The sequence below is a fragment of the Aotus nancymaae genome, unplaced genomic scaffold (assembly GCF_030222135.1).
Source record: "Aotus nancymaae isolate 86718 unplaced genomic scaffold, 86718_ANA_hifiasm-v0.15.2.pri h1tg000036l, whole genome shotgun sequence".
Classification (NCBI taxonomy): domain Eukaryota; kingdom Metazoa; phylum Chordata; class Mammalia; order Primates; family Aotidae; genus Aotus; species Aotus nancymaae.
Window position 1 is genome coordinate 43,344,164 of NW_026988450.1, and position 105,559 is coordinate 43,449,722.

The following is a 105,559-nucleotide window of genomic DNA, read 5'->3' on the forward strand; positions in this document are numbered from 1 at the left end:
ATTACAGGTGCCCACCACCACACCTGGTTAATTTTTTAAATTCTTAGTAGAGATGGGGTTTCACTACGTTGGCCAGCCTGGTGATGAACTGACTTCAGGTGATCCACAACGCATCGGCCTCCCAAAGTGCTGGTATTACAGCCATAAGCCACCATGCCCTGCCAATAGTATGTTTCTTTAGCACCATTTTGTCAATTTTTACAATGCTAGTGTTAATCTAATTATTAATGATATGCCTTTTACATGGGAATATAAATTCAAAGAGTCACTTTTTCACTGAAGTACATAAAGAAGACAGTTTGGTATGAAACATACCTTTATGTTTTTGGCTGCATCTGCCATCATGCTGCTGGCTTTTCAGGTTTTTATTCTCAGCCAAGGTGCTCATCCGGGATTCTAACAGGATTTAAAATCTGTTCTGTTTTTAAATCATATTATAAATGATGGGAAATTAATGAGTTTTTTTAAGCTATTTATTTTAGACTTATCAAGTGAAGCAGTGGGAATGGAGAAGAAACAAATCTGTAATGTGATCAATTAGTTGTGAACACCACTGCACTTGGGCCAGCCTTTACTGTATTTCAGAAAAGAAAAAGAAATGTCTTTGTGAGGCCAAGGCGGGTGGATCACAAGGTCAGGTGCTCGAGACCTGTCTGACCAACATGGTGAAACCTTGTCTCTAAAAGTTAAAAAAAAAAAAAAAAAGAAATGTAGCAGTTTCCGTGTTACACATACTTTTTTCTTAACTTTTTTTTTTTTTTGAGACAGAGTTTTGCCCTTGTTGCCCAAGCTGGAGTGCAGTGGCACAATCTCAGCTCACTGCAACTTCTGCCTCCCAGGTTCAAGCAATTCTCCTGCCTCTGCCTCCCAAGTAGCTGGGATTACAGGCACGCACCACCACACCTGGCTAATTTTTTGTATTTTTAGTAGAAACAGGGTTTCACCATGTTAACCAGACTGGTCTCAAACTCCTGACCTCAGGTGATCCACCAGCCTCTGCCTCCTAAAGTGCTGGGATTACAGGGATGAGTCACCATGGCAAGACTTTTTTAACTTTTAAGTTCAAGGGTACAAGTGCAGGTTTATAACATAGGTAAACTTATGTCATGGGGATCTGTTGTACAGAGTATTTCATCACCCAGGTATTTATCCTAGTACCCATTAGCTATTTTTCCTGATCCTCTCCCTTCTCCCACCCTCCACCCTCTAAAAGGCCCCAGTGTGTGTTGTTACCCTCTATACACATACATTTTTATAGTGATGTCACACATTTGGTAGAAAACATTTTTTTCCAAAAATCCTTGTAGGCCTTTGCTTTTAGGATACCTACAATTTGGAATGTGATGTGTCCTCAATGCATTAGTATGAATCTGCCTAGTAAATGATCTGCAGTGGCTGGCTGATGAAAGAGTATTTCAGGGACAGCTCCAGGACTGCACTAGATCTGGCCTGTTCATCTGTCAGGGCTTTAGGAATAGAAGATTTTTTTCTGAATTAACTGGATTGAAAAATAAAAAATAAAAAAATAAAAGAATTGATTGAGGTACTCAGAGTCCACACGCTATCCAACTGCATCCCTTTGATCAAAATAAGAAAGAATTTAATCTGTCATTTACATGTACCAAGAAGGCCTAAGTGCAATTAATAGCAGATGTCTTCTAATGTGGCAGTCTCAATCCCTATAAATAGGGTTGTTTGAGTTAGCAAAAAACAAATTATCAAACCAAAACAAAACCCAGGATATTCAATTACATGGAAATTTCAGATAAATAACAAATAATTTTTAGTATAAGCATGTCACAAATATTGCATGGGACATGCTTATACTAAAGTGTCCTGAATTTTATCTGGAAACCCTAAAATAATTCAAAAATATTTAAAGGTTTACTATCTGAAAAAAGAGTGGCAAGAGTCTTGGTACAAAGTCAGCAACCTGTGTTTTGTTAGCGTAGAAGTTTTGCCTGGAACAATCTTGATAATAGGCCACTTAGTCCCAATAATGCTTTGCTTTATTTATGAATATTGCTTCATATGACCAAGTTGATCAAAAATCTCTACCTAGAGTAGTTTTAACTCTAAGAAAATTTGTTTTCTAGGAAAACGTCCTGGCCAGGTGCAATGGCTCACTAGAGCCACTGGTGCTGGCATTACAGGCGTGAGCCACCGTGCCTGGCTATATGTGTATTATATATATATACACACACACAGAATATATATATTCATGAAAAAATATATATATATACACACACACACAGAGAGAGAAAAATTAGCTAGGTGTGGTGGCGTGTGTCTGTAGTCCCAGCTACTTGGGAGGCTAAGGTGGGAGGATCACCTGAGCCTGGGAAGTTGAGACTACAGTGAGCCATGATTGCACCTCTGCACTCCAGCCTTGGCAACAAAGTGAGACCCTGTCTCAAAAAAGAAAAAAGAAGAGAGATGAGGAGGGGAGGGGAGGGGAGGGGAGGGGAGGGGAGGAGAGAAGATGTCCTAAGATGTCTAATATATCCAATTCAAGAATATTTAAATAAAGTACTTTTTTCCAGAGTGAGATGGAGTCTCACTCTGTTGCCTAGGTTGGAGTGCAGTGGGGTGATCTGGGCTCACTGCAACCTCCACCTCCTGGGTTCAAGCAATTCTCCTGCCGCAGCCTCCTGAGCAGCTGGGACTGCAGGTGCACGCACCATGCCCAGCTAATTCTTGTGTTTTTTGTAGAGACGGGGTTTCGTCAAGTTGCCCAGGCTGGTCTTGAGCTCCTGGGCTCAAGTGATCTGCCAACCTTGGCCTCCCAAAGAGCTGGGATTACAGGCATGAGCCACCTCAGCCAGCCTCAGAAGAGTGTTTCTAAAATAGACTGCATGTATTTTTTGTTTGCTTGTTTCAAGTAGAGAAGTTTTAAGGCCTTTTGTTTTATATTTTTCTCATATCTTGGCAGCACATTGTCCTGGGCACATAGAAAGCACATGATTAATTTCAAGATAAAACCATCAGAAATCGTCTTCAACTCATCATTTATCACATCCAATTTGTCATCAGGCCCTGTAGATTTTATTTCCAGCATCTTTTGAAATTCATTCTCTGAACATTTTTATTTTCATTACCTCATACCAGGCCTTTATTTTCTTACTCAGTTTACCATAAAAACCTCCTAAACTACATTTGCTAAAGACTTAACTTTTTATTTATTTAATTTTTTAATTTTTATTTTTTTTTGAGACGGAGTTTCGCTCTTGTTACCCAGGCTGGAGTGCAATGGCACGATCTCGGCTCACCGCAACCTCCGCCTCCTGGGTTCAGGCAATTCTCCTGCCTCAGCCTCCTGAGTAGCTGGGATTACAGGCACGTGCCACCATGCCCAGCTATTTTTTTGTATTTTCAGTAGAGACGGGGTTTCACCATGTTGACCAAGATGGTCTCGATCTCTTGACCTCGTGATCCACCCGCCTCGGCCTCCCAAAGTGCTGGGATTACAGGCTTGAGCCACCGCGCCCGGCCAAGACTTAACTTTTTAAAACAAAGAATATTTTACATTATGTCCTTAAAATATCCATTGCATAGAGAAGAGGTCCTCAAACATCTAGAGATGGCAGAAAATCATATTGTTCTTTGAATAGCTCATAAATAAAAGACAATTTGGGAAAATGTGGATTGTTTAGGATTGGTCAGGGTGAGGCAAAGGTAATGAAATGCTCCTTCACATCTTGGATAGGAAACTAGCAGCCCACGGTTTTGTAGTGGTAAAACAATCAGAATATCGTCTGAAGTCATTTTATGACCCTGTGTCCACTAGCCATCTGGAAGCAGCTGGCCTTAGGAATTACAAAATTACCTACTGAAAACTCAGCTGTAATGCCTGCTGCAAGGCAATGTCTTGAGCAGTTCAGCTTCTATTCTTTTTGAATAAAGTATACATTTTGACTAACAACAACCTATTTTTCTCACAGTAAGATTACACTGGTTTGAAAATAACATACTCCACTCTCATTATTCTTATGTGGGTTTTTAGGGTTCAAGAGAAGAATGCTTCTACTAGGGAATAATTATCACTATCTTATTTTGTGTTTCCATTATTTTAAGTAGCTATTTTTGTTGTTGTTGTTGTTTTTTTTTTGAGACGGAGTTTCGCTCTTGCTGCCCCGGCTGGAGTGCAATTGCGCGATCTCAGCTCACCGCAACCTCCACCTCCTGGGTTCAGGCAATTCTCCTGCCTCAGCCTCCTGAGTAGCTGGGATTACAGGCACGCACCACCATGCCCAGCTAATTTTTGTATTTTTAGTAGAGACAGGGTTTCACCATGTTGACCAGGATGGTCTCGATCTCTTGACCTCCTGATCCACCCGCCTCGGCCTCCCAAAGTGCTGGGATTACAGGCTTGAGCCACTGCGCCCGGCAAGTAGCTATTTTTATGTATTTATTTATTTTTGAGACAGAGTCTCACTCTGTTTTCCAGGCTGGAATGCACTGGCATGATCTCGGCTCACTGCAACCTCCGCTTCCCATGTTCAAGCAATTCTCCTGCCCCAGTCTCTCGATTAGCTGGGATTACAGGTGTGTACCACCATGCCTAGCTAATTTTTGTATTGTTAGTAGAGAAAGGGTTTCACCACGTTGGCCAGGCTGGTCTCAAACTCCTGACCTCACATGATCCACCCCCTTCGGCCACCCAAAGTGTTGGGATTACAGGCATGAGCCACCATGCCCTGCCTAAGAAGCTATTTTTTTCTATCATTTTTCTTTACTCCGTTATTAGTATAGGCCAGGCAAACTTAACGTTTAGTCCATTAGTCATCTAATCAGTCATGTAAACAGAAAACAGCTGACCTCAATAGCCACTGTATGTTTTCCAAGAGGTGCAGCTCTTTCAGCCAGCTGATCTGATAAGTAGGATACTCAGGTATCTGTTGCCCATGTCCAGGGGCCCTGCCATATTCTGTGGCTTTCAGGGTCCTTATATTATGTTCTATCTCGGCTCTGGCTCCAGGCCTTTTCTGGTCCACTGTTTATAATTCCTGGTGAAGTGTTGTTTTAAGGCAAAAGACATCTTTACGGGAACCCAAACATAAAAAGAGTTCCTGGAGGCCCAGCGCAGTGGCTCACACCTGTAACCTCAGCATTTTGGAAGGCTGAGGCAGGCAGATCACTTGAGATCAGGAGTTCAAGAACAGCCTGGGCAACATGGTGGAGTTCAAGAACAGCCTGGGCCCCACGTCTCTACTAATAATGCAAAAAATTAGCCTGGCCTGTGTAAACCCAGCACTTTGGGAGGCCAAGGCGGGCGGATCACTTGAGGCCAGGAGTTGGAGACTAGCCTGGCCAACATGGTGAAATCCAGTCTCTACCAAAACTGCAAAAATTAGGTGGTATCGTGCACCTGTAATCCCAGATACTGGGGAGGCCGAGGCATGAGAATCGCTTGAACCTGGGAGATGGAGGTTGGAGTGAACCTAGATCTTGTCTTTGGCCTGGGTGACAGAGCAAGATTCCATCTCAAAAAAAAAAAAAAAAAAAAAATTCCTGGAACTGTTTCTGCACATCACTGAAAACTGATAGCTTTTCCCCAAATATCCTTACTTAAAGGTGCTATTAGGAGAACTGCCTCCTAATAATGGGATGTCCATAATTACCCCATGACTTCAGTGAATTCTCGTGCTTCCATCTCCTGATTTAAAATGGGTATTTTGTCATTTCCTAAATTTACTTCTGAGTACTGTTGGGGAAAAGATCCCGGTGTTTGTCGAAGAATGCTAGATATAATGAAAGTTAAAACACAAATAGTTTAACACGTTAAAAATTATTTCCGGCCGGGCACGGTGGCTCAAGCCTGTAATCCCAGCACTTTGGGAGGCCGAGGCAGGTGGATCACGAGGTCAAGAGATCGAGACCATCCTGGTCAACATGGTGAAACCCCGTCTCTACTAATACAAAAAATTAGCTGGGCATGGTGGTGCGTGCCTGTAATCCCAGCTACTCAGGAGGCTGAGGCAGGAGAATTGCCTGAACCCAGGAGGCGGAGGTTGCGGTGAGCCGAGATCGTGCCATTGCACTCCAGCCTGGGTAACAAGAGCGAAACTCCGTCTCAAAAAAAAAAAAAAAAAAAAAAAAAAATTTCCTATTGCTGTGGAATATCTATATCTAACTGCACACTGCTCTCCCCTAGACCGTAGTATTACTGTTCCCCGCCCCCCGAATATCATGAAATGCAACGTATTTGTTTAACCAATTTGGGTGATTTAAAACAGTAAAGTTCAAGCACAAACTGCTTTCTTGTAATGGTCAAGTGGCCTACTAAACTAAAGCGCCAACCGAGAACGTTTTGCTGCTGTACTCTGAAATCCTAGCGAGAACATAGGCAGGGATGGCAGTTACGGAGGACTGAGTTCCAGTTCTGCCTCTGACCTGCTTTGTGACTTCCACCAAGCTAGACCTCCGTTTCCTCCGTGCAAAATGGGCGGGAACGGAGGCTGGACCTGGGAGGTGTCACTGATGATAGTCTGACTCGCTAAGTCGCAGTCACAAAACTGGCAGAAAGCACGCCCCACTTTTTGGGAAGAGTAGGACGAAGGGCTGGGCTGCAGCGACACCCACCAATCTCGCTTCCCAGGGGAGCCGGCGGCCGGGAGCTTCTGCTGTGGGCGGCGCCCTCGGCGTCGAGTCTCCTTCCTGCCCGCGCGGGCCCCGGAGCCCCAGCGAAATGCTCCGGCCGCCCCCCGCTCCCGGCACTCTAGTTCCCTGGCAGCCTGCAGGGACGCTGTTGGCTGCGACACCGGAGGGGGGCGGGTCAGGAAGTGGGGGCGCGGTGGCTGGGAGCGGGCTGCGGGTGGCCAAGGGGTTCGGCGACGCGGAGGGAGGGAGACTCCGGGCCGCGCGGGAGCCGGAGGGCGCCCCGGCCTCCGCAGAGACGATGGCGGAGGAAGAAGGTGATGGCTCCGGGATCCAGCGCGCCAGCGGCCGCCCGTGGTCTCGGGAAGGAGGGGCGGGGGCGCTGGAGGTCTGGGCTGGAGCTGCTGGTAGCCTCCGCCGCGCGGAGAGGGCGGGAAGGAGCGCGGCGCCCGGGAGAGGGCTGCGGAGAAATTCAGGAGAGCTGAGTTAATGGCCCGAAGTTTTGTCGGCTTAATTGGGAAGCAGAGGTGGAGCTGAAAGTTGGGAATCCGTAGCCAGAGAGAAAGCTGTGTGGGGAGTGGTTGGGAGGGAGGGTTCTGAGCAGATTCTCTGTGAAGTCGGAGGCGCAGTTTGGTTTCCAAGATGCAGGTTTAGGTACTGAGGGCCCCTCAGCGCTTTTTAAAGGGCTGAGAAATTGACAAACCCAGAGTCACAGGGGGCGAGGGGACATTCACCACGAGGATAAAAAGGCAGGGATTTGGGATAAACATGGCAAAATGAATTGGGAAAGAGTGAACACTCAGAAACTGAAGAAAGCCAAGTTCACTTAACGGTTTAGAGGGGAATGGCAAAGAGCAAAGGCATCTAAGTATTATAGTTTTGGGAGATGTTGAGGCCAGGAGGCCTTTGAGTGTGAAAGTGGGTGAGCTGAAGAAAGGTTTCCATGCCGCCTTCAGGGTCAATGCTAAGATAGTTAATTCATTCAGCAGTATTTTATTTATAGAAAATGACAGGTATGAGACAAAAATGGGAAGTTAGATGAAACTTATTGGATCGTGATAATACAAGAATATTCATGGCATAGTAACTTCATGATAACCTCTACTAGTTTCAGGAACTATACATAGTGAGAAGCAATTAGATTTTTGCATTCTGGTGGAAAACACAACTTTTTATCTTATGAGTGGACCTGTAGATCTGATAGTAAATATATCTAATTTAGACTCAGGCCTTTTTGAACCAAGAGTATGAGGAAGGAGTTTAAAGAATTCACAGAAAGCAGTTTTTGAAAATGAAGCATAAGAAGTGTTTACTGCCCTGTGACTTGCTGACCTGTCCTTATGCAGGTTTGATTCATATTTGCCTCCTCTTGAGTTTTCAGAGTGTTAAAGCTGGTCAGAATTTAAGACATTCTAACTAAAAACAGCTTCAAAACCAAAGCTGTTTGTAGTTAGTGAGACAGAATGTAGTTCCATTTGTTTCTTTGGTTCTGTCTGTGTTTACAGTATATTATCATTCGAAACATTTCTTGATATGTTTTTCTTTTCTGACATTGCAAATTTATGGGGATAGATTGATACTCTAGCTTGTATGTTCCTATGAGCACATTCATGCTTAAGTTAAAGCATTAAAAAGTTAACACTGTATAAAAAAATCAATGCTGCAATACTGAAAGTCTTTAATACATCAAGCAAAATGAAAAATTATTTTAGACTATGGTTATACTTAAGCAGATATGATGTGGAGCCAATTTTAAAGGATTGTACCGTTTTGTAAGTTTTACTTATGTGATACAAAATGATAAATGGGCCGGGCACGGTGGCTCATGTCTGTAATTCCAGCACTTTGGGAGGCCAAGGTGAGTGGATCACTTGAGGTCAGGAGCTCGAGACCAGTCTGGCTAACACAGTGTAACTCTGTCTCTCTTAAAAATACAAAAATTGGCCAGGCGTGGTGACTCATGCCGGTATCCCAGCACTTTGGGTGGCTGAGGTGGGAGGATCACGAGATCAAGGGATCGAGACCATCCTGAGCAACATGGTGAAACCCCATCTCTACTAAAAAAAAAAAATAGAAAAATTAGCTAGGCGTGGCGGCGCACTCCTGTAGTCCCAGCTACTCGGAAGGCGGAGACAGGAGAATCGCTTAAACCCAGGAGGTGGAGGTTGCATTGAGCCGAGATCACATTCCAACCTAGCGACAGTGCGAGACTCCGACTTAAAAAAAAAAAATCAAAAATTAGCCGGGTGTAGTGGCGAGCGTCAGTACTCCCAGCTACTTAGGAGGCTGAGGTGGAAGAATCACTTGAATCCAGGAGGCGGAGGTTGCAGTGAGCCGAGATCACATCATTGCACTCTAGCCTGGGCGACAAAGCGAGACTCCATCTCAAAAAATAAATAAATAAATACAATGATAAATAATTTTTGGTTGTAGAATTACATATAATTCAAAAGCAGTTAAATACATCTTATATGGGACAATTAAAGGGTTGCACATTATTAAAATATTGCTTTAGTCAATACATTAATTCCCTAAATATTTGTGTTCATACTCTATTAGGTGCAAGGATATAATAGCAGATGAGTAATTAAATTTTATTTATTATAATGCTAGTAATAATAATACATATAGCAAACCTGTCTTTGTGCCAGGCATTCAGAGTGTTTTATTTTATTTGCCACTCTATGCTTCCCCCACAAAATTCCTATTACCTTGTATTCGCTGTGTTAAAATTAGACTAAACAGTCTGTATATTTTACTTGTATCCAGGTGTTTCCCATGACCCATCTTGCTTACCATTCACATTTGCTTGGATTCTCTTCATTGTCCAAGTAAATAGTCTGGGCATCTGGTCTTTTAAAAAATGTCTTCCTTAATGCAATGGAGGGTCAGGGTGTTTATATTTATGCTTTCTGAAAGCAGTGTTAGAGCAAAGAAAGAAGTGACAACCTTGAGTAGAGCAGTATTAACATTTCACTTGGAAACTGGTATGTATAGCCTGGAAGGATATTTGAAAACCTGTTTGTAGCCCTACTATTTCACATGAAGATCACTGGACTGAGGTCTGAAATAGCAGGTTACTTTTGTGGATGTGTAATCACCTTCATTTAGTTTGACTTTTTCTTTACGATGCTAAAAATATAGTGAAAAGGAGCAGCCGAATGAGGTGGCTTATGCCTTTAATCCCAGGACTTTGGGAGGCTAAGGCGGGAGAATCACAAGGTCAGGAATTCGAAACCAGCCTGGCTAACGTGGTAAAACCCCGTCTCTACTAAAAATACAAAAAATTAGCTGGACGTTGTGGCAGGCACCTGTAATCCCAGCTAATTGGAAGGCTGAGGCAAGAAAATTGCTTGAACCAGGGAGGCAGCAGTTGGCAGTGAGCCACGCCACTGCACTCCAGCCTGGGCAACAAGAGTGAAATTCTGTCTCAAAAACAAAAACAAAAAAGATAGTGAAAAGGAAACTTGAATGACATTGCAGAGCTTTCCTGTCAGAACTAATAATCTCATTAGTCCAGTTCTTTGACCTTTGTCATTTTTCCACCTAGAGATGTTGGCTTTGTTTTTCCATTATGAAATTATATGAAAAGTTATCTTTAGGGATAAGGTTGAAGAGATGAGCTAAAATGAATACTGAATTTATCAAGTTGTACTTTTCGGTCATACAATTCAATACCACTAAAATTGATATGTTTTAAAATCAGTGCATGCATTCAATATGACAGTTTTTTTTTTTTTTTTTTAACCCCTTGAATAACCTATTTATTTATTTATTTATTTTGAGACGGAGTTTCGCTCTTGTTACCCAGGCTGGAGTGCAATGGCATGATCTCGGCTCACCACAACCTCCGCCTCCTGGGTTCAAGCAATTCTCCTGCCTCAGCCTCCCGAGTAGCTGGGACTATAGGCATGCGCCACCATGCCCAGCTAATTTTTTAATAATTTTAGTGGAGACAGGGTTTCACCTTGTTGACCAGGGTGGTCTCGATCTCTTGACCTCGTGATCCACCTGCCTTGGCCTCCCAAAGTGCTGGGATTATAGGCGTGAGCCACTGCGCCCAGCCCTTGAATAACCTATTAAGTAATATCTTCAAATGTATGACATCTTAGAATCGGGACAGTATAATATTGTAGGTCTTTTATAGATTACCTATTTGTATGGTCCTTGATCGTTGCTAATATAAATTCTTGAGAGATGATTGTTGAGATTTGTATACTTCATGAATTACTTGAAAATCTATGCAAAATTTTTGTGTAAGTTGTACTTTTATAAATAAAATTTATTCATAGGCACAAAGATAACAGGTTTAATTAAAGTCCTACAAAGCGATTTTTTTTTTTTTTTTTTTTGAGACGGAGTTTCACTCTTGTTACCCAGGCTGGAGTGGTGCAATGGCTCGATCTCGGCTCACCACAACCTCCACCTCCTGGGTTCAAGCAATTCTCCTGCCTCAGCCTCCCGAGTAGCTGGAACTACAGGCATGCACCACCATGCCCAGCTAATTTTTGTATTTTTCGTAGAGACAGGGTTTTACCATGTCGACCAGGATGGTCTCAATCTCTTGACCTCATGATCCACCCACCTCGGCCTCCCAGAGTGCTGGGATTATATAGGTGTGAGCCGCTGTGCCCGGCTGATTTTTTTATAAGAACATTCTTAAAAAAGAAAATGATCGTTTTTTGTAAGAACACGTTTTATGTGACTATTCCTCTCCCAATTTATCTTTAAGTGTATATTTTTAGACTCTAATGGAAAAGACCCATTACCTAGCCCATTGGTCACATACAGTATATTTGTTTACTATCTCAATAGATTTGTTAGTTTAATTTCTGAAATTACCCAATTAAATGTTTTAAAGTCCAATGCTATTATGTGATTAATCATGCAAGTGTACCTACTAAGTAAACTTCTTGTGGTTTTATTTTCCCCTTGTATTCTTTTAAAATAAAATTAAAAATAATAATTTACTTTTGAAGACTTTATTTGATTTTGCATAAATATTCTTGTTCATTGCTTCTAACTTTTACTTTAACCCCGAGCAGGGGAAATTTAAAGAGGCATAATGAGGAAAACATATAGTAATATTTACTAATTGACCTAGATTTATATGCAGAAATAAAGTCTGGAGTATGTTTTTCTAATAATGTCATTTTTTGTTTTTTTGTTTTGTTTTGTTATGAGACGAAGTCTCCCTGTGTCACCCAGGCTGGAGTGCAGTGGCTTGATCTTGACTCACTGCAACCTCTGCCTACTGGGTTCACATGATTCTCCTGCTTTAGTCTCCTGAGTAGCTGGGATTACAGGAGCGCACCACCATGCCTGGCTAACTTTTGTATTTTTAGTAGAGACAGGGTTTCACCATGTTGGCCAGGCTGGTCTCGAACTCCTGACCTCAGGTAATCCACCCACCTTGGCCTCCCAAAGTGCTGGGATTACAGGTGTGAGCCACCATGCCCAGCCTAATAATGTCATTTCAAAATATATTCATTGATTTCACTACTTAACGTGACTACAGAATTAATGGTAGTATAGAAATGGGCAAACATTGGACTTATCTGTCTGAATCCACTAAATGTACAACTTTTTTTTCTCACTATGCCAGTGTTTAAAGATATTTTAGTGAACATGCAAGTTTGCTATGAAGCTATTTTAAAATACGTTTATTTTATTCATTTTCCAGTAAAGCTGGAGAACATCCATCTGATCAGCAGCAGCTGATTCATTTTACCTTCTTTGACTTCTTTTTTGGGTTTTTGTTTTTTGTTTTTTTTGAGATGAGTCTTGCTCTGTCGCCCAGTCAGGAGTGCAGTGTGATCCCAGTTTACTGCAACCTCCACCTCCTGGGTTCAAGTGATTCTTCTGCCTCAGCCTCCCGAGTAGCTGGGACTACAGGCGCGTGCCACCATGCCTGGCTAATTTTTTGTAATTTTAATAGAGACAGGGTTTCACCATGTTAGCCAAGGTGGTTTCCATCTCCTGACCTCGTGATCCGCCTGCCTTGGCCTCCCAAAGTGGTGGGATTACAGGCGTGAGCCACCACACCCGGCTCCTTCTTTGACCTTTATATTTATTTTCACATTTCATAGCCTGAAGTTATTACTAAGAGAAAAGAGAAAACTGTCTTCCATGTCCATGAGAAAGATAAATTATTGTACCACTTTATAACTTGGCAGGAACACTCTGTACTTACAGTAATCTATCCCACAAGATGATTAATTCTAGGAAGGAAAAGTATAAATTGTACATAGTACATTCCTGTTTAACTTGGAGTGTAGTTTACTAGTTTGGAGATAACTTCTGCATCACATTTTCTAAAATTGGAGCTAGAAGAGAAAGATAGTCTAATCCTAGGAAATTATTCTGAGAGCTTCTTATATATAGGTATCTTTGTAGGCTCAGCCTTTTTTCTAGTACTTAAATCTATAAGATTATACAATGCTGATGATACCACAGCACTGAAATTTGCAGAACTTTCAGGATTATTTAACAAAAGAAGTATAGTTGTTGATGAATGTATTTTGTTTTGATTTTTAAAAAATAGTTAAACCATCAATTATGCATTTGATACTTTCAGGTAACTAGAATTATGAGCTAAATAACACCTTGACCCCCAAATTGGAAAAGAACTTACTTATTTTGGGTTGTTTTGAAAATAGCGTCATCTCGGGAGAAGAGCTCATTGGTTTACCAATAGGATTGTCAAAACACAGATGGTGGGGGGTGGAACCTAAATTGTCTTTTTTTAGACAAAAGAAAATTTTGCAGGGGTTCCAAAATAATTATGTTATAACAAGGTTATCTTTGGTACTAATAGGTCTCAGTGGTACTTTTGCTTTAGAATAATAAAGGTTAATCGACTCAGGATACAAATTAGAACAATTTTATACACACATTGCAATAATGTCTTAAATATTTTAAGGACCACCTGTAGAGCTGCGCCAAAGAAAAAAGCCAAAGTCATCAGAAAAGGAATCTGCCAAAGAAGAGAAAATCAATGACATTCCAATTCCTGAAAGAGCTCCAAAACGTAAGTTAGATAGACTTGGAGTTTTTGTGCTACTACAAAGATAGTTATGATAGAAAGTATATTTTATATTAATATTTTAAATATACATATTTTGAGATTAAGTATATGGTCAGCTTTCACTAGGTTTTGCTGGAGAACAACCCCCAAATCTCACTGGCTTACGGCAAACATTTATTTCTTTTAAAAATTTTTTTTTTTTTTTTTTTTTTTTTTTTTTTGAGACGGAGTTTCACTCTCGTTACCCAGGCTGGAGTGCAATGGCACGATCTTGGCTCACCGCAACCTCCGCCTCCTGGGTTCAGGCGATTCTCCTACCTCAGCTTCCTGAGTAGCTGGGATTACAGGCACGCGCCACCATGCCCAGCTAATTTTTTTTTGTATTAGTAGAGACGGGGTTTCACAATGTTGACCAGGATGGTCTCGATCTCTTGAGCTCGTGATCCACCCGCCTCGGCCTCCCAAAGTGCTGGGATTACAGGCTTGAGCCACCGCGCCCGGCCCCAAATTTTTTAAATTTTTTTATTTTTTATTTTAATTAATTAATTATTATTATTTTTTTTTGAGACGGAGTTTCGCTCTTGTTACCCAGGCTGGAGTGCAATGGCGCGATCTCGGCTCACCACAACCTCCGCCTCCTGGGTTCAGGCAATTCTCTTGCCTCAGCCTCCTGAGTAGCTGGGATTACAGGCACGCGCCACCATGCCCAGCTAATCTTTTGTATTTTTAATAGAGACGGGGTTTCACCATGTTGACCAGGATGATCTCGATCTCTTGACCTTGTGATCCACCCACTTCGGCTTCCCAAAGTGCTGGGATTACAAGCATGAGCCACCGCGCCTGGCCCTATTTATTTTTTTTAAGACAGGGTTTTACCATGTTGGTCAGGCTGGTCTTGAACTCCCGACCTCAAGTAATCTGCCTGCCTTGGCCTCCAAAGTGCTTGGATTATAGGCGTGAGCCACCACGCCTGGCCTGACAAACATTTATTTCTAATATTACATGTTGTGGCTGCAGTTTGGCTGTCTTAGTTTTATGTGTTGTGAAGGAACAGCCCCTATTTGGGAAACATTTTTCTTGTGACACAGGAAAAGAACAGGCAGAATCATGCAATACCTCTTAACGTTTCTGCTGACCTGGCACACTGTCTGTCACTTGTACGCACCTTCTATTGGCCCAAGCAAGTTATATAATCAATCCAGATGATGGGGTGAGAAGTATACTTTGACTATAGGGAAGTGTTTCAGGTCACATGGTAGTGGGCAGAGACGTATAACCTTTTTACAGGGAAGGAGAAAATAGTTGTGAATAATAATATAGTTTACCATACCCTGTCCTTGTGATCATAAATATTTACCTCTCTCAGACAAAATACATTTACTTCTGCCCACACCCTAAGTAAGACTCTGTCTTATGTAGTCACAGCCTTAATCTTGAACCCAAGGGCTTATCTACATCAGGGCCAGCTATGACTCATGCTAATCCAGAGATCTATGAACTAAAAAGACAAGTTATCTGTTTTGTGTCAGGGGTTCCCAAGACCACCCCCTTGTTTGGTTATTAGCTAGAAGGACTCACAAATTTCAGAATGTAGTTGTATTTACAGCCATGATTTATTTTTGTTTGTATGTATGTATGTATGTATGTATTTTTTTATACAGAGTCTTGCTCTGTCACCCAGGCTGGAGTGCAGTGGCACGACCTCAGCTCCCTGCAACCTCTGCCTTTGGGATGTCGAGGGGGACGGATCACCTGAGGTCATCTTGGCCAGGCCCATCTCTACTAAAAATACAAAATTAGCCAGGTGTGGTGGTGCATGCCTGTAATCCCAGCTACTTGGGAGGCTGAGGAAGGAGAATCGCTTGAACCTGGGAGGCAGAGATTGCCGTGAGCCAAGATTACACGATTGTGCTCCAGCCTGGGCAACAAGAGCAAAGCTCCATCTCAAAAAAAAAAACAAAAAACCCACATTTGTATCATATTGATGCTAATATTGGATTTATTGCATATAGTTTTTCAAACATTTATAATTCTTATTTATTGATATTTAATTAGTTACTCCATTTAATACTAGTTTGCATAACAACACAATTGCAACATGCTATACAAACTATCATGTATTATAAAATGTTGTGAAAATAACCAAAATTTCAGTTTAGCTAAAAAAAAAAAAAAAGTTGATTTTTATTGTCAGTCATTCAGTAACAGAACACTGGGTTTTAGGCCTTTAGTCCCTTATTTTATTTATTATGCTTATTATACTCAATGTCTGTAGCAGGACTGAATCACCTTGTGTATATAAAATCCGAATGTGTCTTATGTTATTTCATTAAGAAGTAGTTACAGTCTGGATGCAGTGGCTCATGCCTGTAATCTCAGCAATTTAGGAGGCTAAAGTGGAAAGACCGCTTGAGACCAGGTGTTCAAGACCAGCCTGGGCAACATAGCAAGAAGCCTGTCTCTACAAAAATAAAATAAAATTTAAAAAAGAAGTAGTTTGTTTCCATATATAACAGTTGTATGTGATCTTTTAAAACATAATAATCAAAATTTATTGAGTTGTACATTTTATTTATTTATTTATTTTTTGAGACGTCGTTTCGTTCTTGTTACCCAGGCTGGAGTGCAATGGCGCGATCTCAGCTCACTGCAACCTCCGCATCCTGGGTTCAAGCAATTCTCCTGCCTCAGCCTCCCGCGTAGCTGGGACTACAGGCATGCGCCACCATGCCAAGCTAATTTTTGTATTTTTTAGTAGAGACAGGGTTTCAACTTGTTGACCAGGATGGTCTTGATCTCTTGACCTCGTGATCCACTCGCCTCAGCCTCTCAAAGTGCTGGGATTATAGGCGTGAGCCACCGCGCCCGGCGAGTTATTACATTTTAAATGGCTTTAGGTTTATAGTAAGTTAGTCTTCAATAAAGAAAAAAATCATGAAAGAAAACTGAATGAACCTGTACTTTTTTTAGATACTGAGATACACATTCGTTTTGATTATGTTTTAATATTAATAGACTAATTTTTACACCATCTTAGCATATTTATTTATTTTTATTTTTATTTCTTTGCAGCACTCCCTCCCTAACATTTTTTTTTTTTTTTTAAGACAAGGTCTGACTGTGTTGCCCAGGCTGGAGTGCAGTGGTGCGATCTTGGCTCACTGCAACCTCTGCCTCCTGAGCTAAAGCAATTCTCCTCCTTCAGCCTCTCAAGTAGCTGGGATTACAGGCACCTACCACCACACTGGCTAATTTTTTGTATTTTTTGATGAGACGTGATTTTACCATGTTACCCAGTCTAGTTTCGAACTCATGAGCTCAAGCAATCTGCCCGCCTCCGCAAGTGCTGGGGTTATAGGCGAGAGCCACCACACTTAGCCCCATCCTAACCATTTTTAAGTGTACTGTGTTAAGTATATTTATGTTGTGACACAGATCTTAGAACTTTTTCCTCCTGCAGAATATAGACTTTAATTTTTAAAATAATTTTAGATTTGCAGAAGAATTGAGCAGATTGAGTTCCTATATTACACTCTCCCACACATGGTGTTTCCCTTATTATTAACATTTTACATTAGTGTGGTACATTTGTTAAATAATTAATGAAGCAATATTGATATATTATTAATTTAAGATCATATGTTATTCAGATTTCCTTAGTTTTCACCTAATGTCCTTTTTTTTTTTTTTTTTTTTTGAAATGGAATCTTATTCTGTCCCCAGGCTGGAGTGCAGTAGCATGATCTCGGCTTACTGCAACCTCTACCTCCCAGGTTCAAGTGATTCTTGTGCCTCAGCCTCCCTAGTAGCTGGGATTACAGGTGTGTGCCACCACACCCAGCTCATTTTTGTATTTTAGTTTGACCGTGTTGGCCAGGCTGGTCTCGAGCTCCTTACCTCAAGTGATCCGCCTGCCTTGGCCTCCCAAAGCATCATTGTGCCTGGCCCCTAATGTCTTTTTTCTGTCCTAGGATCCCATCCAAGACACCACATGACACTTAGTTGTTATCTCTGTTAATCTCCTCTTGGCTTTGATACTTTCTCAAGCTCTTGTTTTTGATGACCTTCACAGTTTGAAAGATATTTGTAGGATGCCCCTCTACTGGAATTTATCTGATACTTTTCTCACAATTAGACTCGAGTTGTGGGTTTTGGGGACAAAGACCATAGAGGTAGAATGCCATTTTGAATCACATCATATCAAGGGTACATACTACCTTTTGATTACTTTTAATATGTTTTTTCAGATGTATTATTTCAACGGTTTGCAAAGATTTTCATTGGCTGTCTTGCAGCAGTTACTAGTGGTATGATGTATGCTCTCTACTTATCAGCATACCATGAACGGAAATTCTGGTTTTCCAACAGGCAGGTAAGAAGAATGAATTTTGAGCATCTGAAAGTTATTTTCCCAGGAAACCAGAATATATGTATCATAAGTATGACAAGTGCTGTCTTATTTATGGCTATTAGAAACAAAATGCTCCAGAAGCTCTTTTGAGATTATAGTTACAGTATCAACCTTAAAATACTTAATAGTATATTTCATAGACTAAAACTATGAGGATGCTCCCCTTTGTGCAATTAGTTTATCAGGGACTTTTGATGACAGTGAAATTTTATAGAATTTAGTCAGCCTTTTCATAGTTTTGGTAGGTAGTTCACATTTCAGAAACAATCTGTGGAAGTCTCAGTATTAAAATCTTTTAATTTTTAGGTCACATGATTCAAATGTTTTTGAGGGGGTGGAAAGTGATTAACAGGCATCATGTAGTATTAATTAAAATGTTGCCTCATATTACTGTGTTTAGTGTTTGGTTTTAAATCATTTATATTTCCACATTCTTCAGTCACTATAGTTGTATTCATAATTTCATAATTTGACTTTTAAATAAGTTTGTTTGCAAAGTCCTCTTGGCTTTGTAGGGTTTTTAAATTTTTGAACCCACACTGATTTTTTTGTTTTTCTTATTTTTTAGTAAAGCTGACTGTTTTAAACTCATTGGTTTAATTAACACCATCAAGACATTTAACTGAGTAATTACTATGTCTGTCTTGATTTAGCTATTACTGTAGCATATATTATTTCCCTGAAAATGTTATGCAGATTGACTAACTGCAGGTCTCAACAATGGATGTATGATAGAATCATCTAAGGAGCTTTCAAAGGTAAGCTCCCTCTTAGATTCTTAGGTAGGGGCAGAGGGACAGGCTATGATCAGTATGTGGATACATACTTTCAGGTGATTATGTTGTAGGCAGAACTGAGAATAATCAAAGCTTTGAAAATGAGAAGGCCTTCATCAAGAACTTTGTTTTACAAAGCTTTGTATATGGACCAGGAGCATTGGCAGAACCTGGGAGCCTTTCAGAATTATAGACTCTCAGACCCCACTTTAAAATCAGAATCTACATTTTAATAAGGTCTCCAGATGTTTCATATACCTGGTAGATTTGAGAAGCGCTGATTGAGAGTTTACATCTTTGAAATGTTAAAAACAAATGTTTGCATTCACAAAAAAAAAATTTTAAGTAATTTATTTAGGTCAGTAAGCTCTTAGTTCGTTCAGACTGCTATAACAAAGTACCATAAGCTGAGTGGCTTATAAACAACAGAAATTTATTTCTCACAGTTCTGGAGGGTGAGAAGTCCAAGATCAAAGCATGGACAGATCTGGTGTCTGGTGAGGGATCACTTCCTGGTGATCTTATGGCAGAGCTCATCTTGCTGCATCCTCACATGGTGGAAGGAGCAAGTGATCTCTGTGGGGCCTCTTTTATAAGGACATTAATCCCATTCACAAGGGAACTGCCCTCATGACCTTAATCACCTTCCAGATATCCCACTTTCAAATATCTTCTTAGGGGACACATATATTCAGACCATAGCAAGCTCAAGGTGGGGAAAAATAGATCTGGAAAGACTTCCTTTTGGAGAGTCACAATATATAAGATATACTGAAACTCTGAAAAGTCTTATAATTTAACTTTGCTTCATCCAGTCTTTCTCAAAACTTATTTAACTGAAGAATTCTTTTTTGGTAACATCCATTAACATTTTAGGAAGTTCTGTTGATCAAACTTTGTGAAAATTGCTCTAACTGATAATATATTTTGTTTTTCTATTACTTGATACATATTATGCAAAACTTTGTGGAAAGTGCTCTAATAATATATTTTGTTTTTGTGTTACTTGATACATATTATGCATAAAAATAATTCATTTGATTTTAAAAGATTATAGATTCATAAAATTTTGATTCAGTCTAAAAAGCACAAGGCCTCCTAATGTTATTTTTACTATTATATTCTTAGTTCTAATTAGCCTGATTATAGGAATTTTAAGATTTGCTGTACCTCTGGAAGTTCATTTGAAGAGCACTGATTAAGTATCTGCCACTCTTGCAATGTACTAAAGACTTGCTGTTCTGGATACATAGAGATGTGGAACAGTAATAGAAAATATGACTTTCTCCTTAAACTTGTCTTTTTATGGATTTCTAACACTTAAGCTGTCATTTGTTATTGCCCGTTTCACTATTCTTGCTATTCTTAGGGCATGTCTTCAGGTTTTCCTTCTTGATTTTCTTTATATTTGATGGCTTGTGATTTACAATTCATTTTAAGCCTCAAGTGTTTCATTAAAATTATTGCCAGATTACTAAAAAAGATTAAGTTCCTCATTAATGGGGCCACTAGTAATTAAGGAAAATTCAAACATGTCTTTGAATAAAAGGATAAATATTATTAACATGTTAATGTGGAAGGTGAGGAGGGAAACAGAAGATTGAGGCTGAAATTTATTTTATTATTATTTTTTGAGACAGAGTCTCACTCTGTGGCCCAGGCTAGAGTGCAGTGATGCAATCTGGGCTCACTGTAACCTCTGGCTCCCAGGTTCAAGCGATTGTCCAGCCTCCCGAGTAGCTAGGATTATAGGCGTGCACCATGATGCCTGACTAATTTTGATATTTTTAGTAGAGACAGGGTTTCACCATGTTGGCCAGGCTGGTCTTGAACTCCTGACCTCAAGTGTTTTGCCCGCCTTGGCCTCCCAAAGTGCTGAAATTACAGGTGTGAGCCACCACACTGGGCCAGAGGCCGAAATTTAAAACTTCAAATAATCCAGCCTGGGCAATGTTGAGACTCCCTTCATTAAAACAAAAACAAAAATATGCCCGTTATGTGCCTATGGTCCTAGCTATTGGGTAGGCTGAGGTGGGAGGATCATTTGAGGTTCCAGTGAGTCATGATTGTGCCTCTGCACTCCAGCCTAGGTAACAGAGAGCGACTCCATCTCTTAAAAAACAAAGAAATTAAATTTTAAATAATCATTTCATTTTATTTTAGGAGCTTGAACGGGAAATCACGTTTCAGGGTGACAGTGCCATTTATTACTCCTATTATAAAGATATGTTAAAGGCACCTTCATTTGAAAGAGGTATGATAATCACAGTTATATTTTTAATAACAATATTTTTCTTTTTTTTGTTTTTTTTCCGAGATAGAGTCCTGCTCTGTTGCCCAGGCTGGAGTGCAGTGGCGTGATCTCGGCTCACTGCAACCTCCACCTCCTGGATTCAAGCAATTCTCCTGCCTCAGCCTCCCGAGAAGCTGGGATTACAGGCACATACTACCATGCCCAGCTCATTTTTGTATTCTTAGTAGAGACGGGGTTTCACCATGTTGGCCAGGCTGGTCTCAGACTCTTGACCTCATGATCCACCTGCCTTGGCCTCCCAAAGTGCTAGGATTATAGGCGCGAGCCACAGTGCCCAGCCCTAATAACAATATTTTTCTTAAATAAAACATTGTTCTTCTCTATTAGAATCTTTCTTCCTCTTTTCATTTTTACTTGACATGTAATAATTGTACATATTTATGGGAAGTGATGTTTTGATATTGTACACAATGTGTAATGATCAAATCGTGGTAGTTAGCATATCCATCACATTGGACATGTATCACTTCTTTGTGTTATGAGCATCCAAAATCAACTCTCAGCTTTTTGAAAAGATACACTAAATTGTTGTTAACCATATTCATTCTATAGTACTACAGAACACTAGAAGTTATTCTTTCTTATCCAGCTGTAATTTTGTATCCATTAACCAAATTCTCCCTATCCTCCCCTCCCCTCTACTCTTCCCAGCCTCTAGTAACCTCTGTTTTACTGTACTGGGACATTTCAATGTGGGGATTTGTCTCAGAATATAGATATTTCTCTTTATTGTGCTAAATTTTTAAAAATTGGAAAAATGCAGCATGGAGTATTCTATTTGGAATCTTTCTTGATAGCAATATTAAATATTTTATGAGTAATGAATGATATGTTTGTTTAATTACTGTAAAGCAGAGTAAATAATCTGGAGAAAAATCTTTCTGTCTTTAGGTGTTTATGAACTGACACACAATAACAAAACTGTATCTCTGAAGACAATAAATGCAGTGCAGCAAATGTCTCTATATCCGGAACTTATTGCTAGCGTTTTATATCAAGCCACTGGTAGCAATGTATGTATTTTTCTTTTGACCCTAATATTTATTTTCTCATGTATTCATGAATCCTCAGATGATTTAATGCCATATTACTATCTTGTTCTTTTTCTGTTTTTTTTCACATAGGAGATTATTGAGCCAGTGTATTTCTATATTGGCATTGTTTTTGGATTGCAAGGAATATATGTTACTGCTTTATTTGTTACAAGTTGGCTTATGAGTGGAACATGGCTAGCAGGAATGCTTACTGTTGCATGGTTCATTATTAACAGGTAAGAAAGCTGTTTTAATTGATTTTTAAAAACTTTTTGTGGCTGTATTCTGAAAATGCCTCCCCTCCCCAAGATTCCCCACTCTAATCCCCAGAACCTATGAATATGATGAGATGTCATTCCCATGATTATGATATGTTACCTAGCACATTTGACAGATTGGAAAGATTACCCTGTGGGCCTAGTCTAATGACATGAGCCCTTAAAAGCAAAATGCATTCTCCAGCTTGTGTAGAAGGAGAGGTCAGAGAGATATGAAGTATGAGAAGGATTTTCTGCACCATTGCAGACATGAAGCAAGGAGGAAATGAATTCTGCTAATAGTCAATGAGATTGTAAGAGGACTACAAGCCCCTGATGGAAACTAGACCTGGCTGATGCCTTGATTTTAGCTTAAGGATACTGAGCAGAGCATCCAGCCATAATCTGTTGGCCTTTGTCAGATAATAAATTTGTGTTGTTTTATGCCACTACATGCAAAAATTGAGACATAATATACGAGCATTTTTTTTTGGATCTTTTTCTTTATTCATCTTAATCCTTAGAATCTGAATTTTGGGTCTTCTTCTAGGTGAATGTGTGTGTGTTTGCATCTATGTGTTTGTATATGTATTACCAAAATCAGATATATTTACAATACTGTTTTTTTATGCTGCTTTCTGTATTCATCACTGCCTTTCCATTTCAGTAACTTTTTTTCTTATCTAATACCCAGACCTTATTACAGTTTTTGGTTTTCCTGGTTGACCCCAAAATATTTTTTTTTTTTTTTTGAGAAGGAATCTTGCTCTGTCGCCCAGGCTGGAGTACAGTGGTGCAATCTCAGCTCGCTGCGACCTCTGCCTCCCAGATTCAAACAATTCTACTGTCTTAGCCTCCCGAGTAGCTGGGACTACAGGCATGTGCCACCAGGCCTGGCTAATTTTTTGTATTTTTAGTAAAGATGGGGTTTCACCATGTTAGCCAGGATGGTCTTGATTTCCTGACCTCATCATCCGACTGCCTCGGCCTCCCAAAGTGTTGGGATTACAGGCATGAGCCACTACGCTTGGCCCAAAATACTCTATATAGCGGATTTATCCAAACCAGGATTTAATCCAGGACTACATAGTGCATCTGGTTGTTAGGTTCCTTAATACTCTGTAAATCTAACATAGTCCCCATTTCTGTGGTAATGGCTTATTGGAGAGACTAAGTCTTGTTGCATCCTGTAGTGTCATTTAGCGTTTACCTTTATTGTGTTTCTGTAATCTGGAATTTATATGTAAAGGCTTGATGGGTTCAAGATAAACAATTCTGGTTGAAATATATGGTAGATTATATATTTTTCATGTTCCGTGACCGTAGAAGTTATATTTAATTGCTTAGCCCCTAGCGAAGCTGAGATTGACTACTGGTTTGGGAGAATGGCAGTCTGATCTCTCCATTGAAGAGTTATGTTTTTCTCTAATAACTGGAGAATAATCTTTGTGGTGTTTTTTAGCACCAAATAAATGTCTTTTTTACCATTAAGCATTTTCCTAACAGTTGTAACACCAGTTTATAACCTTTACCTTAAAGTAGTAATTTTATTAGGGTTTATAAAATTAAATTTTTCTATTTTCATTAGCTACATTCTTCATTCTTGGAAAGCAGAATTTTTCCTCATTAACCAGGGCTTTTTGGTTACTTTCAAATTTAGTCACTATTAGAAAGTGAGGACAAATGCTTAATTTCAGTTTACCTATTTGTAAATAAGAGTTTAATTTAATAGCTTTCTCAGATAGTGACAAAAACCTTTTTTTTCTTGTGTTCTCTTTTTTAGTATCTTTCTGTACTTACGGATTTTTATTGATTCAGTGATTCATTTTAATTGATTTCATTGATTCAGTCCATTATGATCAATGTTCTTTTGTTGCTCAAATTGTCACAACTTTGGTTAATAGATGTGCCTTTCATGCTGGCTCCTGAGTTCTTTTGACACAGCTTTGTTAATTTTTGAAAACTTTCTTGTTTTCTGGGTCAACAAGGTGAGTAGGTTTGCACAATCGCTGCAGAAGATTTGTAAATAGCCATTTCTCATTGGAGCTTTGGTTCCTTTTGGTCTAGAATGGAATTAGAAAATCCAATCTGGCAACTATGAGGACAAGATGATTTTTTGTTACGTCAGAAAGTGCCTGTTAGAGAATATTTTGAATTGCTGTGTACTTTTCTAGAATTCTATTAGGATTTATTTTTAGAAAGACAAAGTTATAATAGTACTCATAGACTAGGTTTAGAAAGTCTTATATTTTATTTATTTATATTTTTACTTTTATTATTGAGGGAGGGTCTTACTCTGTTCAGGCTGGAATACAGTGGTGTGATCTTGGCTCACTGCAACCTGTGCCTCATGGGTTCAATCAATTCTCCTGCCTCAGCCTCCCCAGTAGCTGGAACTACAGGCACATGCCACCATGCCTGGCTAACTTTTATATTTTTTGGTAGACTCAGGGTTTCACTGTGTTGGCCAGGCTAGTCTCAAACTCCTGATCTCAGGTGATCTGCCCGCCTTGGCCTCCCAAAGTGCTGAGATTACAGGCATAAGCCACCATGCCCCACCAAAAGTCTGATATTTTACAGTGAAATGGCGCCAGGTGCAGTGGTTCACACCTATAATTCTCACACTTTGGGAGGCCCAGGTGGGAAGATCACATGAGGCCTGGAGTTTGAGACCAGTCTGGGCATCATAGTGAGACCTCATCATCTCTACTAAAAAAAAAAAAAATATCCAGACTTGGTGGTATGTGCCTGCAATCCCAGCTACTGGGGAAGTTGAGCAGGAGGATCAGTTAAGCCTGAGACTTCAGTGAGCTGTTGACTGTACCACTACACTCCAGCCTGGGTGACACAAAGAGACCCTGTCTCAAAAATAAATGAATGAATGAAATGATATTTAATGCAAATGATTATTGTATTGTATAAAATATAGACTTTCTAAAAGGATTGCTTTCTTGGCTGGGTGTGGTGGCTCATGCCTGTAATCCGAGCACGTTGGGAGGTTGAGGTGGGTGGATCACTTGAGGTCAGGAGTTCAAGACCAGCCTGGCCAACATGGTGAAACCCAGTCTCCACTAAAAATACAAAAATTAGCCAGATGTGGTGGTGGGCGCTTGTAGTCCCAGCTACTCGGGAGGCTGAGGCAGGAGAATTGCTTGAACTTGAGAGGCGGAGGCTGCAGTGAGCTGAGATCATGCCACTGCACTCCAGCCGGGGTGACAGAGTGAGAGTCTGTCTCAAAATAAATAAATAAAAATAAAAAGATTGCTTTCTTGATTGTGTGATGTATTAGTTATTGCTGCATAACAAATCACCTGAAATATAGCAGCTTAAAACAACAAACATCAGCCAGGTGAGGTGGTGACTCACGCCTGTAACCCAGCACTTTGGGAGGCTCAGGTGGGTGGATCACAAGGTCAGGAGTTCAAGGCTAGTCTGCCAACATGGTGAAACCCTGTCTCTACTAAAAATACAAAAATTAGCCTGGCGTGGTGGCAGGCACCTGTAGTTCCAGCCATTCGGGAGGCTGAGGCAGGAGAATCACTTGAACCTGGGAGGCAGAGGTTGCAGTGAGCTGAGATCGTGCCACTGCACTCCAGCCTGGGTGAGAGTGAGACTCCATTTCAAGCAACAACAACAATAACAACAATAGCAATGATAAACATTTCACATATTTCTGAGGGTCCCAAATCCCAAGAGGTTTAGATCAGTGGTTCTAGCCCAGGGTCTTTCATAAAGTTTCAGTTATGATGTTGTCTTGTACTGTGTCATCTGAAGGCCTTGCTGAACTGAAGCATCTCCTTCCAAGCTCACTCATGTGGCTGTTTACCAGAGGCCTCTGTACCTTACTGTCTTTTGGCCAGGGAGGCCTTAATTTCTTACATATGGGCCTCTCCATAGCGCAGTGTACAACTTGGCAGCCGGTCTCCCTTACAGTTAATGATCCAAGAGAGTGTGAGAGAGTGTGCCACAATGGAAGCCAGATATCTGCTATAACCCAATGTTAGAAATGATAATACATCACTCTTCCCTATCTTGTCAGTCACACAGACCCCTGGTACAGTGTGGGAGGTGAAAACACAGGGTACTAATACCAGGAGGCAGGGACTGTCTTGGAGGCTGGCTACCACATTCAGTGAACTTTGCTATTAATTTCATTTAATCCCTCTATCTGTCTTCATATTCAAAGAGGAAAAGATACTTTCTCATGTAAACATAATAGTCTTAAAGAATAAGATTCTCTTATACCACTTAAACTAGATGAGTGAAAAAAAAACAGAAGAATAAGACTCTCTTTAGAGATCTTAGTGAGAATTGTAAGAAATGAAATAAACAGAAGTCTGACTGCCTTATTTAGTGTCACTGATGTATGCTGTATTGCTGGAGTAGAAGTTAAATAGAAAAATTGACCTGGTATATTCAGCTCAAATGTGTTTTTTGGCAATTGAAATGTTCTTAATAGCTAAGTTTTTAAAAATATGGTTTTTTGCTTTTTGTTTATATTTTATTGGTATGTATCTTATACTGCAAAATACATTTTAATGCCATGAAAGAATATGCTGTCTCTTTGTTCATCAGCTTTATAGCTTATATTTACATCTGACTTCTTAGAAAAGTATGAAAAGGTATTAAAGTCTTTCTGTTATATTATGATTATTAGTGTTCTTAATGATATTTTGTGTTCCTTAACACTGGAAGGGGAAAGCAGGATTATAAAATAGTTCCCGTTTGCTCATACTAAAAGATGTAGGTATACTAGAAAATTCAAAGACATTTCAGGAAACAGCATTGTACAGATAGTAGTAGGGGGGGAATCAGAGGTGAATGACTCCCTTTGAAGACTTGCCACCAAAATGGACTAATGGAGTCCAGGCTCCACATACAAATAATGTGGAAATTGTTTGTTCCCCGCTGATCTTCTCATCTACAAATACGTACCTGGGTTTCACTTTCTTTCTTTTATTCTTTTTCTTTTTTTTCTTTTTTTTTTTTTTTTGAGATGGAGTCTTGCTCTGTCACCCAGGCTGGAGTGCAGTAGCACAATCTCGGCTCACTGCAACCTCTGCCTCCTGGATTCAAGTGATTTTCCTGCCTCAGCCTCCTGAGTAGCTGGTACTACAGGTGCATGCCACCATGCCCAATTAATTTTTTGTATTTTTAGTAGAGACAGGGTTTCACTGTGTTAGCCAGGATGGTCTTGATCTCCTGACCTCATGATCCACCTGTCTTGGCCTCCCAAAGTGCTGGGATTACAGTCGTGAGCCACCGCGCCTGTCCCTGGGTTTCACTTTCGGGAGAAACATCATATTTGAGGAGCACTGAAAATATATTTGATTAAAAGTCTGTATAAAATTTAATCTTGGGCCGAGCGCGGTGGCTCACGCCTGTAATCCCAGCACTTTGGGAGGCCGAGGCGGGTGGATCACGAGGTCAAGAGATCGAGACCATCCCAGTCAACATGGTGAAACCTCGTCTCTACTAAAAATACAAAAAATTAGCTGGGCATGGTGGCGCGTGCCTGTAATCCCAGCTACTCAGGAGGCTGAGGCAGGAGAATTGCCTGAACCCAGGAGGCGGAGGTTGTGGTGAGCCAAGATCGCGCCATTGCACTCCAGCCTGGGTAACAAGAGTGAAATTCCGTCTCAAAAAAAAAAAAAAAAAAAAATTAATCTTTGGCAGAAAAGCAACTGTATATTGTAAGATTGTACAGTTGTACAATGGTAACAATAAAGGAATAAGATGCAAGGAAATGTACATGTGCCAGAGATATAATTAGCAGAAAATAATGGAACACATGATACTGATTCTGTTGTGATGATATTGGTATACTCAGGCTGCTGATGAAGGTATAAGTTTTTCAATTTTAGGGAGCAGTTCTTCTCAGGAATTTCATTTTATTCCAAGGAAGTAATTCAAAAAGAAAGAGTTTGTTACTTGGGTTTATGTATTGTAGTACTGTTTGTAATAATTTATTATTTTTTTTTAATATGGAGTGGCTTTATCACCCAGGCTAGAGTACAGGGGTGTGATCTCGGCTCACTGCAACCTCCGCCTCCTGAGTTCAAATGATTCTCCTGCCTCAGCCTCCTGAGTAGCTGGGATTACAGATGCCCACCACCACCCTCAGCTAATTTTTATATTTTAGTAGAGACAGGGTTTCACCATGTTGGCCAGACCGGTCTCAAACTCCTGATCTCAGGTGATCCGCCTGCCTCAGCCTCCTAAAGTGCTGAGATTACAGGGGTGAATCACCGCGCCCAGCCTGTTTGTAACAACTTTAAAAACTATATAGTAATAATTTGTAATACTAATATAGTTATTTATAATAATATTAAAAAAATGAGAGGAGAATGATCAGGTTACTTGTAATACATCAGTACAAGGGAATGTGCAGCCATTACATTGGCATTGTATAGGTGGTTTTCCGCTTTCACATATCACATACTGACATGCCGAACTATTTGACATATGTCATCTAGCTCCATGTTTCTCAAACTTCAGTTATGTGTATTTAAAACTTAAGTCATTCTCATGGATTCATGTGTTGACTTAAATAATTTGAATTATAAGGCTACTTAAATATAAAACATAAATCTAGGTAAAGCTCCTTATACTTAAATATGCTGTAAAATTGAAACTAATTTACCAGTAAAATATTACTTGAAAATACTAATTTATGTGAGAGTAATATTTTACTGAAACCAAATTGCTAACCCTCAGTGTAAATGTGATACCAGTGCAGCCACAGGTTATTCTTTCTTTCTTTTTTAGAGACAAAGTCAGCAGGTTCTTGCAACTGTGACACACTTGTACAACTGGGTGCTGTGAATGACTCAGTTCTCATCATTTTGGCTCTGTTTAGTCTACTACAAACAATATTTTTTTTTTACGATATTTATCAGAAAACTGGTTTCTTTTGTTGTTGTTGTTTTGGTTTTTTTGACAGGGTCTTACTCCATCACTCAGGCTGAAGTGCAGTGGTGTGATCATAGCTCACTGCAGCCTCAACCTCCATAGGCTCAGGTGATCCTCCTACCTCAGCATCCCTAGTAGCTGGGACCACAGGTGTACATCACCACATCCTGCTAATTTTTGTTTTGTTTTTTAGTAAAGGTGGGGTCTTGCCATGTTGCTCAGGCTGGTCTTGAACTCCTGGGCTCAAGCCGTCTGCCTGCCTTAGCCTCCCAAAGTGTTGGGATTACAGGCATGAGCCACTGTGCCTGGGTAATTGTTTTGTTTTTATTTGGCAATATATCATTTATTATTAAGACTTTGTAGCCAGATGTGGTGGCTGGCGCCTGTAATCCCAGCTACTTGGGAGGCTGAGGCAGGAGAATTGCTTGCACCCGGGAGAAGGAGGTTGCAGTAAACCAAGATCACACCACTGCACTCCAGCCTGGGCGACAAAGCAAGACTGTCTCAAAAAAAAAAAAAAAGAAAGAAAGAAAGAAAAAGGCTATGTTTCTTTTTTCTGATTATCCCAAACCAATTAAAGTGATACCACATTGCCAGCTAGATGTTAACACCACACAAAATTGAGCACTGAAGTCCTTTGACAGTAGTGAGTTCCATGGGGGTCATCCATGTGATGCATAATGTTTATACTATGATGTTTCTAAACATCATCAAAATGAAAACATGAAATTAAAAGAAAAATTGCAGATCTCTGTGAATGTATCAGCAGGTCTGTTGACTCCAAAATTGATCTAATTACTTTTTGGAACTCTTTGTGCTACAGTCTGCTAGACTCAGCCACTGCAGGAAAAAAGTGGGTCTCATTTGATTTTGTCACCTCCCACTGTTAGCCTTCTGGTTCTCACTCCAACCAAGCATAGTGAGGGGAAGAGAGTGAGCAGCAAAGGTGTTGAGGGAGGTGGTAAAGGAGAGGCTTGTCCAGGATGTCACTTGTGGTTGTAGGGAATGGCTGGCAGAGCTCCTACTCAGTTTGTGCAACAGACACTGGAGGATTCTTCCATCTGTATTCTAGACACCTACCTTGTATTTCTGGTGCAGAATTTAAAAAATTTGACTGCACTAATGTATGGGTTGGATAGGGGTGGTAGGTAAACCTTTGGGAAGGAACTACCGAGTTCAGCTTCCTGGTCCTGGGCTAATGGAGTAGTTATTGGGGTCCTTCTGTCCCACCTCCTACCATATGATATGTGAATTTCTTGTTGGTCTTTTAGAAAGTTAACTTTCAAAAAAAATTTAGGGATAATATTACATGAAAATAGGTGATCTTTAGAACAGGGATTCCCAACTCCCAGGCCACAGACCAGTACCTATCAGTAGCCTGTTAGAAGCTGGCCTCACAGCAGGAGGTGAGTGGTGGCAGCAGTGGTGATGATGGTGATGACTGAAGCTTTATCTGTATTTCCTGCCACTCCCCATTGCTTGCATTACTGCCTGAGCTCTGCCTTTTGTCAGATCAGTGGAGTCTTAGATTCTCATAGGAGCACAAACCCTATTGTGAACTGCGCATGTGAGGGATCTAGGTTGTGTTCTCCTTATGAGAATCTAACGCCTGATGACCTGAGGTAGAACAGTTTCATCCCCAAACCATCTCCCCCAACCCTTCTGTATTAGTATTAGTCTGTTTTCACACTGCTGGTGAAGAAATGCCCAAGACTGGGAAATTTACAAAAGAAAGAGGTTTAATGGACTTAGTTCCATGTGGCTGGGAGGCCTTACAATCTTGGCAGAAGGTGAAAGGCAGGTCTCACATGGTGGCAGACAAAAGAAGAGAGCTTGTGCAGAGAAACTCCTCTTTATAAAACCATCAGATCTTGTAAGACTTATTCACTATCACGAGAATAGCACAGGAAAGACCTGCTCCCATGATGCAATTATCTCCTACCGGCTCCCTCCCACAACACTTGGGAATTGTGGGAGCTACATTCAAGATGAGATTTGGGTGGGAACACAGCCAAAGCGTATCACCCCTTATCCATGGATTGCTTTCCACAAAAACAGTCCCTGGTGCCAAAGGGTTGGGGGCTGCTGCTTTAGAAGGCATGTTCATTAAATGGTATTGGGACAACCAAATCTGGAAAATAAATCCTCATTGCACACATATTAAGATAAATTTCAGATGAATTAATGAGCTTAAACAATGAAATCAATAATTACTATATAAAAATATTGTTCCATGTTTGTTTGTTTGTTTTTGACAGAGTCTTGCTCTCACCCAGGCTGTAATTCAGTGGTGCAGTCTCAGCTCACTGCAACCTCCACCTCCTGGGTTCAAGTGATTCTCGTGCCTGCAGGCATGCACCACCACAGCCAGCTAATTTTTGTATTTTTAGCTGAGATGAGGTTTCATCATGTTGGCCAGATTGTCTTGAACTCCTGGCCTCAAGTGATCCACGTGCCTTGGCCTCCCAAAGTGCTGGGATTACAGGCATGTGCCACTGTGCCTGGCCTGATTCATATTTTAAAAATTATTTGTAATAGACAAAGTTGGCAACAACGTAAGTGTATAACAATAGGAAATTAGATTATAATTTACATGATGGTGTGTCATTATCATTAAATGTTCTTGAAGTATGTTTATTGACATGTATATCTTGGATAGATGTTCATAATATATTGGTAAGTAAAAAACAGTTTGTTAGAGAATTAGAAAAGAGCTAAGATTTATTATAATACTGAATGTTTACTAGGTTCTAGGCACTGCTAACTTCCTTGCAGCTTTTGTGTCATTTGATTCTCACATGTGATCCTGTTTTTGCATGTGTGTGCGTGTGTGTGTGTGCACGTATGCAAATCTATCTTCTTCGAATGTATACATGAATAAGTATACTGCCAAACTGTTTTCTAAAGTGGTTATACCATTTCACTTTTCTATCAGAATTGTGTGAGAGTTCCATGTGGTCTATATTATTGTATTTTGATTACTGATACTGAGTACCTTTTCATGTGTTTATTGGTCATTCATGTATATTGTGAAATGTCTAAGTATTTTGCCCTAAAGCTTAGATTTACCTTTTATTTGTCAGAGTTCTTTATTATTCTAGATAATAGTCTTTTGTCTGATATGTGTACTGTGAATATTTTTTCGTAGGCTATGGCTTGCTGTTTCTTTTAAGGTTAGTACTTCTAGTATCCTGTCCAAGAAATCTTCTTTTTTCCTTTCCTGGGTTTTTTGTTTTGTTTTGTTTTTTTGTTTTTGAGAAAGGCTATAGAGTGCAGTAGTGTGGTCATGGCTCACTGTAGTCGTTACATCCCATTCTCAAGGGATCCTGTCACCCAGCCCTCCAAGTAGCTGGGACTACAGGCATGTGCCACCATGCCTGGCTAATTTTTCTATTTTTTGTGGAGGTATGTTCTCGCTATGTTACCTAGGCTGGTCACAAACTCTTGGGCTCAAGCAATCCTTCCACCTCAGCCTCCCAAAATGCTAGAATTACAGGCATGAGTGAGCCACCATGCCCAGCCTCAAGAAGACTTTCTTTACTGGAAAGATATTGTAATGTTTTCCTATGTTTTCATCAATAAACGTTATGGTTTTGGCTTTTAGATTTAGGTATATGATCTATTTTAATTTTTATGTATGATGTGAGATAATGGTTGAGATTCTTTTCTTTTTCATGTACATGTCCAGTTGTTACAGCATTATTTTTAAAAAGACTTTTCTTTTTTTTTTTTTTTGAGACAGAGTTTAGCTCTTGTTGCCCAGGCTGGAGTGCAGTGGCACGATCTCAGCTCACTGCAACTTCCACACCCTGGGTTCAATTGATTCTCCTGCCTCAGCCTCCCATGTAGCTGGGACTACAGGTGCGCACCACCATGCCCAGCCAATTTTTCTATTTTTTTTAGTAGAGACAGGGTTTCACCATGTTGGCCAGGATGGTCTCAATCTCTTGACCTCATAATCAGCCCTCCTCAGCCTCCCAAAGTGCTGGGATTACAGTTGTAAGCCACTGTGCCTGGCAAGACTTTCTTTTTACTAGTGTTTTGACTTAGCACTTTGAGTAAAAATAAGCTAACTATATATATGTGTGGGTTTATTTCTAGACTAGTCTTTTTGTCCTATTGATTTGTATATTCTAACTCCAATACCATACTTTATTGATAACTGTTGCTTTTTTGTAAGTCAAAATTAGATTATTTAAGCCTCTAAATGTGTTATTCTTTGTCCACATTATTTTGGCTATCGTAGATCCTTTGTTCTTCCATGTAAATTTTAGAATCATAGAAATTTCATCTTTTTGATGTTGTTATAAATGGCAATTTTAATATTCATTGATAGTTTATGGAAAAACAATTGATTGGTGTATATTAACCCTGTATCCCACAGTTGGCCGGGTGCAGTGGCTCATGCTAGTAATCCCAGCACTTTGGGATTGGGTGGTGCATGCCTGTAATCTCAGCTACTCAGGAGGCCAAGGCAAGAGAACCACTTGAACCAGGAGGCAGAGGTTGCAGTGAGCCAAGATTGTGCAGTTGCACTCCAGCCTGGGCAATAAGAGTGAAACTCTGTCTCAGAACAACAAAAACAGGCCAGGCGTGGTAGCTCATGCCTCTAATCCCAGCACTTTGGGAGGCTAAGGCAGGCGGATCATGAGATCAGGAAATCGAGACCATCCTGGCTAACATGGTGAAACCTCATCTCTACTAAAAATACAAAAAATTAGATGGGCATGGTTGCACACGCCTATGGTCCCAGCTACTCCAGAGGCTGAGGCAGGAGAATCATTTGAACCAGGGTGTTGGAAATTGCAATGAGCCGAGATCACGCCACTGCACTCCAGCCTGGGCAACAGAGCAAGACTCTGTCTTAAAAGAAACCTTGTAGCCCACAGCCTCACTAAATTCATTTATTAGTTTTTGTATTTTTTAAAGATTCTTTTGGGTTTTCTATGTACACGCATCTTCTGCAAAAAAACAAGTTTTACTTTCCTTTTCAATTTGATTCCTTGTGTTTCTTTTCCTCATCATACTGTACTGGCTAAGCTATGGCAGAAGATTTATCAATGTTGGCCTCTGAATGGGTGAGATTATAGGTGTTGTAAGTTTTTCTTCTTTTTGTTTATATACATTTTCTAATATTTCTTTAACAAATACTGCTTTTGTAATAAAATATTTTGCAAAAAACTATAAGTATGAAGAAAGGAGAACATGCAAAATACATTTAAGTTTAAAAAGCAGAATATAAATTCATTGAAGAGTTTTGATTCTGTAAAATATTTACATAAGGACAAATACTTGAATGAATTGTAGGGCAATGGAGATCCTCAGTTTTCTTAGTGATTTGTATTTTTAGTGATTAGTATTGTTATACATATCAACAGGAACAAAAATGTTAAAGTATAATTATTTTTTACCCTATTTTTATCGCTTTCTTCCTAGGAAATTCTTTTGTCTTGTTTTGCTTAGCTACTGAACTGCTGTGCTAAACAGAAAATAGGTCAAAATATAATTTTGAAGAATCACAGAGAGGGCTGTAGATGACTTGGCATTAGAAAGTACATTGTGCTACTAGGCACAGTAGCTCACACCTCTAACCCCAGCACTTTGGGAAGCCAAGGCAGGCAAATTGTTTGAACCCAGGAGTCTGAGACCAGCCTGGGAAACGTGGTGAAACACTGGCTCTACTAAATACAAAAAATTAGCTGTGTGTGGTGGCACGTGCCTGTAATCCCAGTTACTGGGAGGATACTGAGGTGGGAGGATCATCTGAGCCTGGGAGGTCAAGACTACAGTGAGCCGTGATCATGGCACTGTACTCCAGCAATTGGGGAGGGAATAGAAAAAAGTTATTAGTATTTAGAGGTCTGAGACTAGGAAAAGAGATGAGTAAAAGTGATTTTTAGGATTTATTATGTATGCTCCTATTACGTAAGGAAAAATGTAATTTCTCCTTAGTTGTTTTCTCAAAAATGTTTCGTTCCTTTGTTTTCATGGCATTTTGAAGTATGCGTTTGTTTCTTTTGGCTGTGATAACATGCCAAGCCTGGTTGGATTTATTGCTGTTGAAACTTTATCTCTTGGTCTGTGAGGATGTAGCATTTGTAATTTTGATTATTTGCAAGCAATTCAGTGGTTCATGATTGGTGTAATTGGGAATATAATTACTAACTCTGATACCAGCATGCAGGAATGTGTTACTTGGCCATTGAGGGAAATAAGTTAACATGCAAGCATGTCCATCATTATTACTTAGGAAAGTTAAGCAGCAGTTTTCATAAATTTTCAAAAAAAAATAGCACCTTTATTTTTGTGTGGAAAATAGCTATTGAGTGTAAGAGAGCCAAATTCAGTCATTGCTGGAGAGGTAGTCCCCTTGTGGCGTGAGGATGTGCACAGGACACAATAGGCTCTCAATGAATATTGACTGAGGAGAAATTTAGGAGGAACCTACAAAGACATTCCTATATTTCTGGGTCTTTTTTTTTTTTTTTTGAGATGGAGTCTTGCTGTGTCATCCAGGCTGGAGTGCAGTAGTGCAATCCTCTGCTCACTGCAACCTCTGCCTCCCAGGTTCAAGCGATTCTCCTGCCTCAGCCTCCCAAGTAGCTGGTACTACAAGTGTGCGCCACCACACTTGGGTAATTTTTGTGTTGTTAGTAGAGATGGGGTTTCACCATGTTTTGGCCAGGCTGGTCTTGAACTCCTGAGCTTAGGTGATACACTTGCCTTGGCCTCCCAAAGTGCTGAGGTTACAAGCGTGAGCCACCGTGCTCGGCCTGACATTACTATATTTCTGATTCTGGGAATTTTCAAAAGTCTCTAAATATATCACATAAAAGACTGTGATATTAATTCTGGGGAACTTGCTGACTGAAAAGATTACTGAATTAGATATCTGAAGATAAGTATTTTAATCCCAGTTATGCCACCTACTAGCTAGATAGCCTTGATTAAGTTACATTACATTTCTGAACATCATATTCCTTTTGTAAAGGGGGATAAGAACTTGGAATCTGCCAGGCTGCTAGTTATGTGGTGCAGATCGTGCTCTAGTGAAGGGTAGCCATCTGGTTAAGGGAAGGGAGAGTGGGGCTGACACTTGGGGTACTAAGCTGTGTACCTTAGCATGGGGTCTGCCCAGTGAAGGCATGCCTTTTTCAAACTCTCACAGAGGCCCATCTGTTCACCAAGTAGTGCACAGTAGCTCTGCAGCTTCTTGGTGAGGGTGGAGGCGTGCGGTGAGACACTATTAATTTGCTCAAAGATGCTGTATAGACAATGCTGGACCTAGGCTGGGCGCGGTGGCTTATGCCTATAATCCCAGCACTTTGGGAGGTTGAAGCAGGTGAATCACCTGAGGTCAGGAGTTTGAGACCAGCCTGGCCAACATGGTGAAACCCCGTCTCTACTAAAAATACAAAAATTAGCCAGACATGGTGGCATGCACCTGTAGTCCCAGCTACTCCTGAGACTAAGCAGGAGAATGAGGAGAATTGTTTGAACCTGGGAGGCAGAGATTGCAGTGAGCAGAGGATCACATCATTGCACTCCAGCCTGGGGACGGTGCAAGAGTCTGTCTCAAAAAAAGAAAGGTAATGGTGGATCTGGCTATGCCTACCTCATAGGATTGTTATGGAGAACAATGAGATTTGTGTTAAAGTACTTTGAAAAGTATAGTATAACACAAATGTGATGTCTTATTTTTACTGTTCATCTGTGGTTTATTTTAGGGTAGATACAACAAGAATTGAATACTCCATTCCTTTAAGAGAAAACTGGGCACTACCATATTTTGCATGCCAAGTTGCTGCACTCACAGGCTATTTAAAAAGCAACTTAAATACTTACGGAGAGGTAAGATACAAATCTGTTTTATCCATTGCAGCTAATTCTGTTGTATTGCAAATGTGGTACATAATAGCAAATAAGTTTTAGTCATAGTAAGAATTGAATTATATTCAGTGAAGCCTGGTTACTACATAATAAAAAGTATAGTTAGGTAGTTTTCTTTTTTCTTTTTTCTCCCCTGAGACAGAGTCTTGCTCTGTCACCAGGCTGGAGTGCAGTGACGTGATCTCAGCTCACTGCAACATCTGCCTCCTGGGTTCAAGTGATTATCCTGCCTCAGCCTCCCAAGTAGGTGGGATTACAGGTGCCCCTCGCCACACCTGGCTAATTTTTGTATTTTTAGTAGAGATGGAGTTTCACCAAGTTGGCTAGGCTGGTCTCGAACTCCTGACCTCGAGATCCGCCCACCTCGGCATCCCTAAGCACTGGTTTTACAGACGTGAGCCACCACGCCCAGCCAGTAGTTTTCTTACAAAACTGTTACTCTGTAATCTGATTAATAGTAAATTAGGAGGAAAGAGATGTTTTATTATTTTAATGCAGTTACTTGACAACTATATGAAGAATATCTTATTTTTAAGATCTGTCCCACTGTTATTTTATCACTTCTTGGACTTCTGGAACATTGCTGGCCTTCAGTTGCCGTAATTTAAAGATATAATAAGGAAGATGTAAAGAGTGACCACAAATGACAGCAGTGTTAACTTGGATGGCAGCACTGCATATTCTGTTTCTTCTCGTGTTTTCTGTGATGAGGTATAGGTAGGTTGGTAAAAAATTCAGGAGACTTCCCCAGTAGTTTAGATTATTACATTGTTATTATTATTGTTATTACCACAACCCTTTTGGCAGTTGGAAGAAGCTTGAGGAGTCTGGCTCAGAATAATGATTTTAGGCCAGGCCCAGTGGCTCATGCCTGTTATCCCAGCACTGTGGGAAGCTGAGGTGAGCAGGTCACTTGGGGTCAGGAGTTTGATACCAGCCTGGCCAACATGGTGACACCTCGCCTCTAATAAAACTTCAAAAATTAGCTAGGTGTGGTGGCACATGCCTGTAATCTCAGCTACTCTGGAGGCTGAGGCAGGAGGATTATTTGAACCTGAGAGGCAGAGGTTGCAGTGAGCTGAGATCGTGCCACTGCCTTCTATCCTGGGTGACAGAGTGAGACCCTGTCTCCAAAAAGAAAAACAATAATGATTTAAAATGCATAAAATGACTATAGAGGCAACCAGTTATATTGAAATTGACTAAATTGTAACAGTCCTTTGATAGTCTTCTTATCTTGGGTTAAGAATTCCTGGCTTGGCTGGGCATGGTGGCTCATGCCTATAATCCAAGCACTTTGGAGGCCAAGGTGGGCGGATCACCTGAGGTCAGGAGTTCAAGACCAGCCTGACCGACATGGTGAAACCCCGTCTTTAAAAAAAAAAAAAAAGAATTTCTGGCTAGAGGCCGGGCGCAGTGGCTCATGCCTGTAATCCCAGCACTTTGGGAGGCTGAGGCGGGTAGATCACAACGTCAAGAGATCAAGACCAATCCTGGCCAACATGTTGAAACCCCATCTCTACTCAAAAAAAAAAAACAAAAAAAAAATTAGCTGGATGTGGTGGCTCACGCCTGTAGTCCCAGCTACTCAGGAGGCTGAAGCAGGAGAATTGCTTGACCCAGGAGGCGGAGATTTCAGTGAGCCGAGATTGCGCCACTGCACTCCAGCCTGGCGCCTGGCGACAAATCAAGACTCTATCTCAAAAAAAAAAAAAAAAAAAAAAAAAAGAATTCCTGGCTAGAAAAAGTGAACACAGCTTATTAAACCTGATTGTCCAGGCAACAGGATGTCCTTATGGATCCTTTATGAAAAATCTCTGAAAAAATATACTATTCTTTTTTCCTTTCAGTGGTGACAAATGTCATGAGCATACCAAACTTTATTATTTCATTTTTATAACTAGCATTTCCTTTTTTTGCATAAAATAACATGAACACATTTCAGCTTTGTGATTTTCCTTTATGTTGTATTTGTATAGAGATCTTTCTAAATAAGAGTATATTTTCTTTTTCTTTGTTGTTGTTTTAGACAAATTCTCACTCTGTCATCCAGGCTGGAGTGTAACGGCACAATCTCTGCTCACTGCAACCTCCACCTCCCGGGCTCAAGCAATTCTCCTGCCTCAACCTCCCGAGCAGCTGGGATTACAGGGGCCCAGCACTATGCCAGGCTAATTTTTGTATTTTTATTTTATTTTATTTTATTTTATTTTTTTGAGACGGAGTTTCGCTCTTGTTACCCAGGCTGGAGTGCAATGGCGCAATCTCGGCTCACCGCAACCTCCGCCTCTGGGTTCAGGCAATTCTCCTGCCTCAGCCTCCTGAGTAGCTGGGATTACAGGCACGCGCCACCATGCCCAGCTAATTTTTCTGTATTTTTAGTAGAGGCGGGGTTTCACCATGTTGACCAGGATGGTCTCGATCTCTTGACCTCGTGATCCAGCCGCCTCGGCCTCCCGAAGTGCTGGGATTACAGGCGTGAGCCACCGCGCCCGGCCAATTTTTGTATTTTTAGTACAGATGGAGTTTCACCATGTTGACCAGGCTGGTCTCCAACTCCTGACCTCAAATGATCTGCCCACCTTGGCTTCCCAAAGTGCTGGAATTCCACCGTGCTTGGCCAAGAGTGTATTTTCTATAATAGTCAGGGAGTCTATGATTGAATATTTCCCTGTTTGATTGTACAGCTGTCTCTTAGGGAAGAATAGTTCTTCAATTGCTAAGTAAAAGAGTGTGGTATAGGCTGGGCACGGTGGCTCACACCTGTAATATTACCCAATACTTTGGGAAGCTGAGGCAGGCGGATCACCTGAGGTCAAGAGTTTGAGACCAGCCTGGCCAACATGGCGAAACCTGTCTCTACTAAAAATACAAAAATTAGCAGGTGTGGTGTCCACATCTGTACTCCCAGATACTTGGGAGGCTGAGGTGGGAGGATCGCTTAAACCCAGAGGTGGAGATTGCAGTAAGCCAAGATCATGCCACTACACTCCAGCCTGGGTAACAGAGTAAGATTCCATCTCAAAAAAAAAAAAGTTTGGTAAGTTTGGTATAGCAAAGTGAGCTGCCTAAGCTTCTTTATATTTACCTTTTTGCTTATTTCTTTGAGACATGGACTTACTCTGTCACCCAGGCTGGAGTACAGTGGCATGATGTAGGCTTACTACATTGTTGACCTCCCAGGGTCAAGTGATCCTCCCACTTCAGCCTCCTGAGTAGCTGGGACTATAGTCATGTGCCACCATGCCCAGCTAATTTTTATATTTTTTGTAGAGACAGGATTTTTGTCATTTTGCCCAGGCTGGTCTGGAACTCCTGGCCTCAAGCAGTCTACTCTCCTCAACTTCCCAATGTTCTGGGATTACAGGCTATATTTACCTTTATTTTAAACTAAAGTAAACTTTATGTTACCTAAAAAAAAGTTTAAGTATCTTTTAATAAAGTCATTGTTCTTATTTATTTTAAAAGAAAATCTTTGTAAACAGTGCTTTTATACCATTTTATTACTTTTCTCAATATTTTTATTGCCATGTTATGTTATGCATTTGTTCTTTCTAATTTTTTTATTCTAACTTTTTTAAATTAAAAAAGTAATACATATATATTATATACATGGTTAAAAAAACTCTGTTCATGCAAATGAACATACAGTGAAAAGTATATTTCCCTCCTGTTCACTATTACTGTCAGGGACCCAGAACTTTTGAAAGGATCCAAGAATAGCTTATTATTTTATATTAGGTTACGCTTTGTTTCTCTTTTTAAATTTATCCATGATTTTTTTTTTCTACTTTGAAAATACTCCACAGTATCCCTCCCCACCCCCACCCCCTTTTTCTCTCTTAATATTAAGATAAAGTGGGAAAATTGTATTTATCAATTATATGTTTATAACTAGTCACTCATCAATAGAGTCAAGAGTACACAACAAGAACAAAATACCTATTTGAAAATATTAAAGAGTAAGAAGAGGCCAGGTACAGTGGCTCACACCTATAATTCCAGCACTTTGAGAGGCCGAGGTAGGTGGATCTCGAAGTTTAGAGATGGAGACCATCCTGGCCAACATGGTGAAACGCCATCTCTACTAAAAATACAAAAATTAGCTGGGCATGATGGCACATGCCTATAGTCCCAGCTACTTGGAAGGCTGAGGCAAGAGAATCACTGAAACCCGGGAGGCAGAGGTTGCAATAAGCCGAGATCATGTCACTGCTCTCCAGCCTGGTGACAGAGTGAGACTCTGTCTCAAAAAAAAAAAAAGTAATAATATTAATGATTCTATAAATATATACAGCAGGAAAAGAAAAAAAAGTTAGCTAGGGTGTGTTCTTAACTCTTTAGCTAATAACTTTTTAAGAAGCAGAATTGCCTAATCTTTCAGTTATGTTTACTTCCCTTCCTTCTCTCCCCTCTAAGTCTATTCTTTTAGATTGAATTAGTTTAAGAGTCACAATAAGTTGTAAAAATAGTATAGAGAATTCCCACGTACCCCTCACTCAGTTTTCCCCAATAATGTCTCGCATAGTCAAGATACCTTGTCAACAACTAACAAGGAACGTAAAGGACCTCTTCAAGGAGAGCTATAAACCACTGCTCAACGAAATAAGAGAGGACACAAACAGATGGAGAAACATTCCATGTTCATGGTTAGGAAGAATCAATATCGTGAAAGTGGCCATACTCCCCAAAGTAACTTACAGATATAACACTATTCCCATCAAGCTACCAATGACCTTCTTCACAGAACTGGAAAAAACCACCTTAAACTTCATATGGAACCAAAAGAGAGCCCGCATAGCCAAGTCAATTCTAAGCAAAAAGAACAAAGCAGGAGGCATCACACTACTGGACTTCAAACTATAGTACAAGGCTACAGTAATCAAAACAGCATGGTACTGGTATCAAAACAGAGATATAGACCAATGGAACAGAACAGAGGCCTCGGAGGCAACACAACATATCTACAACAATCCGATCTTTGACAAACCTGACAAAAACAAGCAATGGGGAAAGGATTCCCTGTTTAATAAATGGTGCTGGGAAAACTGGCTAGCCATGTGCAGAAAGCAGAAACTGGACCCCTTCCTTACACCTTACACTAAAATTAACTCCAGATGGATTAAAGACTTAAACATAAGACCTAACACCATAAAAACCCTAGAAGAAAATCTAGGCAAAACCATTCAGGACATAGGCGTAGGCAAGGACTTCATGACAAAACACCAAAAGCATTGACAACAAAAGCCAAAATAGACAAATGGGACCTGATCGAACTCCACAGCTTCTGCACGGCAAAAGAAACAGTCTTTAGAGTGAATCGGCAACCAACAGAATGGGAAAAAATTTTTGTAGTCTACCCATCTGACAAAGGGCTGATATCTAGAATTTACCACGAACTAAAGCAGATTTACAAGAAAAAAACAAGCCCATTCAAATGTGGGCGAAGGATATGAACAGACACTTTACAAAAGAAGACATACATGAGGCCAACAAACATATGAAACAATGCTCATCATCACTGGTCGTTAGAGAAATGCAAATCAAAACTACATTGAGATACCATCTCACGCCAGTTAGAATGGCGATGATTAAAAAATCTGGAGACAACAGATGCTGGAGAGGATGTGGAAAAATAAGAACACTTTTACACTGTTGGTGGGAGTGTAAATTAGTTCAACCATTGTGGAAGACAATGTGGCGATTCCTCAAGGACCTAGAAATAGAAATTCCATTTGACCCAGCAATCCCATTACTGGGTATATATCCAAAGGATTATAAATCGTTCTACTATAAAGACACATGCACACGAATGTTCATAGCAGCACAGTTTACAATAGCAAAGACCTGGAACCAACCTAAATGCCCATCGATGATAGACTGGACAGGGAAAATGTGGCACGTATACACCATGGAATATTATGCAGCCATCAAAAAGGATGAGTTTGTGTCCTTTGTAGGGACACGGATGAACCTGGAAACCATCATTCTCAGCAAACTGACAAAGAACAGAAAATCAAACACCGCATGTTCTCACTCATAGGTGGGTGTTGAACAATGAGAACACATGGACACAGGGAGGGGAGCACTACACACTGGGGTCTGTTGGGGGGAAATAGGGGAGGGGACAGCGGTGGGTGGGGAGTCGGGGAGAGATATCATGGGGAGAAATGCCAGATATAGGTGAAGGGGAGGAAGGCAGCAAATCACACTGCCACGTATGCACCTATGCAACAATCTTGCATGTTCTTCACATGAACCCGGGAGGTGGAGGTTGCAGTGAGCCGAAATCACACCCCTGCACTCCAGCCTGGACCACAGAGGGAGACTCCATCTTAAAAAAAGAAAAAGAAGAAAGAAAGGTTATATAAACAGAATCAAATCATGTAGTATGTAACCTTTTAAGATTAGCTTTTTTCACTTAGCCTAATAATGCCCTTGACATCCCTGTGAGTTATTGACATGTGTCAATACTTTGCTTCTTGTCATCACTCAGTAGTATTTTAGCAACATGTATTTTTTTTTCCTTTTTCTTTGAGAGGGAGTCTCTTGCTTTGTCGCCCGGGCTGGAGTGCAGTGGCACGATCTCGGCTGACTGCAACCTCTGCCTCCCAGATTCAAGCAATTCTGCCTCAGCCTCCCTAATAGCTGGGACTACAGGCACACGTCACCATGCCAGGCTAATTTTTGTACTTTTAGTAGAGATGGAGTTTTACCATGTTGGCCAGGCTGGTCTTGAACTCCTGGCCTCAAGTGATCCGCCTGCCTTGGCCTCCCAGAGTGCTGAGATCATAGGCGTGAGCCACCGTGCCTGACTGGCATGTACTTTTTTTAAATCACATATTTTGTATTTTGCTTCCCATTCTTGAGGCTAGATCTCGTGGTCCCTGTTGCATCAGGATATCCAAGTTCAGATCAATCTTGTGTGCAGTTATCTGGAGTCATCCAGAGACATCTGTGGTTGATTACTGAAACCTATTTGATGTATCACTTAAATCCTATGTGTAAAAAAGTTCACACTACAGGCACAGTGAAAATGAAGCCCTGTGAGGCACTGTGAGCAAGGTAAGGGGCAGATAAGACTGCAGAGAACTTTGAAAATGTTCAGGGAAAAGAATAACTTCGCCAATTGTCCAGGTTGTGATTGACACACAGTTCTATCTTTAAGACATTTTTACTGTGTGTTCTTAGAGTAGTTTGAGAGTAAACCCTTGCAATTAACAATTTGTTTCATTTAGTATATTGTAGCTTTCCCCCAGAATCTCAGAAATAGTCTCCAAATGCCCAGTACATTAATTAGGGTGGGTCTAGATTTGAACTTTTATTGCTTTCTGGAACTGGTTTCTCTGGAGATGATGGTGTTCAGCCTGGTTATTAGTTCTGGTTGTTCCACATTAGAGGGTTTCCAGAGTCCTTGCCCTGCGCATAGCTATGGTGACAGGAAGAGCAGAAGCTTATGTGTTCTATCAGAGCCCTTCTTAGCTTTGCGGTGGGTGTTATTTGACCAACAGGTGGAAGTTTGCCATCTCTTACATTTGGTTCTCTGGTCTTAATCTTATTCAGGATGCTGAAAAATTCTTTTATCTGCTGATGACTGAGGTATTTCTGACTCTGGAATTTATCCTTGAGTATAGTTAGCTGGGTATGAAAGACTTAAAGAGTACAGTTCTTATCTTAGGTTTCTTGACTAACCTTTATTGTCCTTCTCCTTCACTGTTCTTATCTTTTTTTTTTTTTTTTATTGCATTTTAGGTTTTGGGGTACATGTGAAAAACATGCAAGGTTGTTGCATAGGTGCATACGTGGCAGTATGATTTGCTGCCTCCCTCCCCTTCACCTATATCTGGCATTTCTCCCCGTGCTATCCCTCCCCAGCTCCCCACCCCCCAGCTATCCCCCCTCCCCCCCAACAGACCCCCGTGTATAGTGCTCCCCTCCCTGTGTCCATGTGTTCTCCTTGTTCAACACCCGCCTATGAGTGAGAACATGTGGTGTTTGATTTTGTGTTCTTGTGTCAGTTTGCTGAGAATGATGTTTTCCAGGTTCATCCATGTCCCTACGAAGGATGTGAACTCCTCGTTTTTAATGGCTGCATAATATTCCATGGTGTATATGTGCCACATTTTTCCTGTCCAGTCTATCATCGATGGGCATTTGGGCTGGTTCACTGTTCTTATCTTAACAAGGTCATTTGACACTACAGACAGTGGAGGGATCCAGAATTTAAAAGTAGGTCTATGGCAGAAGGAGAGGCTGTTGTTGAATATGTTATGAGATTTGTCACAGACTTGGTAACTGGCTAAGGGATCACATGGGAGATGACATCTGGAAGGATAGAATTGACTTAGCCAGGCAGATATTCGGCAAGGTCATGGACATCCCTTGTGTTTAGTATTTAGCAGAGGAAAACAGCTGAAAGTTTAATATGGTTGACAGTATAAGCACTGGGGAAAGATAACACTTCTGTGTACAGGAAATGAAAAAAGCAAAGACATGGGCTGTGGAATAGGCTTAGATGTAAACAGACTATTTAAGTGAAGTTCTTAGGAAAATAAATTCTGAACCCTGATGAGTATCAACATTTAAGTTATTTGTACAGAGAGAAGTTAACATCAATTGTTAACCAAGTATAAAGTCATTAACTTGCTAAATGAAAGGTTAATAAGAGCCTAAAAGTGTCATAGAGATCACAACTACAGAAAGCAACGACTACCACTAGGACTGAGGGAACAAAGGGAAAAATATGAAATTATTAAAACTTGAAGCACCATGGAAGTGAAATGTTATTTTCACAGCAAAAGGAATTGCCCTACGATAACAAAAGCTCACCAGCCAAGTCTAGTAAATGCCACCACTTTCTTATAGTTGTTGCTTTACTTCTTTTGGGATAAAAATTATATTGAATTTTCTTTTTCTTCCCCTTTGTTTTCCTGAAATTCTCAATATGATGTTGAGTATTGAAGGACAAGTGCTTGATTTCTCTCTGGTGCCTTATATGAAATCTTGTCGTTTTTGTAAGGATTTAATAATAATTATGAGATTTAAAAACAAAGTTTCAAGAGTTATATAACTTAACGTTGAACCAGGAACAGAGCTGCAACTTTGAGGCAATAGTTTCATAGACTTCTATAGTAATAAAGCTATTGATATTTAGTTTCTTTCATTTGTTTTCCCTAGAGGTTTTGCTACTTGTTGATGAGTGCTTCAACGTACACATTTATGATGATGTGGGAGTATAGCCACTATCTCCTGTTTCTTCAAGCAATATCTCTATTCCTGCTAGATATCTTTTCCCTGGAGCAAAGTGACAAGGTATTATGGCATTTTGAAATGATGATTTTAAATTCACAGTTAAATGTATTTATAGCATTGTATCTTAAAACCTCTCTTTTCTTCATCCATACACTCATATGGTTCAGAACCCTGATGCGTTCCAACATTTAAGCTATTTGGACAAAGAGAAGTTAACATAAATTGTTAACCAAGTATAAAGTCATTAACTTGCTAAATGAAAGGATAATAAGAATCTGAAAGTTTCATGGAGATCACAACTACAGAAAGCAGTTACCATTGCTAGGGTAAAATAAGAAACGATTAGAACTTAGGGACCTCACGGAGCTGATACTCAAACTTTTGAACTCAGAAATACCAGCTTTGCTCAAAAGTTAAGCCCTTCAGAATTGGGACCCAGGCCTCTGAGGATGTGGCTGTGGCTAGCTGGTCTTGGGTTTCTTGGGCTAGAAGATGTAATGAAGCTGGTTCTTCAAGTGTTGGAAAAACTGCAGCTGCATTCAGTGCTTCCATAGGAAATAATTGCTATGTTGGGGTGAAGAAGCATCCCCAAGGTAAAATCACAGGAACCTCAAACCATCAGGAAGCAAGAGGAGGGAGCAGGCTCCTTCCTACTCCGGACTTGCACATTCCCTCTAGCATTTTCTATTGGCAGCGCTTCATAGGAAACCAACAGAAAAAGCAGAAATACAGATTGCAGAGTCCCAGGCCCAGCATTGCCAGGCAGGGGATAGAAAGGGGAGTTTAGAGTTGAGAGAGTTATTTAGTAACTGGCACGCATCTGTAGAATCAGAGCCCAAATCAAGAATAGAACATAAGCCAGGTGTAGTGCCACACACCTGTAGTCCCAGCTACTCAGGAGGCCAAAGCAGGAGGCTTGCTTGAGCCCAGAAATTCAAGTCCAGCCTGGGCAACATAGTGAGACCCTATCTCTACAAAAAATTTAAAAAATTAGCCAGGTGAGGTGGGGGCTGAAGTGGAAGGATCACTTGGCCAGTGTGAGCACACTCCACCTCTAACAAAAGAAAAAAGAGAATAGATCAGTACCAACTCCCAGAAGACTCCATCATACTGTCTCTCCCAGTCATTGCTTCAACCCCCAAGGGTAGCTTATAAGAGTGAGGTAGACTTGTAAGAGTGAGGTATCTTTTTTTCTTCTTTTTATCTTTTTCATATAAATATATTTATATATATTTTTTTTTAGTACTTTTTTTTTTTCCTTTGGTATCTTTTTTTCAAGTGGCTCTGGCTATTGTTGACTTTATTTTTCCTTTTTATTTGTTTTTTTTTTAAATTTCATTTTATTTTTATGTATCTTTACTTTTTTGGAGACAGGGTCCCACTCTGTCACCCAGGCTGGAGTGCAGTGGCTCAATCATGGCTCACTGCAACTTCCACCTCCCAGGCTTAAGTGATCCTCCCACCTCAGCCTCCTAGTACCTGGGACTACAAGTGCATGCCACCACGCCCATCTGATTTTTCTTTCTTTCTTTCTTTCTTTCTTTTTTTTTTTTTTGAGACACAGTCTTGCTGTCACCCAGCCTGAGTGTAGTGGTGCAATTTTCTTGCCTCAACCTCCTGAGTAGCTGGGATTACAGGCATGTACCACCATGTAATTTTTTTTGGGATTTTTAGTAGAGACGAAGTTTCACCACGTTGACCAGGCTGGTCTTGACCTCCTGGCCTCAAGTGATCCACCTTCCTTGGCCTCCCACGGTGCTGGGATTATAGGCATGAGCCACCTCACCCAGCCCTGGCTGATTTTTCTATTTTTCATAGAGATGGGGTTTTGCCATGTTGCCCAAGCTGGTCTAAAACTCCTGGGCTCAGGCCATCCTCCTGCCTCTGCTTCCCAGTGTGCTGGGATTATAGATGTGAGCCACTGAGCCTGGCCTGTTTTTTAGCATTTAACTACTTCCTGGGAGATATTCGATTAAAACATTGCATTTAGCTGTGTTATGCTCAGTAGTTAGACCAAAAACAATACTTTTCTCCAATGGTACATTTCATGGCAGTATATTTTCACTGGGTAGGTTTTGGGAGCTGCTGCTAAAAATTATGATTTTTGATTTATGTAATTTGAGTTTGCATAGATGAATTTTAATAATAGGGCAAACTAAGGGAAATTAAGAAGGTTCTTCAAGTCTGATTTAGACACTGATGCTTTTAAAGCTCTTTATTTTGTTTCCAGAAAGTTTTAAGAAAAGTGATAAATTCATTATACACTATAACATTAAAATATATGCATATTTATATCTGTGTGTATATGTATACATATGTGTGTGTATGTATATATGTATGTATGTATAAATAAATATATATATATATATATATATATATTTTTTTTTTTTTTTTTTTTCCTGAGACTGAGTCTTGCTCTGTCACCCAGGCTGGAGTGCAGTGGTGCAATCCTATCTCACTGCAACTTCCACCTACCAAATGAGTTCAAGTGATTCTCATGCCTCAGCCTCCTGAATAGCTGGGATTACAGGCACCCACCACAATGCCCGGCTAATTTTTTTTTTTTTTTTTAGTGGAGACATGGTTTCACCATGTTGGCCAGGCTGGTCGAGAACTCCTGACTTCAAGTGATCCACCCACCTTGGCCTCCCAAAGTGCTGGGATTACAGACATGAGTCATCATGCCCAGCCAACATTAAAAATATCAATTGAACATTTGCACAATACTTTCCTAAATTATAGTAGAGCATTTACTGTATAATTATAGTTAAAGCTAAATGAAAACATGTATGATAAAATATAACTTATTTATTTTTATCACAACAGGTTTATGAAGTTTATAAAATCTACATATTTTCTCTCTTTCTGGGATATTTACTGCAGTTTGAAAATCCGGCGTTGTTGGTATCTCCTTTATTAAGTTTAGTAGCAGCCTTAATGCTTGCTAAGTGCCTTCAGGTAATTAGAATTGTCTTTTTATTGTTCTTATTTTGATTTTTTTTTTTTTTTTTTTGAGATGAGTCTCGCTCTGTTGCCCAGGCTGGAGTGCAGTGGCAAGATCTCAGCTCACTGCAACCTTTGCCTCCTGGGTTCAAGTGATTCTCCTGCCTCAGCCTCCCAAGTAGCTGGGATTACAAGCATGTGTCACCACGCCTAGCTAGTTTTTGTATTTAGTGGAGATGGGGTTTCACCATGTTGGCCAGGCTAGTCTCGAACTCCTGACCTCAGGTGATCCGCCCGTCTCAGCCTCCTAAAGTGCTAGGATTACAGGCTTGAGCCACCGTGCTCAGCCATTCTTATGATTACTTTTTAAATTGTTAATTTTTTAACACCTCACTTTTTTGTTCATATGATTTTTTCTCCACAGCTGAATGTGAAGAAAGGAAGTTTTGTAGCTAAAATAATAAAAGTGATTAATTTTTACTTGGTGTGTACTCTGACAATAACATTGAATATTATAATGAAGGTAAGTAACTCTCTGAGATTCCTGTAGTAAAACAAAATGAATAATGAAATATATTGGATTAACTTTTAATGAGAATAATGAGATAGCACAGTAATAGAGTTTGAACCGTATAATTTTGAGTTAACAATTGTAACTAGCATATTGGGTGAGAAAGTAGGATTCTGATTCTTTTCTGTATATAGTCAAAGAGAAAAAGGGAATGCATATTTTTCATTAAGTTAAAAATTTCATCATTACCTGGTTAACCTTAAGCAATATATGGAATAAAGTGAGACAAATGAAAAATGTTTAGAAGAGTGGGTGAGTTACTTGAGCCTAGTGGGATAAGGTTGAAACGTTCTTGATCACCTGAGGTCAGGCGTTCAAGACCAGCCTGACCAACATGGTGAAACCCATCTCTACTAAAAATACAAAAAAATTAGCTGGGCATAGTGGTGCATGCCTGTAATCTCAGCTACTTGGGAGGCTGAGGCAGGAGAATCGCTTGAACCTGGGAGGTGGAGGTTGCAGTGAGCGGATATCTTGCCATTGCACTCCACCCTGGGCAACAAGAGTGAAACTCCATCTCAAAAAAAAAAGAAAAGAAAAAACAGGAAAAGAAATGTTTTTACTACCCCTTTATAGTTGTAGTCTATGCTTCAGTATAAGGTCATGTGATTTATTTATGTCAGTAAATCTCCTTGCTTCATAGTCATACCATATATTATTTATTCATATTTTTGTTTTGTAGTCTTGCTATGTTTTCTGTCTCTAGTTTTGGGAGAAGCATGTGCAGTAAGCATAGCTAATATTTCTTTGTTAACTGGTGTTTTTCTCTTCTAGATGTTTGTCCCACACAAAGAAAATGGGCACATGCTGAAATTCCTTGAAGTAAAATTTGGACTAAATATGACTAAGTAAGTTTTGGATTAAGTAAGTTTACCTAAATCTATACCACTTAGACAATAAAGATAAAAAATACTCAATGGCCAGGCATGGTGACTCACATCTATAATCCCAGAACTTTGGGAGGCTGAGGTGGGTGGATCATGACCATTTGAGTCCAGGAGTTTGAAGCCAGCCTGGGTTGTGGCAAAACCCCATCTCTACAAAAACAAACAAACAAAAAAATTTAGCTGGGTGTGGTGATCCACACCTGTGGTCCCAGCCATTCAAGTGCTGAGGTGGAAGGACCACCTGAGCCTGGGAGTGGGAGGTGGAGGCTGTAGTTAGCCAAGATTGTGCCACTGTACCCAAGCCTGGGCGACAGCGAGACCCTGTCTTTAAAAAAAAAAAAAAAAACACTTAGAATGTGTTTGCCACATTGTTAAACTTTAACATTTTGTTGTAAACGCAGTGATTTGAAGTAGACATTCTCAGTCCATCAGTGAGCATTTCTGAACATCACTCCATGTCTAACATCCTTCCCCACTGCTAGGGATTCAGGATTGGAGCTTGGAGATGGATGAGAAATGAGGATGTAGATAAACATATATACAACCAGGAGTCTTGTTGATCATACTTAGGGTGGGAAAAATATTTATCCTGATTCATTACTGCTCAAAAGGTTTACATTTCAAATTTTATGATTTATCTTAATAAGTAGATATCTCTTTTTTAAATGGATCCTAGGTGAGTTACATTTGCCAATACAGAGTAGGTCTATCTAATAATAATATAATGTGAACCACTTAGGTAATTGTAATTTTCTAGTAGCCATATTTTAAAAAATAGAAAGAAACTAGTGAAATTAATTTTAATATATTTTCTCTAATATATAAAAATATTTTAACTTGTAAGCAGTGTAAAAATTATTAAGGAGATATTTTGTTTTTCAAATTCTTATCTTGCTTTTTCTTTGAAATCCGGAGTAGATTGTAAAGTATGTCTCAATTTGAATTGGCCGCATTTTAACTGTTTAATAACTGCATGTCTCTAATAGTTACCATATTTGACAATGCATTTGTAGAGGTTAGCCGGCTGAATTGTTTGTTGTCTTCTAGATAAAGATAGAAATGAAAATTCCCTAAAAACTATATTGGGCTTTAGAGATGGTTACATTACTTGGTAATAAAAAGCAGCAGTTTTATTAGAGCAGTTTTGGTGAGAGCACATGCTTCATTTACTAATACAATACTATTATCTTTTCTTTTTTTTTGAGACAGAGTCTTGCTCTGTCACTAGGCTGGAGTACAGCGGTGCAGTCTTGGCTTACTGCAACATCTGCCTCCTGGGTTCAAGCAATTCTCCTGCCTCAGCCTCTCGAGTAGCTGGGACTACAGGCATGTGCCACCATGTCCAGCTAATTTTTATATTTTTAGTGGAGACAGGGTTTCACCATGTTGGCCAGGATGGTCTTGATCTCTTGACCTCGTGATCTGATCCCCTCGGCCTCCCAAAGTGCTGCGATTACAGGCATGAGCCACCTCGCCCAGCTATTAGCTTCTTTTATAAAGGATAGTACCTTGCTGTTATAAGTAAATGAGTGTAGGAAATGTGTTTTTTCTTAGTTTTTACTGATATTAAAAAAATACTTCTGTGTTCAGTACTTTAAAACGTCTGTGAGTTTAATATTGTGCTTTTTGTCTTCTATAGGAATTTTACAATGAATTGGCTCCTCTGTCAAGAATTCCTGCAGGCACCATCTCAAGATTTTTTTCTGCGATTGACACAGTCTTCTTTATTACCTTTCTATATTCTAGTGTTGATTATTTGTTTACTTTCTATGTTGCAAGTTATTTTTAGGAGAATTAAGTAAGTAACTATGAGAATCATATTCCTAACATACATTATGGAAACGTATAAAATACTTATTTTTAATATTTTTCCAATTTTTTATATTTGTTTTAGAGCTTCTAATTCCATTCTTTTTTTTTGACATGGAAAGTATCATTATAAGATGTGTTGACCAGGTGCAGTGGCTCATGCCTGTAATCCCAGCACTTTGGGAGGCCAAGGTGGGCAGATCACAAGTCAGGAGTTCGAGACCAGCCTGGCCAACATGGCAAAACCCTGTCTCTACTAAAAATAAAAAAATTAACTGGGCGTGGTGGCACGCGCCTATAATCCCAGCTACTCAGGAGACTGAGGCAGAATTGCTTGAACCCGGGATGCAGAAGTTGCAGTGGGCTGTGATCGTGGCACCACTGCACTCCAGCCTGGGCGACAGAGCAAGACTCCATCTCAAAAAAAAAAGATATGTTAACCAGAAAAATTTAAACTTAGTTTTTATACATCTAAATAGGTAATGTCCAGATTTAATATAGTTAGAGACTTAATATATAACTGATATTTAAATAGTCAGTTAAACTTTTACAGACTGATTCACTAATTTATACAGATTTTTACTTAATATAAGAATAATTTCTTCTATTTAACTTAAATGAAGTTAGCAGTATAAGTAATTTCAAATAATAAAGTTTGAGGCCAGGTGCAGTGGCTCATGCCTATAATTCCAAAAATTTGAGAGGCTGACGCAGGAGGATTGCTTGAGGCCAGGAGTTCAAGACCAGCCTGGGCAACATAGTGAGACCCCCATCTCTTAAAAAAAAAAAAAGAAAGAAAAATCTACAAAGTTTGACTAGCCTTTGATGTTTTTATCATGTTTGAAAAGAGGTTGTGTATAATTTTTTCATTTTGAGAATTTAGTTACTCAAATTATGATTTAACTATATTAGCAATTGCTAGTTGAGTCATAATTGATCTTGGAAGAAGAAACTACAAATCTTTTTTTTTTTTTTTTGAGTTAGAGTCTTACTCTGTTGCTAGGCTACAGTGCAGTGGCACGATTTCAGCTCGCTGCAATCTCTGCTTCCCTGGTTCAAGCGATTCTCCTGCCTCAGCCTCCTGAGTAGCTGGGACTATAGGCATGCACCACCACACCCAGCTAATTTTCGTATTTTTAGTACAGATGGGGTTTCATCATGTTGGCCAGGCTGGTCTTTAACTCCTGACCTCAAGTGATACACCCACCTTGTCCTCCCAAAGTGCTGGGATTACAGGCATGAGTCACTGCGCCTAGCCCTTTTTTATTATTCTGAAAATTCATGTTTAGTCTTTATAGAGTTTGTTGTCTTCAGGTTCTAGAAGCCATTTGCAACAACTTAAGAGATATATGATAGGTATTTAACTACCAGAACATACTTTCAAATTTTAAGGATCACCTATATTTTTTGTTATGATGAAATATAAAATTTTAGGTATGTCCTTCAAAGATGATAAACAATGTATCTTTGTTTTTTCAAAATATATTTTCAAAGTATTAAAAAATAGATTTTCTTTTTGTAGTGGTAAGTCCCTGAAGGAAACTGTTACTCTTGAAGATGGACGAATTGGAGAAAGACCAGAAATAATTTATCATGTAATTCACACTATTTTATTGGGTTCTCTTGCAATGGTTATAGAAGGGTAAGTGTACTTTATTTGATCCCTTTGTTTTTACAAAGATTGTCGGCCAAGCGAGGTAGCTTACGCCTGTAATCCCAGCACTTTGAGAGGCTAAGACAGGCGGATCGCCTGAGGTCAGGAGTTTGAGACCAGCGTGACCAACATGGTGAGATTTCATCTCTTCTAAAAATACAAAAATTAGCTGGGTGTGGTGGCATGCGCCTGTGGTCCCAGCTACTGGGGAGGCTGAGGTGGCAGCATCTCTTGAACCTGGGAGGTCAGGGTTGCAATGAGCTGAAATTGTGCCTCTGTACTCTAGCCTGAGCAACAGAGCAAGACCCTGTCTCAAAAAAAAAAAAAAAAAAAAGCCAAAAGAAAACAATGATTGTCCTTTTTAATGGTAATAAGTAGATAAATCCAAGAATATATTTATAAAACTTTATAAAAACTCAAAACCTATATACTTATAAACTTTCTTAATTTATCTGGAGTTTAGAAGGTGTTTATAGTACAATGAACTGGTATTTACTTCTTCATTCATTTGTTAAAAAAGCTATTAGCTGGGCGAGGTGGCTTACGCCTGTAATCTAAGCAATTTGGAGGCCAAGGCAGGCAGATCACCTGAGGTCGGGAGTTCAGGACCAGCCTGACCAACATGGTGAAACCCTGTCTTAAAAAAAAAAAACTATTGAATTTATCCCAAGTTCTAGGTATTATGCTAGGTGCTGAAGGTACCTTGGTAAGCAATAGTAGAACACACAGTCTCTAACCTTATTTAACTTATGGCCTAATGGAGGTGACAGATGTTAATCATACAAAATTAAAATTACAACTTTGGTAAGTGAAGGAGAGGTACATGGTTCTGTGAGAACATAGAAAACAGAATTTGACTTAAAGAGGTCAGAAAGGTTTTCTAAGGAAAAAGTACCTGAGACCTGAAGGGTAAGTAGGAGTGGACGAGGTGATAAAAGAGGCAAGAGGATTGCAGGTAGAGGGAATAGCTTATGCCCAGGCCAGGGCAGGAAGGATCATGGCACATTGTTGGTGGGAGGAAGAGGAGCTCAGTATGGCTGAAGCACAGTGAGCACGCGGTAGGCTTTGTTGAGGACGTTGGAGTTTTCCCTTTTATCCTTTACTTACCTCATTTCTTTTATTGTCTTTCAATGGCAAATGATAAGTTGTGTAATAATTGTTTAGGAAGTTTTAATCCTTGAAACATTATCTTGCACTATTTATTTTTAAGTCTTTAGTTTTTAAACTTCCTTTGTTCCTCCTTCTATAGAAAATCATGCCCTCTTGTTAATAAACTTTATTAAAATGCATCCGCTCAGCAGAAGGTTTTAGTTTTTTCATACAATTTTTTGGTTTTTTTCTTTTTGAGATGCAGGCTCACTCTGTCACCAGGCTGGAGTACATTAGTGTGATCTTGTGTCACTGCAACCTCTGCCTCCCACATTCCAACGATTCTCCTGCCTCAACCTCTCAAGTAGCTGGGACTACAGGCACATGCTACCACGCCCGGCTAATTTTTGTATTTTTTAATAGAGATGGGGTTTTACCATATTGGCCAGGCTGGTCTCAAACTCCTGACGGTGATCCACCTGCCTCAGCCTCCCAAAGTGCTGGGATTACAGGCATGAGCCACCACACCCAGCCTAGTTTTTTCATACTCTTTTAGTAATAGTGGGAGATATAAAAATATATATGATAGGATCCCCCTTCCTAGAAGCACACAGTCTAGGTGGGTAAATGCAGTTTTCAGAAATTCCTGAGACCATCCTTACTTCTGTCACCAACTGCAAATTTAGGAGTCCCCCAAACCACCTTCAGTCTCAATAACTAACAAGGACTCACAGAACTTAGAAAAGTTATTATAGTCTCCTTTTGGTTCTCTGAGCAGCACCATGGCAGTTGGCAAGAACAAGTCCCTTACAAAAGCCGGCAAAAAGGGAGCAAAGAAGAAAGTGGTTGATCCATTTTCTAAGAAAGATTGGTATGATATGAAAGCACTCGCTATGTTCAATATAAGAAATATTGGAAAGACGCTAGTCACCAGGACCCAAGGAACCAAAATTGCATCTGATGACCTCAAGGGTTGAGTGTTTGAAGTTAGTCTTTCTGATTTGCAGAATGATGAAGTTGCATTTAGGAAATTCAAGCTGATTATGCAAGATGTTCAGGGCAAAAACTGCCTGACTAACTTCCATGGCATGGATCTTACCCGTGACAAACTGTGTTCCATGGTCAAAAAATGGCAGACAATGATTGAAGCTCATATTGATGTCAAAACAACCAGTGGTTACTTACTTCATCTGTTCTGTGTTGGTGTTACTAAAAAACGCAACAATCAGATAGGGAAGACCTCTTATGCTCAGCACCAACAGCTCCGCCAAATCTGGAAGAAGATGGTGGAAATCATGACCTGAGAGGTGCAGACAATGACTTGAAAGAAGTGGTCAATAAATTGATTCCAGACAGCATTGGAAAAGACATAGAAAAGTTTGCCAATCTATTTATCCTCTCCATGATGTCTTCGTTAGAAAAGTAAAAATGCTGAAGAAGCCCAAGTTTGAATTGGGAAAACTCATGGAACTTCATGGTGAAGGCAGTAGTTCTGGAGAAGCCACTGGGGACGAGACAGGTGCTAAAGCTGAATGAGCTGATGGATATGAACCACCAGTCCAAGAATCTGTTTAAAGTTCAGACTTAGAATAGTGGCAAATAAAAAGTCTTATTTGTGGGGAAAAAAAAAAAAAGAAAAGTTATTATAGTCAAGTTACAGTTTGTTACAGTGAAAGGATACATATTAAAATTAGCAGAGGAAAGAGACCCATAGGACAAGGTCCAGGAGATACCAAAGCGCAGAACTACCATTTGCTCTCTCCCAGTGGAATCGTGCAGATTTCTGATTTTCTCTCAGGAACGATGTGTGACAGTACACATGGAGTACTGTCAATCAGGGAAGCTCACCCATGCTTTGTGTTTAGGGTTTGTATTGGGGCTCAGTCATATATACATGATTGACCACCTGTGTGGCCGACCTTAGTCTTCAGCCCTTCAGAGGTTGAACTGATACCACATGGCCCAAGGCTCCCACCCAGGCAAACTTGGGTCCTTTGCTGTTTTTTTGTTTTTTGTTTTTTGTTTTGAGACAGAGTTTCGCTCTTGTTACCCAGGCTGGAGTGCAATGGCACGATCTCGGCTCACCTCAACCTCCGCTTCCTGGGTTCAGGCAATTCTCCTGCCTCAGCCTCCTGAGTAGCTGGGATTATAGGCACGCGCCACCATGCCCAGCTAATTTTTTGTATTTTTAGTAGAGACGAGGTTTCACCATGTTGATCAGGATGGTCTTGATCTCTTGACCTCATGATCCACCCGCCTCGGCCTCCCAAAGTGCTAGGATTACAGGCGTGAGCCACTGCGCCCGGCCCCGTTTGCTGTTTTGTAAAACCACAGTGGTTTACATTTATACTCTGGCCCCAGATTCTTTCAGTCTCTTCTAAGTTTGACACCAGGGAATATATCATGAAAGAGTCTGGTTGTTCTCCTTAGTATTCATTACAAAAGTTGTCCCTTGAAATGTTATTTTTACTTGATAATCTGTACTAAGCACTGATATCTATTAATTTTTCTAAACTCTTCCTTTTCCATTTTTAGCAGTTAGCATCTCCTACAGAGATGGGCTCCTTTTGTTTTCTTTATAACCTACAACATAAAGTAATATATTTTCTTCTAATACAAGTTAATTTTTTCTGTACACCTGGATTTCTAATCTTTTTAATTTAAAAGCTCAATTTTTAAATTTTTATTTTTAAAAAATCTTAAAAGTACTATATGCAGAGTATAACAATCCCTAATAATAGAAAAACAGAAGTAAAAAATAAAAATTGCTCCATTCTACCTTTCTACTCCTCAGAGATCACTACTGTTAGCAGTATCTTTCCATATTTTGTTTTTTGTTTTATTGTTTGTTTGCGATGGAGTCTCACTCTGTTGCCCAGGCTGAAGTGCAGTGTCATGTTCTCAGCTCACTGCAACCTCTACCTCCTGGGTTCAAGCGATTTCCCTGCCTCAGCCTCTCCCGAGTGACTGGGATTACTGGCATGCACCACCACAACTGGCTAATTTTTTTGTATTTTTAGTAGAGATGGGGTTTTGCCATGTTGGCCAGTCTGGTCTCAAACTCCTGACCTCAGGTGATCCGCCCACCTCGGCCTCCCAAAGTGCTGGGTTTACAGGCGAGAGCCACCACACCAGCCAAATTTTTGTATTTTTAGTGGAGACAAGGTTTCACCTTATTGGCCAGGCTAGTCTTAAACTCCTGACCTCAAGTGATCTGCCCGTCTTAGCCTCCCAAAGTGCTGAGATTACAGGCGTGAGCCACTGCACCCAGCCTCAGGTGTTATTTTTCCTCGTGCCATATATCTACATTTAAAAAAATAAAAAGCAAAAATTAGGATAACACTGCAGATGAAGTTTTGCATTTTGCTTTTTTGTTTTTCAATAATTGTGTAATCAATACCTATTGAAGAACACAATTTTTTTTTTTTTTTAATTTTCTTGCTATTAAAACAAAATGCTGTAGTTAAAACCCTTGTGTGTGGCCAGGCATAGTGGCCCATACCTGTAATCCCAGCACTTCGGGAGGCTGCAGTGGGTGGATCACTTAATGTCAGGAGTTTGCGACCAGCCTGGCCAACGTGGTGAAACCCCATCTCTACTAAAAATACAGATATTAGCTGGTATGATGGCACATGCCTGTAATCCTAGCTATTTGGGAGGCTGAGGCAGGAGAATCGCTTGAACCTGGGAGTTGAGGTTACAGTGAGCCAAGATTACGCTGCTGTATTCTAGCCTGGGCGACAGCAAGACTCTGCTTCAAGAAAAAAAAAGCTTGTATATATACCTTTATACTCTTATGCTAATATATTTGTAGGCTACATTACTAGAAATGGCATTGCCTATCTTAGAGTTTTTTGGGTTTTTTTTTAAGAGAGAGTCTTGCTCTGTCGCCCAGGCCCTGGAGTACAGTGGTGCGATCTCGGCTCACTGCAACTTCTGCCTCCCAGGCTTAGGTGATCCTCCTGCCTCAGCCTCCCAAGTAGCTGGGACCACAGACATGTGTCACTATGCCTGGCTAATTTTTGTAGTTTTGGTTTCACTGTATTGCCCAGCTGGTCTCAAACGCCTGGCTTCAAGTGATCTACCTGCCTCAGCCTCCCAAAGTGTTAGGATTACAGGCACTCCCAGTCCACCAAATTGCCTTCTGAAATGCTCTAACAGCTTATACTCTCTCCAAGAATACAATTTTGCTGCATCCTCATCAGTATTAATGCTTTTATTTTATCCTCATTTGTTCCCAAGTCTCCTTGATTTTTAAAAAACTGGATAACAATCTGTTACTGAAAATCAGAGGCTAAGCTTTTTTACTGTTCCTTAACATTTTGGTATTTTTGTGGGTGGTAGGAAACAGCTCAGAGAAGAAAAATTAGATAATAATGATATTCACAGGATGTCTCATATATATCTCCTTTTGTGTTTTCTAGCTTGAAGTACGTCTGGATTCCTTATGTGTGCATGTTAGCAGCATTTGGTGTATGTTCTCCTGAACTTTGGATGACACTTTTCAAGTGGCTTCGATTAAGAACTGTACACCCAATATTGTTGGTGAGTTATTATTTTGTGTTAAGTATTTGTTTCTCTTCTAATTATATAAAATCAAATGCTAATAAATGAAAACTATTAAAATAACATGAATAAATTACATTATGACTTACAGGAGGAAAAACTGATCCCGTGCAAAACATTTTTAAAAGTAATTTCTGGGCGGGGCACAGTGGCTCATGCCTGTAATCCCAGCACTTTGGGAGGCAGAAGTGGGTGGATCACTGGAGGCCAGGAGTTTGAGACCAGCCTGGCCAACATGATAAAACCCTGTCTCTACTTAAAATATATAAAAAAAAAAATAGCTGGGTGTAGTGGTGCATGCCTGTAGTCCCAGCTACGCAAGAGGCTGAGAATCAAGAATCACTTGAATCAAGCCTGTAATCCCAGCACTTTGGGAGGCCGAGGCGGGTGGATCACGAGGTCAAGAGATCGAGACCATCCTGGTCAACATGGTGAAACCCCGTCTCTACTAATACAAAAAATTAGCTGGGCATGGTGGCACGTGCCTGTAATCCCAGCTACTCAGGAGGCTGAGGCAGGAGAATTGCCTGAACCCAGGAGGCGGAGATTGCGGTGAGCTGAGATCGCGCCATTGCACTCCAGCCTGGGTAACGAGCGAAACTCCGTCTCAAAAAAAAAAAAAGAATCACTTGAACCCAAGAGTCGGAGGTTGCAGTGAGCTGAAATCATACCACTACAATCCAGCCTGGGCAACAGAGCAAGACTCTGTCTCAAAAAAAATAAAAAATTATGATTATCAAAGTAATGCATTTCAATGCATACAACTTAACAAAAAAAGGTAAAAATATAAGTGAATCAGTAATGTGGGAGATCATCAAGAATTAATTTTTATAATATCTTTCTTGGTTTGATTTAGAACTATGGTATATTTTCTATGTGAATGGAACATTCTGCCTGCTAGGTGTTTGGAATACAAAGATAATAGCATAGTTAATTTCATCAAGTGGATTATAATCTCTGGGTGTAAAAACAGATAATAAGAATTTGGCCCTCTCTCTGCTGCTCCCTCCCCTTCCACTTTCTCCAGCTTGCCTGCTCTTCCTTCTGTTTCTGTCCTGTCTCCTAAAAAACAAAAAGAAGTTTTCATAGGGTGCTATTAGAACATAGAGAAGGGCTACTTAATTCTTTTTGTTCTTGTTGTTGGGGGGATTCAGATAACGCTTTCCAATCTGAGATTGAAAAGATATTTCGTTATTAGGCAAATAAAGGTGAAAGAAAGGATATTCATGGTAGCAGGAATAGCCACAGAGGTAGGCAAAGAATATGATGTAATCAAAGGGACTGGGGGAAAAAAGCACAATATATTTCGTTTTCTTAGTGCATAAAGTGTGAGGTAGGTAGAGGTGGTCAAGAAATGAGACTGGAGAAGTGAAGGAAGGTGAGGCCATGGAGGCCCTGATTGTCATGCCGCAGAGCTGCCTCTCATGCTGTCGGCAAGGGAAAGGCATTGGGACGTGTATGCCTCATGGAAGTGAGAGAGTCAGACTTTCATATTTTACTCTTACAATTCTGTGAAGGATAGTCCTACGAGAAAGAGACTTCAGTCAGAAAGGCATTGGGACGTGTATGCCTCATGGAAAGTGAGAGAGTCAGACTTTCATATTTTACTCTTAACAATTCTGTGAAGGATAGTCCTACGAGAAAGAGACTTCAGTCACAAAGGAGGCCAGAGTGGATAAGTAATTGAAGCTTCAATTTATTGAATGCTCACTATGTCAGGTACTGTTTGAAGCATTTCACGTGCTATTCAATCCTAGATTTTCTCTGTTTTATAAAAGAAACCAAGGCTTTAATTGGTTAAATAACTTGCTTGAGATTATCGAGCTTATAAGTATGGAAACCAGGATTCATGCCCAGGATTTTCTTTTCTCTTTTTTTTTTGAGACAGAGTCTCACTGTTTCTCCCAGGCTGGAGTACAGTGGCATAGTCATGGTTCACTGCAAACTTAAACAACTGCCCTTAAGCAATCCTCCTGCCACATCCTCCCAAGTAGTTAGGACTTCAGGCACACGCCACCATGCCTAATTTAATTGTGTTTTAATTATTTTTTAGAGACAAGGTCTCACTATATTGCCCAATCTGGTCTCAAACTGGACTCAAGCAATCCTCCCACCTTGGCCCTTTAAATTCTGGGATTATGGGTTTGAACGACCACACACAGCCACACTCAGGTTTTTCTGACTGCAAAGCCCATTCAATTAATACTATGCCAGATTGGAATGAAAAAAGTAGTTAGAATATCAGTAAGTCTCACTGATTGATTAAGTATGGGCAAATGAGGAAGAGGGAGATACCTTGGATGTTTCCTAGGTTTCTGGTTGGTATGACTGTGGATCATAGGGTCACTAAAAGACATGGGACAATAGGAAGAACAGGTTTTATTTTAGCAGGAAGATGATACATTATCTTTAATAATAGACATATGTTTTGCCAATCTTATTTCTAGGAGAATTTGTGAATTCTTATTTTAAAAGACTAGTGTACTGATATATATTAGCTATTTTTCTTGTGTTAATTCATTGTCTTTTTTGTTGTTAGCTTTTCATATGGTAATGTGCTATCCTTTGTAAGATCTGTATAACATAAATTTCTGGCAAATTTTTCAAATATTGACTTGCTAGTTGAAATATTATGAGCATTACCTTTTTAATGTTCTGCCTTAAATTTTTATAGTAATGTTTATGTCTCACTTTACTTACAACTTAATATCTTTGGAACTCTTTAATTTTCACCCATCTCATTCTGTGAACTAGGTTCTATGTTCACTTCAGTTTCTTTGAAATTTGTATAACTATAGAGATATATGATTGGTCATAGAGTCAGTGTGTATTCTGACATGTATTTATCTGTAATCCTTTTTGCTTTAATATTTTAGGCTCTTATTCTGAGCATGGCTGTGCCCACTATAATAGGTCTCAGCTTATGGAAAGAGGTAAAAAAAAGTTAGACTTTTATATTAATAAAATGTACATTATCTACAAAGGTAGTGATAAATTTATATGTGTGGGTAGAAAACATGTTGAGGTACTATCCTAACAAAATAAAATGTAATATTCTTAGTAATGCTTAATTTTTTTGTCATTAGGAACATTGTAGAAGAGCTAAAACATTTCTAGAATGCCACCTGATGCAATTTTCTGTAGTCTAATGCTAGTGTTAATTCAGTCTATAATTGGCAAAGGAAATTGCTGAGTAAATAGAAATTAATATTTTGGTATTGGTAAAGTTTTAATAACTAAAGTTTTAGTAACTAAAACTTTATCATCTGTAAAATGATATAAATTCTGCAAATTATTGGACCTGAAAATGTATGTATATATGTATGTATGTATGTATGTACGTACGTATGTATGTATTTAGTATGTGTGTGCCTGAAAGATACAACTGATGATCAATTTATCATTGTTTGATAAGGATAAAATTATTTATTGAGTCAAAACAGTGAATTAACCATAAAATAGATGATTTGGATTGAGAAAAATAAGCAGGCTATTGAAGGAAAGCAAAGAGATCCATCATGACATTTTTTCCATGTGAACAGTGTTGTAATATCATTTGCCTTAAGTTAGTCTGTTAGTCTTTTGAAATACTGTGGAACAGTTTTAAACTTTCTAATTACTGACATACACCTTTTGGGGATTTTTTTTTTTTTTTTTTTTTTTTTTTTAGTTTTTTCCAAGATTAATGACAGAATTAATGGAACTACAGGAATTCTATGACCCAGACACAGTGGAACTTATGACCTGGATAAAGTAAGGATTGAAGTTCCCAAGACTATTGTTAAGCTGTTAATCACTGCATGCTATCTACTGAATTCAGGGGAAATAATAAATGAATACTTTAATAATAATACCAAATTTTTCTCATAAAACTCAAGAGTTTTGGGGATACTTAGGTTTTGGTTGGACTTTGTGATTCTAATTTTCTGCTCATCTCCACGGGCTTGAAAATACAGAATTGGTCAATATGAGATTTGAAATTCCCATTGTCAAACACTTAGAAATACGGTATAAAAAAGAACGGGTATCGTTTTATTTAGGTAGTCAAGAGGATGCTTATTTTGCCCTGTGTTAGAGGTGAATTAGCAATGGATTACTAGTCTTGATAACCAGGGGTTTTAGATTTTAATGCCCACACAGGACAGGAGATGTGATCTTAGGCTTATGGAAGCAGGGAATTGGAATTGAGAACTCCCCCAACACACACATATGTAACTGAGGGACCCTCAAAAAGCTACACTGGCAGTGAAAGGATAGAATAGAAAAATACCACATTAGTGAAAGGGTGGAATAGTAAAATACCCAGTGGTAAGAGAAAGAAGATAAGAAAGCATGTCTCTCTTACATTCATCTCTTGGTCAAAAAAAATCTCCCTTCTCAATTTATAGCAATGGATCTGAATTCATGTGAGTTTATAGTTTGAAATTATACTTGTCTAATATAATTTGAAATTATATTTGTCTAAGAAACCTCAAATTAAGAAATTAGCCTTAAAAGTAGTTTGGGGTTGGTCTGGAATGGCTGACACAACCTCAACCCATGTTATACAGGATTCCATAAGTAAAGCTTCATGCAGGTAAGCTCTGGAATTTTAAAACACATAAGCAGTTCAATACATCTTGTGATAAATAGCAGAAATAGACCTCTAGCTATTTCTGATAATAAAATTTGTGTCATTTAGGATTTGCTATATAACAGAGTGCCACAAAACTTAGTGGCTTACAAACAATAAGCATTTGTTATTCCATACCATCTTGAGAATTAGCAGAGTTGGGGTGCTGGGGAGGAATATTTGGGTCTGAGCCAGTTCCACTGGGACTGGATAGTCTGGCATGGCCTCTGTCACAAGTCTAGGGTTGGCTAAGTGTCAGCTGGGGGGATCAAATTGACTTGGGCCTCTGTGTCTCATCATCTAGCAGGTTAGCTTGGACTTGTTCACAAGGTGGTATTCGTAGAATTCCCAAGAGCAGCAAGAGAGGGCAAATCTCAGTGTCAAGCATGTTTTAAGTCACTGCTTAGCTGGTGCTTACTGTTGTCCTATTGGCCAAAGCAAGTCACATGATTAAGACCAGTTCCCTCCAAGAACATGACCATAGGGAAAGGAATCATTGTGGCTGTTTTTGTAACCAGTCTGTTCCATGGATGGATACTATGAAATAACTACACTGAAATTTATTAAAGACATAAAAGAAGATAAGAAAACATGAAAAAATGTTGAAATACTATCGAAAAAGACCAGAAAAATATGGGAGAAAAGACAAAAAGTGTTTCTAGAAATTTAAAATAGGTTTATAGAAATAAGAATAGGTTTAGTATAATGTCTTGTTACTATAACATACCTTCTATTTTATAAAAATAGTTTTCTTTAGGTCACCCTTGGCCGGGCGTGGCAGCTCACGCCTATAATCCCAGCACTTTGGGAGGCCGAGGTGGGTGGATCACGAGGTCAAGAGATTGAGACCATCCTGGTCAACATGGTGAAACCCCGTCTCTACTAAAAAATACAAAAATTAGCTGGGCATGTTGGTGCACGCCTGTAGTCCCAGCTACTCGGGAGGCTGAGGCAGGAGAATTGCTTGAACCCAGGAGGCGGAGGTTGTGGTGAGCCGAGATCGTGCCTTTGCACTCTAGCCTGGGTAACATCTCAAAAAAAAAAAAAAAAAAAAGATCACCATTAACTATTGCCCATTAATACTTTTTGTGAATTCTTTTTGCTATTGTGGAACACTGCCTTGTGTTGTCATTAACAAAATAGGAAGTTAATCTCTGTATGATTTGCCACATATTTTCAAAGACAGCAAAGGCCCAAACAATTACATACTGAACATGTACGTTACCGTCATACAATTACTGTGTTTTATATCTGTTTCCTTACTATTGAGGAGAGTGGCCATATGCCGTTTGTTTATTTCAATAGCCTGGCACTATCTGTAGCACATAGAGGTGGGTGCATAATGTTAAATGCAGACAGTGAATAAATAAGTGAATGTATTAGATCAGCCCTTTGGGACCTGCTTGTAGGTTTCCTACCTTGCAAATAGCATCTGTCTGGGACTTTGAATAATGATTCAGAGTAGAGAAGTCCTACATGTGTCTGGAGACAGACACATGGCTAAAGACAGAGAAGGAGCAGGAGGAGAGATGGATTTGGAAGGAGATGGGTTGTAGGTAGTTAATATTTGCAAAAGATGGAGTTGAGAATTCACAGTATCACCACTGAACGAGCCACCTTATCTAAAATAATATATTCTTGTTTCTATCCCCTTACTCTTCAGTATTTTTAATCATATTATTATCATCCAATATATATGTTTACTGCTTATTGTCTTCCCCCTGCTCCCTCTTTTTAGAAAAGTTTCTGTATTTTCAGCACAAGTGCCTGGTACATAAGTGCCCAATTTTTTTTAATGAATCCATAAATGAAACGAAAACTGGCATTGAAACTTAAATGTATAAACATTGTAAGTTGTCTGGTATTTCAGAGTTGATAAAGATCAATGATCTAAATAGTATACTTACCTTTTCAGTGTGTAAATCTTTATGATTCTTTGCAGAAGGCAAGCTCCGGTTGCAGCTGTGTTTGCAGGGAGTCCACAGTTAATGGGTGCGATTAAATTGTGCACTGGATGGATGGTGACAAGTTTGCCTCTTTACAATGATGATGATCTTCTCAAGAGAAATGAAAATGTAAGACATTTTGAATTCTACATTTGGATCTGTTTTCCAGCACTTTGTATTTTAGCATAGTCTGCAGTATACATATGCTTCTATGTAGCTAGGAAAGTCCAAACAATTTTAGAAGAGTTCATTAACTTCCATTTTAAAAAACCTGTATAATTAATACATCCAACTAATAGGAGACCCAAGATTAGAATATTAAGTTCTTTGTTTTATGAACAGTATTGATATATTTCTAGGAAAAATACTTAATTTTCCACAAAGTATCAAGGGACCAATGTGTAATACTTCACCCAGGTGGAGTACAGTGGTGCAGTGTCAGCTCACTGCAACCTCAGCTTCCTGGGTTCAAGGGATTCTCCTACCTCAGCCTCCTGAGTAGCTAGGATTACAAGCGTGCACCACCACGGCCGGCCAACATTCTTTTAATTCACCCAGGCTGGAGTACAGTGGCACAATCTCGGCTCACTATAACCTCCACTACCTAGGTTCAAGCAATTCTCCTGCCTCTGTCCCCTGAGTAACTGGGATTACAGGCGTGCGCCACCACAGCCAGCTAACATTCTTGTAAAAGTATTGTTCTCAATTAAATTTTTGAAAGAAGACTGCCAATTAATGGATTGGTACTGTACAGTTTTTCTCAGCTGAAGTTCTAATATGGCTTTTAAAACAAATTTATTTTTTAATAAATGGACTGTTGACTCAGTGTAACATTAGAATGATATCTAATTACAGTTTAGATAATATATTATTTTGAATGTTTTTATGGATTTAAATGGTGACTTCATACCTGAAAGCAATGATCAACCGAACCTGAGTTCCCAATATTCTGTTTTTCCATTTTAGAGAATTCCATAAGTTTTTAAGCATATTCTAAGTTAAGGAAGAAATACAGCAATATAGAAATTAAGAAAGCAGACTCAGGAATTAGAGTACCTGAACCCAAATGCTAGCTCTGCTGTGTGTTAGCTTTGTGACCCTGAGCAAGTTACTAAATCTGGAAATCAGGTGAGAAACATAGTTCTCACCTTCTACTTACGAGAATTAAATGAGATTATGTACAATGCCTGAAACATAGTAAAATTTTAAAGTTAGCTATTATGTTATTATTCTGTACTATTAAGTTGTAGTTGCATGCACACACATACCCATGGACACACACAAGATACAAGAAGAGTAAAAAAGCAGGAACAATCAAACAATTCTACCTACAAAAATCTAAGAAGTTATCATAAAAGGCAGTCTCTTGATCTGGGCTTTGAAGGATGATTAGAAACTTGTTTGGAAAAGAAATATATATTATTCCAGGCTGAAAAAGTAATATGAACCAAGGAATTTGTAGCCTTGAAACTAGAAAATAAAATGAGGCCAAATTCTGACAGACCTGGAATTGAGTCATACTGAAAAATTTAGACTTATCCTTGAGGCAGTTAAGAGACAATGACTTTTAGTAAGCCTGGCAGTGGAATGGTTAGATCTGCTTTGGAGAGTTAATTATGGTCATGGCAGAAAGAACAGATTGAAGCAGGCAGGGGAGAGATCAAAGATGGGGAGATCTACCTGAGAATGATTTCCTTGAGAGACAGCAGCCATCTCTGATACAGTATTTGCTGTGCTTCCAAAAGATAGAGTTGCTTAGGCAGAGTATAGAGAGCATATGCCTGAATTTTATTTTGTGTAGTTATAAAACAGCAAACTCTTTGTTTTCTTTTGATTGGTCTTTTTCTAATATGGAATTTCAGAATTAGTTGTAATTAGGTCAGAATTCTAGTTAGGTTCTAATTAAATTTTAAACACTTTAGAGTTTTATGTAACTTGTCTATGAGAATAGTAACCACGGTTTTTCTCTGTGGTATATAGTACATAGCAGGTGTGAATACATTTATTGTTAAACTAAAATCTAAACTGAATTTCATAAATGAGACTGTATCATTTATTATTTATTATTATTATTATTTTTTTTTTTTGGAGACAATCTCGCTCTGTCACCCAGGCTAGAGTGCAGTGGTGTAATCTCGGCTTACCGCAACCTCAGCCTCCCAGGTTCAAACAATTCTCCCACCTCAGCCTCCCAAGTAGCCTGGACCATAGGTGCACACTGCCATGCCTGGCTAATTTTTTTTTTATTTTAGTAGAGATGGAGTTTCACCATATGACCAAGGCTGGTCTTGAACTCTTAAGCTCAGGCAATCCAACCACCTCGGCCTCCCAAAGTGCTAGTATTACAGGTGTGAGCCACCACGCCTGGCTCCTTCCTTTCCTGCCTCCCTCCCTCCCTTCCTTCCCTCTTTCTCTCTCTCTCTCTTTCTTATGTTTTTTTCTTTTTCTCTCTTTTTCTCTCTGTCTCCCCCCCTTTTCTTTCTTTTCTTTTTTCTTTTCTTTCAATGGAGTCTCACTCTGATACGGTATGGATTTAAATGGTAACTTCATGTCAGAAAGCAGTGATCGACTGAACCTGTGTTCCCAATATTCTGTTTTTCAATTTTCCAGAATTTCATAAAGGCTGGAGTGCAGTGGCATGATCTCTGGCTCACTGCAACCTCCATCTCTCAGGTTTAAGCGACTCTCCTTCCTCAGACTCCCAAGTAGCTGAGACTACCAGTACGTGCCACCACACCTGGCTAATTTTTGTATTTTTAGTAGAGATGGGGTTTTGCTATGTTGGCCAGGCTGGTCTCAAACTCCTGACCTCAAGTGATCTGCCTGCCTGGGCCTCCCAAAGGGCTAGGATTACAGGTGTGAGCCACTGCACCTGGCCAACCATATTATTTAAATTAGATGGAGTCTCTAATTCATAGTATGTGGCTAATCTTTGTATAATCCCCTGGGCCAGTGATTTAACCTGGGACAATTATCCCGCCAGGGGACATTTGGCAATGTCTGGAGACATTTTTGGTTGTCGCAATGTCATAACAGGTCAGGAGGGGTTCTATGGGCATCTTGTGGGTAGAGACCAGGGTTGCTGATCTACATTGCAGAGAACAGCCTCCCTCCTGTCCCAACACAAAGAATTATGTGACCTAAAATGTGAATAGTGCCAAGGTTGAGAAACTGTGCTCTAGGCTATCAATCATGTTATTGCAATTGCATAGAAGTGTTTTTTTTTAATGCCCCAACAGTATATTTTAATTTCTTAACACTTAAAAATAAATAAAATTGTAAGTAACTATCAATAGATATAGGCTGGATAGGATAGAACCATTCCCATTGAAACTTAGCTCGTGTAGTGAAATGATGAAATGAGGGAGATACTTCCTCCTGGTGTATCAGCCTTCTGTGTGCCACAGAATGTTGAGGGTGGGTATTCCTAGCATGTCAGTGGACATGGGAACTGAAGGTACTAGATAGGCAGCAACAGTGACAGGTAGGAGGCAGCTACTGGGTGTTCTGCAAATAGATTGGAATCTTACTCATTCTAGATTTCAAATCTTAGTATTTTCAGGCCAAATTGTATATGATACTTGGGCCTAATATTTGAGATTTTATTATTTTTTGAAGGATAACAAGAGTTGATCCAATATTAACATTTCAGAATAACTGAAAAGCCTTATTATCTAATAAGATCCAGAGCTTATTATCTAAGAAGTTCAGCAGAATTATAGTAAAAAGCACCAAATAATCAAGAAATGAGTTTTGATAAATATATATGTGAATATTTATAAAATATCTTTATTTTTCATAATACTCAGTACTGAGAACATAGTATATGCTTGAGGTATAGTTTCAATTTACAGAAGTTTTAAATGTCCTTTAAAATTTATTTTAATTATATTCTTTCAGATCTACCAGATCTATTCAAAGCGATCTGCTGAGGATATTTATAAAATAATGACATCTTACAAAGCTAATTACCTAATTGTAGAGGATGCTATCTGCAATGAGGTGGGAACCATGAGAGGCTGTAGGGTTAAAGATTTATTAGACATTGCAAATGGCCACGTAAGTAACCATTTGGAAAATTTTTTTTTTTTTTTAGGAAAATGACTTTATTTAAACTTGTAATCTTTAAACTTTATTTTTGGAACTTAACTAAGAATATAACTGAGTTATGTAATGGGGAGAACTTATTAAAAGTAGTTTGAAGTATTTTTTCAACATACAAAAGAAAAGCTGGGCATTTTTGCAAAAAAAAAATAATAATATAATAATAATAATATCAATACCTGAATTCCTTATTCATTGCTTGTACTTACGCAGGTTTCAACATTCATAAAAGATGGCATAATTTGATTTGATGATGATTTTATTTTATTATAATAATCTAAAGAGCAACTGGTTATCTTGTTATATTTTGGAATTTTTTTGTAATTTTATTCATGTCTATCTGGAAAAATTGCATACTAAATTAACACAGACCCTATTATCCACAAAAAAACATGGGTCTTAAAAGCCATGTTAGTTGTTAGGACTTAGCTGTATCTTACTTTCTGCATTGATTTCAGCTATTTTACCAAGCTGTCTTTTCCACAAGTAGACTGAAGAGTGACACGTGTGTGTGTGTGTGTGTGTGTGTGTGTGTGTGTGTGTGTGTATTCCCTCTCCCCCTGCCATGGCCTTCCAGTGAAGGCAGTTTGTATATCTGAGACTTAGTGTTGGCTGGAATGAATTCTTGACTCCTGAGAAAGCTGGGGGTGAGGGATCATAGGGAAAGTTTAGTAAGTCATTGTAAGTGGTAATGTATATACTATTCAGGTTGCAGCCAAGATTTTTTCTGTCTTTTCCTAAATAATCATAGCTGTTTATCTTATCCAAGATCAGTTTGGAGGTAAGAAAGTAGTTTTTGTGATTTCCACCTTTCTTTTCTTGATGACTCCTTAATCTTGTAATATAAACTTACTCTGTTTTGTGCTGCATGCATTTTGAATTTCACTGTTGGTACTTAGTGGCTGTGATCTTTGGTTTATTGTTGACAAAATGGAATTGTATGAAGCCTTGATACAGTTTCAGTAATTGCTACTATATTACTATCTGCTGTCTGGAGCCTTTCTGTTCTGCTCTGGCTACCCACCTTTCTGCTCTGTTTTGAGGATCAGCTTACTTCTCCTTTCACGTCATGCCTGGCACGGACGTAAGCTAATCTATCCTTTTAAAGTTGGCAATCTGGCATCTTTCATAGGCATTAAAATATTACCTAATTTTTTTTTTTATAAAAACTCCTTCAAGCTAACTAAACTATCTTAGTGAACGTCATTTGGTAAAAGTGTAAAGGTCTGCAATAAGTCACAGAAGTTTCCTTGCTTACTTAATAATTGTGAGTCAATTCTACACAAGACAGGAGTTTGAATATATTTGGGAATATAATATGTCCATTTCTCAGCCTCGGTAGGTTTCATGATAAGGTTCTTCACAGCAATGATAATGGATTATGGAAACATTGTGTTCTAAATTTTAGGATTAAATCTTTTAAAAGAAATCTTTTAAAAAACATTTTATACTGATTTCTCAATGTCAATGGGAAGTTCAGGAGTATAGTGGGCATGGTGACTCACTTATGAAGAGGCTTCTATTTGCTAACAGTGAGATGTTGTATAGACAATGTTTATCAGTAATGTGTTGTTTCATATAAATACAGTCATTTGTACATTGATTGCATTTCTGCTATAAGTTTAATAAGCTTTTTAATATGTTTGATATCTTTTAATAGATGGTTTGTGAAGAAGGTGACAAGCTAACCTACTCAAAATACGGGCGATTTTGTCATGAGGTCAAAATTAACTATTCTCCATATGTGAATTATTTTACTAGAGTATACTGGAATAGATCCTACTTTGTATATAAAATCAACACTGTGATATCCTTCCAGTCTTGAAAAATAACAGAGCCTTCATTTCAAAGACTACCTGAAGTAAAATGCAGTTTTCTTCTACCTAGTCGGTGTCTTTTGCAGATCAGAGTATGGACATTTGATAATACTGCTGCTTCTTTCCCCATTCTGCTGTTAATTGGATCCAGAGTTCTGTGGGAAATAGAAGATCAAGCATTACTGTCCTTTGATTAAATGTGGTATCTACCACTCTGCAATATTCCAGACAGGCATCTGTCTTCCTTACTGTTATGCGCTCTTTAACACTTTTAGTGATTGCAACATTTTCCCCATAAAATCTTCATTATATTATAATATTGATCTTGAATTTGAATATGTTCAAGGTCAGAATAGATTTCTCAAACATAACATTTAATAAATACTTAATGTGATATAATTATTTAGTAGGAGGAAGAAATTATTCCTACCTTCAAGCAAGTTTCTGAAGGTGTTTTATGATGTATAACAACTGAAGTTTTACAATAAAACTAATTTAAATGTTAGCTGAAGATATGTGGCATTTAAATTAAAATAGAAATGATATAAAGGAAAGTGATTTTCAAGGATATATATAAAGATATTTCTAGAATTTTCATGATACTGTTCTCATCATCTGCTGCTTATATAAGTGAGCACTTTCTTAGTAATACATAATGCATGATGTTATTGCATTTTTAAATGATAGTAAGTGATTAGTTTTCTCACTTATGCCTATTAATTTGATATCAATTTAATCATGATAAAACATGACTGTTACCTATAATATATTTTTTTAAATGGACATTTAAAAGAATGTTGTTCAGGTTTTTTTAAAAAAAAATACTGATATGGGGTATACAATCTGTTCACATGTTTTCTACTGAAGTACTAAGTAAAACATTAAATCCTTATCAGAATAAAAATATGTGTTCTAAAATGAGCAACAATTTCTGGAGATACATGCAGTTGCTATTAAACATGCTTCTGCATACAGATATAAAACACAAGCAATGTTATTTATGAAACTGTAATGCAATCTTCAACATCAAGAAAAAAATAATTATAATAAAATTTACAACAGTTTCACAGTCTAAATGCTATGTTCCTTTAAGTATTTTCATATTTTTAATCATTTATTAAGATAAACTTTTAAAAAGTTAATTTGTCCTTATAATGAGATTCAGGATAGATGTACGCTATAGATGTGTCATTTTAATAAGGTGGGACACTTGTTTAGTTTTTCCTTTTACTCATGTTCAGTGAACAGATTTTTATAATTCTCACTTATTCGAGTGCTGCAAAACTTGCATTTTCAGTACTCTAAATTACTACATTAGAAGGGAGCATTTCCCCATTGTCTTTGTTTTCTGTTACGTTGTAAAAGTACACTACATTAGAAGGGAACATTTTTCCATTGTCTATTTTCTGTTATACGCATGTTGTAAAAGTACATGCATTCTTAGATTCTCAGATGCTTTGCTCTTTTGGAGCTTAAGAATTGTTTGGTGATGATGTCATATATCTGATTAGTTTCAGTGGTTCTCATTTCACTCTTATACCTGATTTTTTTTTCTTTTTTTTTTTTTACCTAATTTTTTAACTATATTAAGATAGTTGTAGGTAGTGTACTTCAGGTTGACTGTGTACATCTGAGTAGTGAGTCACTAGTATTTTGCTTCAAGACTTCTGAAAATATTACCATAGTTACCTAAGTACACAGTGAGTAGTTACATGGGAGTACTTGTGATTAGAGCATGTAAAACAATGTAATTTAAAAGTCATCTTACGTATTTTGAAGGGGAAATAGAACCCCCTACTTTTTATGTAGTGTGAAATATTTACTTGAATTTTTATTGATTTATATCATGACCACCTGTGCTGAATTAGGTTTGGCGCTTGTGTTTTGTTTGACATATTGGTAAGTTGCTTTTGCTTCTTTCTGTCAACTTATTTCTTAAATAAAATTGATCTGGAAAAATTGTTATGAGATGTTTTAAATAATGAATTTTTCATCTAGCATCATTTGAAAACGAAAAGTAAGTTTTATTATGGAAATGACAATATTGAATATGACAGATGAGTTTATTTGCTTCTGGGATTTTTTTTTTTTTTTTGAGACGGAGTCTCTCTCTGTCACCAGATTGGAGTGCACTGGCGTGATCTCAGCTTACTGCAACCTCCACAACCTCCACCTCCCAGGTTCAAACAATTCTCCTGCCTCAGCCTCCCAAGTAGCTGGGACTATAGGTGCCTGCCGCCACGCCTGGCTAATTTTTGCATTTTTAGTAGAGATGGGGTTTCACCTTGTTGGCCAGGATGATCTCCATCTCCTGACCTTGTGATCCACTCGCCTTGGCCTCCCAAAGTGCTAGGATTACAGGCGTAAGCCACCACGCCCAGCCTATTTGCTTCTGTTTTAACTGCAGTTAAAACAATAGTACTCGACAACTTTGAGTGGGAAGCATTTAATTTATTTCTTCACTTATTTGTAGAGTGAACAAATGATTCACAATTCTACAAGTAATTCCACTTCGGTAACTTAACAGTTCTTAGGTTTGACAATTAAGATCTACTATCAGAGGAGAAGAGTTTATGGATTTTGGGTGGAAGGAATTTCTTGAAGAAATAAAAAATGTTCTTTGCCCTTGGTATTGCAAACCCACTGATATAAGTGCCTGAATTTATTTCTAAGTTTATTTTTTATTTTCAAAAAATTATATGTTTCCTCATTTTCCATAAGAAAATTTTAGTAATGTTTTCTTACCGATAAGCACAGAAAAGTAATAAGCAAATCTTAGTTAAAAGTAGCAATGGGATTTCTAGCCTCCTGAATTAATTTAGCCTCCCAAATGCTATACAAACAATCTAACATAAAATTTACCTTGAATAAGGTATATGATATTGATTCTGAGCTGCTTTGTATTTTTTCTAACTTTGGCATCTGTACCTTGGTGCTTTCTGTTTGATTGGTAGATTTTAGAACCTAAGGAGTATGCATTGTACTTCACCACTAACTTTTTCTTCATTACTTTCTGTGTATATAGACAGCATTCTTTTGGTAGAACATTAACCCAGATTACTAGTAACTTCATGTTATGGCATTCTTCTACACAGTCCAGATTGATTTAAGGAAAAGCAGAAATGGAAGTCCAAGTGTGTTATAAATTGAGACTGAAAAACATGCTTTAAAAAACATAGATTTAATTTCTTGAAGAGCACTGTGAATAGCCATTGTATTGTTTTGTGTTTCAGAAATCAGTTGTTTTGAGCTCCTATTTTTGAACTGTTAAAAAATTTTTATGCTTTTTGTGGATAAAAGTAGTGCCTCTCTTTATACAACTGACAGGGTTTTTAAAAATATGTAATTTTTTTTTGGTAAATTTATTTTAAATGCTTTAATATTTAAAGGGTATATGTTATTAATTAATCTGTATATTTAAAAACTTTTTGTAAAGCCAATAACTACTTCCTGATTTACATCTCAGTATATTCTCCTTTCATTTGCCTAATTTAAAAAATATGTAGTCTCTATTGTTGCTATTTACTAATCGTTTTAGATGCCAATGTGTATCAAAATTACAGGTACAAAAAGTTGCAAGTAAAATTTAGCAATTTCCTATTTGTTTTTTAATGTGTAGGATTAACACTTTAAATAAACTTAGGTGTGAAAATTGTAAAGGAATATATATGACAACTATTTTCCGTACATTAACGTCTAAACATTATACTTGTTTTTCATAATAAAAGACATTTTGGAACCAAATTTGCTGAGTTTAGCATAAAAGCATCTTTGAATTATTTCTAAGTTTCCTAAAACGTGCAACATCTTAATCTTGGCATATCTAATCCTATGTGTTGTTCTATAAGAGGTACACTGGACTTCTAACCACTACCTGTATTTAGTAGAATAATGGTATCACAAAGGAACAAGAATTCCAACCTTATAGTTTGAAATGTCTCATAAACAACCCTTTCATGTTTTAAGTGAGTGGCTTTGTATAGCTATTTAATAGAGATGAGTACAGTGAGCTTTATATATACTATCCTCCGAGTCTTATCTATGACACCGTGTATTTAGATTAAATATGTTCCTCCTGTAACTAAAGTTGCATCTTTGCAAAGGATGAAAGTTCATTTCAGCAGAGACAAATTCTTTAAAAGATTTGGGTTATAAACTAACATTCAAATTTTGTAATAATCAGTATACTTTTATCACGAATGAAATTATTTCATGCTTAATTACCCTCTTTACTTTGTTTCCATAATAAACTATTTTCAGAATTTTAAGTTTTCTTTTATTTATACATGAACTTTTTTGGTGACACTTTACTGAGATATAATTCATATACCATAGAGTTCACCCACTTAAAATGTATAATTCAGCCAGGTGTGCTGGCTCATGCCTGTAATCCCAACACTTTGGGAGGCTAAAGTGGACAGATTGCTTGAGCCCAGGAGTTGAAACCAGCCTGGGCAACACGGAGAAACTCCATCTCTACAAAAAAATCGGACGTGGTGGCACACACCTGTAGTCCCAGCTATGTGGGAGGTTGAGGCAGGAGGATCACTTGAGTCAGGGAGGTGGAGGTTGCAGTGAACTGTGATCACATCACTACACTCCAGCTTGGATGACAGAGGGAGACCCTGTCTCAAAAACTAAATAAATAGAAATAAAATAAACAATTCAAAAATGTTAAGACATTTTTATTACTCAAACCTCATACCGTTCTGGCTGTCAACCCCAACCACTCTGTCCTCCTCAGCCCTAGGCAACCACTACTAATCTACTTTCTGTCTCTGTATTTGGACATTTCATATAAATTGAATCATACAATATGCTTCTTTCACCTGGCATCTTTTTAAGGTTTATCCATGTTGTTCCATATATCATTCATTCCCTTTTAATGCCAGATAATATTCCATTGTCTGTATATACCACATTTTATTTATCCATTCATTAGTTGATAGACATTTGTGTTCTACTTTTTAGTTATTATGAATAATCTGATAGGATTATCTGTATACAAGTTTTTGTGGGGGCATATGTTCGTTTCTCTTGGGTATATATCTAGGAGTTAAATTGCTGGGTCATTTGGTAACTGTGGTTAACTTTAACCACCAGACTGGTTTCCAAAGTGGCTGCACCATTTTACAATTCCCCTCAACAAGGAATGAGGATTCTGATTTCTCCACATCCTTACCAATAGTTACTATTTTCTTGATTATAGCTATCCCGGTGAATGCAGCTGTTCCTCACTATAGTTTTAATTTGCATTTCCATCATAGCTAATTATGTTGAGCACCTTTTCATGTACTTATTGGCCATCTGTATGTCTTCTTTGGAGCAATGTCTATTCATATTCTTTACCCATTTTTAAGTTGGGTTGTGTTTTTATTGAGATGTTAAGTGTAAGATCAAATATATGATATGGAAATACTTCCTTCCATTCATTCTCTTAACTTTTTCGATTCATTCTCTTAACTTTGTCCTTGAAGCACAAATGCTCTTAGTCTTGGTTGCATTATTTAATTCATTCACTTTTTTTTTTGAGACAGGGTGTTGCTCTGTCACCAGGCTGGAGTGCAGTGGCACAATCGCAGCTAACTGCAGTCTCCACCTCCCAGGCACTTCATTCACACTTGATGTAGTTGGCTTTACACTTGCTATTTTACTTTTTTTCTAATTTTTTTTTCTTTTTTTTTTAGTGGTTACTCTAAAGGCTTATCATATAATTTTTTTGTTTGTTTGCTTGTTTTGAGATAGGATATCACTCTGTTGCCCAGGCTGGAGTGCAGTGGCGTGATCACGGCTCACTTGCAGCTCTTACCTCCCAGGCTTAATCCATCCTCCTCCCTCAGCCTCCCAAGTAGCTGGGATTACAGGAAGGCACCACCACACCCACCTAATTTTTGTATTTTTTGTAGAGATGGGGTTTCTCCATGCTGCCCAGGCTGGTCTCAAATTCCTGGGCTCCAGTGATCTGCCTGCCTCTACCTCCCAAAGTGCTGGAATTACCAGTGTGAGCCACTGTACCCAGCTATCATACTAAGCAGATTTATACTAACTTAATTCCGGTGAGATAAAGAAGCATTAGTCCTAAAAAGCTCTATTCCCTCTTCCCTCTTTGATACTATTTTTTTTTTTTTTTTTTGAGATGGAGTTTCGCTCTTGTTACCCAGGCTGGAGTGCAATGGCGCGATCTCAGCTCACCGCAACCTCCGCCTCCTGGGTTCAGGCAATTGTCCTGCCTCAGCCTCCTGAGTAGCTGGGATTACAGGCACGCGCCATCATGCCCAGCTAATTTTTTGTATTAGTAGAGACGGGGTTTCACCATGTTGACCAGGATGGTCTCAATCTCTTGACCTCGTGATCCACCCGCCTCAGCCTCCCAAAGTGCTGGGATTACAGGCTTGAGCCACTGCACCCGGCCGATACTATTATTTTTATACATATTACATGTATATGTGTTATAAACCCTACAATAAATACACTTATTACTTTAGATAATTTTGTGTCTTAAATTGAGAGAACAAAAGAAAAGTATATAGTATTTATGTAGTCTATGTAAACTATAAAAGTATATATAGTATTTATTTACCACGTTTGGTTCTTTTCATTCCCATGGATTCAAGATACAATCTGGTGTCATTGTCTTACTCCAATACAGCTTTGCTTTCAACTTACCTCCTTTGTGCTGTATGTCAAATACGTATTAAATGTATCTATAAGTTCAACAATATAATTATATACAGATTATTTAGGTTATTTTAAAAAATCAGTTCAGAGAAGAAATATGTGTCTATATTTTATAATTAAATAATTACTTTTACCAATACTCTTTGTTTTTTTCAATGAATTCTAATCATTGTCTGGGATCACTTGTTTTCAGCCGCAAGAACTTCTTTTAGTAATTTTTAAAAGGTGAATCTGTTAGCAATGAATTTCCTCCATGTTTGTTTATTTGGGAATGTCTTTATTTTGCCTTTGTAAAAAGATGTAGGTTTACAGAAAAATTGAACAAAACATACAGAAAATTTCCATACATTCCTCCTCTCCTCCCCCTATACACACACGGTTTCCTCTAGCTCAACACCTTGCATTGGTGTGGCACATTTGTTACAGTTGAGGCAAATTGATAAACGAAAGACCGTAGTTTACATACGGTTCACTCTTTGTGGTGTACTGTTCTGTGGGTTTTGAGAAATGCATAATGGCACACGCCTGCCACCACAGCATCAGAGACTGAGCAGTTTTACTGCCCTACAAATCCTGTGTGCTCTCCTTATTCATCTCTCCCTCCCTTCCCCGGAATCCCTGGCAACCACTGACCTTTTAACTGTCTGTGGTTTTGCCTTTTCAGAATGTCAGCTATTAGGAATCATGCAGTATGCAGCCTTTTCAGATTGGCTTCTTTCACTAGCAATATGCATTTCAGGCTCCTCCACGTCTTTTCCTGGCTTGTTGGCTCATTTCTTGTTACTGCTGAATAACATTCCATTGTATGGGTATGTGGGTGTTTATTTATTCAGGGACATCATGGTTGCTTCCAAGTTTAGCAAGTGTGAATAAAGCTGCCATAAATACATGCAGGGTTTTTGTGGACATAAGTTTTCTACCCATTTGGGTAACTACCAAGCAGTGCAATTGCTGGATGGTATGGTAATAAGTTTAGTTTAATAAGAAACTGCCAAGCTCTCTTCCAAAATGTCTGCACCATCTTGCATTCCCGCCAGCAATGACTGAAAGTTCTGTTGCTTCATATCCTTGTCAGCGTTTGGTGATGTCAGTTTTGGATTTTAGACATTCTAATGTGTGTAGTGATATCTCATTGTGACTTTAATTGACAATTGCCTAATGACATGATGTTGAGCATATTTTTGTATGCTTATTTGCTCTGTATATCTTCCTTGGTGAGGTATCTATTTTGTTGTTTTCTTATTGTTGAGTTTTACAAGTTCTTTATATATTTTGGATATAAAGTCCTTTATCAGTTATGTGTTTTGTAAGTATTCTTTCCCAATTTGTTGCTGTTTTGTTTGTTTTTTAAAGAGACAGGGTCTCCCTTTTTTTAGGTCTCACTCAGAGGCACTGATATTTGCATACTTGTTTCTGATTTTATGGGGGCAGATGCAAATGAATTTTGCAACAGAAAGTTTGGGGGCACAGCTACACATACAAATGGAGCGAGGCATCCCTGTCCCAGTTCTGCTGGGCTCTGCCTCTGCCTGAGGGGTTGGGAACTCTCAGCTCTTGGGTGGGCCATCATTGCGACCCTCTCCCAGCCTCTCCTGGGAGTGGTCTTCTCCAAGACCAACTCTGTTGTACCTAGAACTGCAGGGGCGATGGGGTTTGTGGGAAGCAAATATATGATTACCTTAAATTAGCATTCTTAAAGTTTGATGAACCTTGGCCGTGCCCCTTACCATGGGTGAGGAAAATATATTACTTTTTCTCCCCTACATTTCTTGTCATTGATGCCTTGTCCATCTCTCTCCTGACCAGCCTGTGGGCTGAGTTGACTTTCAGGTGGTGCAGGGGTCTCCTTACAGCCCTGTAGCCACAGACTTCAGACCTGTCACCAAAGGAGTGTCTTGAGGCCAGGTACAGTGGCTTGCGCCTGTAATCCCAGAACTTGAGGAGGCTAAGACAGGTGGATCATTTGAGGTCAGGAGTTGGAGACCAGCCCGGACAACACGTCAAAACTTCATCTCTACTAAAAATACAAAAATTAGCCGGGCATGGTCCCACACGTCTGTAATCTCAGCTACTCGGGAGGCTGAGGCAGGAGAATCACTTGAACCCGGGAGGCGGAGGTTGCAGTGACCTCATGTCACTGCACTTCAGCCTGGGCAACAGAGTAAGACTTCATCTCAACAAAATAAATAGATAAATAAAAAATAAAAGAAGAAGTGCCTTGCTACAAAACACAGCTCTTGAACAAAAACATTCCACCCAGGGGCCCTCATTTTGTCTGAAACCTAAGGCTACCCTCAAGGCTAATGCTTCTCAAGGATGGTGCGGGGAGGAAACTAGGGCACCAAGGTGGAGGGAGGGAGCTCAAGGCATGGGTCCTTGGAGCTTCTTTGGCACTGAGAGTGGTGCAGAGGTTGGGCTCTGGTGACACTGGCCTGCGGGGCATCCAGGGGCTGCCTGCTGGCCATCTGAAGTGGGTCTCGGGTAGGTATGGGCACTTAAACTCTTCTGGAGCAAAGGTGCCAAGAAGTGGCAAATGTCTTGTCTTCCAAACACTTGGCCCTGCCTGTGGGCTTCAGAGTTGGAAGCATGGAACATGAAGAAAGATGTTTTGGGAGCTGAGAACTGATTTATAAAAGGACTACTGCTGCTAGAGCAAAACAAAAAGTTCTGCTCTCCCATGAAAAATGACTCTGAAGACTGGAATCGAGAAATGTATGAATGCCAAGGCCACACCCATGGCCAGGCACATGCGTCAAAGGCTGGAAGATCTGTTTCAGGACAACAGCAAAGTCTGAGGGGAAAGCGTGTTTTTCCTATTCCTTATTGACTGTGCACCTGCTGTGTCCCTAGATGCCAGGACACTGGGGAGTGAAAGACTGCAAGTAACTGGGTTCGGAGCTCATGATCTAAGGGGAGGTGACAGGGAAGAGGAATACAAAACCAGTGATACAAACAAAAATGTGAGTAAAAACCATCATTAACCCATTTATGCTGGAGGTTGCAATTTTTTTAATTTTTGCAATTGGACGTTGGCAATGACCTTGAGCAGTAGGATATAAATAACTCCCACGTGCTTAGCATTCCAATAATGGAGCACTAGGCATAAATGGGTTAATGTAATGGAGTAAATGCAGGATTCTATGTAAGTGTAATAAGGGGACGTGACTGGCCGGGTGCAATGGCTCATAGCTGTAAACCCAGCACTTTGGGAGGCCAAGGTGGGTGGACCACCTGAGTTCAGGGGTTCGAGAACAGCCTGGCTAACAAAGCGAAAGCGTCTCTACTAAAAACACAAAAATTAGCCAGGCGTGGTGGCAGGCGCCTGTAATAGCTACTCAGGAGGCTGAGGCAGGAGAATTGCTTGAACCAGGGAGGCAGTGAGCCGAGATCAAATCACTACACTCTAGCCTGGCTGACAGAGTGAGACTCCATCTCAAAAAAAAAAAAAAAGGTTGAGGGTGAGGGGGATATGACTTTGGACTTTGGGATAAGAAAGAGTCCCTGAGGAAGGAGCTCTGGGGCTGAGATCTGAAGGATGAGTAGGAGTTTATGAGAAGGGAGCTTCCTCTATTTCTGGTGCATTTTTTGCTGCTCTGGCCTTTAAAATACAGTAGTCATCTGCAGCCAAACAGCACGTTGACTTACAGCTGATGCTGGTGTTTGTAAATGATCATGACGTTTCTGGCGTGGGAAAGGGGTTGTAGTGCCACTGCACTCTCCCTGAATGCTCTGCAGCCGGAGTTGAGCCCTGACACAATTGCAGTCTGAGAATTTGCATGTTTTGGTTTAGGATGGGTGTACTGAAAAGAAAAGTGTTTCTTTTCAGGAGGTTGAGGCTGCAGTGAGCTGTCCTCGCACCACTGCAAGTAAAAATAAGCCATTGATAGAGTTAAAACGTAAATACAAAGCAGAAGTTTGGTTTCTTCCTCTTCTCTGTTACTGGAGGTGATGGATCCTTATTCTAAGCTGCCCCAATAATGTTGGAATAAGACTACTGGGGCATGTGCTTATCAGAGGTAACCTGTATCACCGTTTTCAGATAAGGACTTGAAGGCTGGATTTTAATAGTTCTGTGAAGGGCAACAGGTGAATTAGCCTAGGAATGGGAGTCACTACAGCTTCCAAAAAGTGATGGAAGAAAAGTACAGAGCTTTTTCTCCTCACCACATGAGAGAACCTATTCTAAGAGCCATGTTTTCTCCTGTGTATATTTCTACCTTACCAGTGCTACATGATGTATATGAACAGATTTATTAGTCAGGACCTTTGGTTGCAAGTGACAAAAAGTCGGCTCAAATTATCTTGAACAAAAAAGGAATTTACTTGCTTTTGCAATAGGGAATTCTGAATTGTTGATGGGCGCAGGAAGGGATAAATCCGGAGGTTCATTCAGTGAGTCCTACCATCACTCTGTGCCTCCCTCCACCTCTCAGTTCGTTACCTTCACCTGGCGTCATGGTCAGCAGGCATTCTGCACACCACAGCAAAGTGTCTACTGGCAGCTCCAAATTCCAGAAAAGGAGGGAACATCTCTCATAATGGCCCCAGTAAAAGTACAGTGCTTTGCCAGGCCCAGGTTATGTGCCTTCCCCTCCACTGCTTGTCAGAAAAAAGGAGACTGAGTCTATAAACAGGAAGTCACTGGGTAGTTCTTTCCAGACTTCTGAATTTTGCAGATCCTTATGTTTCTGAAATATATGTACTTGGGGGATTGACATTAGGTTGCCAACTTTTTGTTTTTTTTTTAAGAGGTGGGATCTGCCGGGCGCGGTGGCTCAAGCCTATAATCCCAGCACTTTGGGAGGCCGAGGCGGGTGGATCACGAGGTCAAGAGATCGAGACCATCCTGGTGAACAAGGTGAAACCCCGTCTCTACTAAAAAATACAAAAATTAGCTGGGCATGGTGGCGCAGGCCTGTAGTCCCAGCTACTCGTGAGGCTGAGGCAGGAGAATTGCTTGAACCCAGGAGGCGGAGGTTGCGGTGAGCCGAGATCGCGCCATTGCACTCCAGCCTGGGTAAAAAGAGCGAAACTCCGTCTCAAATCCCACCTTTTTTTTTTTTTTTTTTTTTTTTTTTTTTTTTTTTTTTTTTTGAGACATAGTTTCGCTCTTTTTACCCAGGCTGGAGTGCAATGGCTCGATCTCGGCTCACCGCAACCTCCGCCTCCTGGGTTCAGGCAATTCTCCTGCCTCAGCCTCCCGAGTAGCTGGGATTACAGGCAAGCGCCACCATGCCCAGCTAATTTTTTGTATTTTTAGTAGAGACGGGGTTTCACCATGTTGACCAGGATGGTCTCGATCTCTTGACCTCGTGATCCACCCGCTTCGGCCTCCCAAAGTGCTGGGATTACAGGCTTGAGCCACCGCGCCCGGCCGGGATCTTGTTCTATCTCCCAGACTGCAGTGGTACAATCAGCCGCAAACGCCTGGGCTTAATCCTCCTGTCTCAACCTCCAGGGTAGCTGAGACTACAGGCATGCACCACGTTTTCAGAGATGGGGTGGGGGGGGTCTCACTATATCACCCAGCCTGTTCTCAAACTCATGGCCTCAAGTGATCGCCCACCTCAGCCTCCCAGATAGCCAGGATTACAGGCTCCAGCACTGTGCCCAGCCTTTTTCTTTTGGTACATGAGGACACTAGAAAGGTAACCATCATTTATTAAAAACAACATTTTCTTTCTTTCTTTTTTTTTGAGATGGATTTTCACTCTTGTTGCCCAGGCTCAAGTGCAATGGTGAAATCTCTGCTCACCACAACCTCCACCTCCTGGGTTCAAGCGATTCTCCCGCGTTCAAGCGATTCTCCTCCCTCAGCCTCCCAAGTAGCTGGGATTACAGGCACTTGCCACTACACCTGGCTAATTTTGTGTTTTTAGTAGAGACAGAGTTTCATCATGTTGGTCAGTCTGGTTTCGAACTCCCGACCTCAGATGATGCACCCACCTCAGCCTCCCAAAGTGCTGGGATTACAGCCGTGAGCCAGCTCGCCTGGCCCAAAACACCATTTTCTAAGAAAAAGACATTTTAACTCAGAAAACAGAAAAATGCATAAGTTCAGAATAAACAAATTCTATTTTGCCTGTATAGTGGAATACCACTCAACAAAAAAGAATAAACTATTGATAACTACATGAATGAATCTCAAAATAATTGTGCTATGTGAAGAAAACCAAGTGTACATACAGTATAATTTTATTTATATAAAGTTCTAGAAAATGTAAACTCACCTATTGTGATATACAGCAGATCAGTGGTTGCCTGGAGATGAAGTGTGGAGGTTGAGGAGGGGCAGATGGAGATGTCACTGGGGGAGAGACAGGATGTGGGCACCCCTCGAACCAGAGCCTCTGAGTCAGACCCCAAGCCCCAGTGCCATCTCCCTTGCTTCAGCTGGCAGGGTCCCAGCCAGGGCCAGCTTCATGGGTATGAGGCCTGTGCAGCCACACAGGGCCCTGTGCTCAGAAGGGCCATTTTCTACAGCGTATTCTAGAGTAATATGCCGGGATTACAGCAGTGGCTCACTGCTGTAATCCGGGCATATATATATAGTGCATATATATATTATAAAGTACATTCACATTGCTGTGGAAGAAATAATTTTTTTTTGAGATGGGTTTTGATCTGTCACCAGGGTAGAATGCAGTGGCATGATTAGAGCTCACTGTAACCCCTAACTCCTGGACTCCAGAAATCCTCCCACCTCAGCCTTGTGAGTGACTAGGACAACAGACACCCAACACCATACCCAACTAAAGGAAATACAATTTTCAAAGTAGCAAAAGCCTTTATTTTATATGACCATAAACATTTGAACATCAGATTTAAGCAATAAACACATAATAAAAGTATACTTCCGTTTTCATTTATAGCCACTGTTAGTAATGAGGAAAGACAGTAGAAAAGAAACCTGAGTCAAAAAATAAAATGGGCTGGGCGTGATGACTCATGCCTATAATCCCAGCACTTTAGGAGACCAGGGAAGGTGGATCACTGAGACTAGCCTGGCCAACATGGTGAAACCCTGTCTCTACTAAAAATACAAACATTAGCCAGCATGGTGGCAGGCGCCTGTAATCCCAGCTACTCAGAAGGCTGAAGTAGGAGAATTGCTTGAACCCGGGAGAGATTGCGCCACTTGCACTCCAGTTTGGGTGACAGAGTGAGACTCTGTCTCAAAAAAAATAATAATAAAAATAAAAGATTAGGAGCCGGGTGTGGTGGCTCATGCCTGTAATCCCAGCACTTTGGGAGGCTGAGGCAGGCAGAGCACAAGGTCAGTAGTTCAAGACCAGCCTGGCCAACATAGTGAAACCCCGTCTCTACTAAAAATACAAAAACTAGCCGGCTGTGGTGGCACGCACTTGTAATCCCAGCTACTCAGGAGGCTGAGGCAGGAGAACCACTTGAACCCAGGAGGCAGAGGTTGCAGTGAGCTGAGACTGAGCCATTGCACTCCAGCTGGGTGACAAAGTGAGACTCTGTCTTAAAAAAACAAAATTAGCTGGGCGTGGTGGCAGACACCTGTAGTCCCAGCTACTCCAGAGGCTGAGGCAGAAGAATTGCTTGAACCCAGGAGGCAGAGGTTGCAGTGAGCTAAGATCGCACCACTGCACATCAGCCTGGGCAACAGAGCGAGACTCTGTCTCAAAATTAATTAATTAATTAAAATAAAATAAAAATAAAATTAGACTCAACACTGGCTCTGTACTTTGGCTGCACAATGGAATCCTGGGAAATTAAAACAAAAATACTGATAGCCGTGTTCCACTTGTTGAGATTCTGACTTAATTGGTTTTGGGTGTGGCTGAACCAGCTGTGCTGTAAAAGCTCCCCAGGTGATTCTAATGTGCACTAAACATGAGCATGCATCAGGAACCACCTGGAGGGCTTGATACACCTCAGCTGGTTGGGCTTCAACTCCAGAATTTCTGATTCAGTAGGTCTGAGGTAGTATCTGAAAATGTGCATTTCTGCAGGTTCTCCGATAATGCTGATGCTGCTCGTTCAGGAACAATACTTTGAGAACCAGTGGACTGGAGTGATGCCAGTCAACTATTCTTTTTACCCACTAGCTCCTACCTTTCAAACCAACCTTCTGCCAAGTAACAGGTGTGAAGCAGGTTCACTGTGGGCCAGTGTCAATCCCAGGGGAAAACTCTAACCATCTCACCCACTGCACAAGTTGTTATACCAGTTTCTATCACTTGCAAGAGTCTGAGAAGACAGAACATATGCACACAGGTTCCATGCAGTAGGTCTATTACTGACACAGCACCCGGGATGACAGAAGCTCAGGGAGGCTGCCCAGGGTGGATGAAGTCTTGTCTGCACATGCCTCACTTTCACAACAGCTGGGGGACCCTGGAAAGCCATCTACCCTGGATTTTATGCCCCAGGCACATGTGATCACTGGGCTAGAGTATTGTAGGACATTCTGCTCTAAAGAACAGGAGCAGAGTCTGGGCTGTTCATCCAGTTCCTCCTTATCTCAAGTTGTTGCATGTCCCGAACACTATGTTTGGTTTTGTTTTCTTTTCACTCTGGCTTGTTTTAATAAAAGCATTTTTAGAAGCTGGGTGGGGGAGGAAGTGAAACTTGTAAACATTTCTCACACATTTGTTATTTTACAAGGGCAAATAAATATGTGTTCCTTTAATGTAAAAAGTTAACTTAGTGAACAATTCCTAACTTTTCCTGCACTTCCCCTCCCCAGTTAAAGCAAACAATTAAGGAACATGCATAATCAGTAGAGCTTTTAATTGCTATTGGTATGAGCATTTTAAATTTCTTTTATGTCAAGCCTAGGTGAGCCCTGTTTTTGTCTTACTAACACACATTTGTAACGGCTTCTCTCATTTGGATGTAGATATAGAGGCCCTCTTAGCCACTCTTGCCAACCTTATTAAAATTCATCCATTGGAAACACTTGCAAGAAACACAATAAAGTAGAAAAGTCTCAGCTGTTACTCAGGAGGCTGAGACAGGAGAATTGCCTGAACCCAGGAGGCAGACGTTGCAGTGAGCCAAGATCACACCACTGCACTCCAGCCTGGGCAACGGAGCGAGACACTCTCTCCATAAGAAAAGAAAAGTCTCAGCTGTACAAACCTACAATAAAGTGCAGTTACACAGAGAAACCCCATGGTTCATTGAGACCAAGAGCCAATACCAGTAGTCTTCATGGATGACCACCACTCCACACTTTTTTTTTTTTTTTTTTTTTTTTTTTTTTTTGAGAGGGAGTCTTGCTCTGTTGCCCAGACTGGAGTGCAGTGGCATGATCTCGGCTCACTGCAACCTCCGCCTCCCGGGTTCAAGCAATTCTCCTGCCTCACCCTCCTGTGTACCTGAGATTATAGGTGTGTGCCAGCATGTTCTGCTAAGTTTTGTATTTTTAGTAGAGACGGGGTTTCACCATGTTGGCCAGGCTAGTCTTGATCTCCTAACCTTGTGATCTGCCCGTCTCATATAGGCGTGAGCCACTGTGTTTGACCTTTTTTTTTTTTTTGGGAGAAGATCTTGCTCTATTACCCTGGCTAGAGTGCAGTGGTGCATCAAGGCTCACTGCAGCCTCAAACTCCTGGGCTTAAGCAACCTACCTGCCTCAGCCTCCCATGTAGCTGGGACTACAGGTGCACACCACTATGCCCAGCTAATTTTTTATTTTTTCTAGAGATAGGGGTCTCACAATGTCACCCAGGCTGGTCTGAAACTCCAGGGCTCAAGTGATCCTCTTGCCTCAGCCTCCCAAAATTCTGGGATTACAGGCGTGTGAGCCACTGAGCCCAACGTGATTATTATTGAGAAGTATAAGCAAGAGAGAAGAAAGAACTGAGTTAGTCCAAGGCCATCCAGAGAACTGTCCTGCAGCAGGTAATTCTCCTTTCATTTAGTTGTATAATATCTACCAAGGCAGAGTACATTCAGTTTGGAAAAGCTGTGTCGGCCGGGCGAGGTGGCTCATGCTTCGAATCTGAGCACTTTGGGAGACCAAGGTGGGCGGATCACTTGAGGTCATGAATTTGAGACCAGCCTGGCCAACATGGTGAAATACCATCTCTACTAAAAATCCAAAATTTAGCTGGGCATGGTGCTGGGTGCCTGTAATCCCAGCTACTTGAGAGGCTGAGGCAGGAGAATTGCTTGAACCCAGGAGGTGGAGGTTGCAGTGAGCCAAGATTGTGCCATTACACTTCAGCCTGGGCAACAAGGGCAAAACTTTGTCTCAAAAAAAAAAAAAAATCACCTCTTTAGGCCTGGCAGTCGTGCGTGCCTGTAGTCCCAGCTACTCAGGTGGCTGAGTTATGAGAATTGCTTGAACCCAAGAGGCAGAGGTTGCAGTGATCAGAGATCGTGCCACTACACTCCAGCCTCGGTGACAGAGCAAGACTCTATCTCAAACAATAGTAATAATAATAATAACCTCTTTAGAATAAGTTCCTAGAAATGGAATGACTGAGGCAAAAAAGAGTATGATTGTCTTTTAAGGTTTTAATTCATATTTTCAAATTGTGCATAAATAGATATACAGTATATCTGCAGTATTAAATTTTCTTGGAGGAGGCCATTACAGAAAGAATGTCTAAAAAGTCGCCTGGAGGGAAAGAAGAAGAAGACAAGTTTGCAAGTATGACTTCTGCACCCTTCCAAGAACAAGTTTTCACCTCGTTGGGGATGATCTTGTTCCCTTTTAGAAGGCATGGTCTAGACAACCAGGGTATCTCAGTCTTTTTCACTTTGTCGATTTAGGGAGAAAGTAGCACCGTTGGCATATTACAGAGACCCAAGCACACCCTGGGCAATGCTGCTGGATTACGCTCCACACTCTAGGTAACGCAGCTTTAAATCCCTTCATTTCTTTTGAAAGGCTGTATATGAGACATAAACCACCCTTGGCCATGGTTGACTTCACCAACCAGCAAGGAAATGTCTTTCTCTTTCTCTGGTGGAATCATAAATTCTATGATAAATTTTCCCTTGACTGAAGTTAAGCATTCTAATACATTCTAGTACATATTAATGGGAATGTCATTGTTGTAATATCGACACCATTGAATTGAGTTTATTATATCAGCACTAAGATGCTGAAATCATATGGCAGCAATACAATGAGCAAGGGAGAGTGAGAAAGCTGACCTCTTGAAAGCAAGGAAGCCTTCGCGGTCCTCAGGCAATGCCGTTCTATGGTTGAGACGCCTTGCCCGGGGTGCGCTGTGGGATGCGGCACTGTACTGAGTGCCTTGCAGACACGGACAACTGAGATACTACAGGGAAGAGCATCCTCATGGACGGGAGATGTAAGTCCCACACCCAGAACGGGCAGCAATGAGGTGCACTGAAGTTTTAGGGATTACAACGAACAGAAACCATCACGGGCAGGAAGAGGAAACAACCCTCAGGGAATCTGAGGACAAGAAATACAGGGCAGGCACAACACTGCTGAAAATCCCCTTCATTCTGTGCCCAGAGATAGGCCTGAAATGCGCACTACAAACATCTTCAGACAGCTAGCTCCTCTCTCCCACTCTCAAGGGAGCTAAACTTGGTTTTTTCTCTCTGCTACTCCACATGTGGGCTCCGTTTTCTCTGCAGAGCCACTTCCTCTGCTTATAATTGGCTACTTCTGGCTCCTAGTCCTTGTGATCTTCCGGGCCCAGTGCCCCGCCCCAAGCTGGCCTTAGTCTCTGGGCCTTTACTTCATGTGACCAAAACTGCTGGCCAGCCAATGGGCTCCCTGCCTTTGGGTCAGGGGACGGTCCCCGCCTCTCCCTTGGGAGTCAGCAACCTCTGAACCGCCGGAGTATGGCAGGGTGACCAGCTTCTATTCTCTGCACAGATGGAGACAGCAAAAGAGCAAGTCCTTATTCCTAGTTAGGGCCAAGAGCTGGGCTCCTTACACATTGGCAGAAGGGGTGTGGCCTTTGGTTACAGTCGGTGCTACAGGGTCCGAGTGATTCCAGCAACTAGGCTTTTAGTTTCTCAGGATAGTCTGGAGACTCTTACCTTAATCCCTGCATTTTGCTCTCATAGTATAGGTTGCATGTGTAGCTAAAGGGAAGAACTCTGCCCCTGAACAGTAAGAATTTGGAGTGTGCCATGGCTGGGGGCAGATGGGGCACTGCAGCCAATTGCCACCCCTCAGCCTGCCACATTGTACCCTGTGACGGTCCTTGTTGCTGCACGAACTTGTGGAGAAAGCAATGTGTGCAGGGCATCCTCTTCCTTCTTCTCTGCGGCCTTGCCTCCAGACCAGCTGGTATGGCTCCCAAGGAAGTATAAAAAGGACTTGTGTCAGTTTCTGGTAATTTCTAAATTAACACATTGAGTTACTGTTTTTCTTTTCTTTTTTTTTAAGATGGAATCTCACTCTGTCACGCAGTCTGGGGTGCAGTGGTGCAGTCTCAGCTCACTGCAACCTCTGCCTCCTGAGTTCTAGCAATTCTCCTGCCTCAGCCTCCTGAGTAGCTGGAATTACAGGCATTCGGCACCACACCTGGCTAATTTTTGTATTTTTAGTAGAGACAGGGTTTCACCACGTTGTCCAGGACTCCAACTCTTGACCTCAAGTGATCCGCTCTCCTTGGCCTCCCAAAGTGCTGAAATTATAGGCATGAGCCACTGTGCCTCAAGTACCACACACTTTTAAACAATCAGATCTCAAGAGCACTCACTCAGTATTGCAAGGACAGCACCAAGATGATGGTGCTAAACCATTCATGAGGAATCCACCCCCATGATCCAGTCACCTCCCACCAGGCCCCATCTCCAACTCTGGGGATTACAATTCAACGTGAGATTTAGAAGGGACAACTTCCAAAATACTGCAATCGCTGTACAAAAGGTTATAAAGGAAGGTGGCAGGCGATTACCAGATGAAAGCAGAATGACCTCTGCTCTGGCTGTATCATGGCAATAAGGACATGCCTGTTCCTATCATTAGGTAAATAAGGCCTACATTCGGTTATCCATTCAGCAAGGTGTTGTAAGGATAACACAAAGACAGACGTATAGACATGGACACTGCTTGGAAGAGCTTGTAGGGGTAAAGCAAAACTTCTGCTTCATCCTCTGAAGGTTCGCTGAAAATAAACTAACAGAAGGCAGGTAGATAGAAGAAAAGGCATATAAGTTTATTAGATCATAGCTTTTTGTGACATGAGAGCCTTCAGAATGAAGACCCAAAGATACCGAGGAACCTGTCCATTGTATACTTAGGTTCAACAAAGTATGAACAGCCATGTAGAGATGTAATTGAACAAAAAAAGTATGACCTAACCGTAATAGACTGAGTGGGGACAGCCAGCAAGGCCTCTCTGTCTAGATTCTTCTTGGCCTCTCAGTGCAGCATTCCTTCCTTCTGGGGATGGGGCAGGACCCTCTCTGAAATGGGGGTCTTATGACCTATAATCAAACACAGTAGCTGGGCACTTTGGGAGGCCGAGGTGCACAGATCACCTGAGGTCAGGAGTTCAAGACCAACCTGGCCAACATGGTGAAACCCCGTCTTTACTAAAAATGCAAAAATTATCCAAGCGTGGTGGTACATGCCTGTAGTCTCAGCTACTAGGGAGACTGAGGCAGGAGAGTCACTTGAACCTGGGATGCAGAGCTTGCAGTGAGCCAAAATTGCACCGCTGCACTCCAGCCTGGGTGACAGAGTGAGACCCTGTCTCAAAAAATCACAAGCAAACAAATCAAACAACAAAACCCCCAAAACCAAGGTAGCTCAGAGAATTTTTTATGGCCAGTTTTTACACAGAAGAGTGGGTGGGGGTTGAAGTTAAAGTAATATTATTAGGTTTGATGACTGGCTCCAGGGAAAAGGGGTTCTGGTTTCTATGGAGAGCCTTAGGGGAGAATGACGGTCCAGAGTCAGGAGGGCAGAAGAGGGTCAGAGAGAAACTTGTGTCTCTGGGGCCTTCATTTTGGGGTATCACTTTCTGAGCCCCAACAACTTTAGGTTCATTGCCGGTTATAAAACCTAGAACATAGCAGTGAGTCATAAATATCTTACGAACAGGTTAACAAGGCTTTAGGTTAGATAAAGCAAAGATGATTAAATAAAGGTTTGTAGATCTTGTTCATAGAGCAGCATTTGCGTGCATGTGAAATGCAGGTGCTTTGTGCTCAACAAAATATTTATTTGTTTAGCAAATATTTACTGGGTGCCTGCTATGTACTAGAGGCTGTGCTAGGTAAACGATATAACCACCATCCTGCTCTCCCCCACCCCCACCTCCAAGATCTTGGCGTCTACCAGGGAAGTGAGACTGTTCAATAGGTAACTGCAAGGAGGTGAGATGACAGCCATGACAGGGATGCACAGCTCCGTGGCCACATACAACAGGGTGCCTACCTGCCCAAAGGGGTAGTGAAGACCGCAGAGAAAAGTCAAGTTTGATAGGACTTGACTTATTACCTCTTGAAAGATCTGTTTTTGGAAGTCCCTAAGAAGATGTAATTCAGTTAGGTGTTGCAGGATAGCTTGTACAAAGAATTGATTATTTCCAATCACAGGTCTCACGTCATATTCCTTCTTCCATACTGGAAAGTATGGAAGAGGTGATTCCAGCTAGCCTGCACTACTTGTAGATATGGACGCTATCCCCAATGGCCACAAGATGGCAGTAGAATCCATCAGCTAGTTTCTTCCTACCGCAAAAATATTTATTGAATAAAGTTTTAAATTATATGTTTATATCTGAATTGTATTGCATATATAATTGTATTGCATATATAATTGTATTGCATATATAATTGTATTGCATATATATATATATGCTTATTTATTTATTTTTTGAGATGAGGTCTCACTCTGTAGCCTAGGCTGGAGTGCAGTGGTGCAGACTTGGATCACTGCAACCTCTGCCTCCTGGGTCCCCGTTCAAGCAATTCTCCTGCCTCAGCCTCCCGAGCAGCTGGGCTCTCAGGCATGCGCCACCATGCCCAGCTAATTTTTGTATTTTTAGTAGAGACAGGTTTTCACCATGTTGGCCAGGCTGATCTTGAACTCCTGATCTCGTGATCCGCTGCCTCGGCCTCCCAAAGTGCTGGGATTACAGGTGTGAGCCACCATAACCGGCCCACGTGTTTCTTTTTTTCTAAGAAATGCCAAAGAAATGAACCGATTTCACGTTTTGTGTTTGTTTCGAGAGGGAGTCTTACTTCGTCGCCCAAGCTGGAGTGCAGTGGGGTAATCTCAGCTCACTGCAACCTCTGCCTACTGGGTTCAAGTGATTCTCCTGCCTCAGCCTCCCAAGGAGCTGGGATTACAGGCATGCACCACCTTGTCCAGCGAATTTTTTTTTTTTAATTTTTAGTCGAAATGGAGTTTCAGCCGGGCGCAGTGGCTCACGCCTGTAATCCCAGCACTTTGGGAGGCCGAGGTGGGTGGATCACGAGGTCGTGAGATCGAGACCATCCTGGTCAACATGGTGAAACCCCGTCTCTACTAAAAATACAAAAAATTAGCTGGGCACGGTGGCGGGTGCCTGTAATCCCAGCTACTCAGGAGGCTGAGGCAGGAGAATTGCCTGAACGCAGGAGGCGGAGGTTGCGGTGAGCCGAGATCGCGCCATTGCACTGCAGCCTGGGTAACAAGAGTGAAACTCCATCTCAAAAAAGAAGGAAAAAAAGAAATGGAGTTTCACTATGTTGGCCAGGCTAGTCTCAAACTGCTGACCTCAGGTGATCCGCCCACCTCAGCCCCCACAAAGTCCTGGGATTATAGGCATGAGCCAGAGTGCCCGTCCTAAGTTTATTATTTAGTTATGTGATTTTCAGAGGCCCTTGATGAAAATAATTTTCATCTTTAGGCTGTATAATGGTAATGTCTCTGCTTTTTTATTTTTATTTTTTTAATGTAGCTCATCTAGTTTGCTGTACTTTGTAGAGACCCAGATTTCAAAGGGGATGAGTCTGTGAACTACCAGAATACCAAGGAAGCAGGGAGGGTGTAAAATCAAACATTTGAAACTATCGTGAAGGAGAACAGGACTAGATACTGTGGTTTATGATCAACATAAAACATAAATTTCTACTTGGTGGTTAACTGGCAACCACATACAGCGTATGAACTTTGCCAGGGGCTCTGTGAATACATGATCATCACTATAAAAGGGTTTGCCAGAATTTTCACTTATTTTTATGATGTTACTAAATCTGCTACCACCGCATTTGTGAACTTTTCCTTGCTCTAAAGTTAAGCACTCTAGAACCTTTCAGCCCTTGTGACATTTTTCAGGCCATTTGACTAATTGATAATTAACTACAAGCTTCCCTTCCCATCTTCTTCTCCACGTGGAGATGTCAGCACGCGGTATCCAAGCAGCTGAGGACGAAGTGGGGGGTGTGATTGCACAGGTGGCATGCCTGGGGTTAGTGTGTGCCCACACTGAGAGGGTCACCAGAATGCAGGACTTCCAGTTTTAAAATTGACACAGTTGGTACTGTGGTTTTAATGTTTTTTCCCCCTCCAAAATTCATGTGTTGGAAACTTAATTATTCTTATGCAATAGTTTTGAGAGGTGAGGCCTTCTGGGAGGTGTTTAGGTCCTGAGGACTCTGCTCTCATAAAGGATTAATGCTGCTGTAAAAAAGGGCTTGCAGCGGTGGTTCATTCTCCCTTGCTCTTCTGCCTTTCCGCTATGTGAGGACATAGCAGTCCTCCTCTCCGTAGGACGCAGCAACAAGCTGACAGCTTAGAACCAGAGGCCAAACCTTGATCTTGGACTTCCCAGCCTCCAGCAATGTGAGAAGTAAATTTCTGTTCCTTAGAAATTACCCAGTCTCAGGTATTTCATTATAGCAGCACAAAATGGACTAAGACAGTTGGTCCCACCCAGTATACAAGGAAGTGGGGAGCTGTCATGGACAGAGGGTGAGAGGAAGTATGGTAAAATATTAACAACTGAGACATTTGGGTGAAGGGGATATGAGAGTTCTTTACACCATTCTTAATTTTTTTCATGTATTTACAACTATTTTTAAAAACAAACAAAAAACCCCACTGGGCACAGTGGCTCTTGCCTGTAATCCCAGCACTTTGGGAGGCCGAGGATGGTGGATCACCTCAGGTCAGGAGTTTGATGCTAGCCTGGCCAACATGGTGAAACCCCATCTCTACTGAAAATACAAAAATTAGTCGGGTGTGGTGGTTAGTCCCTGCTACTTGGGAGGCTGAGGCAGGAGAATTGCTTGAACCTGGGAGGTGGAGGTTGTACTGAGCTGAGATCATGCCACTGCACTCCAGCGTGGGCAACAGAGCAAGACTCTGTCATAAAACAATAGTAAATAAATAAACAAACAGCACACAAATTTGATGGAACTTTTATTATCATTGCACCGAATCTGTAGATAAATTTGAGAATACAGTAATGAGACTCCCTCTCTAGGAGCAGAATTTTTCTCTCCATTTATTTAGATCCTTCATGTTTTTCAATGACACTTTTTCTTTCTTTCTTTCTTTCTTTCTTTCTTTCTTTCTTTCTTTCTTTCTTTCTCTCTCTCTCTCTTTCTCTCTCTCTTTCTTTCTTTCTTTCTTTTCTTTTCTTTTCTTTTCTTTTCTTTTCTTCCTTTTCTTTCATTCAGATGGAGTCTTGCTCTGTCACCCAGGCTGGAGTGCAGTGGCATCACAGGTCTTCCACATGCGATCTTGCCCTCATGATCTAATCACTTCCTAAAGGCCCCTCCTCCTAACCTTGGGGGTTGGTTTTCAACACATGAATTTGGGGGAAACACAAACATTCAGACCATAGCAGTGGTTCGGTTTAATGAAGTTCAAATCAGGGACCAAACCCTGCTTCTAACATTTATTCTCCGGGAGACTTTGAGGAAGCTACTTATTCTGCTGTTAGATAAGGAGTCTCATTACTGTATTCTCAAATTTATCTATAGATTCGGTGCAATGATAATAAAAGTTCCATCAGATTTGTGTGCTGTTTATTGATTGATTTTTCTGTGTGTCTGTAACCGGCTTATTTCACTTAATGTCATGTCGTCAAAGTTCATCTCTGTTGTAAGATGACAGGATTTTCTTCTTTTTCAAGGCTGAAAAATATTTCATTGTAGATACAAGGGGTCTTCAAAAATTTCATGAAACATACATATTGTGAAAAAACTATGCATGGATTCCAATTTTTTTGTGTGTGCCAAAACCACTGTTCCCCTAGATCAGCTGCAAACAAGAGCAGAGCCTTCCTTTTTTTTGCCCTGAGACAGGGTCTTGCTCTGTCACCCAGGCTGTAGTATAGTGGCATGATCTCGGCTCACTGCAACCTCGGCCTCCTGGGTTCAGGTGATTCTCCTGCCTCAGCCTCCTGAGTAGCTAGGATTACAGGTGCCCGCCACCACGCCACGCTAATTTTTTTGTATTTTTAGTAGAGGTGGGAGTTTCACCATGTTGGCCAGGCTGGTCTCAAATGCCTGACCACCTCCGCCTCCCAAATGCTGGGATTACAGGTGTGAGCCACTGCACCTGGCCTATTTGTTTTTTAAATAGTTGTAAATCCACAGAAAAAACCTAAGAACAATAACTTCTCTGATCCTCAGCTTCTTCAGCTGTAAGGTGGCCTCATAATGCCTACTTTCTAGGATGCTGAAAGATCAGATGAGGAAATGAGGATATAAGGGATCTAATTTGGGTGATGGTATATAACAAATGTTCCATAATAGTTTGTTTCTATAAGCCCATAGAATTTTTCATGGGTTTTGAGGAGATATCAGGGACTTTAAAAACATCAATATATGGCTGGGCACAGTGGCTTATGCCTGTAATCCTGGCACTTTGGGAGGCCAAGGTGGGAGGATCACTTGAGCCCAGGAGCTCCAGAACAGCTTGGGCAACAAAGCAAGACCCTGTGTCTGCAAAAAATAAATAAATTAGGTGGGATGATGGTATTCATCTGTGGTCCCAGCTACTCAGGAGGCTGAGGCAGAATGATCACTTGAACCCAGGATGTCAAGAATGCAGTGAGCTAAATGCCACGGCACTCCAGCCTGGGCAACAGAGAGAGACCATCTCAAAAAACACAGGCCAGGCACGGTGGCTCACGCCTGTAATCCCAGCACTTTGGGAGGTCCAGGCGGGTGGATCACTTGAGGTCAGGGGTTTGAGACCAGCCTGGCCAACATAGTGAAAGCCCGTCTCTACTAAAAATACAAAAACTAGCCAGGCGTGTGGTAGGCACCTGTAATCCCAGCTACTACAGAGGCTGAGGCAGAAGAATTGATTGAACTGGGGAGGCAGAGGTTACAGTGAGCCGAGATTGTACCACTGTACTCTAGCCTAGGTGACAGAGCCAGATTCCATCTCAAAAAAAACAGATAAAGTTGAAGTACCTGTGACCCCGTCCTCACCTCACCTCTACTCCCTCCCCCATTCGCCTCTCCCCTCCCACTCCCTAACCCACCCCTGTTCTATCCTCCTTCCTCCTTCTCTCTCAGAGCCAAACACAGAAGGATTTTGATGTGCATGCTTCAATAAAATAGTTTCTCAAACTTTTAAGTCTCAGGACCCCTTTACACTGAAACATTTTTAAGCACCCCAAAGAGTCTTTGTTTATAATATTTACCACATTAGTTTTTAAAATAATTAAAACAACACAAAAATCATATAAAAATAAAAACAATTCTATTCCATACTGACAAATACAATTTTATACAAAATAACTACTTTCATTTTAAAAATTAGAAGAGTGGCATTGCTCAAGTAGATTAGTTAAAAAAAGAAATATTTTAAATCTTTTCAGATAATTGTGGATTTTCTTCTTCGATATTATACCACAACCTGAGAAAGTGGCAGTTTCTTAAAGATTAGTTTCAATTTGAAATCTGAAATCATCAATTAACTTTTCAAATTCCATTCCATTACAATCCATCAATCTGTCTTTTAAAAAAAAGTTTTTTGAGGCGGAGTCTTGCTCTGTCACCCAGGCTGGAGTTCAGTGGCTCAATCTCAGCTCACTGCCTCAATCTCAGCTCACTGCAACCTTCGCCTCCTGGGTTCAAACAAGGAGGGTTCGTGCCTCAGCCTTCCTGAGTAGCTGGGATTACAGGCACCCACCACCGGGTGAGCCACCTCGCCCGGCCGAAATTTTTTATTGATTTACTTTTTATTTTTATTTTTTGAGACGAAGTTTCGCTCTTGTTACCCAGGCTGGAGTACAGTAGCATGATCATAGCTCACTGCAGTCTCCAACTCCTGGCTCAGGTGATCATCTCACCTTACCCTCCCGAAGTGTTGGGATTACAGGTATGAGCTACCATGCTCGGCTTGTCTTGCAATTAAAATAAATCTTTTAGCTATATATCAGGAAAATATTGATCGGTTTATTAAGTTGTGATGCTCATCTGAAAGTTGACACGTTTAAATATACAACGTTTCTTAATATCACCATTGATGTCATCCGAAATGTCTTGTCAAGTATTGGGAAGCTCCCAAGTTTACAGTTTTCTAAAATTCTAATTTTTACTTAAAAATTTGAATGTTAGCCAGGCTCAGTGGCGCATGCCTGTAATCCCAGCACTTTGGGAGGCCGAGGGAGGCCGAGGGAAGCCGAGGGAGGCAGATCACCTGAGGTCAGGAGTTTGAGACCAGTCTGGGCAACATGGCGAAACCCTGTCTCTCCTAAAAATACAAAAATTAGCCAGGTGTGATGGTGGCGTGCCTGTAAATCCCAGCTACTCAAGAGGCTGAGGCTGGAGAATTGCTTGAACCCAGGAGGAGGAGGTTGCCATGAGCGGAGATCACACCATTGCACCCCAGCCTGAGTGACAAGAGCGAAACTTTGTCTTAAAAACAAAAAAAAATTGGATGTTATTATTGGCCACAAATGCCATCAGTTCCTTTCCATGAAGTGACATGACAGGCTCACTTTGTTCAAGAAAATGTCTGCTAAATACCCAAGTCTGAATGACCACAGTCTCTTCTCATGTTCTCATTCTTTTTTAAATTTTTTTGAGACAGGGTCTCACGTTGTTGCCCACCTGAGTGCAGTGGTGCGATTCTGCTCACTGTAGCCTCAACCTCTTGAGCTCAAGCAATCCTCCCACCTCAGTCTCGTGTGTAGCCAGGATTACAGACGCATACCACCATGCTTGGCTTATTTTTTATTTTTATTTTTTTTGTAGAGACGGAAGTCTCACTATGTTGCCCAGGTGTGTTTTGAACTCCTGAACTCTCCCACCACCTCAGCCTCCCAAAGTGCTGGGATTACTGGCATAAGTCACTGCACCTGGCCAGGTTCTGTTGTTTTAAACCCCCAAGTTTGTGGTAATTTGTAACAGCAGCCATGTGAAACAGATACAATGAATATGTCACATTTTGTTTGTCTATTCACCAGGTGATAGGCCTTGGTTTCTACTTTTTGGCTACTGTGGATACTGCTGCTCTAAACATTCGAGTCTTTGTGTGGGCACATGTTTCTCCTTTCTCGTGGATACATACATCTGTGTCCTGGGTTCAAGCAGTTCTCCTGCCTCAGCCTCCCAAATAGCTGGGATTATAGGCACCTGCCATCACACCAGGCTAATTTTTGTATTTTTATACAAAAATTATAGAGATGGGGTTTTACCATGTTGGCCAGGCTGGTCTCAAATTCCTGACCTCAGGTGATCCACCCTCCTCTGCCTCCCAAAGTGCTGGGATTACAGGCGTGAGCCACCACAATTAAAATCCTTTACTCACTGTTTTATTGTTGGGTTGCAAGAGTTCTTTACATATTCTGGATGTAAGTCCCTTATCAGACGTATGATTTGCACATATTTTCTCCCAGTCTGTGGGTTGTCATTCCACTTTCCTGATGGTATCTTCCCAAGTGTATTACTTTTTAAATAGAAATTGTAAATATTTTCTTTGTCTCTGTTGTTTCTGAAAGTCTAAGACATAGCAAGTTGAAGAAGCCTTGGCTTTTGGACATTCTGGGACACCTTTCAAGAACACTCAGCCCACACCAGGATTGCCACACACTGACAAGGAAAGGCGTGTCACTCCAGACCTGGGCAAGCAAACTTGGCCACAGCTAGGATTCTAGGCTTCACGGAATATGTGTTTTGCATCAGAGCAGAAGCAGCTGGTGATTTTCAGGGTCTTCTGACAGACACCCTGCAGACATACTGCTCAGAGGTGAGGTAAGAGGTGAAACGCAACTCTGGAGGCAGGGTTTGGACACTGGACCAAATTGAGGACTCACTAAAACAGGGATGGGGTGGCAGCAGCTTTCCATAAGACGTGCTTAACAGTCTGTCATGTCCACGAATGTTCATTGCAGCACATTTACAACAGCAAAGACTTGGAACCAACCCAAATACCCATCGATGATAGACTGGACAGGGAAAATGTGGCACATATACACCATGGAATACTATGCAGCTGTAAAAAACGATGAGTTTGTGTCCTTTGTAGGGACATGGATGAACCTGGAAACCATCATTCTCAGCAAACTGACACAAGAACAGAAAATCAAACACCGCATGTTCTCACTCATAGGCAGGTGTTGAACAATGAGAACACATGGACACAGTGAGGGGAGCATCACACACTGGGGTCTGTCGGGGGGGAAATAGGGGAGGGACAGCAGGGGGTGGGGAGTTGGGGAGAGATAGCATGGGGGGAAATGCCGGATATAGGTGATGGGGAAGAAGGCAGCAAATCACACTGCCATGTGTGTACCTATGCAACAATCTTGCATGGTCTTTACATGTACCCCAAAACCTAAAATGCAATAAAAAGAAAAAAAGGAAAAATAAAAAAGAAGGCCGGGCGTGGTGGCTCACACCTCTAATCCAAGCACTTAGGAGGCCAAGGCGGGCAGATCACCTGAGGTCGGGAGTTCAAGACCAGCCTGACCAACATGGTGAAACCCCGTCTTAAAAAAGAAAAAAGAGTTAAGCAGCCTCTTCCAAGACCTGGATTTTCCCTGTTCTAGTCCTGGTCGCCTTTGAAGGCTACTTCTTTCAAGACAGAATTTCAACCTTTTCCTTTCTCTTTGCCTGTTCACTGTTGAGATTCTCAAATATATAATCTTTAAAAAAACAACAAAAAACAGTGTGCCATGTCAGTTTACCATTGCCATGGCAACACCTGGGCATTACCACCCCATTCCATGGTAATGACCCGATGACCCAGAAGTTACCACCCTTTTCCTAGAAATGTCTGCATAAACATCCCCTTAATGTTCATGCAATTACAAGTAGGTATAAATATGCCTGTAGAAGTGCCCTGAGCTGCTGTTGTCAGCGCACTACCTGTGGGCAGCCCTGCTCTGCAGGGGCAGTGACAGAGCTGGAACACTGCCACTTCAATAATGCTCTTCTCTTCTACTACTGGCTTACTCTTGAATTCTTTCCTGGACAAAGCAAAGAACTCTGTGGGGCTTAGCTCCAATTTGGAGCTCACCTGCCCTGCATCAGAGGGACAAGAGTCCCTGGCTGGAAACTTGAGGTCATGAGACTCCTCCAATGTTGATGAAGTCTTAAACTATGACTCCCTCTAAGAGATGATCTCTAGGTTTGATTTAAAAACCTTCAAGATCTCTGTAAACCTTCAAGTATTTAAGTACACACTCTGAAACAAGGAGTTCAGTGCTGTAACATTTTTTTTTTTTTTAACCTGTAGCACTTTTATGGTAGGACATTTTTTGAGTCTAAATAAAGCACCTAGGGACTTACTGAAACTGTATAATGTGGTTATTGTATTAGATGGCGGTAAAATAATGAACTCTTTCTCAATTAAAACACTTTCATTTTATATATGTAATATAAATATAAAAATGTCACATTAATCTGCCATGATTTCTTTTTTTTCCCTATTTTTAATTTTTTCTTTTTGTGAGACAGGGTCTCACTCTGTTGCCCAGGCTGAAGTGCATGGCACAATCACAGCTCACTGCAACCTCAATCTCTCAGGCTTAGGTGATCCTCCCACCTCAGCCTCCTGAGTAGCTGGGACCATAGGTGTATGTCAACACATCCAGCTAATTAAAAAAAAAAAAAGTGTGGGCTGAACATGGTGGCTCATGCCTGTAATCCCAGCATTTTGGGAGGCCAAGGCAGGTGAATCACCTGAGGTCCGGAGTTCGAGATCAGCCTGACCAACATGGAGAAACCCCGTCTCTACTAAAAATACAAAATTAGCTGGGTGTGGTGGCACATGCCTGTAATTCCAGCTACTCAGGAGGCTAAGGCAGGAGAATCACTTGAACCCGGGAGGCAGAGATTGCCGTGAGCTGAGATCGTGCCATTGCACTCCAGCCTGTGCAACAAGAGCAAAACTCTGTCTCAAAACAAAACAAAACAAAACAAAACAAACGTTTAGTAGAGATGAGGTCTCACTATGTTGCCTAGGGAGGCCCTGAAGTCCTGGGTTCCAGCAATACTCTTACCTCGGCTCTCAAAGTGCTGGGATTACAGGCACGAGCCACCATGCCCAGCTTGTGCTGATTTCTTAAACTTTAGTAATATGAAAAATTATTACAGTCTTTGGAACATATTTCTTTCATATAGATAGCTATGAATTTCACGTACCTTGATATTTTTTTGTTGACTCTGTAATTTCTCCTGCTTGTTACTAGTGGACAGATTTTTTAAACTTTTTGTGTTTAAACCACTTCATCATGATATTACATTAGCAGTTAAGCAAGATGATTGTTTGTTATTGGTTAATTAATATGACAAAGAAACTCCCCTAGCTGAGATTTGTCTGGCCACAGTTTGGTTTGCTCCAGTTTTAACTCTCATTTTGTTATTAAACCTCTATCTAAAGGCTTGGGGAGGAAGGCCTTCACAATTGTTGCATGTAGTCCTTCTTTCTCCTTCCTTCCTTCCTTCCTTCTTTCCTTCCTTCCCTTCCCTTCCGTCCCTCCCTACCTCCCTTCCTTCCTTCTTTCCTCCTTTCTCCCTCTTTTCCCTCCCTTCCTTCCTTCCCTCCCTCCTTTCTCTCTTTTTCCTTCCCTCCCTCCCTCTCTCCTTTTCTCTCCTTCCTTCCCTCCTTTCCCTCCTTCCCTCCTTCCTTCCTTTCTTCCTTCCTTCCTTTCCTTCTTTCTCTCTTTCTTTTTTTATTTTTTTCTGGCAGAGTCTCACTCTGTCATTTAGCCTGGAGTGCAGTGGTATGACCTCAGCTCATTGCAACCTCCACCTCCTGGGTTCAAGCGATTCTCCTCCTCAGCCTCCCTAGTAGCTGAGATTACAGGTGCACACCACCACAACCAGCTAACTTTTTGTATTTTTAGTAGAGACAGGGTTTCACTATGTTGGCCAGGCTGGTCTCAAACTCGTGGCCTCAAGTGATCTGCCTGCCTCAGCCTCCCAAAGTGCTGGGATTACAGATGTGAGCCATTGCACCTGGCCCGCCTGCCCTTTCTTCCATTTGTTTATTCTCTTCTTTTTCCTTCCTTCAGTGGAGGGAATTTGTAGAGACAAGTTGAAGATACTGTCCTCTGGAAAAGAAGATTCATGGGCATAGGCAAAATGTCATAACCAAGGACACGAAGAAAAAGGACGACTGGTCCACCCTATCTCAGAGAAAATGCAAGCCAGAAGATGGGAACCTTCCACCAACCACTGGCTACACTAAAATCCCTCCCAGGCCCAGGTGCTTCCTTTCTTCTTATTCTGGTAAAAGACATACCTCTTCAATCAATACCCAGCATCCTGGCTTCATAGATGATCTCCTCACACTTCTGTGTCTTCGACTTTTTCCCTCAACTGATCTCTACCATCAATATCTGAACATGGTCAGACCGTTCCTACTAAACAAGAAAAATAAGAAAATGAAGGACAAGATCTCCCTGAACCCCACCTCCACTAACACACTGCAATCCATTCTCCATACAGGAGTCAGAGTGATGGATTGCAAAGGTCAGTCTCATCATGTCATTCCCTCCTGCAAGCCTTCCAGGGCTTCCTGTTGTTCATAGAATAAAATTCCAAATCCTAACTATGATGGATAACTCCGCAGGATTAGTCCCTCTCCCTCAACCTCTCCTTCTCTTTGTTCTCCCCGGCTCCCTGGACTCCAGTGCGCCTGTCCCCTATCTGTTTCTGGAACCTGCCAAAAGCTTTTCACTTTTACTCTTTTCCAAACAGTTTTCCATACGCCATCATAAACTTGAAAAAAAAAAAAAAAAAGACAAGGCCAAAATCTTAACCTTATCTAAGGCTTATTTTGTCTTAGATAACTTAGCCTAAGATGCCAGATATGGCAGCTCACATCTGTAATTCCAGCACTTTGGGAGGCCAAGGTGGGATGATTGCTTGAGGCCAGGAGTTTGAGAACAGCCTGGGCAACATAGCAAGATCCCATCTCTGCAAAAAATTAAAACATTTAGCCAACTGTTGTGGCACCCGCCTATAGTCCCCACTAATCGGGGGGCTGAGGAAGGAGGATTGTTTGAGCCCAGGAGTTCGAGGCTGC

At 40.4% G+C, this 105,559-nt stretch overlaps 1 protein-coding gene and 1 pseudogene across 3 annotated transcripts; both read left to right on the top strand.

The window, feature by feature from the left end:
- Positions 1–6,831: 6,831 nt before the first annotated feature.
- On the top strand, positions 6,832–76,736 carry DPY19L4 (dpy-19 like 4). 3 transcript variants are annotated; one of them, XM_064384400.1, is made up of 19 exons: positions 6,832–6,914; positions 13,520–13,627; positions 17,872–17,996; positions 20,975–21,065; positions 22,017–22,138; positions 22,250–22,395; positions 37,056–37,179; positions 46,396–46,530; positions 49,297–49,428; positions 49,838–49,936; positions 50,759–50,832; positions 52,511–52,669; positions 54,203–54,322; positions 59,848–59,968; positions 62,866–62,922; positions 63,660–63,742; positions 66,544–66,676; positions 70,448–70,606; positions 72,312–76,736. In XM_064384400.1, exons 1-19 carry the CDS (start codon positions 6,899–6,901, stop codon positions 72,474–72,476), a joined length of 2,169 nt encoding a protein of 722 aa, XP_064240470.1. In that variant the 5' UTR covers positions 6,832–6,898; the 3' UTR covers positions 72,477–76,736. The 3 variants fall into 3 exon arrangements, with proteins under 3 accessions (XP_064240470.1, XP_064240469.1, XP_064240471.1); XM_064384399.1 differs by lacking the exon at positions 6,832–6,914 and adding an exon at positions 7,169–7,943; XM_064384401.1 differs by lacking the exons at positions 6,832–6,914; positions 13,520–13,627; positions 20,975–21,065 and having other exon boundaries at positions 17,908–17,996.
- LOC135278031 (small ribosomal subunit protein eS1-like) lies at positions 54,330–57,552 on the top strand (annotated as a pseudogene).
- Positions 76,737–105,559: the final 28,823 nt, after the last annotated feature.

Coding starts and splice junctions, on each gene's coding strand:
- DPY19L4 (XM_064384399.1), top strand. CDS start 7,889: ATGAAGCATAAGAAGTGTTTACTGCCCTGTGACTTGCTGACCTGTCCT. Junction 22,139..22,249: donor ATCAAGCCACTGGTAGCAAT/GTATGTATTTTT, acceptor TTTTTCACATAG/GAGATTATTGAGCCAGTGTA. Junction 70,607..72,311: donor TAGACATTGCAAATGGCCAC/GTAAGTAACCAT, acceptor ATCTTTTAATAG/ATGGTTTGTGAAGAAGGTGA.